Genomic DNA, 144,179 nt, shown 5'->3' with positions numbered 1-144,179 from the left:
AATTCAGGAATTATCTGTGGGGCTATAAGCTCATCATACATACTGACCATAAAGCTTTAACTTTTCTTAAAGATTGTCGTTTACTTAATGGCAGGCTATCTCGTTGGGGTTTGTACCTGCAACGATTTGATTACGAGATTTGCTATGTTAAGGGTACTGAGAATTAGGTGGAAGATGCTTTATCTCGATTGCCTAATGGTATGAGTGAAGTGCCCAATGACAATGGTGAAGAGGGTACTTTTCAGATAAGGTATATGAAAGAGGTTTCAGGAAAAAGGAAAATTGAGCAAATATGTAAAAATATGAGATACCCTCAGAATGAGGATCCGACATGGAAATCTGTGAAGGTAAATTTTGATAGTGTGCAGTATCCTCAGATTAAGAAGTATTTTATATAGGAGGAAAGATTTAGTCACTGAGGAATGGAGAGTATGTTGGCCACACCAGTTTGATATGGATGTCATAGACCATTTTCATTTAGCATTGGGGCATAGTGGGCCAAAGAAATGTTCGGACAAATTGAATAATGCTGGTAGTCTCAGTAAGAAGGTAAAGGAACGAATTAAGTCGTGTGATGTCTGTCAAAGGGCCAAAGTACCGAACAGAACTAGTAGAGGTCCAATGCAAAGTACATTACCTGAGGACACCCTAGAATTATTATCAGTAGATTTGTATGGTCCCCTCCCGAGGACTTCGGGAAATTGTGCATATATTTTAGTAATTTTGGAAGTATTCTCAAAGTTTGTGAAATTATGCCCCTTGAAAAAGGCAACAACAAAAGCTGTATTTAATAGGATGGACGAATACTTCAGAACCATCGGGAAACCCAAGGCAGTACTATCTGACAATGGACCTCAGTTTATATCCAAAATTTGGAAGGAAGGAATGGAGCAAATTGGTGTGGAGGTTAAATATATCTCAGCATATCACCCAGCTAGCAACCCGGGTGAAAGGTACATGCGAGAAATCGGGAGATTGTGTAGAACATACTGCAGTCATAGCCATAGAGCCTGGGGTAGATTTATATCGGATTTTGAGAATGTCATGATCACCTTACATCATAAATCTACTGGGTTCCCTCCAGAAGAAATTTTGTTACGCAGCAGAAGTAAAAGTTTAATTGAGGAAAAACTGGAGTTTCCACCTTGTACAAGCTTGGGGTTGGGTCAAAAGAAAGAATTAGTCAGAAAAAGGGAAAAGCAAAAAGCTGAATCTAGATCTAAAAGACATGATAAAAATCTGAAAGTTTCAAAATTTTTAAACTGGAGATTATGTTCTTTTAAAAACCCACGAAAAATCTAGTGAACTGAACCATGAAATTTTCAAATTTAAATATATTTATAATGGACTGTATGTAATACAGAACATTCCACACGATAATGCCTACTACCTGATCTTCCCAAAATCCAAAAGACCTTTCGATGTAAGAAATGTTGTGGACCTGAAACTGTATGTTCCTAGGAATGAGTGACCCAAGTACACTCAGAGAGCAATTTGCAGTAAATGTACTGTATCCTATGCTGAAACTATTTAATTCCAAATGTAACAAACCTTTGTAAATGTATGTATACCAATGTCAGTGTGCTAATGTACTTATGTGAGTTTCAGATTACCAAATGTACTATAAATGTAAAGGTGTATGGAGAGAAAGGGTTGAAAAGAAAATGCAAATGCTGTAAGCCAGATAAAAGATGGGACTGCTGAAAACCAAAGTGGGCAGTATATGAGTCATCATATAAAGGACTGCCAAACACCAAAGAGGGCAGATAAATAGTCGAGGGAGAATTGTAAGTGTGGTGCAGGTGATGTGATAACATATTGGGAAATAGACTGCCAAAATCTGAATAATAGGCAGCAAATATGTGTAGTGATTTTTCTAAATAATATTGTGTGTTTATTAGTAAATATGGAAATGACTGCCATTCAATGCAAGCAGCAACAAATTGTCTTATAGTGTATATAGGTATTTGTATTTGCTTTTGTAGTTAAGTGTTTGTGTTCCAAAATATGATTTTTTTGAGAAATTTAATAATAAAGAGTAATTTGCTACTTAAATAATGTTGGGATAGGAGGTTGGACTGTGCCAAAGGCACTTAAGCAAACGACAGGTAAATGTTCTTGATATATTAAAACAGTATAGACCTATATAATGTGAGTGAAAGGAAGTTTGTGGTATAAATTTTTTTTTGATGGCACATTCACACAAAAATTCAGAACCACTGCATAAATATAAAATTTAGTGTTCCCATCAAATTTGCACTTAGTGAAATTTACTGGAAACAGGGGCATGTGTAACAACAACAACGCTGTACTATTGTACATATAATATTTTTTTCTTCTGATTTTCGATAAGTTAGTGTAATCGATGTTCCTTTTTCATTTCTTTTTTGTTTCATGTCATTGTGTTAAGAAAACTGTAAACAAATTTCGATGTGAATATTAATGTTTATGTCAAATTTCAAGCAATATTGTAATAGAATTGAAGTGTAACAAACGTTGAATCTATTGTAACATGTTTAAAATTGTAATTCTGCGTCTGGTCCATACGTAGGCAATGTGTTAGGATATGTAGAATGCAAAACCTCTGGTGAATACCCTGTCTGTAGGGGAGCGGTAAAAGGCGGATGGCAGGTGAGCGCGGGAAAATGCACACGGGCGCTGCACGGCATAACGGGCTCAGCAGTAGCAGTCGGAGTTGGGCATTGGTCTGAGCAACACGTTCTGGATCGAGGAGGCTCTCCTGGAAGACGTAGTTTCATTGAGCCTCGGATATGCCGTTCCGATGCCTATACAGCATGGCAAAATTCCATAGGCACTAAATGGAAAAGTGTTGCGATGCTATGAAGAAGTAAAGTGCCGATACATCAAGAGCCATTGCTGTGGTTGTATGTGCGCTCTGTGCCTCGCCATCTCGCCGCCTGCCAACCGCCACACCGGGACAAACAGGTTGAAACTTTTAGTACTGTATTCGTGTGGACCAGTGTTACTTTTGTTAGATACTATTCAATAACAACTTAAATTTTACCAGAACTGTCCTATCATTTAATTATCCTCACAACTAACCTAGACAGGGTCCTTTCAAATGTTGTGCAATCCGAGTGTCCCAAGATGAAAAATTAAAGTTTGTGTTAATAATAATTACCTGCAGACCTAGCTATGTTAGAATGATGTTTAAAGAATTTTTTTGTTAATGAACTAATAGACGAATAACAAAGGTCTGACAAAGTGGGAAGATAATTTTGATATTGATTTAGTAATGAATCTTAATTATTTCGAGACAGATATAATGGTATTTAAATGAGCAGGAAGTAAGACAAAAAGAGTAGTAAATCATATATTGGAAATCTTGAGGGCATAATGATTTCAGTAATTAATTGTTTTAATACAGTGATCATAACAGTTTCAGGGTTCCCCCCCCCCTTTTTATTCATTTGAATTCTGAAGTGTTCTAAAGTGATTTGACCAGCAAAGTCAAAGCCAAAATAGAAACCAAAATTTATCAGTGTTTTACCTTTATCAAAATTGACATTGTGTGTGTGTTTCGAAAGTGCTATTTCTAGGGAAACCTATGCCCGATTTTAATCAGATCAATAGACAGTACCAAGTTTTGTAGTAAACATTATAGTGCAGTGTTATGTATTTATGGTTTATCCCTATCAGTACAGAAAGTGAAATTAACAGTTCAATAGATTTTCTGGATCTAAAATTTACCATATTATGCTGTGTTACTACGTGTTGTTTTGCTTGAACGTACATCAACTTGTACAGGGAAGAAACTCAGTTAATGCCTAATTAGGCTGGCGACCGTATTATTAACAAATTGGTAGTATCTTCTGTGTTGTTTCTTGTCCGTCCTGTCGTGTAGTTGCATTTCGGACTTGCTTGACGTATCATTGTTATTACAGAGTGGGTGTAAGTCTGATTTGCCTCCATTCAGGTACACGCGGTCAATTTCTATACAAAAATCCTTTCTCATGAGGTATTGCCCGTCAACTTACCATAGTACAGGCTTTAATGAGTATCGTGCCCCACGCGCACGTTACAAACTACGTGGACAGGTCAAGCAGGAGTGGCATAAACTATCCCAGGACAGTACGTGCCACCTGTACAATAGAGTGAATGCCAGCTTAAGTGTCTGTATTTCCGCCTGCGGAGGCTACACCATGTTCTAATACGTGTGTTGCAGCATGGATGGATACCTGATACCGCAGAACAGCTTGTGCTATTGATCCGTAAATATAATTCGTTTCAGGTGCTCCTTATGTAGGATTGCAACAATAAATCTTGAGTGAATTGGAAATCTCTGAAAGGGTGTACTATTTTTTTCCAGCAATATACAGGCTGGTTCATCAGTAGTTTCGGATGAGATTATCTCGAAAACTATACATCGTGTAAAAATAGGGGGTAAGACAAGTTCATAAGCTCAAAGAGGGACATCAAATGATACTACATGTAACCTCCAGCCCCCGCCCCCTTTGGTGGGGTGGGGGCATCTTTTAAATCTTAAATGGAAACACCCATTTTTTATTGTAGATTCTCCATAAAAAAGTAATCAAGTTTTGTCTGAAACATTTTTTGGACCATTGACAGATGACGCTGAAATCGAGAAAAAAGTAAAATTGGGTGAGAACTCTGATTTATTTAGAACGATCCGAGAAAGACCCATCAAATCGATAAAAAATGTGAACCAATTCTTTCTTCACGCCAAATTCAGCTATTTTTATACAAAATGTACTGTGTCCTACTTTTATCGTTACCCAGGAACAACAACATTGACGTAGTAGTTTGATGTTCCCATGGGGCGCTTCATTAGTGTGTCCCCCGTTCTCTCTTACATGTTGGGGTGTTCCATTAGTGTGAGTCCCCTTGTAAATAAGATTCTCCAGTAATATTTCGATCAAAAAAATACGGTCCTAGCTAGAAACCGTTTAAAATTCCACACCAGACTATCAATGACAATTTGTTTTTATTGTCAACAGGTCTGTGCCAGCCGGCCGGAGTGGCCAAGCGGTTAAAGGCGCTACAGTCTGGAACCGCGTGACCGCTACGGTCGCAGGTTCGAATCCTGCCTCGGGCATGGATATGTGTGATGTCCTAAGGTAGTTAGGTTTAAGTAGTTCTAAGTTATAGGGGACTGATGACCTTAGCAGTTAAGTCCCATAGTGCTCAGAGCCATTTGAACCATTTGGTCTGTGCCAGTTTGGATTGACAGACCAATAATGACAATCATGACTATTTAGTTCGCCAATGTTTTTCAATGTGGCTTCATCGGTAAACATAAGGTATCTAAAAAAATCATTGTCACCTCTTATCATTTCCAAGGCCCATTGGCAGAAATGCAGGCTTATTTGCATATATTTCGGCGTTAATGCCTGAGACAGTGTGATATGATACGCACGATATTTATGTGCCTTCAAAATCCTCGAAACAGTTGATTTCGGTACTCCAGTTTGTCTCTGAAACGTACGACTAGTCATTTTGGGATACAGTTGAACACAGGCGAGAACGAGAGGGTAAGAGCGTCGTTTTCATTGCATTCGCGATGACGAGGTGGACGGTGCATTCGAGCTCGTTGAGTGCAATTTCGAATAATGTATTCGTTGGATGTCGTCTATTTGGGAAACGATCCACATACAATTGCGCAGCTGCAGAGTAATTGATATGGCATTCACCTAAAATTAACATCATATCAACAATCTCTGTAGGAGGGTAGTGAGCCATGTTAAGAATAATTTACTTTCGTCAGTTGATGTTTACGATCCACAACCCGAAAGTGAAGTGACGTCTGATCGCATTGCACCGACCTTTATACTGAGCCATAGTTCGCAGTTTGGCCACGGTAGCGCCAAGTCGGGTGAGTAATGCAACTGTGAAGAGTTCCTTAACGAGATTTTTGATATCATTCCACCTCCCTCCATCAAAAACTGTGGCGGGTAGGATACATTTTGTAGAAAAAAGCTTAATTTGGCGTAATGAAAGAATTGTTGCACATTTTGTATCGATCTGATGCATCCTTCTCGGATAATTCTGAATAAATCGGAGTTCTTCCCTACTTTCATTTTTCTCGATTTCAGAGCCATCTCTCAATGGTTTAAAAATGTTTCAGACAAAACTTGATTACTTTTTTACGGGGAATCCGAATCTGTAATAAAAATGGAGGTTTACATTTAAGATTTAAAAGTTAGCCCCCACCCAACCCAACGGGGCGGGGGTTGGGGTTCACGTGTAGTATCATTTGATGTCCCCCTCTGAGCTTTTGAACTTGTCTTACGCACTATTTTTACCCGATGTATAGTTTTCGAGATAATCTCATCCGAAAATTCAGATGGACCACCGTGTGTGTGTGTGTGTGTGTGTGTGTGTGTGTGTGTGTGTGTGTGTGTGTGTGTGTGTGTCGAAGATACTTGTGAGGGCGATAACGATCCTGATAAGAGAACCAGTTAACTACGTTTGTTTCCTTGCTCTCCACCGAAAGGAGAATCGGAGGAGCTGCTACTCGGTCTCACGAGGAATTAAAAGAAGACAAGTGTTAAGCAGGACACAGAACTCAATGAGACACGATTAGATTCAAAAGGGGACTACTTTGGTGACGCCTTTTACTGTTTGGTAACCCTCAGAGCTGCAGCGCTGTTAGCCAGTCTTCTTTTGTATCTGAACTCATATAAGCTATTTTCTCCTGGATCGCAAGAACTGCTCTGTAGTAAACTGCTCGGCTATTGCCACTGGTCCGATAGATTCTTTTGGAAACCTCACAGGGCGAGGATACAGGTACTGAGCAGAAAACAGCCTCACAGGAATAAACTACAGTGAATGAATGTAGGGGAGCAGATGCCAGAATCCTGAGTCACCGCCCTAGACAATGTCCTAGTGGAGGTGGTTTGCTATTGCCATTCTCCAGCATGTGATAAAATATCAAGCATCGACCTCTTCGGCATGGATGACCGTCAAGAGAGCTTGTACAACGTAGTGTTGAGTTTATATTGTTATGGAAGAAAGAAAGGGAGAGGGTGAAGTCTGGTACCAGCATATAGCCTATTCCTCTCTAACAGCATCAAGGGGTCGCCCATCCCACTGACGAAATACTAGCAGCAGTGACACATGTACCCACTTCATGAGACACTGCGTAAAGGTCTGACGTTTAATCCAGGACGTTGGCGATCAGGAGCTGTGGCCAACTACCTCTCCTCCGCTTGCTGCCCGAATGCTGGAAGTTAAAATCTTCCACCATCAGGAGACGAACCTGTTGACCGTCTCTTTGAAAGAATGTCGGCGTTGCATCGCTGGTGCCGCTGTTGGTAACATGTGCAGTAGGCAGGTGTTTAGATGGGGGCTAGAGATCGAGACTCCATGACTTGTGACAAATTCATTTGGGATATTTGAGATTATCTGGCTGCGTCTGCTTCTTGGTTTCAGATATCTGTCATAAAGTGACTGTTCTTTAGCACCACCCAGAGGAATGTCACGGACGCGAAAAGTCATTGGCCCTACGGAGCGTGGCCGAGCGGTTCTAGGCACTTCAGTCCGGAACCGCGCGACTGCTACGGTTGCAGGTTCGAATCCTGCCTCGGGCATGGATGTGTGTGATGTCTTTAGGTTATTTATGTTTAATTACTTCTAAATTCTAGACTGCAGCGATACCAAGTTAAGGGCCAGCCCAGTGCCCAATGGGATTAGCTCAGTGGGCCTGGCCAACATCCATCAGGTTTATAGTAGCACTGGCACACCTGTAACGCTGCAGGTAGCATGTAGTCTCCTTGTAGATTAAGTAGCTTAGAACCTCATAGCGGTAAGATTATAATAATAATAATAATAATAATAAAATTACCTGTAGTGTAGAATAGAAAGCTGCATTTTCTTTGTATCATTATTAGGACCCACTAATGTAGTCAGGTGGTGGGTTAAACATGTATAATACAATGAATTGAATAAAGATTTTTTTTAAAGTTCTAGGGGACTGATGACCTCAGATGTTAAGTCCCATAGTGCTCAGAGCCATTTGAACCAACCCTAGGGCGAAAAAGACTTCAATCAGGAGATCCCACTCTCATCAAGCCCTCATGGAAACTGACTTCAAGGAATGGACTTCGATGAATGGAAACGCTTCAGGCAACAAAACTGTCCTCAAAAATGCCTGAAACTCTCTTGCGTCCAGAAGATACTCCATGGATTTGACCAGCCTGAACCGCATCCGAACGGGCCGTGGAAGATGTGCAGAGACTCTATACAAGTGGTGAAAATCGTCATCACCATCGTGCGACTGGTGCGGAACGACGGGCAGTTGCTCATGTTATATGAACATATCTCACACGTGCCTCCAAGGACCTCACCGACGATTTCCTAACAGTGATGACTGATGTGATAAAATACGTAAAAGACCTTGTAATCCGTATATAGCTGTTGTCATTTGGGTTATTTTACCCTGGAGATCTGTGTAAAATGCTGAAATGTTCTAGGTTTGAAATCTTTATATATGTATTGCCATACGATAAATACATAAATAAATAAAGATAAGCTGTGATGTTTCTGCTTTGTCTGTCGTTGATGAAATAAACAGCCGTATCGACACTGCATTGATGTAATCAGTTGTGTTTACTCGTTTTGTCGTACACATAATAATGCTAACAAGCTCACCGACAATAGGTGACGACTGATCTTTCACTGATAGAGCATTTTACGCTTCCTTCTTTTCAATCTGATTGATTTTGATGTTAAATACGGTAACGGAAAGCTATATGTAGTATGAATTAGATGACGCGCTGTAGACTGAAAACGTTATGACGTGCGTACGTGAATTAAGAGACCGCGTTCTGTACTGACAAACGTAAAGAACTGTCTCAGCGTTATATGCCAGCTTTGTTTCTCCTTTTAATGTATACTTTCTATTTACATTCTGTCTCACAGCAATCGCGCTATTCTGAGGAGAACACTGACCTCCTTTTGCAATTGAAAAATAAGCACTCTAGAGAATCTTCGATGAGTTAAGCGAAATTTAACACAGACGGCACCGAAAGTATTTGAAAACCACTGCTTATGTGACTGGATGGCAATACATTTACAAGACAAGTGCTAGACCAGCTTGGTGGTGCGAGATTGTGAAGAATGATCTACGTGTGATTCGTATTTTACTGCCTCTAGGCACGTATAAAGATGAAACAGAATATGCCGGAGAATGAAATATAAGAATTTTTTCACTGAAAACGTTTCAGTGTGTGATGAACTGCTCCTGTTTAGAACTTTTTCTGGACAGTTTCACTAAGAGTTGCATGATAGGGATATCTTCCAGCTTACCGCTGCCAAAACAGTCCGGTTACCTGCTCCGTAAACTATGGCCGCATCCACTTTTCGACCTGCCAAACACATTGTGAAACTTTTAATAACATGAGGAATATGTTGTCTCGTCGCTACAACAGCAGAACGCTGACTGCATGGTTTCAAGTGTACAGTTAGACACACAAATTGTACCTAAGCTATGTGTTTGCATACGGTCTGTCAAAGATGTAATTTGTAGAGAGATATGCTGTAAGAAAATACACAAGGTGTTTCCGTATGCCGGCCGGAGTGGCCGTGCGGTTCTAGGCGCTGCAGTCTGGAACCGAGCGACCGCTACGGTCGCAGGTTCGATTCCTGCTGCGGGCATGGATGTGTGTGATGTCCTTAGGTTAGGTCAGGTTTAATCAGTTCTAAGTTCTAGGCGACTGATGACTTCAGAAGTTAAGTCGCATAGTGCTCAGAGCCATTTGAACCATTTGTTTTCGTAAGAGCGTGCAAAAACCTAACAGGACGTAGAGAAGGAACATATAGGGAACCTGGGGTCGGAGAAGCAGCTTAAGGAGATATGGAAGTAAGCTTGTCTCACGCTTTGTCTAGCATTACGGTTTTGCAGCTTGATTATAACTAACGTGTGTACAAGTTTACACGTGCTGTGCTGTTTATTTGGACGGCATTGTAGGGACAATCACAATGGGCCACATCTTCTACCTAGCCGTCTGCATGGCCACCTGTACTTAAGGTTCGTACAGTGAGCTCTACCTGAGGTGTTGGAGAACTTAAGGTTGGCTGTTCGTGAGGGGACGCGGATACAACTTGACTGTGCACCGTCTCATTTCAATGTGGATATCCGCAATCATCCCAATGCTGTATTTCGCGGTCCCCCGTGATTATTTACTATGGGTATATCTAAAGTCACTTGTGTAAGAGATCCCAGCGGATACGGAGATGGAATTAGTAGCCACAATTCTAGTAGCCTGTGATGTGATTCGAAACACAATAAGGGTATTTGTCCGGGTGCGTCAGAACCTTGGTCGCCGACGTCATGCTTGCATTGAGGTTGATGGCCATCACTTTCAGCAGTACAGTAAAAATGGTATTTTCAGTGTGGCAATGATGGTGGTATTTGCAGATAACTGTAAGTAATATAAATGAAGAAGTACCCAGGAATGTGATCTTATTCCTATTATCTGCTTAAGCTGGCTTCTCCGATTCCAGGTTCTCTACCTCACATCGTTTAGTGGAGCATCCTGTATGTCCCGTTAAATTTTTTCACTCTCTTACAGAAACATCCTATTTATGATTTAAGAAGTCGTAAGTGGTATAATTTTAAGAGCTACGTTACTTAATAATATGAATAATTCGTCCTACACTTTCGAGAAGTTAATAACGGTGAAATGTGCATATATCGGACGCTAGGCCCCTAATGCTTTCAATGTGATGGTCTTTAATCAGATTTTCTGTGCATAATTTGACGCAAGAACATATCGTAACAATGTGCTTATCCTGATCTTAGCTGCACGATGTCACGCGATTGCGTCCTTCACACGATCACGACCTCCTGGTTACGGATGTTCTCTGGACACGATACGCGATGTGTTTGTTCAATTGTCAGCAAGGAAAATGTAGTTTAGTTGATCCGGCACGACTGCCAGCACTACTATGTTGTTGTAACAGTTATTGTAAGGGTCACCAGCTTCGCTGTGACTACAAGACGAGGTTAGAATAGCACAATTTTATGCTGCTCATGGCCAGCTTGTACAAGTTTGATTACTGGAGCTGATCATTGGCCGGAAACATGCTACACTAACAGTACTTGTTTACAGAATGAGATTTTAACTCTGCAGCGGAGTGTACGCTCATATGAAACTTCCAGCAAGTGCTCTACCAACTGAGCTACCCAAGCACGACCCACCCCCCGTCCTCACAGCTTTGCTTCTGCCAGTACCTCGTCTCCTACCATCCACACTTTACAGAAGCTCTCCTGCGAACCTTGCAGAACTAGCACTCCTGAAAGAAAGCTGTGGGGACGGGGCGTGAGTCGGGCTTGGGTAGCTCAGTTGGTAGAGCACTTGCCCGCGAAAGGCAAAGGTCCCGAGTTCGAGTCTCGGTCCGCACACAGTTTTAATCTGCCAGGAAGTTTCAGTACTCCAACTTGTTACTTGCGATGCCCTTCGCACGCAACGAAGACGAGGGTCTCAGGATAACACGTATAGGAATGGAGGTTTTAATGCCACACAAAACTAAACTTTCTGGTTCTGACAGACACCGTATCACCAACTCTACTTGCATAGGCTTAGTCAACACCGTTTATCGGCCAGCACTCCTCAAAAAAATCATGAGCTCCCTGATTTAACAAAAAATTGCCTCCAAAGAAGCTGTGATAAACAGCCATTCACTCAAGTTTGGAATTCCCAGCTGTAAAGCATCTATAGCTATAGTAAGTCATATGCCCTCGAGCTAAGATGATGAAATCTGTCAACAAAACTTGGAACTGCCTTCAACACTGTAGTCCGTTTGGCTAGAAAAGTAATCTTGATGTGGGTGCTTCGTACGTCTTTCAACTCTAATCATGGAACGTGAGTTATTTTTTACTTTTGTATGATAAAGCGTAAGTGTTGGGTCAGTTGCAGGAAACTATGGCATTACGTCAGTTGAGCCACAGTCTTCTGAACTACGCTGTAGAAAAAAAAGGAAATGGTTCAAATGGCTCTAAGCACTACGGGACTTAACACCTAGGTCATCAGTCCCGTAGACTTAGAACTACTTAAACCTAACTAACCTAAGGACATCACATCCATGCCCGGGGCAGGATTCGAACCTGCGACCATAGCAGCAGCGCGGTTCCGGACGGAAGGGCCTAGAACCGCTCCCCCACAGCGGCCGGCATGCGGCAGGAAGCTGGCAACATCGCAGCCAGGTGTTGGAGATCTTCTGTCATTAAGTGGGGTCGAGGGGTGTAGGCATTGTACGCCACCGGGAAGTGGCGTTTCTTTCCTATTCTGATTTCGGTGGTTCACCAGAACTCCAGAGATATGTTGCACGTTTGAGGCAATGTAATTAGTCAGCGCTACTTCTCCACAATGGCTAGTTGCTTGTCGCTGGCGGACATACTCAGTAACTTACCACCGCTTACAGCTACTAACGACAAAACATTAAGAGTTTCTTGAACGACAACGTTTTACCTATATTCATTGTAAAACCGACAATTGCGGAAGTTACAGCGAATATATGCCATCAATGCTGAAGCTATCCTTCAAAATATTCAGCGAAACTACGAAGTCAAGTCAAATACAATACGTGCTGCTGCCTGGCAGCACCAGCTCTTACTGTAATCTGGCATAATGGGGTGATTCGAAAGGTTGCTGCAACGCCCCGCAAAACCTCCGAAACACTGTTCAGAGTAAAGTCTCATCATACATGCTTTCCAGAATTCTTTCATTATGCCCAGAATGTGCCAAAAATTAGAGTATTCCAGCTATTTTGCGATTCGAAGAAGTTTGCATAAACTTCCGCTGATATTAGTAGAGATCCTGCAACTATTACCACCTCTAGCACAACTAAAATCGCTCTCTGGAATAAAATCGGTTCGAATATTTGCTTCTCTAACAAAACATATCCGCTGGCTTGGAAAAAATAGGGTACTGTATTACTAGTGTCAGTTTATTTACAGGCATAGTGTACATCTCCATCAACAGCTATATTCCGCAATTCACATCACGGTGTGTGGTGGAGGGTGCATCGCATACGACACTTGCACTTTTGTCTTTGCAGCCACAAAAGAATGCTGCGCGGAAAGAAAGGCTGTTGCTAAACCTCCATGTGAGTTCAAATACCTTTAGTTTTACTTAACTGGTCTTTTCGTGAGATCTACCTAGGGGAAATCAATACTTCGATTGACTCTCCTCGAAATTTTAACGGAAAACCACAATGTGATGCACAACGATTCTCTTGTAGCCTCTGCCAATGGCACTGGATGAATGTCTTCGTGACCCTTTCCTTCTTAGTAAACAATCCGTGACGAAAAGCGCTGCTCTACTTAGTGTCTTCTGTCTTTCTCTCTCTCTCTCTCTCTTGTCAGTTCTTTCTGGTATGGTTCTGAGCCAGAGGAGCAGTATTCAATTATCGGACCTTATTTGTGGACGATTTTGCTGATTTCTGTTCCTCTTCCGGTGATGCAACAGCGACTCGTCAGTTGCAACTTAGGGCGCAGAGTATAGACGAATTGGCAGCAAACACGGGTTTTCAGTTTTCTGCGGATAAGTGTGTGTGTTCATTTTAATCGTCCTTTTCGTATTTTTAATGTACCTGAGATGCATATGAGGGATACCATTCTACATTTTAAAGACTCAATGAAGATTCTGGGCTTCATCTTTGACTACAAATTATCGTGTTGGCGTACCTGAGAGCCCTGAAAGCCAGTACTCTGAAGGCACTGAGTATCATGAAGTGCCATAGCCAAAGGACTTGGGGAGCAGACAGGGCGCATCTGCTCCAATTTTGTACGGTTTTTGTGCTTTAGCGTCTAGACTATGGCTGCACAGTGTACGGCTCAGCGAGGCCTTATTACCTGAAGATTATTGACGCTATCCACCTTGAGAGCTTAGGCTGGCCGCAGGTGCTTACAGACCAGTTACATACCTAGCCTGTGTATGGGGAGTACCTTTCACCATCCAACGCCAGCTCCTTATAGTGCTTTCGGCTTGTAAGTTCCGCAGCTCTGACTTCACTTGCATACCACACTGCTGCTCGTCCACCTCTGGAATCTCCAGTCGTCCACGATGAACAACGAGGTTTCTGATCTGCGTGCAGCGTGTACTGGAGTCACTTGGTGTGAAGCACGTACAGCCCCAAATGCAGGGTCTTAACCGCCTGCCATCATGGTTACTGCAGAGGACCAGAGTAATTTTGGATTTGGTGCAGTACAGAAGAGACTGTGCTCCTGCATGTTTTTAGTACATTATTTTATTACATTTTAACTGTGCACCACAACTCCACGACTGTGTTTACGCATGGGCCAACCTCAAGGTCCGACTGCCTCAGGAATTAACTGTCTTTAATGCGGAATTATATACGATCTTTCGGGCACTGGAGAAGATGAGACGTGCTTCAAGTGCTAAATTCATTGTTTGTTCTCTGAGTGCCTTACACTCTCTACAACGCTTGTATCCAGCAGATGAATTAGTCCGGAATATTAACGACACAGCCAAATCAACAGTTGCTAGGTTCGAGGCCACTTGGGTATTGCGGGGAACGGAGGGGTAGGTGTAGCAGTCAAGGAGGAGTGTCGTGATTACCAGTTAACGCAGTGTACAATCCACCTTCATGCTATCTCCACGCTGTTCAGGTACAGAGTCATGTATCGAAGACAAGAGGAGTGGCTGGAACTAACAGTTGCACCTAAGCCCTCTACGCGGCCTTGGCCTACCTCTTTTGCAGCCACGCAGTCTGGACGAAGCCCTCCTTACTCGTCTCTGCATAGACCACACTCCTCTTGCTCTGGGGCGACGACCTCCAGTGTGCGGTGCTTGCTTCATACAGATCACTGTGCGCCATGTTTTACTAGACTGTTTTACTTTAGGTCCATAGCACAGCTGCAAATTTGCCAGCAGATCTGTCCTCTATTTTAAGAAACGTTCAAGCAAACGTGGTGACAGTTTTAAGGTTTTGTTAAGGGAGATGTTCTTAAGGGGCTCCGGAAAGACTCAAAATCATGAAAAGTTCAATTTTTACTTTTTTGCGTTTTCTGAATCTGCAGGCTATTACCTTTTAATAGATATATAATTTATTCAATTCCGAAGACTACAACTATTTTTCAATTTTTTTTGAAATGTGTTCTACATGGGCGTGACCCACTGTGGCGCTGTTAAACTGCTGTCAAATGGTGTTATTATTAACGTCCGTGTTCATCAGGTACATTTTAATGATGTGAGATAAAGTATGTGTTGTGGCTAACCTGTGATGGTTCAATATATATCGCTGGTGTGATTGTCGATTGTTTCATGTTTATTTACTCTGTCGTTATCTCAAAAATATTCGTAATTAATTCTGTTTCTTGAGTCTCTGTTTTGTTGAAGTATAATAATGAGTAAAAGTAAAGTTATTAGAAATCCTCTGAAGGCTTTTAAGAAAAGGAGAAATGTTGGAAAGCCAAAGGTATGTGTTATTACTGTAAACAATAAAGACGATAACCAAGTGAGTGAACCTAACCTCTCAAGTACACCTGCCCATAGCAGTCAAAGTGGGAAAGAAAATACTTCACAGAAGAAGCTTGGTTCAACGAGTGAAAACTATGAATGTATTATGGGCGAATCGGATGTGAATGAAATATTTGATATGTCGGTTCTCAAAGGAATTTTTTCAAACTATGTAAGATGTATTCATTGTAGTGAAGTTGGTCTGTAACTCTCCATAATAAAGCACGTAGGACTTGCTAGTGAAATACAACTGAAATGTGATAAGTGTTCATACATGACCACCTTTTGGAACAGTGTTGCAGTAACTGCAACTGAAGAAAATGGTAGCAAAATCTACGAACACAACAACGAGCGATGCTTGCTTTAGACAAGGAACGCCTTCGGGCTGCAGACAGGGCTGTAAAGAGTCTAGAAATACAAGCAAGAGTAAACAGGAGGAGGAACAAGAGGATGCTGGAGGAGGAGTTTGCAGAGGATGAAGATAATCCATCCTATGGACCTGGAATGCACTAAAAAGTTAATCCAATCTTCGTCGCTCGATTCCCAAAACTTTTATTTTCTCATACTAATTACATGTTTTCTAAGGATCTTCCAAACATATTTGTTTCAAACTTTCAGTAAATGTTACACAGTACCTTCTGCATAATTTAACACAGCCTTTTACCAAAAAACTGTATATTTTTGAATATATAAATAAAAAATTGCAAAAAATGTTGTGAATTTTCATTACAATTGAAAAAAATCATCTTTAATAACTGAACTAAAATTTTGTAAAATCCCTGTGTTAAGTTGCAGCCCATATTCCAATAAATAATCTGTAAAAAGTTCAACTTCCTACCTCAAATACTTTGTGAGGAAAGATGTAATTTATAAGCGTTATTTTAACATTGCAAGTATAGGGCGTTCCGGAGCCCCTTAATGTTAAAACATGGTGATTGGCTCACCCACGTTTCTTGCAAGCGGTCAGTCAGTTATATATCCTCGTGCGGTTGTGTTAGCTCCTCCTCCGTTTTTGTTTACTTGCGTTGTTTTCGGAATGTGATACAGAGTGGTTGTGTGGATCAAAGCGCGTGTTGAGGCCGTGAGAGAGAGTGAGTGAGTGAGTGGGCGTGCCAACACTTTTAGCCCATTTAATCATATGAATTTCTTTCTATAATTGTAAGGGTGCTTAAACCTCGCTCTTGAGCGCACGGTCACCCCAAAAACGACAGCTAAATCTTCCTCCAGAGAACACAGCAAGAACTTGATACAGATACTTTCTAATTATGGACAGGTGAAAAGCATCAAATTCGAAAAGCGGTCTGGTAAGTACAAGATTCAGAGCTAAAACGCTATTAGATCTGTACAAATGTTTGTTACTTCCGATATCCCGTCCCACGGTCTTGTAGGCGGTTACAAATCCAACACAATATACATTGGTCAAACACCCACATGTCACGTGCGTAATGAACCAGGAAATCTTCGAGAGAACTGCCTCAAGACGAGAGTTTATTCTACGAAATAATCTGCAACAACGGACAAGAGGCAAGTACAGCAGCGGGAAACGCCGAGAATACTCACATGGAATTGACTGACCAATCACCTAGTTTAGCTTAAGAGGAATTCCCACCATTGAACAAGAGACCAGTAAAAAAATGAAATACGCAAGAAATCAGATAACGATCAAAGACAAGGCTTCAACAAATGTTCAAGAAAATCCACAAAATTCCAATTCAACAGCAATAAAACGAAACAGACCTGGAAAATGAAAGTACTTGTGTTTATCAAAATCAAAACAAGATACGTTATTAGAAAAAGGCAGTAAGAGCTCCGGAGAAGACCCTGAAGAAACAACGGCTCAGATATCAAGGAACAGAAGTCCGATAACGTTCCAGCAGTACAAGGTGGAACCGAGATGGAAACTCACGCGGACACAGATGTTCGTCAACACCTACAACCAGACGTGGCGCGTCCCCTGGGCTGTCCACAGCAGGAAAGTAAACTCCAACCAATGCATGAAGCAACACAACAGGCAACAACAGAGCATCAGCTGAGTGAAACCACAAAAGCTATGAATACTGCACGGAAAGAGCTTTCACCATCACCACGCGATCTGCAAAGTACATAGTAAAGTCAACAGAGGGAAGTATTGGCAACCAGAAGGCTATGAAATCTCAAGGTCTTGAGAAGGAGCCGGCCGAAGTGGCCGTGCGGTTAAAGGCGCTGCAGTCTGGAACCGCAAGACCGCTACGGTCGCAGGTTCGAATCCTGCCTCGGGCATGGATGTTTGTGATGTCCTTAGGTTAGTTAGGTTTAACTAGTTCTAAGTTCTAGGGGACTAATGACCTCAGCAGTTGAGTCCCATAGTGCTCAGAGCCATTTGAACCATCTTGAGAAGGCACCAAGACTGAAAGCCAAACCGAATCTATACTCGGCAGGTCGAAGAAATGAGACAGATGCGGAAAAGGAATACTAAAACGACGAGAAGGCAGAAATGAACAGTGAATCTCCTCGAAACGAATCCGGATAAGATGAGCAAATAGTGTGATATGAAGGGACACGACAGTTGTCAAACAGCTTTCAATGGACAACAGAAGAGTGCTTAATCCACTCACGCTAAATATCTTCGGAATAACAAGTGAGAAAAGATGAGGATTCCAGGCAATTTTTTAAAAACCGAAAACGTAGACATAGCATTCATCCAGGAAATAGCTCGCGAAGAGATAAACCTATAGCAGCAATACCATGTGTACAAAAATGTCGGCTCTAGCGGTACGAGTGGGTGGATTTTAACCAGAATGGGACTGGAATTAAACTTAGAAAAGCAACCGGATAGACGCGTTATCGAAGGCAAACTATACGAAATAACTGAGGTGTCACCGCCAGACACCACACTTGCTAGGTGGTAGCCTTTAAATCGGCCGCGGTCCGTTAGTAAACGTCGGACCCGCGTGTCGCCACTGTCAGTGATTGCAGACCGAGCGCCGCCACACGGCAGGTCTATAGACACTTCCTAGCACTCGCCCCAGTTGTACAGCCGACTTTGCTAGCGATAGTTCACTGACAAATTACGCTCTCATTTGCCGAGACGATAGTTAGCATAGCCTTCAGCTACGTCATTTGCTACGACCTAGCAAGGCGCCATTATCATTTGCTATTTATCTTGTGATGCATGTACCGTCAGACCGATGTTCATCAATTATGGATTAAAGTTATGTATTCCAGAAGCTACGTACTTTTTTTACTAGACTCAACTCCCTTAAGTGTTCCAGACCTCACGCCAGCCTGCGTGAGCTTAAACGCGTGCCTTTCGGCTACCTCATAGTGGCTTGGCTGTCTTGCCAAGTCACAACAATAACAATACTAAACATTTATGCTCCAGCATGACAAATAATAGAACAAGTAGAGAACATACAAGATGAGACATGCAAAGGGTGACATAATCATGTGGGAGAGTTTAGTTGTGTTGTAAGATCGGAAGACACAGCAGGATGAACCCCTAGCTGTAGCCCCTTACACAAACAACATGATTGGTAGACAGATGTCATAGAACGATTGGACATCAAGCGGACCTATTACACGTACCTATATCCACTGTTAGCCTCGAGACATGACAGATTTTATACCAGAACCGAAATAGATGTGCAGGACTAGGAAGCAATTCCCGCCAGCTTCCCGCACCACTACGCAGTAGTCGTTAAATTAAAAGATTTACACGGGGCCGAAAAGTCAGGAAAGAGACACTGGGGATGAAATTGGAACCTGCTTAACGCTGAGTGAGTGAAAACAGATTCTGTGGATGTTATCGAACGTGGGTTTATGAGAAGCGGTTCTTTAATAGTACTCTTGAATGGCAGGAAAAACCCGTGGAACCTGGAATTCGTAAACTGTTCATGTTAAATCCAGTCTAGTCGTCAAATATGGGGTGTCTAGGAAACCTGCTTTCTCTGATCGCTAGGCAACATTCAAACAAATCGTATTAGTGAGTTTTATTACAAAAGGGAAATATTAAAATACCTGACATTCCGATTACATAGATGTGTCCCAAGCAAAGGGCGACATCCGAAATAATCAAGTTTTTCAGTACAACAGTTCCAAGTTTGAGCTACATGGAATGTACAAACAAATTAACTAGTGTCGACGCTTCTATACAAGTTTCTAGTCTTGAAGCTACTCTTCAACTGAGCCGAGACTACTTAGGTGCGGCGTTTATATCCTCTTTGTATAGGGGCCCCTGTTGTAGCGTTGTCGTCCTGGAGAGGGGTCGGTCAGTGTGCAATTGTCTGACGTCATCTTCACAGCCGTCTCTGCTCTGTTGTTCCCGTCTGGCGTGCCGGCGCTTGACTTAACGCTGTAACGGTTCAGAAACGTAGTGTATAGGATCAGTGACACTAGAAGGAAAAACATCGAATAATATTATATGATTTTTCGAAAACTCCAAGACAAGATGGGTAACGGAGGAGACCGACCTCGCGAAATGAAGAAATTCAAAAAGAAGACCCTAGAACTACAGGAAAAAGAAAACGAAGGCATCACTTGCAAAGATAAGGGATACATTCCAGACGAACAATGGCGCATATACCACGTCAGTAGAGAACAGAAACGTCAGGGACATAGATTTATCGGAAATCTACCGTCTTCTGAAGAGAACGATACCGCTATTATGATAGAAACCATTCAACAGCCAAGATCACATAAAATATTTCTTTATTTAAGAAAACCGATTTCGATAGACTTTGCTGTCGTCTTCAGAATTTAACAATCTTTTTATTTTAAAACTTATTCATTTGGCACTGAACCTCACGTCAAGATGTCAAGTGGGTAAAAATCAGAACTTGAAATCTTGACGAGAGATTCAGCATAAAATGAAACACGTTTTACAACAAAAAGCAAAGTTTGTTGAAACCTGTTGTCTTAAAGAAATATTCGATCTTAGTTGTTGAATGGTTTTTAGCAATTACAACAGATAGCCCATCAGTACACACAAAATTTGAAAATTCAATCGCTAAAATGATAGGTATTAAGAATCATTTCTGGAGACTGTTCGGAAAACAACCATCACACCTACCAAGAGAGCAAGTTTGCAACAAAACTAAACGACTTATCTCACCAACGAAAATGTTGCAATTTTGACAGACCTCATTTGCAAAGTAGAAATTGAAGACATTATAAAGCACTTAGCACGAAGTAGGAGTGCGGTCATTAACAGTATATTGTACGAATTTTTCAGACTCCGAGTATGTTATCAAAGCAGAATTTACTGAGTTCATAAAACAAATTGTGGCTCATATATATACAGAAAATGAACCAATAATTAGAGTCCTTGTACCGGAAACTTTGAAACCAAGAAGAATAACTGGTTATAGGTCAACAGCTTTATAAAGTGCAGACTCAAAAATAATGGCGCACATAATAGCCGCAACGGACTTTTCTAAGTGTAATCGGGCCTGGCCAAACAGGAAGATCACAGATGGACTTCGCTCAAATTAGTGTACCAGAACGAAACGACGAAGTTGTTGATCATCGACCTGGAAAATCCTTTCGACAAAGTCAGCAACCAATATCTAAGAAATGTTCTGAAACACTCTAGCTTCCCACAGGCCACAATAGATATACTACTATCAGAGTGGAATCCAATGGTGTCCAAAACACAAATAAAGGACCACTTCACGAGAGAATTCTTGATTCAGCTCTCAGTCTGGCTGGATGCCCGTTATCCATGATATTATTCACAATTTCCTGGGCACCAGCGGTACTTTCAATCGCCAACCCAATCTCTGGACTATATGTGGGTTCACAGGGATTCGCTGTTAACGGTTATGTCGACGATATAACGATCTTGATCATGCAGCACCGAGATACTGGCAAGATATTAAAAATATCATTATATCAAGATATTAGGAAGATATTAGGAACAGTGGATACATAAAAAACGGGCACAGCTGGAGCAACTATAATTAATAACAAAACCCGACTCCTACTGTTGAAGGAAACTTCACGACTCACGCCACATCCCTTCACTGAATGCGACGAAATGGAAGAGCTCGGCGTTAAACTGAAGAAGAACATGAGCAAACTGGTTAAGAATAATTCCAAATCAATGGTGGAGAAAATAAGATGCGCCTTAGTAGATAAAACACTAGGAACTTAAATCTTACTCGTAAAATTCCCAAATGGAAAGAACTCCACTGCGGGAGAACCAGAGAAGGATACAGTCCGCACATCTGTGAACCGAATAAAACAAAAAGATCTTAACTGGAAGCTTGTGTGATCTAACTTTTCGCATGTGACTGTTAAGTTAAACGCTGGGCTCTGTCGCTTATGTGTTCGTAAACGATCTCTGTCTCCGACAGCATCACGGCAACGCCACCTGAGACTCACGAGAAAACTTTACAGTGAACATGTGACTTTATTGATACAGCACTGCATCGAACAGTAGGCTGTTCATGAATTCACACCATATTGAAGTTAATTAAATTTAAATGTGCCACGCTATTAAAGAGAACGATGGCTGAAATTAACACCAAGAATATAATGTACACAGATTTCAAGACGTTCCTGGTTCACAGACGAGAAGAATTACGCGGCTTACATATACGCCTGTATAAACTACTTCATCATCGATGGAGATGAATCTGTACTGAATTCAAATTGTACTTGCACGAAGAAAGAGAAAAGATTGTCACCATAAACTGGAAAAAGGAACAATTCGGCCCTTTCATACACTTTTTTTATAAAAACAAAGACGTTTAAAGAAGAAAAAAACCAGACACATTCCAGAGGAATTTTCGAGTTTATATAGAAGCATAGCTTAGTTTCCTTATTTCATACGAAGTGAGGACATAATTTTAATTCTTCTAAAAGTTCACGAATTAAATAATTACATTCCCTGAAGAAGAAGAAGAAGGTTTCGGTTTTAAGAGGCAATAGGAGTTTTTAGTTAGGTTTAAAGAAGGAGAATTTAGTTATTTATGAAAAATGCAATAAAACTGAACGAAACTAGCTTGCGAAGCCGTAATTTCCCAAACCAAGGACGGACTCTAGTGTAGGATGGGGGCTGGATAAATAAAATAAATGAAAGGTCGGCAGTGTACCTGCCCGCGATAGGCAGAGGTTCCGAGTTTGAGACAAGAAAAAAAAGTAGTAAAATAAAAGTGCAGTGCCAAAGATTAGTACGTACCACGCTGGAGGTAAGGTGTCAAAGCCTACTCAAGTACCTTTTTCTTCAATTTACTGACACAGAATATCATGAAATAGTATCATGTAAATTATTCAAAAACAGCCACTTTCGCAGCATTAATTTCATTAACAAATCAATCATTGCAGCACATTTTCTTCGAGTGTGTATTTCGTTTGTTGTAAAATGGACAGCAGGGGCATCTTACGCGCTACCGCTTGCATCACTTGGTGTATCAGAACTGAATTCCGGATGGTACTCATCGCACAAGCAACAGAAACACAGATTTGTCGAACACCACGCACAATTAATAAAAGCTACTACCTTGCAGGCGCACGTATTTTTCTGACGCGATACCGTAAAACAAAGTTCTTTTAAATTAAGAGAGGTTGTTCTTTCTCCGATAAACTCTGATGAGAACCAAGTGTATTTGATCATTTCTGTGAAAACAGGTGCACAAAATTGACGTAGAATTAAATAAGGTATTTTTATGGAATCTACCCTCGAAGCGATTTCTCCATTAATCGTGAGCATTTTGAGGAGGAGGAGGAGATTAGTGTTTAACGTCCCGTCGACGACGAGGTCATTGGAGAAGGAGGGCAAGCTCGGGGTAGGAAAGGACGGTGAAGGATATCAGCCGTGCCCTTTCAAAGGAACCAGCCCGGTATTTGCCTGAAGCGATTTAGGGAAATCACGGAAAACGTAAATCAGGATGGCCGGACGCGGGTCTGAACCTTCGTGTCCTCCCGGAAGCGAGTCCAGTGTGCTAATCACTGGGCCACCTCGCTCGGTAAACATTTCGAATTTTTTCGTTAAAATTTTAACCTGCCTGTAAAAATAGAGATCGCATGGTTAGCAAAGTGGAATTCATTTGCTTGGGATAGTTTTTGCGATGCAGGTGCATGCTTGTCTTTCATCTTTCCTTGTCCCATGTACGGAAGAACGGCAAATTTTAAAAGCTCTACGTGCAGAATTTTCATCGACTTCCCTTATTTCATGCAAGTCAGAGTTACATGTTGTAATTTATGAGTCAAGTCATTTTCTCTTCTTCGAACATTCCAACCAAATTTCCCGGATGTTTCTTACACACATAAGAAAACCTGATGGAATATCTTTCGTGACGCGGTTATAGTAACTGTACTGTGACGAATAGACTAATCTTGTTCAAATCAATTTTCGCTCCTTTTTCCGTAAGGGATCTAAGGTACATCGAATGGTACTGGCAGTCGGTTCGACCAGTATTCGAGGTCAAAATTTTAGATGGCGACCTCCGTCTGTATCTGGAATTTACAGCAGCTGCGTGCTGCTAATACTTCGTCTATTGTTCTGAGCTCTTTCATGCTGTTTCAATATTTGGAATTTTTAGTACGAACCACAAACAGAATACACATTTGAAGAAAGTGTGCTGAAATGATTGAATTACGAATGAAATTACACCGGTGAAAACGAATCTTTTTGAATAATTTTGCACGACGTGTACTATGTATGATACAAATTAAAAAAGAAAAGAAAGGAAAGAAAATTCACGGGCAGAGTTTGAATTCGCACTGCTAGCGTGGTAGCCGGGATTCATATTATTATTAATATTATTATTATTTTTAAAGTAGTGATCGGGTCTGGGGTTGAGTGTCCAGGGGACGTCTCGCGAGGCCTTGCCACGGTGTTCCCATCCCACCGAAGGGATGAAGGAGATGATGGAGGGTCCGGGAAGAAAAGAAGCAAGAAAACGCTATGCGGAAGCAGAATTTATTCATATATTTATCTATGCAGTCGATATATACAACGTCACGTCGTGCCACGAAGAAGAAAGGAAAAGGAAGGTCCGTCCTGTGATTGAAAGAAGGTAAACATTCACCCCAATAGTTCTTACAACTAGGGCCCTCGCGTTGCCACATCATCCTAGTGTATGTTATGATACCTTTCGGCTACGGTCGCAGGTTCGAATCCTGCCTCGGGCATGGATGTGTGTGATATCCTTAGGTTAGTTAGGTTTAAGTAGTTCTAAGTTCTAGGGGACTGATGACCATAGATGTTAAGTCCCATAGTGCTCAGAGCCATTTTTTATACCTTTCGTTGAGTCATCGTTTTTCGTTCTAAAGTCATCCTGTTTGCAATACATTCATCGTCTCTCTCCACGGATGATACAGCTGCGCAGCGGGTTGTGCAGCGCACTCCAGAGGAAGTTCGAAAAATATTTTCTGTATTTGAGAATCCTAATAATCGTACAACGCCGTTCCTGCATGTAGTTCCAAAAATCACGCTCATCCATAGGTTAGTCACTGAATAAATAATCGATAGCATGACTGGTGATCCTCGTGATAGCACTGATCTTGATCTTCGGATATCACGTCTTTCTGGAAGAAGAAGAATTTGGGCGGTGACATGCGGCAGTGTTACCCGCAGTACAAAAGCTGACATTTGTTTGTCGAGGTATCAGACCGCCGCGGCTTCTCCACAGCTAAGGCAGTGTTCGTCAATCACGTTAGTCTGCTTGCAACTGGAGGACTCGGCAATGCGGACTTTATGTAAACGTTCCAATGTGGCCTCCTTAGCCCACACACTACGCTGGCTCGGTCGAAATATCAGCAAACTTACTGATATACAATGAGGTAACCCAAGTTATGCGATAACTCCTAATGTCGTGTCGGGCCTCCTCTTTCCCGGCGTAGTGCAGCAACTCGACATGGCATGGAATGCAAAGATCGTTGTAAGTCCACTGCAGAAATATTGAGCCATGTTGTCTCTATACTCGTCCACAACAGCGAAAGCGTTGCCAGTTCTAGGTGTTGTGTCCGCACTGATCTCTCGTCTGTATCCCACAAATGTGCGATACGATTCATGTCGAGCTAAACTGGTGGCCAAATCATTCTCCCGAACTGTCCAAAATGTTCTTCTAACCAATGGCAAACATCAGGGACCCAGCAACGTAGCGCATTGTCATCCACAAGAATTCCATTGTAATTTGGGAACATGACGTCCACAAATGGCTCCCATTGCTCTACAAGTAGCCGAACATCCAGAGGACTCAGTCCATTCCATGTAAACACAGCCAATACCATTATGAAGTGAATACCACCTTGCATAGTGCCTCGTTGACAACTTGAGTCCATGGCTTCGTGAGGTCTGCACCACACTCACACCGTATCATCAGCTCTTACCAACTGGAACCGCATTTAAGTTTCGTGTGTTCATTCTGCTGCTCCCATCGTTATGATAACTGAGCTGCAGTGAAACTACTTATGCAAACATGTACCTGGCGGTTGTGAAGTCACGTTGGATTGATAGGGCAGCCTATTGGCAGGCGCAGCAGGTTGAGCTGTCCCGTGAAGCTCGTCGGGCTTGCGGAAACCCAAGTTGTCCTGCTTTAACCTTCCCACTACAAGAACGAACGCCGTCAGCTGGCTGAAGGGCATGGTGCTGTTTTACATGTTGCAAGCCGCACCCGAAAACGCTCTGGACTTGTGGGACCACCTGACAACGACCCCTGAGGCGCTCCGCCACCATGCATTGTACCGCACACGACTATCGAACTATTTTGGCGCATTATTCGAGGATCCTCCTGCCCACTTAGGCGTTCCGAGTACTAGAAGGCACACTTGAAAATGATTCACAGCATAAGATTGATCCGCAGAAGCCGGCCAGAGCGGCCGAGCGGTTTTAGGCGCTACAGTCTAGAACCACGCGACCGCTATGGTCGCAGGTTCGAATCCTGCCTCGGGCATGGATGTGTGTGACGTCCTTAGGATAGTTAGGTTTAAGTAGTTCTAAGTTCTAGGGGACTGATGACCACAGCAGTTAAGTCCCATAGTGCTCAGAGCCATTTGAACCTTTTTTTTTTTTTTTTTAATCCGCAGAACAAACGGTTTAGGGGGAGTCCCCCTTACATTCATTACGCGAAGACAATTCGGAACGTTGTGGTGGCAGTTATAGGATCCCGTTAAAGAAATTAAAAATAACACAAACAAGAATAATAACAAAAATATATAAAACCAAATAAATACATGGGATTTATATATATACAAGGTGATTCAAAAAGAATACCACAACTTTAAAAATGTGTATTTAATGAAAGGAACATAGTATAACCTTCTGTTATACATCATTACAAAGAGTATTTAAAAAGGTTTTTTTTCCACTCAAAAACAAGTTCAGAGATGTTCAATATGGCCCCCTCCAGACACACGAGCAATATCAACCCAATACTCCAACTCGATCCACACTCTCTGTAGCATATCAGGCGTAACAGTTTGGATAGCTGCTGTTATTTCTCGTTTCAAATCATCAGTGGTGGCTGGGAGAGGTGACCGAAACACCATATGCTTAACATACCCCCATACCCCATAAGAAAAAATCGCAGGGGGTAAGATCAGGGCGTCTTGGAGGCCAGTGATGAAGTGCTCTGTCACGGGCTGCCTGGCGGCCGATCCATCGCCTCGGGTAGTTGACGTTCTGGTAGTTACGGACAGATAAGTGCCAATGTGGTGGCGCTCCATCCTGCTGAAATATGAATTGTTGTGCTTCTTGTTCGAGCTGAGGGAACAGCCAATTCTCTAATATCTCCAGATACTGTAGTCCAGTTACAGTAGCACCTTCGAAGAAAAAGGGACCAAAAACTTTATTGGCTGAAATGGCGAACAAATGTACAACTAAATGAAACTTTATAGCTCCCTTAATTCGCCGACAGATAGTGCTTAGCTCTGCCTTTTGTCGTTGCAGAGTTTTAAATTCCTAAAGTTGTGGTATTCTTTTTGAATCACCCTGTATATATATATATATATATATATATATATATATATATATATATATATATAAGTGAATTTGACCCAATAGAGTTCTCTAGATCCTATCGAACCCTTTTCCTCTTCCTTGGCTCTGGGAGGGCGGGAACGGGAGATCGAGGCCACGCTTCGGAAGACGACCCCTGCCCTCCTTCCCCCCGACTCTTCTCTCAGGCCCTTTCTTTAAAAAAAAAAAATCGGGGCTCATCTGACCGAGCCACGTTTTTCTAGTCGTCTACTGTCCAACCGCATGGTCACGAGTCCAGGAGAGAAGCTGCAACCTGTGTCGTGCTGTTAACGAAGGTACTAACGTCAATCGTCTGCTGCCATAGCCCATTAACTGTCCTAACGGATACATTTGTCGTACATCTCACATGATTTATGCTGCGATTAACGCAGTGTTGCTTGTCTGTTAGCACCGACAACTCTACGCAAGCACCGCTGCTCTCGGTCGTGAAGCGAAGGCCGTCAGCCATCACATTGTCAGTGGTGAGACCTAATGCTCGAAATTTAGTATTCTCGGCACACTCTTGACGTTGTGGATTTCGGAGTACTGAATTCCCTAACAATTTCCGACATGGAATGTCCCTTGCGTCTAGCTCCCACTACCATGCCGCGTTCAAAGTCCGTTAATTGCCGCAGTGAGGCACGCCGGAAATATTTTCACCTGAGTACAAATGACAGCTCCGCTAATGGTCTGCCCTTTTATTCCTTGCGTGCACGATACTACCGGTATTTGTACATGTGCATATCGCTGTCCCACAACTTTTGTCACCTCAGTGTGAAAGGTGCACATAAAACTTCAATGTCGGTTTCCTCGAAAACTACATGCCGTCGCATGTAATGCCTCTAGCCTGATACTCAGAACGCATTCCTCTACGACATACCTAATACTAAATAAAATATGGCGTTTCAGTCTTCGATAGCTATACTTTATTTTCAATTACCGGTTTCGGTCTAGCTGCCCATCTTCAGATCATATATTGTAGTTACACAGTAACTTGTCCGTACAGAACACTCGGTTCGCTGTCATAAGTAAAGTCCGCCATCATAAGCTTCCGAGTCGTCTTCGCGTAACGAATGTAAGGTGGACTCCCTCTAAACAATTTTCTCTGAGGATCAATCGTACGCTATGAATCTGAATGCCCCAATGTGCCGGAGGATCCTCGAATAACGCGCCTAAGTCGTTCGATAGTCGTGTGCGGTACAATGCATGATGGCGGAACGATTCATGATTCGTTGTCAGGTGGACACACAAGTCCAGAGCATTTCCGGGCGCGGCTTGCGACATGTAATACAGCACCATGCCCTTCAGCCAGCTGACGGCGTTCGTTCTTGTAGTGGGAAGGTTAAAGCAGGACAACTTTGCTTATGACAGCGAACCGAGTGTTCTGTACGGACAAGTTACTCTGTAACTACAATATATGATCCGAAGATGGGCAGCTAGCACGAAACCGGTAATTGAAAATAAAGAATAGCGATCGAAGACTGAAACGCCATATTTTATTTAATGAACGATCGCGGAATTCCCATTGAGACAATCATGAATCATGTCTAGATTTGATATAGCTAATAGTCATAAAAATACATGATTAACAGGTTTGACGGTCTCTTTATGAGAGAACAGGCATTTTCTTCCTTCGGTCGTGTAGTGTCGCACAGTTTAACCACGTACCTCCTTGAGCCAGGAAATGTGTACTCCTTTTTTTTTTTTTCAGCAGAACGATGTCTGCTACACCACGGAATGTCAGTATTGTGGCTGTGGTTGCGAATTTCTTTAATGCGGCAACAGAGTGAAGCATGCCGATAGCTGTTCACACAGTGGCAACAGTGGGCACATGAGTGGTACTTAGTCGTCCTTTCAGCCGAGTCGCTGTTATACGCCCAGCATTACAATGGACGTATTCCTGAGTACAGGTGAACAACAGTTGCCGGACTGCATTCGTCATATCGTACTGGGCCGGCATGTAGGTTGACGGTGTGGAGTGCCATTAGATATAATATAGTACGATAACCTCTGGTTCTGGTAGTCGGTAATTAGGAAAGTAGCTCTACATTTCTCACGTGTGAAGGACGGTGACTGTGTCATATCTTCACGACGCTATCTTTCAACACGATAACACAAGACCACATGCTGTCCATGTTACCCTGATGTTTTTCGATACAAAACGTGTTCGTCTAGCCATACCGACCTTCAAATCGCTCACGAATTGACAACATCTACTCATCGACTGACTGCCACTCGTTAGCCATTGTGACTGGTAAACTAGGGCAGAAGGTTCTGGCAGAACAGAATCACGAACCCATATCTGTAATCCACGGTTATTTCGACTCGATTCACAGCCGCGTTACAGCTGTTACTGCAATCAGGGATGACAGTTCTGCGTATTAAATTTTGCACGCTCCACCACGCAATCATGGTTTCTTCCTAGTACATTTTTTATACATATTAATTACAATATCGTTATGTATATCTTTCCTAGTGCTGTAGTTTTAATGACCAACTGTGCACAACCTTGTCAATAATTTCATGGAGTTTCCAACGGTATCTATTATGTTATTTATATTTATGCTGAACTGGAATGACACCATAACACCTTTGGAGTGGGCGGAAGATACACCTTTAAAGTCTGGGCCCCAATCTTTCGCACCTTTCTTGTGTCGCTAAATCGACTCTGAATCGACACTTGCGCTATTCAGACCTGCATCATGGTCTGATGTCCCTGGAGTTCACTGCGGATCTAAAGTGATGCAAGATTTGAATCTCATCGAAATTGTTTTCTCTGAAACAAAACTGCCCAACATTGCGCTACATTAGGAATGTGGAATTTTTCAGGAGAAGCTTGGCTCAGTCTGGCACGTAATCGTCACTGTTATTGTCGTCGTGTGATGTGTAAATATTTTATCTTTTCTAATCTGTGGAGAATTGAAACTACTTTTAAACTAGTAGAAGAGCTTCAAATAAACAACTGCTTGTGGGATTTCATACACATCAAATAGAGAAACCGTGGCAAATGTTTGTTGAAATAGTTTGGCGTTGCAGCAGCGATAGAGCGACAATGCAGTAAAAAAATTCACACTTTGAAAAGCCAGTTTCAGTGGGAACACAAGACATTAGAGGAAAGCAGGAAGAGTGGTACTTCTCCTAAAAGATGTTCGTCGTTTGGATATGAAGCTTTCATGTTTCTTCTATTGTCGATTCAATCAAGAGGGAGTCGTAGCAATGATGTAGAAGAATATCAGGTTAAATCATATAAAATTAAAGCTTGTTATGAACTTCAAATCACATTTATTTCTTTAGAGGTACAGAACAATAACTAGGAAACAGTAGCGTAATAAAATTTTTTCAAATCATTTCATCCTGCCAAGGCACTGAAACTTCCGTTGATATAAAGTAATATCTAAATTTTCTTCTGATTTCCTGCATTTCATTTGGAGATCTCCTTGGCACAGTTCGTAGACCTACAAGTTGTGATTCTTTTAGCTCTAATCTCCACGCTCCATGTATTATGTTCTCATCAAAAGTGGCAAGTGGAGTGTAATTTGTTTTTGAATGGCATCGTAAAAATTTACCAAAATAGGCATTCGCAAGAACCACTGTTTCCACTATACTGGGATGCAGTGCTATAGATTACAGAAAAACCCGAAATTTAGCAGCTCATATCTCAAAAACATTTTCAAGAATGTGACATGCGTGACTTAGACGATAACTGAATATTCTGTCGATACGTGATAATGATCGGTTTTTGTAGCCAGGGAATGGCTTCATCAGATTTCGTATCAGAGGAAGCGCATCGTCTGCTAAAGACGCAAACAGGACGGCTTTTAATCTCCCTGGCAATGAGGTGGGCTGAGGCAAACCCTATTATTTTTTAATGAAGCGTTCTTTATTTAAAGACTCCGCCGTCAGAAATTCTTCGTTGACAGCCAAAAGTATATAAAACTGTAGTTGGCATCAGCTGCAGCAAGCACCACAATACTGAAGGACAATTTGTAATTAAAAAACATATTTCCGATGTGTTCTGGAATCACAATTTGTATGTGTTTTCCATCAATACTGCCAGCACAGTCAGTAAAATTCCATTTCCTTGAGAAATTATGGGCAACTATCAACTATTCAGCGCTCGTGGTTGGTATCTAAAACGTTAGAAGTAAAATCATTGTTATTGCGTTGTAAGTCTTCAGTTTTATACACGTATCTCTATGGAAAATATGAGTGACATGATTTTATAAAACACACACACACACACACAAACACACACACGCACTTGCCTTGGTGAAAACAATTTCGCACACGTTCAGAGTACTTAATAAAAATTATGTCAAATGACTTTCTCTACTATTTTCAAATATTTCTTGCGCTTCTGAACAAATAGGGTATCAGCCTTCACATTTTATTTCAGTAGCTGACTGTTGAAAGCAGCAACGATACGCCGGACGTTGTGACCGAGAGGTTCTAGGCGCTTCAGTCTGGAACCGCGCGACCGCTACGGTCGCAGGTTCGAATCCTTCCTCGGGCACGTATGTCTGTGATGTCCTTAGGTTAGTTAGGTTTAAGTAGTTCTAAGTTCTAGGGGACTGAAGACCTCAGATGTTAAGTCCCATTGCGCTGAGAGCCACTTGAACCAACAACGATATGTACACGCAAAGATCACAATCAGTGGCGCAAGACGACGAACAGTCACAATGTGAAGGAAAAAGTAATGTGCTTCCTTCCTAGTATCTAATGTAAGCTCAAAAACTCGTAAAGAACCCGATGATTTTACAAATGAGGCATTGGAATGTATGAAAAATATGACCCAAGCAATGATAAATAGAGTTTCACGATTTTTGGGTACTTGGTTGCGGACTCATTAAGGAAGAGCTACAGACCGAATATGGGAATAGCAGGATCAAGAAATGATATTCTGTTCAATTTGAAAGGAGGGCATTATAAAGCAAATGACACGAGACATTCCGAGCCCAACAGATAGTCAGACTCTAGATAGCAGTAACAATTTCAATTCCCCATCTCTCAGATATGGAAGCGGTTCTTGCCTATAGTATAACATACAAACATATGTATCCAACTACAAATGGACATAAAATTTGCCTAGTGTAGATATGTACGTGCAATTATGCAATGGAGTTCGTTTACGCAATATTTCTATATAAGATTTATACGATACTTTATTATTATGTTTCATAATGTGGTATTGTTTTATTTCAATATTGTTTATTGTTACTATGTTTCAGTACACTTTTACTGCTACAATGTTTATATAAAAACTATATAAATATCAAATATGTGTTAGAAAACATGAAAAGTTTTCCATATATCTTGATGTATGCTTTCAAAACACTGATGACGGCTGCACACAGTTCTATAACAAATAAAGATATACCTTGTTTACCGAACGAGGTGGCGCACTGGTTAGACACTGGACTCGCATTCGGGAGGACGACGGTTCAATCCCGCGTCCGGCCATCCTGATTTAGGTTTTCCGTGATTTCCCTAAATCGCTCCAGGCAAATGCCGGGATGGTTCCTTTCCAAGGGCACGGCCGACTTCCTTCCCCGTCCTTCCCTAATCCGATGAGACCGATGACCTCGCTGTCTGGTCTCCTTCCCCGAAACAACCAACCAACTATACCTTGTTATAAATCTCGAAAGTATACATGAGAGTTGTAAAGGAAACTCCACTTGCAGGGTATCGGTTGATAGTTAAAACTCTCACAGTTGGCGAAACTGAAATTCTGAAATTCATAATTTTTTACGGATCTTGGATCCAAGCATTTGTAGATGTTCAAAATCACTGAATGTCATCCTCAGAAAATTGGCAATTCCGCTGCTCGCTTCCAGTTTCAACGTATCCAGGAGACCGTGGCATGGTTTATTGGTAGCAATAAATAGCTTCCGTTGTAAGTAGGTTGTTTAGGTTTTTATGTTGGCAACGCCACGTAGCGCTCCGTATGAAAATCACTGACTGTGCTGTGTGCAGTCTGTGGCAGATTTGCATTCATTGTTGGAATATTTGCTATTGTAGTGTTGGGCAGTTGGATGTGAACAGCGCGTAGCGTTGCACAGTTGGAGGTGAGCCGCCAGCAGTGGTGGATGTGGGGAGAGAGATGGCAGAGTTTTGAGAGCGGACGATCTGGACGTGTGTCCGTCAGAAAAAGGAAATTTGTAAGACTGGATGTCATGAACTGATATATATATATATATTCAACACTATTAAGCCGGCCGGAGTGGCCGTGCGGTTCTGGGCGCTGCAGTCTGGAGCCGAGCGACGGCTACGGTCGCAGGTTCGAATCCTGCCTCGGGCTTGGATGTGTGTGATGTCCTTAGGTTAGTTAGGTTTAATTAGTTCTAAGTTCTAGGCGACTGATGACCTCATAAGTTAAGTCCCATTGTGCTCAGAACCATTTGAACCAACACTATTAAGGTAAATATATTGTTTGTGCTCCATCAAAATCTTTCATTTGCTAACTATGCCTATCAGTAGTTAGTGCCTTCAGTAGTTAGAATCTTTTATTTAGCTAGCAGTATTGGCGCTCGCTGTATTGCAGTAGTTGGAGTAATGAAGATTTTTGTGAGTTAAGTGATTCATGAAAGGTATAGGTTATTGTTAGTCAGAGCCATTCTTTTGTAGGGATTATTGAAAGTCAGATTGCGTTGCGCTAAAAAAAATACTGTGTGTCATTTTACTGTTGATCAGAATAAGTACAGAGAGAAATGTCTGAGAACGTTCAGTTTTACTCAGCTGTTTGAAAATCAAATAACGTAAGAGGTTTACCAGCACTGTCATTCTTAATTTTTCTAATTGTTTCATTATCCCTCATCGTTTCCGGTTTTGTTAATCTGATTTTTAATCAGAAGTAAAAGCGAAACAGAGAGGCAGATGTAGACTAGTTCTCGAGACATTTCGAGCAGGACTTCCCCTTGTAGTGCGGAAAAAGACTTTTCGATTGGGTCTTCCCTGAACAGTTGTGGGGCATTGAATATGGGCAACCCTGGTAGAAAGACCTTCACCGTCGTTACGGCGTGGATTAGGCTTAAGAGTGACACTTGTGCTCCATTTGTCATCTAACGACGTATTTGCCGACAACGGCACAACACGATATTACCTGAGAACAAGTTTTGCCTAGAAGAATGAACAACAAGAAACCCACTCACAGGAATGGTGACCCATTTCTTACCACTGTTTCCTGCACCTTAGGCTACCAATCTCTACTTACGCTGTAGGTAGGACACACCACAAATACAATGAATTACTGTGCCTCAGACGGTGTAGGAAAACCGTTGTAAGTCAAAACAGCTTCCGTCGTCTCTGGACGGTATGATTTTCAGGGAAATATCGTTCTTCCCACAAAATCTGCAAGTTCAGGTAATGATGACGGAAAGATAGCGATCACGTACCCTTATCTGCAACATAGACCACAAAAGTTAAAAAAATACTGATATTTGATGACTATGGTGGCTGGGGAGATACGACAGTTCATCCTCGTGCTCAAAAAACCAGGCCTGGACGATACGAGCTGTGTGAACAGCAGCCCCCTCATCTTGGAACACGGTATCGCCATTCAGAAAGAAACATTGTACCATGGGTTGGATCTGACTAGCCAAAATGGTCACCTAACCCTTGGCAGTAATCCGACCTTGCAGAGTAACCATAGGGCTCACGTAATACCACGATATGGCTGCACAAATAATCACCTAACCCCGCCACGCTTCGCTCTTGGGACTCAAACTCCGCCAGAAGATGAAAATGGTGTGAAAGAAGACTCATCCGAGCAAATAACTTTCTTCCATTGCTCCATAGACCACCTCTTATGGTATTATGACTTCTGCAGACGTTTTCCACTTACGGGCTTTTCCATCACTGATGAGCGATTTTGGAATCCCACCACGTCCCGCAGATCCCTACTTCTGGAGATTTCTTCATGTTCTTTTGATGTTGACAGCGTTCACGAGTGCGACGTTAAGTTCTGTAGTGACTTTTGCAATTGTCGTCCTGTTAATATTTGTCACGATCTGTGACGGTACCAACGACCACGTTCCTTCAAACGACAATCGATGCTAACGTTATACCTCTGCCAGAAATTTTTGAAAGTTGTGACAAGGAGATAACCTAATGGAAACAGAGCAAATAAACTGGGATTCGTTTCCGAAATACTCCAGCAGAGTATCAACAATAGTGAACGGTGGGTCTGGAACAGACGTTCTTCCAGCACAAAAGCAAGTTTTAACATTACATATTAAAACAGGTCTCCAGCCTAATTAGGCATTCTTGTGTCAAGTGTAATAGTAAATCAGAAGGCAGTGCTAAGGATAGCCTAACCTTCTTTGACACACATACCAAACTCTTTCCATCTGTTTCTTCACTCTACAACACAGTAACCTTGCAGGTAAATGTGCTACTAAATAGTAAGTCACATGAGCAAATGGCCAATGAGATGGTAAACAGTAACATATGCCTCTCAACAACACGTACCTTAAGTGAACTATGTGAAAGAGTTTATATAACCAAATACCGACACACATGAAACTGGTAGCAATACTGAACAGATTAAAGCTTGAAATGATTCTGAATTTAAATCGGGGGGTCTAATAATGATTGTTATCTATAACTTCATTGCCTGTGCATTAACCAACTGGCATTAGAATAGATAACACATTAAATAGTTCTTTCTTAAACTCATTTTGAAACAACCAAACAGAATGGAAATCTAGTTACGTTGGCTCTGGAGGAATCTTTGCATTGCTTCAGTAAATAATTTGGCTGGTAGATGAGGACCCTTAAACTTTCATGATTTGAAGAACCATGCTCATTAACAAAAGTACAACAGTATGTATGAGAAAAGGTAAGTATTCTTATCTTTAATTATTAGTTAAGTAAAGTACAACAAAATATAACTCTTTAAATAACAAATGTGCCTTCATTATCAGTCTTTTGACCTACTCAAAATTATAATAATTTGTGCAATGACAACACAACGTAAAATTCAACTTCAGCCTCTTTCTTATAATAAATTAGGATACTCGGAGTTAAATTCACTAGGATAGGAATCGTGTCTAGGTTCGTGATTTGGGATAGTCACGGGTGTAAGATAGAGTTTTTTATAACACCTAGATTATTATTAATATCAAGTAATTTTCACAAATACCTGGTCCATTTACAGAGTGTCAAATACAAAACAATATAGTGGAAGGCTGGTGGCACTGTGGCGCAATTTTCAGTGGCTGATAACCTGGCGGCGATGCAGTCATGGCAGTACTATCGGCCTAGCCCTATTACTGATCTTCTTGGCGTCGAAATAATATTTTTATAGGGCCAAAAACCATGCCATGATAATGATACCACTAAATTCAGCATCCGAGGCCCATAAATACTTCCCTTAAACTCTTCTGGCCTCAAAAATCCAGGAATATGAGCCACAATGATCCGCTGCGAGGTGTTAACCACAGCACTGCTCAGCCCAGACTCCTTACTCGTCACAAGGGACAAATTGCCACTTGCGCGCCATCCACACCTTTTCCACTCCGCCAGGGTACTTCCGTAGCTGCGGGGCTTCCCCACATCTTTTACATTCAACCCTACGTTCCCTAATTATGTATCAAGTGATTTGTAGTGCATTACATAACAATCATTTCAGTAGTTATTTAAATTCACCAGCATAATTTAAACAACATGGTTCAAGAATTAACATAACTGAAACATGTCTTCATAGTCAAAGAATTTCCGTGACAGATACAATATTATACGTAAGCAATACTACAAACTGACATAGAAATATCGATACAGATACAAAATAGGTCAAAAATAGATGCAACAGATACTCTTCAGTGAAAGTCCGTCACTATCAACAAACAATTTCGTTCGCGTTGTGACTTGGCGGATGACATTATTCCGGTTTTCCCATGTGCGGTATAAATATTCGGTTGGTGCCTCTTGAGACGCCAAACATTTCGGCCTCCTTGGTTACGAAAGCACTCTCCGTAGAAGCACCAACAATTTGCCTGCGTTCGAATTCACTTAGTTCCGAAGTAATGCCCTCAAAACTACACAGAACACCTGACCGCGACTCAAAGCGACACCTGACTGCGGCACAACCTATAGGCTCGGCTAACACTCGCATTTATGTTGAAACATGGTGTTTCCGTATTTTCCTCCAACCCCTGTACCTTAGTACGGAAAATACATTTACTTTTTTGTTCACACACTTTTGCGGGCCTGATACCGAATACAAGGGGTTCTCTGATAATCTGTCACCACTTGATTACTTTGAAATCAAATCAGCCTTACTTTACAAATATTCTTCTTGAAGAAGCAAACTACCAGAACTTACATACGCAGTTACACTCTCTTACTTCGCATCACCTGATTCCTTTTAGCCCGCCGGTCTGCTACGAGTCACCTGAATTCTCGTTAAAAGTTTCTCCTGCCTTGTTACCGGAGACTTGTTATTGGCAAACGCTGAGGACTGATGGAACTCTTGCCGTGTCATCGCGGAACGCCAGCGCTTGGACCATACAATACCGATCTATTTAGCACTCTGGTTTTGAGACACATCTTTCGCTTGTCATCCGCTCAAGATTCTAGGCGCGCAGTCCGGAACCGCGCGACTGCCACGGTCGCAGGTTCGAATCCTGCCTCGGGCATGGATTTGTGTGATGTCCTTAGGTTGGTTAGGTTTAAGTAGTTCTAAGTTCTAGGGGACTGATGACCTCAGAAGTTAAGTCCCGTAGTGCTCAGAGCCATTTGAACCATTTAGCCATCCGCTCAAGAAAACTACGGATAGAAACCAGTGAAGCCCACCTGTTACTTCATCTGAGTCAAGTATTGGGTTAATAAACCAATTTTATGTCGATTATTCTTTAATTATACAGTGCAGTTTGTATGCAAATTATTGAATTAAATGAACGAATTATAGTTTTTGCTGGGAGCTACAAAGGTTTGATTCAACTGAAAACATTTCAGTAATATGCTGTTATTATTTTAACATGTCATGAATGTACGCTAAATCCATAGGATTTACAAGTAAAGTTACTCGAAAACTGGAAAAATAAGATCAGTATACGGGTAGGTGGAAAACTCATTGTAATTACTACAGGTGTAAGAATTTGCTTGATGCTTCTTACAAATTATGAGAGAGTCGTTAAAAATAGCATAACATACGCTTTTAGAGCAGCTGGGTTTTAGGAAGGTCATTCCAACACTCGTGCCACATTCCTTTTTGTCAGCTTACTTAACCCTCGAGCTTGTGCGCTGACTTTTGACTATCCCACGTTTAGATTTTTGCTAGTGGCAAAACTGCTGTTTGCCAGAGAGAACTGAACCGGTAGCTATTCACCTATTGCTATCCCGGATATCGATTGTTTTAGATAATTTTACTGAGTTGCTTTATGTGCGTCTGTGCTTCCCAGAATTTGTTGGCAGAACGCTACTGGTGTATAAGTACTCTGAGAGCTTGGTCTTGTAAATAAATTTTGATATGTACACAAAAACGTGCTTAGTTATTTATACCAGATCAGTTTAAAAAAACTCATTAGTTAGTTACGTATTCAGGGAAATTACGTCGGAAGAAAAAGCCAAAGAACTGCAGAAGTTGTCGGATATATCGGGTGGGTCAGGTCACGTACTGTGCAGCAGGGACAGTGGTGAATCGCACGAGGAAGTGGAAGTAATTCAAGATAGTGAGCGTGGCAGTGCTTCTGAACAAGACGTCCTGTCTGTCTCTGAAGGTAACAGCAATGATCCGAGTGGCAATGAAAATGTAGGGTTTTTTGCTGGCAGAAATAACGTTAAATACTTCAACCAGAGAAATGTTAGAAACAAGAACATGATGAAAGTATTTCCTACTCCTAGAAGCACTGCAGTTGATCTCAATAATGAAATGTCTGCTTTTCATTAAATAATAGGCAACAATAGGTTAGGTAATTTTGTCACTCCTACAAATTTGTAAAGAAAAGTGAATTATCACAATACTCTCGCGATAGAGATGCAAAGAAGATATCACGAACTTAACGACATCCTTTACTGGAATGGTTATATGGGATTGGAGTGAAGAAAGGACATTACGCTAACGCTCTAGAGCTATGGAACTGGAAGGGAACCGGAATGCAAGTCCAGAGAGGATGTATAAGTTACCAGAGATTGGGATGCGATTTGATGACAGAATACACGAGCCGACAGGAAAAAAAAAATGCAAACTAGCTGCAGTTGGTCGTTTCTTGTAGGCGATTGTTCTTAATTGCAGAAATTCATACAAACTGGGGACCTATACGACTATTGATAAGAAACTGGAGCTTTTGGAGTACGCTGCTGTTCGTACAATACAGGGTGATTCAAAAAGAATACCACAACTTTAGGAATTTAAAACTCTGCAACGACAAAAGGCAGAGCTAAGCACTATCTGTCGGCGAATTAAGGGAGCTATAAAGTTTCATTTAGTTGTACATTTGTTCGCCATTTCAGCCAATAAAGTCTTTGGTCCCTTTTTCTTCGAAGGTGCTACTGTAACTGGACTACAGTATCTGGGGATGTTAGAGAATTGGCTGTTCCCTCAGATCGAACAAGAAGCACAACAATTCATATTTCAGCAGGATGGAGCGCCACCACATTGGCACTTATCTGTCCGTAACTACCTGAACGTCAACTACCCGAGGCGATGGATCGGCCGCCAGGCAGCCCGTGACAGAGCACTTCATCACTGGCCTCCAAGAAGCCCTGATCTTACCCCCTGCGATTTTTTCTTATGGGGGTATGTTAAGGATATGGTGTTTCGACCACCTCTCCCAGCCACCATTGATGATTTGAAACGAGAAATAACAGCAGCTATCCAAACTGTTACGCCTGATATGCTACAGAGAGTGTGGAACGAGTTGGAGTATCGGGTTGATATTGTTCGTGTGTCTGGAGGGGGCCATATTGAACATCTCTGAACTTGTTCTTGAGTGAAAAAAAACCTTTTTAAATACTCTTTGTAATGATGTATAACAGAAAGTTATATTATGTTTCTTTCATTAAATACACATTTTTAAAGTTGTGGTATTCTTTTTGAATCACCCTGTATATTCCCAATAAGCCTTCACAATGTGGAATCAACATCTTTGTTACGTGCTACTCAAAAACATATTTTACAAGTAACTTGGATGATACTGTGGAAAAGAATATGATGGCCCATGACAGACCACAGTCAAGCCAAAATATCTACCGATGCGACTGATTCCTGACATTGAAGATAGCAATAAGAACATCACTTTTGATAACTGGTACACTCATTACTCTCTGGGGACCACTCCTGAAGAAGCAGCTCACTTATATCGGCACTCTGAACAAGGACAAAAGAGAAATACCAGTTGAATTTCTGGCAAGTAAAAATCGAAAAGATGGATCTCCAAGTTCTGGATTTCAAAAAGACGTCACTCCCACATCACGCGTACCAAAGAAAAACAAATTAGTTATATTGTTGTCCATGATGCATGAACTACCAGAACTTGGCTGTAAAACAAACAACCCTGAAATAATAATGGAATGAACATGACAAACGGGGATGATGATGCCGTGGACCTAATATTTAACGCGTACAATATCTCACGCATAATGAGGCGACTGCCAGTGTGGTCTTCCACATTTTCGTGAATGTAGCAGGTATACATGCACAGATTCTGTATTCTTCGAATCCAAAAAAACCTAGATTATGGAAGAAGAATTTTTTTGAAGAATTAGCAATGACACTGATGAAACTCCAAGATCCCAAAGAATTTCGCAGTTTTTCATTAAATGTGGAGAAACCTTATGAAAGGAAGATATATATGTATCTATCTCTCACGGATAAGTAAACGAGAAAAGTGGGAGGTATGTAACTTTTGGCCGAGAAGATGATGATCGGCAACCATTACAATTACCTAATATATGCGGAAAGTTTGTAATAAATGAGTGACAATTATTGCTTGCAGTTACAACAGGTGTAAAGACTAAGTCCCCTGTTCAACTGTGGCTTATGTTCATGAGACCGAAAATGTAGGGGACATATAATAAACTGAAAAATAAAGTAAGTAAACCTCATGTTAAACACCTAAATATTTAAATTTTACTGTAAAAATATCAAATCATCAATCACGTTCACAAAAAATGTAGAACTAAAATGCTCAATAACAGTATTCGTTTAATAAACACCATTTGTCAAAGTTTGAGATTGTGTTATGTAAATTATGTTCTGGGTTTTAAAGTACTCTCCGCGCCTGCTCGAGTAATTGAAATGTGGCTGACACACTCGAGGGTCAAAGCAAGAAAAGCTTAACCAAAAAGGCACTTTGGTGTAATAGACTTTCAAAAATGGTTTGACGCTATCTGAGAACATCCAAGGTACTTAACGAATACACCGCAGACATTACATTAAAAGTTAAAAATATTTATGAACACACTACACATGTGTTGGAAAATTATCGAACCCAATACCAATAAATATTGGTGTGGGTGAAGGACGTAGTCTGCCGGCTCCATTAGTGACAACACTAACTCTACGATGCAAGTGAAACATACGTTACTGCTGAATTTAATTCTTTTTGCTGAAAGTTATAAGAAAACGAGAAAAGATGAATCAAAATGGATTCTGACATACTACAAATACAGTTTAAAGATATAAAGCTTAAAGGGAAAACAGATGTCAGTAATCCAAAGAAAAGACGGGTACCGTAAGAGGTAATAAGTGGTTTAATGAGCGAAATGAAGAAGACCGATAAAAAGTCATTTTCCATAAAGTTTCACACAGAAATGAAGAAGAGGAGACATCTACAGCTTTGACGGGAGTCAATATTAAGACCATGGTCTCATATCCATCCATGCTGGGCCAAGATAGTCAAAATTCTGCATTAGGAAGAAAATCTTCATCATTCTACTGTTATTCGTCCGTATCAACAACTGCTTTTACACAGTAGTTAGGAAACTACTTTAACTGGATTATAGCATCAACGGAATCGTGGGGAAGCATGTCTGACGATTTTGACAGCTGGTATTCAAATGTTCACAGTGTTCGCAGCTTCTGGTTTGAACAATGCCAGAAAGCATACGTTACAATGTGCTATGTTTGATGGCTTACTGCTTACTAATCATAGTGTATTTATTTATAAAAACAGTTAAATTTTTAAGGATTTCATGCAGATAAATTGCTTCATAGAACAAAAAAGTGAAAATTTATGATTTAATTTCCCGTTTTTGTAACTGTATATCTACCACAGATGTTGCCCACTCACCCTTCCATATAAGCTCAAACGTTAGCCGAAAAAAAAGGTTTCTCACCGTTTCATACTCTTCAATGTTTTGTTATGGACCATGCTAGCGACAATGTTTTATAAACAATGCCACTAAAGAGGAACAATACAAGAGAAGAATCGCGTAATTAAAAATAGTTTCAGTGTAACGTCCTGTTAGTAGCAAAATCCTTAATGACGAATTGGATGATCTTTTGTCAAATATATTACTTTCTTCTGATAATTTCAGTAATTCTTCTATAGTGATTCTATCTATAGATGAAACTTCGAGACAAACGTAAATGAACAATTGTTACTGTGCTGTGTGATTCAACCATAAATATTACTGCGAAAATTTCCAATCAAGGATGTATAATTGAAGTGCCGTTCTCGTACACATGATACGCCACAGTAAATGAATACAATGATTCTAAAAATGATAGGATGAATATTGAATAACACCAGCTATATGTTCCTTAATTAAAATACTCCTTAGATTTAGGTTTTCGGTGTTCTGTTTAAATTGTAAAAAACAAGTTGCAATTGTTCTGTTTAGAAAGGCGCAGACTTTACCTCCTTACACTCGCTACATAATACATCAAAATAAATGCTGTATATTGTTGAAACTTTAACACTCAACTTTGTCATCTACAAATATGTTATGACATCAACATCATGAGTCAGGCAGCAGTAGCCGACCGCGACAGACGCAGCTACAGATAAGTAAACTGCTTTTGTGACATTTACGAGTCCTAACCAGGAGAGAATTTTATTATATCATCTGTGTGCGTTAATAGTTTAGTTTCTTGAGTTATTGGGTGTAAATTTAACAGTCACAGTTCTCGCGTTTTCATTTGTGTCATAAAGTAAACCGATTTTGTGGCATATTACAAGTTCTTTATCAGGGGCAAATCATTTAGTTTCACCTGAGTGCTTCGGTAGTTATGTTTTTGAATATCTGCGTATTACTAGACACAGTTCATGCGTTTTCGTTAGGTTCTATGGTAGACTTCCGTAGCGCGAGTCGATAGTCCGTTTATCTGCATGGTTTAGTTTTCCACAGCCTTTAGTATGGACAGGGACTGCGATTGTTGTGTGCGGATGCGAGCCGAGTTGGTGACACTTCGCTCTCAGCTTCAGGCTGTGATGACTTCGATTACAAAGCTTGGGGCTGCAGTGGATGGACACCACTGTTGTGGGCGGGCCGTGGGGATCCAACGGACGTCCAGCACGCCAGAGTCCTCCGATCGTTCCTCACCGGTGGCCAACCCAGTTACTGCTCGCACTGAGGCTGACCCTTCACCTGTGATCGAGTGGGAGGTCTGCCTGGGCGAAGCAGGCGGCGAAAGACTTCCCAGGCGGCCGCACGTAGGGCCTCACCAGTTTGTCTGACAATCAGGTTGCAGGTGCTGTCTGTGGCTGACACTGTCGCTGAGCCGAGTTCTGTCACCTGTCCTGTTTCAGTGGAAACCACTCAGCCTGCAAGATCCGGGCAGTTGCAGAGGGTGGGACTATTGCTAGTTTGGAGCTCCAACATTAGGTGGGTTATGAGTCCCCTTAGGGACTTGGTTAACAAGAAGGGTAAGAAAACCAATGTGCACTTCTTGTGCATACCGGGTGGAGTCATTCCAGATGTGGAATGGGTCCTCCCGGATGCCATGAAGAGCACAGGGTGCAGCCAACTGCAGGTGGTTGCTAACGTCGGTATGAATGATGTGCGTCACTTTGGATCAGAAGAGATTCTCTCTGGTTTCGAGCGGCTAGCAGAAGTGGTAAAGGCTGCCAGTCTTGCTTGCAAGATTAAAGCAGAGCTGACCATTTGCGGCGTAGCCAACAGGACCGATTGCGGACCTCTGGTACAGAGCCGAGTGGAGGGTCTGAATTAGAGGCTCACACGGTTCTGCGACCGTGTAGGCTGCAGATTCTTCGACTTGCGCCAAAGGGTGGTTGGGTTTCGGGTTCCGCTGGATAGGTCAGGTGTCCACTATACGCAGGAGGCGGCTGCACGGGTATCAGGGGCTGTGTGGAGTGGACTGGACGGTTTTTTAGGTTAGAGGGTCTCGGGAAAACACAAGAAGGGCTTCAGTCACAAAGGTTGCAGGTTGAACGCGCGAAGAACGTAGATAAAGGAATCATTGGTATAACAGTTGTAAATCGTCGTAGCTGTGTTGGGAAAGTACCAGAGCTCCAAGCCTTAATACAAAGCACTGATGCTCAAATCGTTATAGGCACTGAAAGCTGGCTAAATCCGGATATAAACTCAGCAGAAATTTTTGCGAAGAATCTAACGGTGTTCTGAAAGGATAGGCTAAACACTGTTGGCGGTGGCGTGTTTGTTGCTGTTAGAAATAGTTTAACTTGTCGCGAAATTGAAGTAGATACTTCCTGTGAGTTAGTATGGGCAGAGGTCATTGTTGGCAACCGGAATAAAATAATAATTGGATCCCTTTACCGACCTCCAAATTCAGATGATACAGTTGCTGAAAGGTTCAAAGCAAACTTGAGTTTGATTTCTAACATGTACCCGACTCATATGATAATAGTTGGTGGTGACTTTAATTTACCCTCGATATGTTGGCGGAAATACATGTTTAATTCCGGAAGTACGCATAAAATATCATCCGAAATTGTGCTAAAATCATTCTCTGAAAATTATTTCGAGCAGTTAGTTGATGAGCCCACGTGAATAGTAAACAGTTGTGAAAACGCACTTGACCTCTTAGCGGCAAATAATCCTGAGTTAATAACGAGCATCAAAACCGATTCAGGGATTAGTAAACACAGGGTTGTCGTAGCGGGACTGAATACTGTAATCCCCGAATCCCCGAAAAATAAGCGAAAAATATACCTGTTCAAAATAGCAGATAACAATTCACTTGACGCCTTACTGAGAGACAATCTCCACTCATTGAAAATTAATAATATAAGTGTAGACCATATGTGGCTTAAATTCAAAGAGATAGCATCGACAGCAATTGAGAGATTTATACTAAATAAATTAACAAACGACGGAGCTGATCCTCCTGGGTACACAAAACGGGTTAGAACACTGATGCAGAAGCAACGAAACAAACATGCCAAATTTAACAGACGCAAAATCCCCAAGATTAGCGATCTTCTACAGAAGCTCGAAATTTAGCGCGGACTTCAATGCGAGATGCCTATAACAGTTTCCACAATGTAACGTTGTCTCGAAACCTGGCAGAAAATCCAAAGAGATTCTGGTCGTATGTGACGTATGTTAGCGGCAAGAAACAATCAATGCCTTCTCTGCACGATAGCAATGGAGATACTATCGAAGTCAGTGCTGCCAAAGCAGAGTTACTAAACACAGCCTTCCGGAATGCCTTCACAAAAGAAGACGAAGTAAATACTCCAGAATTCGAATCAAGAACAGCTGCCAACATGAGTAACGTAGAAGTAAATATCCTCGGAGTAGTGAAGCAACTTAAATCACTTAATAAAAGCAAGTCTTCTGGTCGAGACTGTATACGAATTAGGGGCCTTTCCCAGTATGCTGATGCATTAGCTCCATACTTAACAATCATATACAACCGTTCACTCGACGAAAGATCCGTACCCAAAGACTTGAAAGTTGCACAGGTCACACCAATATTCAAGAAAGGTAGTATGAATAATCCACTAAGTTACAGGCCCATATCGTTAACGTCGATATGTAGCAGGATTTTGGAACATATATTGTGTTCGAACATCATGAATTACCTCGAAGAAAACTGTCTATTGACAAATAGTCAACATGGGTTTAGAAAACATCGTTCCTGTGGAAAACAACTAGCTCTTTATTCACATGAAGTATTGAGTGCTATTGACAAGGGATTTCAGATCGATTCCGTATTTCTGTATTTCCGGAAGGCTTTTGACACTACCTCATAAGCGGCTTGTATTGAAATTGCGTGCTTATGGGATATCGTATTAGTTATGTGACTGGATTTGCGATTTCCTGTCAGAGAGGTCACAGTTCGTAGTAATTGACGGAAAGTCATCGTGTAAAACGAAAGTGGCGTTCCCCAATTTAGTGTTATAGGCCCTTTGCAGTTCCTTATCTATATAAACGATTTGGGAGACAATCCGAGCAGCCGTCTTCGGTTGTTTGCAGATGACGCTGCCGTTTATCGACTAATAAAGTCATCAGAAGATCAAAACAAACTGCAATACAATTTAGAAAAAATATCTGAATGGTGCGAAAAGTGGCAGTTGACCCTAAATAACGAAAAGTGTGAGGTCATCCACATGAGTGCTAAAAAGAACTCATTAAACTTCGGTTTCACGATAAATCATTCTAATCTAAAAGCCGTAAATTCAACTAAATACCTAGGTATTACAATTACGAACAACTTAAATTGGAAGGAATACGTACAAAATGTTGTGGGGAAGGCTAACCAAAGACTGCGTTTTATTGGTAGGACACTTAGAAAATGTAACAGACCTACTAAGGAAAGCGCCTACACTACGCTTGTCCGTCCTCTTTTAGAATACTGTTGCGCGGTGTGGGATCCTTACCAGACAGGACTGACGGAGTATATCGAAAAAGTTCAAAGAAAGGCAGCACGTTTTGTATTATCGCAAAATATGGGAGAGAGTGTCACAGAAATGATACAGGATTTGTGCTGGAAATCTTTAAAAGAAAGGCGTTCTTCGTTGCAACGGAATCTTCTCTCGAATTTCCAGTCACTAACTTCCTACTTCGAGTGCGAAAATATTTTGTTGACACCGACCTACATAGGGAGGAACGATCACCACGGTAAAGTAAGGGAAATAGGAGCTCGTACGGAAAGATATAAGTGTTCATTCTTTCCGCGCGCTATACGAGATTGGAATAATCGAGAATTGTGGAGGTGGTTCGATGAACCCTCTGCCAGGCATTTAAATGTAATTTGTAGAGAATCCATGTAGATGTAGATGCAGAATACGTTGGGTTGTTTGTTACGTAATTCTAACGGAAATGGTCGATATTTCTACTCTTGGGGAAGGAGGAGGTTCTTTATGTGCTGTCTATGGCTACCATACCACAAGTAAACATTGCACTACTTGTTTTGTGTGTCATTGCGATAGTTTCACTGCTTCAGCACGGCTCGTCAACAGTACTCTACGGTCAGAGAGTCCGATGTCACTCCAATGGAGCAGGGATTGAAAAACATGGGCGGCCCAGCGAATGCCACTGTGAGTGAAAGCATTGTCTCTAGCATGTGGAACAAGTTTCTGGTGACAGGGTAAGTTGAGAATGGTCACAGAAGTGGCCACGGACAAATAGCAACAGGTGTGCGCAGGAGCGGTAAGAGCGTATAAGGGCAAACAGAAACCACAATTACACTGACACACGTCTACGGTGCAGTTACAAGCAGCTGCAGGGATGTGGGTGTCAACACAAACGAAATGAAGTAGACTGCATGAACACGGATTATGTGCCAGAAGACCTCTCAAGGCTCCGCCCCTAAATCGGGTTTGGAGAGTTGGACGTGTTGCATGGGCATGAAACCACTTCTTGTGGCCTAGGCAGCAGTGGGACACAACGCTCTTTTCTGAGTTGGTCCATGTCAGTCTCCAATCTGACAACACTGATATTCGTGTATGGAAGCAATGAGGACATCGTGTACACCATTGCTGTATTGAGGACTGTCATTCTTACAAAGGTAGCTCAATTACCTTTTGGAGAGAAGTCATGTATGGCCACAGGACACCCCCCTCTGTCAATACAATGGAGGATGACTCATGTGAACTATCAGAAAGACATCCTTGCAATCACACTGGCTGCATTTCGTGAACATATGGAGTGGGATTCATGCTGATGTACGACAATGCACGACCCCAGCACACAATCTTGTAAACACCTCCCTGGCAGAGCATAGAATCATTTGGCTGGAACGGCTGCATGTTCTTCAGATCTCACCTGCATTGAGAATGCGTGGGCCGTCCTAAAACAAGCGGTTTGCAATCGTCCTTTCCCACCAGAGACCGTACAGGGAATGATAGAGGCCATTGTCGAGGAATGGCACAGTATCTCACAGGCTTATCTGGACAATTTGATAAGGACTAGGGTAAGGTGGGGTAAATCCGACATTGTAGTTTCTTATGGCTTTAAAACGCTTATCCGACGTCACATTTAACGTTATATACGTTAAATTATAGGTAGTATAAAGGAGTAAATGTTTCCAAACTATTTTTGTTATACCATCAATAGTTTTTGAGATATCCGTATTTCAAGAAACGTCCATTTCTGCCATTTGCAAAAATCGTAGGGTAAATCCGACACCCTATTTGTTTGGCTGATTTGTCGGGGAGCTCTAAATGAACGGTTTTTTTGTGAAATAATTGTAAGTAATTATGTTTTTTAGACAAATGAACAAAATGTATTCAAAAAATAACAATTTTTAGAATAATAAATTAACTGAGAGTTAAATGAATGAAAATTTTAATTTAAAAAATATGATTTCATTGCACGGCGGTGTAAGAGCAATGTCGATTTCGAAATGCTAAAATCACGAGCGACAGCTTGTAAAGACATTCCCATCTGCATTGCAGGAACTGCTCGGCGAATATCGTTTTGATTAAGTTTTGTCGTTTATCGTTTGTAATTTCGTACCATTTTCCTTAAAATAAACAAAAATTCACTTTGCTTCCATAAATAAATAATTCCATACACATAAACGACAAAAAATATGCGGCCGGATTTACCCCACCATTTAGCGATCGGATTTAGCAGACCATGCCATTTTTCATTTAACACACATAGATATCACTTACCGTTTGCTTTGCGATCGTTTTATTTAATAAGGTAAATCTAGTGATGCAATATGCACAAAAATTAAATTGAAACAATCGAAAACACACTTGTTGTCTTTTGAGTGTCTAAATGTCAAGTGCGGCAAAGCTGTCAAGGTGACATTTTCGTTATTGCAAATGCTCTACATGGTAACACTAATGCGATATCGCTCCGCTTCGCAGCTTCTCAGAAATAGAGGGCGGTTGGGTTTACCCGCCCAGTCAGATTTATCCCACCTTACCATATGCGTATCTGCATTCAGTAGCGTTTCCAATTAAGAGGAGTGTCACTTAGTTCATAAACAATGTCTTAAGCAACATGACATTGAGAAGAAACAGTAGTGTTTTGACATAACTTTTGAAAGTTTTTTTGTGTTTGTGAAGTATAACTGTATTTTTTAAAATTTTTTTCGACTTATTATGACTGTGTTAAGACCAATTTTTTTCCCTCTTACATCCAGTACACACAACACTTCTTTTGACCACTGTGTGTATTTTTTATAGCTATTTCAGTTTGGGCACTGATCATTCGTACCCCATTGCTCTTATTTGTTTCGTTTCGTTTCTTACATTTAGTTGCTAGAGCACGGAACTCCGTTAAATTGCCCCGCAAAATGAAATGTTCTCTCTGTAGCGGTGTGTGCGCAGTTGTGGAACTTCCTGGCAGATTAAAACTGTGTGCTGGACCGAGACTCGAACTCGGGAACTGTGCCTATCACGGTAAGTGCTCTTCCATCTGAGCTACCCAACGACGACTCACCAACCCTCCGCACAGCTTCAGTTCTCCTATTACCTCGTCTCCTACCTTCCAAACTTCACAGAAGCTCTTCTGCGAACCGAGTTCGAGTCTCGGTCCGGCACACAGTTTTAATCTGCCAGGAAGTTTCTTGCCCCGTAAAATTTTACGCAGCATGTCAACCACCTCTGTTAGACGTGTTCCTGTACATTTATTTATATTTGTGCTATAACGTCATCGTTAATATTTAATAGTGTTATATTGTTCTTCTATCTTACCCTTTAATTTAGCAAATCCTGTCTTTCAATATTTTACTTGGGTGTCAATCAGCAACAGAATTCTACAGAATTTTTTTAAAACTTGTGTCTGTGTACTCTCAGTTCATGCCATAAATATAATATATTATGTTTATTTAGCTTTCAGCTGGTTAAATGGTCGTTAATTACTGAAGGCCAAATAAATATAAAATAACAAAAGAAGTGGAGGTCATTGTACGAAGATCAAAGTATTACAATCGAGGTGATAATGGAAAAAATATCTGTCATATGATGCATGACAAAGGTCACCCGCTGCTGAGTTCGGTGACGGCTCGCAACCATTCAAGCACTCCGCTGAACGGAGATGGCAGCTGTGTTAGGCCCATTCTGATGACTTCCTGAACTGCCAAATGACTATGAACGAATACAGGGTGTATAAGTAAGACCCTATGACCAAGCAGTACAGTCACAACCACCTAAAAAGGATAAAACGAAATCATCATCAGGCAAAGTAGTGCTGAGTATTTTTTGAGAAGTCACGTTGAGATTACGCTCTTGAAGGTTACAAAAGAGTGTTAGGACGAAGTTTCGTGGAAGCCGTCTTCGGAAGTCTTCACGAAAATCCCAGGCACATTCTGCACGGAGCACAAATCACACATTCTGCTTCATTGGACTATCAAATTTTGTCTACCTCGCCCATAATCGTCTGACATCTACATCTACATGGATACTTTACAGATCACACTTAAGTGCCTCGCTGAGTGCCCATCGAACCACCTTTACAACGATTCTCTATTATTCCACTCTAGAACAGCGCGCCGGAGAAACCAACAACTATATCTTTCCGTGCGAGCTCTGATTTCCCTTATATTGTTATGATGGTCGTTTCTCCCTATGAAGGTCTTCGTCAACCAAAGATTTTCGCATTGCGGTGAGTAAGTTGGTAACTGAAATTTCGTGAGAAGATGTCGCTGCAAGGAGATTCGGCTTTGGTTTAGTGACGTCCACCTCAAATCCTGTATCATGTCCACGATACTCTCTCCCCTGTCTCTCGATAACTGAAAACGCGCTGCCCTTCTTTGAACTTTCTCGGTGTGCTCCGCCAATCCTATCCGGTAAGGATCCCACACCACGTAGCAGTATTCTAAAAGAGGACGGACAAGCGTATTGTAGGCAGTCTCTTTAGTTGATCTGTTACATTTTCTAAGGGTACCAAGTCTTTGTCTAGCCTTCTCCACAACATTTTCTGTGTGTTCCTTCCAATTTAACTTGTTCGTAACTATAATTCCTACGTATTTAGTTGAATTTACAGTATTTAGATCTGATTGATTTATCGTATAATCGAAATTTAACGGATTTCTTTTGGCACTTACGTACATGACCTCATACTTTTCATTGTTTATAAATCGTTTTGCAATTTATTTTGATTTATGATGACTTTACTAAACGGCAAACAATCTAAGGTGGTTGCTCAGGATGTCCCCAAAATGATTTATGTAGATAAGGTACAGCGGAGGCCCTATAACTGTATCTCGGGGAGCGCCAAAAATCTCTTCTGTTTTAAGCGATGGCATTTCGTCAGTTACTACGTACTGTGACCTCGCTGACAGGATATCACGAATCCAGTCGCATATATGAGTCGATATTCCACAATCACACAATTTCACTACAAGCTGCTTGGGAGGTACAATTTCAAAAGCCGTCTGGAAATCTAGAAATACGGAATCAATTTGAAATTCCTTGTCAATAGCACTGAATATTTCGTGTGGGTAAAGAGCTAGTTGTGTTTCAACAGAACGACGTTTTCTAAATCCGTGTTGACTGTGTCAATAGACCGTTCTATTCGAGGTACTTCATAATGTCCGAACATAATATATATTCCTAAATCCTTCTGCTTATCGACGTTAATAGTATTCGCCTGTAATTTAGTGGATTACTCCTTCTACCTTTCTTGAATGTTGGTGTGACCTGTGCAACTTTACAGTCTTTGGGTACGGATCTTTCGCCGAGCAAAGGGTTGTATATGACTGCTAAGTAACGATTTAATGCATCAGCATACTCTGAAACGAACCTAACTGGTATACAGTCTGGACCGGAAGACTTACTTTTATTAAGTGATTACGTTGCTTCACTTCTCCGAGGATATCTACTTCTACGTTACTCATGTTGGCAGCTGTTCTTGATTCGAATTCTGAAACATGACTGGTAGTGGCTTCTTCTTCTCTCCTCAGACGACGTAAGCATTGTTTGTTCGGCATTTGTAGTATGATGACGAGGTGACTTTCAGCTTGGAAAGTTTCCCGAGCAGCCTAAATTGTGGCTTCTACAACCAAGATCTCACGTAAGATATATGGCTCATTGAAGGTTGAATATGTATAGAAAAACTAAGACACCACGAATTCCATACCCGCAAGCTGATTGTTACTTTATTCCTGCCCCTTGAATTTTGAGTTTGTGACATGTACAAGTTATTAATTTAAACCTGAAAAAGGGAGTATTTTCAGCCGCGTGATTTCTCTTCTCTTCTTTTGGCAGGTATGCATACAAAGATTTTGTTAAAATAATTTTGACAGAAAACCTGCATTTTCACAGCTGTGTACTGCCCCACCATTACATATAAATCGTGGCAAAAGAATCAGAGGCAGCGTTACCCCAAATTTTTGTCTCGTGTACAGACTGGAACCACTAGCGGCCGTTCAGAATGATTCGACGAACTTTCAACGTGATACGAAGCAGCAAAGGGTGCGTATGCTTTTTCATGTCACCTATTTCGTATCCCTGTGTGACATGATCTTGGGTGGAGTGGGGAGAAAGGGAGGAGAGGAGGTGGGGGGAGGGGGATGTGCTATTAGCACATGCGTAAAGAAAACCGCCAAAATTCGCTTTACGATCCCTCATTTCCTCCTAACCTCCGTCGACATCTACCAATCTTTATTGACAATTTTGAAAATGAACGTGTGCAGAAATATTCTTTAAAGTGATCCGAGGCGGCTTCAGGTAGGCAAACCCTTGACATCCCTACTATTCCATCTGCCTGCCTTAGCCGTTTTCTTCACACACGTGTTAAAGTCATATTCCCCCTTTGATCTCGCCACACGACAACACGAAATAGCAGGAACGAAAAAGCGTAAGTACTCTTTGCTGCTTCGGATCAGCTTCAAATTTCGTCGACTGGTTTTGAACGATCCATAGTGGTTCTAACCTGTACACGATAGGAAAAATTGCGGTAGCGCTGCGCTCCAAAGGTATGCGACCATGTTCATTGGAGGTGCAATCCCACTTATCCTCCAGCTGACTACCTCGGAGAGATAGTGAGCAGTGTCAAACGTTTCCAAGAAAGATTTCCTGTTGCTCATCGCACGCGAACTCGTTTTCGACCGCAAAATGTGTGGATATCAACACCTCAGGGATAGGGTGGTTTCATTGGCGTCCCTTACGCCACCCACTGAGGTCTTTCAGTCCCAGTTCTGAACGGCAGTGCATCTGGAATGTTTACCTCGGCCACTCACAAGAAATCCACGTGATTTCAGCGAAGGGCGTCACAGTACCGATCTCCATCGCAGAGGCATCAGAAGAAGGCGTGAAATGTGGGTTAGGGGGACTGCGTGTGACACGTGTAAGGGGGTGTTGAGCAGAACTGTGGTGAAATCTGCTACCGGCGTGACATCATTAACCCAAATTACACGTCACATGAACCTCCGCGCTGTGTCCGTATGTTCGCAGGTGTCGATACCTTGATGCGTCGTTGAGCCGGAGTTTGACGTCGCAGTGCGTCACTTTTGCATGAGAACGGGGAAAGGTTCCACGCACCTTTGAGCCAAATTTCAAGCTTATGCGTCAAAACGGGAGGCAGTTACGTAGTTTAGAACACATGAAGAATAAAGTTGAAGAATATGAGTAAGAGTCGTTTTATGTCCAACTCTGTAAGAGTTTGGAGGTAAAAAATTCGGAGGCATTGCTTTTCTACACAACTTCGTATTAACTCCGACACAGCTATACTCTGAAAGTGAGTCTGATGTTTTGGCGAGCGGCAACATACCTGCACTCACCAGACGCTCCAACAATCCCCAGCGGCGCGTATTCAGTCAGAGGGCGAGACGGTAATCCAGACGGCGCACTGCCGTAAACAGGAGTGGAGCCGTTCGAAGCGAAATTAATTAAGGACTCCGGTTTCTCGCTCAGCCGAGCAGGGGGCAATTATGTTAATTGCTAGCGAAGCCGGTTGCACGAAGGGGGGCTAGCGCTGACTTAACGACGGCCGCCTCGGTGTTCGCTGGTCCGTCTCGCTATTGTCTGCGTCTCCAGTGCCGAGCGAGACGGCAAGGGAGGGTCCTCAGCTGAGCCCAGAGGGCTCCAGAGATGTCACAGCCGACTAATCTCACGATAAGGCATAAGGGGTTCGGATGGGTACAGACAGGGTCTCGTAATTGCAACACCCTCTTCTCTAGTCTCACACACATTTTCATTTCAGGCACTGTTAAGTGTAAAACCTTACTAATCTTTTGTTTCTAGTGATCAGTATTTTGACTGGTTTCATTCTTTACGCCTCTACGTTACTAAACGACTAAAACAGTCCTGCGGTCAGCTGCAGGTTGACCATCTCGCAGTTTCCAGAGGCCACGTTTCGTATATTTATTGATCGAACTTAAAACTTTAAAAAGCTGTCATAATCTGCCAATGAAGACGTGCAATCCTACATAAAGGTTTTAACAAAGTATCTTTTGTTTCTTTCGCTGTCTTTCGCTACCGCCTTTATCCCGCTTCTTTCGCTACCGCCTTTATCCCGCATTGTGCGCAGGGTCGGCAGGGTTAAGTATGGATTTGGCATGGTTAAGTGAAGGGGTGGTCGGATGCCCGTCCTGCCGCCACCCCATAGCCCCCAGGATGGAATTAGTTTACCCTAGCTGTCTGCGTCTAGTGTAAATCGTGAAATAGCGTGAATGTGTAACAAATGTCTGCGAGCCATGTAACTGAGGCGGGACGTGGGGACCAGCCCGGTATTCACCTAATAGGATGTGGGAAACCGCCTAAAAACCATATCCAGGCTGGCCGGCGCACCGGCCGTCGTCGTTAATCCGATGGGCGGATTCGATCCGAGGCCGCCGTGCCTACCTGAGTCCAGGAAGCAGTACGTTAGCGCTCTCGGCTATCCTGGCGGGTAAAAGTTTTAACAAAGTATGTGAGGAACTGTGCTGATGCCTTGAGACAGAGTAACTTAAGGTGTGCAAATTTCACACACTTCATTCACCCGTTGTTTGAGAATGAGAGTACTTAGCAACTTCCAACAACACATAATTTCTAGCATTTTCGAAAGTATTTTCCGCTTACGCCATGAACAGAGCAGTGAAACGATCAAGTTACTACATTTTCACTGAACACACCGTATAACTTTAGAATCAGGAATGAGCCTTTAATTTATTATTTCTTTACTTCTAACTATATTTGCAATACATTCTGCAGACAGTATTCACATATACCACTTAACGTACCTGCAAAATTACCAGGTTGGAGCATAAGTTGGTGGCGTTTTTGGTCCAAATAGCTCTGAGCACTATGGGACTTAACATCTGAGGTCATCAGTCCCCTAGAACTTAGGACTACTTAAACCTAACTAACCTAAGGACATCACACACATCCATGCCCGAGGGAGGATTCGAGCCTGCGACCGTAGCACTCGCGCGGTTCCAGACTGAAGCGCCTAGAACCGCTCGGCCACCGTGGCCAGCGTGGCGTTTTTGCGTATGGTTAATAAACAGAACAGATGCACACAACGGAGACTTTAGTAATCAATAATATATCCTCCTTCACTATTTACAACATTCTGCCGACGTTCAATTCCGTGACTGTAGAAATCACATCATCCTCAGGTGTGGAACTCATAGAGGCATGTTCAGATCGCCTTTTCATCCGGAAAGTATGTACCTTGAAGGCTGTTCGATAGAGAGCTGAAAAGGTGAAATCTGAGGTCGCAGGAACAGGTGCGTAAGGTTAAAGAGCAGATTGACACCCCAACCCAAGTACTCTCTAGTAAGTTTTGTCAGACCAGCAGAATGCTGGTGGACATTTTTGTGGATTAACAGCACTTCAGGCAATTTGTCGGGTGGTTGTTCTTGGACTGCGTCTGAAAGAAGTTTCAGTTGTTGAAAATAAGTATCAGCAGTGATGATCAGTTCTCAGGGAAGCAATTCGTAGTATATCACACAGTTGCTGTTCCACCAGATGCGTAACATTATCGTTTGTGGATCTGCGGAGGAGTTTGTACGGTGAGTTGCTGCTTTGTTTGGGTTCAATCATTCTTTTCGTTTCCTTATGTTGGCATTTTGCTGTTGTTGTTGTGGTCTTCAGTCCTGAGACTGGTCTGATGCAGCTCTCCATGTTACTCTATCCTGTGCAAGCTTCTTCATCTTCATCTCCATCCTTCTGAGTCTGTTTAGTGTTTTTATCTCTTGGTCTCCCTCTACGATTTTTACCCCCCGCGCTGCCATCCAATGCTAAATTTGTCATCCCTTGATGCCTCAGAACATGTCCTACCAACCGGTCCCTTCTTCTTGTCAAGTTGTGCCACAAACTCCTCTTCTCCCCAGTTCTCCCCAATTCTATTCAACTATCATTATTTCGTAGGACATGTTCTGAGGCAGAAAGGGATCACCAGTTCAGTATTGGAGGGCAGCGTGGAGGGTAAAAATCGTAGAGGGAGACCAAGAGATGAATACACTAAGCAGATTCAGAAGGATATCGGTTGCAGTAGGTACTGGGAGATGAAGAAGATTGCACAGGATAGAGTAGCATGGAGGGCTGCATCAGACCAGTCTCAGGACTGAAGATCACAACAGCAACAACAGACTGGGAGACTCAAACGTTCATAACGGGTGGCAGGGACAAATTTCCTAACGATATCCGAATTGTCCCATGCTTCTAGCTTCAACCATTATTCGACGTTCAAAATCTGTTAATTCCGTCGTGTGCCCATAATCAAGTCGGAAACCTTTTCACATGTAACATCTGGGTACCAATGACAACTCCGCCAATACACTGCCGTTTTATACCTTGAGTGACCGATACTACCTCATTTATATACATGCATATCGCTATTCCATTAATTTTGTCAAGGAAAATTTGTCATGGAAAATTTATATACGTGCATATCGCTATCCTGTGACTTTTGTCACCTCACTGTAACTTTGTGTATGCGGTTGATGGGAAGCCAACACTCTTTGTACCTTACTTGACGATCGCGACTAATTTGCATACTGTCTGCTGAATCCAATAAGAGTTCTTCAGATGGTATAGTGTTACACGTCATCACCCAAAACATTTCTAAGTACTTTCAGAAATTTTTTGCGAGTGTCACATTTACGAAATCGTCAGCAACATTCGCTGACCGTTTCAATGCTCTAGCTAGTGCCATCTCGATATATTTAAGCTATAGTTTTCTTAATACAGTCCTTTTATGATGTCTTTCTTGGGAAATGTTGTTTATGTAATCCTGTACAATGTGCTAAGGTACATCCAGACTTCTGTAAAACTCCCTTTCCTGTAACAACACTTCGATAACTAAAATCTTATTGTTCGCTCGACTATCTATACCCCCTAATTTAGGAGTCACGTTAATCAGGGCAGACTATTTAATTTTTAATATTCCTTCAATATCAAAAATTACTTGGAGAGATACGGACTTCACTTGTTTTTCAGTGTGTCGATAAATGAACCATAGCAACAGTAATACCAGCATGCAAAACAAAAACGTTACGGACTTATGCAGCAACCTAACATATCATTGTATGACACACTTTTCGGGAGGTATGAGGTCATAAGCACTGAGATGCTTGAAAACTGAGATGCAGAAATACAGCTTTTCCGAAAACATATAACTGACACTACACTCATCTAGTTTTCATTTGGACTCTTCATTGATCTATGTATGAATGAATAATCGACAACTAATAAAAACCAACATTTTTATGGGCTTTCGTCTTATGTCATAAAAATTTTACATGTTTAACGTCAAATGTTTAGCACATTAACTCATTTGCAAAGTAATGAGACTTTTGAAGCACAGTTCTTCAAAGAATCCTGTGTGGAGTGATTACTTGTCCTTTGTAATTTGTGTTTTTTTTTTCCTGATGGTCTGTCCGCACTGCTCTCTGCCTTTTCTGATCCTTCCAGCAGATGTCCTTTTTCTCTCCAAATGTTTCAATATTTACTGATTTCGTTTTTTAATTGTTCATTGAATTTTTTTATTTGTAGTTAACACCACAGCCGAAATACTTCGACTTTCTTCTTCTCCTGATTTTCAGCGATCCCGTTTCGATTTCATGAGCTACTGTGCTCCTAGTGTATACGTTCAGGAACATCTCCCTCACTGCCGTATAAATACCTGATACCAGCAGCACACTGCTCTTAATCAAAGCTTGTGTTCCTATGTAGGCTACTTCTCATTCCTCATCATTTCGGCCACCCTGCGTAGTTCTGCTTCCTACATAGAAGAATTCGTTCGCTTCTTCCGCTTCTGTGCCGTTTACAATGTATTGTTAACAAAATCATTATTGACCTGTACACTACTCTACATCATCACTGTATTTTCTTTGCTTATCCTTAAGCCGTAATCTGCCGTGAGTAAGTTCCTCAACCCTTTAAATAGGTCTTTTAATTCTTTCACATATGCCACAGGAAGCCGCGCGACTGCTACGGTCGCAGGTTCGAATCCTGCCTCGGGCATGGATGTGTATGATGTCCTTAGGTTATTTAGGTTTAAGTAGTTCTAAGTTCTAGGGGACTGATGACCTCAGATGTTAAGTCCCATAGTGATCAGAGCCATTTGAACCATTTTTGAAGCCACAAGAACTTTATCTCCCAGGTTATCTTTTCACTGCACTCACTAGGATGGAAGCCAGTGCCGACGGAGGAGACTGCACCAGATGAGATACCTGTACAATTCTACACGTTGTGTGCGAAGGAAATTGCTGATTTTCTAGCAGCAGTTTCGGTAGGTCGGTGAAGGAGCGAAGTATTCCAAATGTAAGAAAACTTCGCTCTACGGTTGACGCATTCCTAGTGAGTGGAAAAATGCGGAGGTTGTTCTTGATTTCAAGATAAGTCATCGGACAGTTGGACAAAACAATCGGTCTATAACGCGGACGAGTGCCGGTAGTGGAACTATGGAATGCATATTATGAGATTTCAGGAGACTGAGAATCTTTTCGTAGGAATGCGGAAACAACGGTCGTGTGGAACACAGACTGCTCCGTGCGTCCACGAGACACAGAAGGCTGTAGAGGCTGACGCCCAGTCTCATGCAGTGTTCCTTAACTTCTAGAATGCGTAAAATGCAATCCCGTATTGTCAGAGCATGAAAAATTGCGAGCGTATGAAATTTCAGACTAGCGTTGTGTGTGGGTTGAAGAGTCTTTATGAATCAGAACACAGGATGTCATCATTCGCGAAATCGGCAGACTTAAAAGTAGCTTATGTAGCTTATGTAAATGACTTAGTTCACTACGTCTCGAGGATAATGATGTCAAATACAGAGAAGTCACAACGTTGGGAAGTTGTAGTGAAATTCATGAAGGCGTAGAGAGGATCGACGCTTGGTGCAGAGATTGCCAGTTGGCCTTCAACATAAAGCAGTGTCACGTATAGTGGCTAAACAAGTGGTGGAAGCCTTTACTGTACCTAAGACTGGAAAGAAGATTGCAAGCAGTGATATCTATTTAGTATACAGGGTGGTCCACTGATCGTGACCGGGCCAAATATCTCACGATATAAGCGTCAAACGAAAAACCTACAAATAACGAAACTCGTCTAGCTTGAAGGAGGAAACCAGATGGCGCTATGTATGGCCCGCTAGATGGCGTTACCATAGGACAAACGGATATCAACATCTTATTTTTAAATAGGAACCCCCATTTTTTATTACATATTCGTGTAATACGTAAAGAAATATGAATGTTTTAGTTGAACAACTTTTTTCGCTTTGTGATAGATGGCGCTGTAATAGTCACAAACATACGGGTTAAAATTTTAGACGAACAGTTGGTAACAGGTAGGTTTTTTAAATTAAAATACAGAACGTAGGTAGGTTTGATCATTTTATTTCGGTTGTTCCAATGTGATACATGCACCTTTGTGAACTTACCATTTGTGAGAACGCGTGCTATTACAGCGTGACTACCTGTAAATACCACATTAACGCAATAAATGCTCAAAATGATGTCCTTCAACCTCAATGCATTTGGAAATACGACATTCCTCTCAACAGCGAGTAGTTCGCCTTCCGTAATGTTCACATATGCATTGACAATGCTTTGACGTATGTTTTTAGGCGTTGTCGCTCCATCATGATAGCAAATATCCTTCAACTTTCCCCCCAGATAGAAATCCGGGGACGTCAGATCCGGTGAACGTGCGGGTCATGGTATGGTGCTTCGACGACCAATCCACCTGTCATGAAATATGCTATTCAATACCGCTTCAACCGCACGCGAGCTATGTGCCGGACATCCATCATATCGGAAGTACATCGCCATTCTGACATGCAGTGAAACATCTTGTAGTAACATCGGTAGGACATTACGTAGGAAATCAGCAAACATTGCACCATTTAGATTGCCATCGATAAAATGGGGGCCAATTATCCTTCCTCCCATAATGCCGCACCATATATTAACCCGCCAAGGTCACTGATGTTCCACTTGTCGCGGCCTTCGTGGATTTTCCGTTGCCCAATAGTGCATATTATGCCGGTTTACGTTACTGATGGTGGTGAATGACGCTTTGTTGCTAAATAGAACGCGTGCAAAAAATCTATCGTCGTCCCGTAATTTCGCTTGTGCCCAGTGGCAGAACTGTACACGACGTTCAAAGTCATCGCCATGCGATTCCTGGTGCATAGAAATTTGGTACGTGTGCAGTCGATGTTGATATAGCATTCTCAACACCGACGTTTTTGAGATTCCCGATTATCGCGCAATCTGTCTGCTACTGATGTGCGGATTAGCCGCGACAGCAGCTAAAACACATACGTGGGCATCATCATTTGTTGCAGATCGTGGTTGACGTTTCACATGTGCCTGACCTTTTTTTTTCTGTATTGTCATTTTATTACCAGTATAACAGGTAGGCTGGCAGCAGTACAATACGCCGCTCTTCAGCCAAAGATAGTACAATGATAAAACAGAGAAGACACATGAGTTGGAACAAAACGGCGGGGAAAAAACAGTAGACACATGAACATAAAAAACATGAGGCCGTTCACACTCGATGACAATTCACACTACAAACTATTGACATGAAGCACAAACACTGAAGATGTCGATGACACTGGTGAACCATGGAGTGTGACGGTGAACACTGAACACTAAACACGGCGGCACACACGACACACTGATGGCGATGACCTCCGGCGCGCAAATGTCCACTGAGCGTGTGCGAGTCCGGGGACCTGCCAAGAGGGGAAGAAGGGTGAGGTGGGGGAGAGGGGAGAACAAGGATGCCAATGGCTGAGGAGATGGGGGGAGGAGCAGGGGGACAGGGGAGGGGAAGCCCGGGGGAGGAGTGGGGAGAAACGGAGGAGGGAGGGAAGAGAGAGAGAAGGGTGGGAGGGTGCCCAAAGGAGCAAACACAGGAAGTTGGTAGGAGGGGTAGATGGAGAGGAGGAGGGCATCAACATGGAGAGGGAGCTGGTGGAAGCCACCTTGGGAGAGGGTAAGGAGGGTGGAGAGATGGAGACCGGGTGGGATGAGGGAATACAGGCATGGCAGCGGGCGGGGGTGGGAGAGGATGGGCGAGAGAAGCGGGTGAGGAGGATCGAGTTTGCAGGAGGTGAACAGGATCTATATCCTGTCAAGGAAAAGGAGGAGGTGGGGGAACGGAATGAGATCATACAGGATCTGCATGGGGGAGGGGAGACGGATGCGATAGGCGAGGCGGAGAGCATGTCATTCAAGGATTTGAAGGTTTTTATAAAAGGTAGGGGGAGGCGGAGATCCAGGCCGGATGGGCGTAACAAAGGATAGGGCAGATGAGGGATTTATAGGTGTGGAGTGTGGTGGAGGGGTCCAGACCCCACGTACGACCGGAAAGGAGCTTGAGGAGACGGAGTCGGGAGCGTGCCTTGGCTTGGATTGTCCAGGAGAGTCGATGGTCGAGGGTCACGCCAAGGTACTTAAGGGTGGGGGTGAGGGCGATAGGACGGCCATAGATGGTGAGATAGAAATCAAGGAGGCGGAAGAAAGGGGTGGTTTTGCCTACAATGATCGCCTGGATTTTGGAGGGATTGACCTTGAGCAACCACTGGTTGCACCAAGCGGTGAACCGGTCAAGATGGGATTGGAGAAGGTGGTGGGAGCGCTGCAGGGTGGGGCAAGGGCAAGGAAGGCGGTGTCATCGGCAAACTGGAGAAGGTGGACAGGGGGTGATGGCGGCGGCATGTCCGCCGTATATAAAAGGTACAGGAGAGAGGACTGAGCCTTGGGGCACACCGGCGGAGGGAAAAAAGGTGTAGGAATCTGTGTTATGGATGGTGACGTAGGAAGGACGGTGCGAGAGAAAGGAGTTGATCAGATGGACGTAGTTAATGGGAAGGGCAAAGGTTTGGAGCTTGAAGAAGAGACCGGAATGCCATACGCAGTCATAAGCACGTTCGACATCCAGGGAGAGGAAGATTGCGGAGCAGCGGTAACTAAGCTGTTCGGAAAGGAGATGAGTGAGGTGAAGGAGAAGGTCACCGGAAGAGAGCCACACTGGGTAAGGGGAAGGAGGCGGTGCTGGCGGAGATGCTGGTGGATGCGGTGGGTGAGGATAGATTCCAGGACCTTACTGAAGACCGAGGTAAGGCGGATTACCAGGTTTAAGGAACAACAGGATATGGGAGGTTTTCCACACGTCGGGGTAGCAACCGGTGTACGGGACTACATTGTAGAGCCTGGCCTGGGTGGAGAGGAAAGAGACAGGAGCTTCAAGAAGGTAACGGTAGGTGACACGTTCGTGACCAGGAGTGGTGTTGCATTTCTTGCAGAGTGTAGCAATGAGATCCTGTGTAGTGATAGGGGCTTTGAGTTCCATGTGTGCAATGTTGTCCAAGTACTAGAAACCAGGTGCGAGGGGAGGGACAGAGGTGTCAGTTTGATCGCGGACATCCGGCAGTGGTGACCAATGGCAACTCTGCCACGCGGAGTCGGGAGGGGATTATTGGAGAGGTGAAGGAGGTAGGGCGATGTGTGGACGGTGTGGTTGGGTTGGAGGAAGGTTTCATTGAGGAGGAAGGCATCCACGTGGTGGGTGGCAAGGGTGTGCAGGAAGAGGTTCTTGTCGGCGGGAAGGGAGCAGATGTTGTTGAAAAGGATACGGTGCCGTAGCGCCATAACAGGGATTTAGACAAGGGTGTCAAGATGGGAGAAGGTGAAATGGGCCTGGTTGTTAGAGTAGGTGGCATACATTTTTAAGTGGAAAATGGAACGGGCAGCGAGGGAGACCTGGTGGAGGGTGTGAGGGCGCTGGAAAGGGTCGACGTTTTGTAGGACAATGGTGAGGAACCTGATGATGCCGCGCGGGATTAGCTGAGTGGTCTAGGGCGCTGCAGTCATGGACTGTGCAGCTCGTTCCGGTGGAGGTTCGAGTCCTCCCTCAGGCATGGGTGTGTGCGTTTGTCCTTAGTGTAATTTAGGTTAAGTAGTGTGTAAGCTTAGGGATTGATGACCTTAGCAGTTAAGTCCCATAAGATTTCACACACATTTGAACATTTTTGAACCTGATGATGTCCTCAGTGGGGGGGGGGTGGGAGACGAAGGGAATTGCCAGGAGGGGTGGGGGCGTCCAGAGGACAGAGCAGGAGGGAGGGGATTGAAGGTTAGGGCACTGCCGGAGGAAGTGCTTACCTAAAATGCAGCACTCGGCTGTTGGGTGTGCGTTATAGCGCAGACACCTCTGGCAGCGCAGGGATTGAGGAGGGGAATGGGAGGGCTCGAGCTTATAGCGCTGGTTGAAGAGGAGGGCACCCTCCTTCAGGAGACGGTCAATGGAGGGGGCGTCCTCAGAGAAAACCCACATAAGGCAGGTGGGGCCGGCCAAGTTGAAAATGTGGCAGACCGCCCGCACCTCCAGCGTGGGATGCGCCTTGAGCTCCGCCAACACCTCCTCCTCTGTGATCGTCGGACTGAGCTGAGTGATCACAGCGGTGAGGGTCGGCGGGTGACGTGGGGGTTGAGGTTGGCAGGTAGGAGATGGTGAAGGAGCAGGGATGAGGAAGGCAGGAGAGGATGTCAGTATGGAGGGTGGGGCTGGGGAAGGAGATGAGAACGGAATCCCATCTGGGAGTGAGGAGTGAGATGGGGGCACCAGGGAAGTGTTGGCGGAGGAGGAGGGAGAGATTCCTGGCCTCGAGAAGGGAAGGATCGGGACAGGAGAGGAGGTATTTGTATAAAGAGGGGGGGCAGGAGGAGGAGGAGGAGGAGGAGGCGGAGGGAGCAGGGCCAGTCATCCCTTTTTGGGAGCGGAGTAGGTGGTGGTCCAACTAGGGCGTTTAACGGCGGCAGAAGGGTGGGTGGTGACATGAGGGACGGGAGCTATAGGGAGGTGGCAGGAAGGAGCAGGTCCCGACGTGGACGCAGCAGTCGGCGCCGGAGTAGGTGATGGTGAAGGCGACAGCGATGGCGACGGCGACGGTGGTGGCAGTGATGGCGAAGGCTTTGGGGAGAGTTGGGCGTGGGCAGTGGCCTGACGGGCCACCACCCTAGCTGGAGCTGCAGTGACAGGCTGGGGGAGTGGGGGGAAGGGATCAGAGGGAGAGGAGCGGGAGGAAGAAGCTGGAGAGGGGGCGACAAAGAGCGAGGGCGAAGCGAGAGTGAGAAGAGGAGGGATGGAAAGAGGGGGGTGTGACTGGGCACACCATGTAATGGTGGTGGTGGCGGCGGAGGGTGACGTATATACAATGGCAGTGGTGGTAGTAATGGCAGTTGTGGTGGGGGCTGACACGACGACAGGGATAAACAAAAAAGCACATGATGAAAAGGAGAGGAAAGAAACTGGGGACAGACGAAGACGGACGAAGACGAAGTCGGACGAAGACGAAGACGGATGAAGACGAAGACAGACGAAGACCAGAGTCCCACGCTGCTGGCGCTGGCGACGGCTGGCAGGGATGCCGCAGCTGCTGTTGCTGCTGCTGCTGCCGCGGACGGGGCCGGGGCCGCTGCTGCTGCTGCTGCTGCTGCTGGTGGGCTGGATGGTTGGACTGCTGCTGCTGGAGGGCTGGCTGGCTGGACCGCTGCTGCTGGCTGGACCGCTGCTGCTGGCTGGACCGCTGCTGCCGGTTGGTCCGCTGCTGCTAGCCGGGACCGCTGCCTCTGCTGCTGCTGATCGGCTGGCTGACTGGCTGGCCGGCTGGCTGGCACCTGAAACCCTAGCGCTTCGATTAGTGCTGGAATGGCACAATCGAAGGGCGGTGTCCTTTCGGAGTACTGCCGGAGATGTGTGACTGAACACTTCCTGTTTCCTTAAATAACGTAACTATCCGGCGAACGGTCCGGGCACTTGGATGATGTCGTCCAGGTTACCGAACAGCATACATAGCACACACCTGTTGGACATTTTGATCACAATAGTCATACATCAACAAGATATCGACCTTTTCCGCAATTGGTAAACGGTCCTTTTTAACACGGGTAATGTATCACGAAGCAAATACCGTCCGCACTGGCGAAGTGTTACGTGATACCACGTAGTTATACCTTTGTGACTATTACAGCGGCATCTATCAGAAAGCGAAAAAAGTGGTCCATCTAAAACATTCATATTTCTTTACGCACTACACGAATATGTAATAAAAATGGGGGTTCCCATTTTACAAATACGCAGTTGATATCCGTTTGACCTATGGCAGCGCCATCTAGCGGGCCAAGCATAGCGCCATCTGGTTTCCTCCTTCAAGCTAGACGAGTTTCGTTCTTTGCAGATTTTTCGTTTGATGCTTAATTCGTGTGATATTTGGCCCTGTCACTATCAATGGACCACCCTGTATAAGAAACTATCAGCCTCGATTGCGTTAATGACACCAACCTTTACCTAGGTTTCAGCCCAAGTAATTGAGCCTTCTTCATAAAATAAATCTGATTCTATAATATATCTACGAGGGCTGGTCTAGAAATGAAACTAAAATAGCCTGAATAGACGTAGTTTTAGTGTTAACGTATGCTGCGACTTTACTGAATTACAAAATGTGTACAATAGTTTTACAGAACAAAATCATCACTGGTGACGTTACACTACCACAAAACGACAAAGTGCAGAAATTCACGTGAAGGATCAACGCTTTGACGATGACGCCGACATTGAAGCCAACGTGAGACACGAGCTGAACGACATGCCTAAGGAGAACTTCTCTGACACTTTCATATGGTAGTATCAACGTCATGATGATGATGATGATGATGACGATGATTATGTTTGCTTTGTGAGGCGCTGAATTGCGCGGTTATCAGCGCACGTACAAATTGCCCATCTTTAATCAGTCCAATCTCGCCACTTTCATGAATGATGATGAAATGATGAGGACAACACAAACACCCAGTCCTCGGTGGAGAAAATCCCCAACCCGGCCGGGAATAGAACATCTACATCTACATCTACATTGATACTCCGCAAGCCACCCAACGGTGTGTGGCGGAGGGCACTTTACGTGCCACTGTCATTACCTCCCTTTCCTGTTCCAGTCGCGTATGGTTCGCGGGAAGAACGACTGTCTGAAAGCCTCCGTGCGCGCTCTAATCTCTCTAATTTTACATTCGTGATCTCCTCGGGAGGTATAAGTAGGGGGAAGCAATATATTCGATACCTCATCCAGAAACGCACCCTCTCGAAACCTGGCGAGCAAGCTACACCGCGATGCAGAGCGCCTCTCTTGCAGAGTCTGCCACTTGAGTTTATTAAACATCTCCGTAACGCTATCACGGTTACAAAATAACCCAGTGACGAAACGCGCCGCTCTTCTTTGGATCTTCTCTATCTCCTCCGTCAACCCGACCTGGTACGGATCCCACACTGATGAGCAATACTCAAGTATAGGTCGAACGAGTGTTTTGTAAGCCACCTCCTTTGTTGATGGACTGCATTTTCTAAGCACTCTCCCAATGAATCTCAACCTGGTACCCGCCTTACCAACAATTAGCTTTATATGATCATTCCACTTCAAATCGTTCCGTACGCATACTCCCAGATATTTTACAGAAGTAACTGCTACCAGTGTTTGTTCCGCTATCATATAATCATACAATAAAGGATCCTTCTTTCTATGTATTCGCAATACATTACATTTGTCTATGTTAAGGGTCAGTTGCCACTCCCTGCACCAAGTGCCTATCCGCTGCAGATCTTCCTGTATTTCGCTACAATTTTCTAATGCAGCAACTTCTCTGTATACTACAGCATCATCCGCGAAAAGCCGCATGGAACTTCCGACACTATCTACTAAGTCATTTATATATATTGTGAAAAGCAATGGTCCCATAACACTCCCCTGTGGCACGCCAGAGGTTACTTTAACGTCTGTAGACGTCTCTCCATTGATAACAACATGCTGTGTTCTGTTCGCTAAAAACTCTTCAATCCAGCCACACAGCTGGTCTGATATTCCGTAGGCTCTTACTTTGTTTATCAGGCGACAGTGCGGAACTGTATCGAACGCCTTCCGGAAGTCAAGAAAAATAGCATCTACCTGGGAGCCTGTATCTAATATTTTCTGGGTCTCATGAACAAATAAGGCGAGTTGGGTCTCACACGATCGCTGTTTCCGGAATCCATGTTGATTCCTACATAGTAGATTCTGGGTTTCCAGAAATGACATGATACGCGAGCAAAAAACATGTTCTAAAATTCTACAAGAGATCGAAGTAAGAGATATAGGTCTATAGTTTTGCGCATCTGCTCGACGACCCTTCTTGAAGACTGGGACTATCTGTGCTCTTTTCCAGTCATTTGGAACCCTCCGTTCCTCTAGAGACTTGCGGTACACGGCTGTTAGAAGGGGGGCAAGTTCTTTCGCGTACTCTGTGTAGAATCGAATTGGTATCCCGTCAGGTCCAGTGGACTTTCCTCTATTGAGTGATTCCAGTTGCTTTTCTATTCCTTGGACACTTATTTCGATGTCAGCCATTTTTTCGTTTGTGCGAGGATTTAGAGAAGGAACTGCAGTGCGGTCTTCCTCTGTGAAACAGCTTTGGAAAAAGGTGTTTAGTATTTCAGCTTTACGCGTGTCATCCTCTGTTTCAATGCCATCATCATCCCGTAGTGTCTGGATATGCTGTTTCGAGCCACTTACTGATTTAACGTAAGACCAGAACTTCCTAGGATTTTCTGTCAAGTCGGTACATAGAATTTTACTTTCGAATTCAATGAAGGCTTCACGCATAGCCCTCCTTACGCTAACTTTGACATCGTTTAGCTTCTGTTTGTCTGACAGGTTTTGGCTGCGTTTAAACTTGGAGTGGAGCTCTCTTTGCTTTCGCAGTAGTTTCCTAACTTTGTTGTTGTACCACGGTGGGTTTTTCCCATCCCGGGGCTCTGTGATCCAGAGGCAGCAGTGCTAGCACTATCAACGTTATGTGCGTTGCACTGAAGTGAGGGGAAAATATTAAAACCACCATCTAAACTTTTCTCTATTTCTAATTAATCTTCTCTAGAAACATTTTGGGCTGACGGTATACGTTTGTCGGGCGATCAACGACTGTGCCTATAGTGCCATATTATTTGGAGCCACAAAGTGAGACATGAGACAGACATTGACTGCTTTACTATCTACAATTCTGAAACTGTTCTTCCAGACTCAGCTGCAGGAATCCTATCTAGTTCCTTAAGAGGCCGCGTGGGATAAGGCGCTTTGCCACGATTCGCGCCGCACCCGCCGTCTGAGGTTAGAGTCCTCCCTCGGAAATGGGTGTGTTTGTGTTGTTCGTAGCGTAACTTATTTTAAGCTGGGTTAAATAGTGTGTAAGCCTAACGACTGATGACCTCAGCAATTGGTCCCATAGGAACTTAACACAAATTTCCAATTTCCCTAGGATGGCAGATCTTCTTGGAAGAGCGAGATGTAAATAGTAAGTCATTGACAGGGGGCAACTACGGGCACCAGTGGGTGTGGGTAGATTTTTCACCTCCTGCTCGTCTTCCAGCTGCATAATTACAGTCAGCTGACTAAACAATACGTTGTGAATATTATGGGAATGAGAGAATAGGCACTAATCGTAGCCTACGTCATAGTGACATGCTTTTTTGTCGAGGTCCTTTCAAGCTTGCATAGATCTAAGAAGTTGGCTCTGAAAAAAAGAATAACAAATAGATACTGAGGAAATACAGTTACGTTTGTGTAAACTGCAATACAGAGAGGGATGCATGAGACTAGAATGAACTTATTAGGATACATTACATGTATGCCAACATACAAATGATTAGGTTTATACAACTGTACATGACCAGGACGCTAAGTTTAATACTGACACGTACTGAAATCGCAATCTACAAACCAAGATAGGGCCTTTATAGACCCCTAGGTGATGTCCCTCTGCGTAGTTAGCTTGTGTGTCCAAAAGGATTTGACTGTCAGGTTCTTGGTCGATGTCTTTTGTGAGATTGCGAAAGCTGTCGATCAGTATCGTTTCGCAACACAGCTAACAAAAGAGATGATTGCGGACTGTCGACAACCCAATGGCCGAGAAGATTTTATTCGTTCATGTTGCGGCTTTCATACATCACTAAAGCGATCATATCAATGATGTTGGTCACGTGTTTGGGGTATGTTTTCCGTATTTCCCACATATTAATTTCGAGAGTCATGTTTAACTGAAGACGTTTCGGAAGACTTTAAAATGGAGTGGACTACAGTAGATTGCGGAGAAAAATGAATCCAGGGAATTTTCTCAATGTAAACCCAAAATTCAGAAATGTTTCGGTGCAACATAAAGAACCATTCGCTCTTGATTTTGTATCAGAGCTTGTTTTCTGTTGTTATCAGTAATCCTGCAAATTGAACTGCAGTCTACTATGATTGCATGTTTCTAGTAATAATTCAAGGAATGTATTACAAAATATTCATAGCCGAAATCAGAATGGATTAGAAAAGTGGATGACATTAACCTGATCTTCTGTGTGCAAAGCAGCCAATATCCCAACTGTGAGATCGTATGTCGGGTAGTCTACGATGACGCAAGACTGGTTTCAACGCAGTGTCAACCTGATTTGAGGACGAGTGAATACACTTGAACATTTGTTTCGATAAACTCTGATTTGACTGTATTCTGAAGATTTACTAATAACTCTTTTAATAAATCTTTGTCTATTATTAAGTGTACGGGAAAAATATCTCTTATGTCAGTTTGTCCATTATTTCATCACAGAAACAGGCACAACTTACGCGCGTCTAGTTTTTCTCCTTCCTCGTGCTGTGTTGTGAACATTTTTTTCTTCTTCACAGTACGAGGACACATGGCTCGTGTATTCGGTGGCGCCGTGGTTCAGTAAAACAGAATTCGTCGTTCCTCGAATTTTTAGAAAGGTTTACGAAACTGGGAATTTTCTTCTCTGTACTACTCCAAAGAAAATGATAAAATTTGGAGCCTGTCGCATAACTAATGCATCAAAGATAATTCACCATACTGCGTGTGAGGATGATTCATTTTGTCAGATGCAAAAATCATTCTGAGATGCACACCACATTGGAGTACCTGTATTGTACCAGATGAGAGAAACTGCAGGCCAGTGACAGAGTATTAATTGAAAAGAATGCATCTGACAGCCGTCGAGAAAAGAATAAACAACTACAGGCTTACTTGCTCGTTTTAATTAATCTGACCGGGCTACTGCGTGATCCATGCGGGGGAGGACATACAGAATATTTAACTTTAGACAGAGAGAAGTTAATGGCTCTTTCATTTAATTTCCCCCTGAGAGATTTGTCTTAATGTAGCTTTTCGACCTAGAATGTTGAGGGCAAATAAACTCACTGAGCGTTGTAACATTTTTTGTCTAACTTTAAGTAAGTGGGCTCAAGTGCAGTGTTTCTGAATCCCATTGAAGGAAATTTTAGAACACAGTTAGTCAAAACTACATAAAATATTTACTAGTCTCATCAGATGAGGACAGACTGAGGGAGGAAAAAACGGAAGGGGCTTAGGATTCAATGCTACGTTGACGACGAAGCCAGTACAGACGAAACACAGGCTCGGATTGGGGAATGAAATCGGCTGTGCCCTTACAAACTAACCATACCGGCACTCACCTTCAGCGAATTACAGATACCACGGAAAAGCTAAACCTAAATGGTGGGCAGGGGTATGAACAACCTGCCCTCTTGAAAACGAGTCCTGTGTCTTATACCAACACCATCTCGTCCGGTAAATCACAGAGAAAAGATAAGGATCCGATGATAATTTCCCATCGTTAGTAGTAAATCGTTTGTTGCTACACGGCTTCACCTGTGGGAGATGAAGTTGGTTCAAATGGCTGTGAGCGCTATGGGACGTAATATCTGAGATCATCAGTCCCCTAGAACTTACAACTACTTAAACCTAACTAACGTAAGGACATAACACATGTCCGAGGCAGGATTCGAACCTGTGACCGTAGCAGTCGCGCGGTTCCGGACAGAAGCGCCTAGAATCACTCGGCCACAGCGGCCGACGGCAGTGAACTGTTTTGGCGTCGGTCGGCGGAACGGCGACATTGAGTGTGAAGCGCGCATCAGACTCTGAATGATTCATTTCCCAGGTGTTATTCAGCTTATATTCTAATCGTGTTTAGCAGTCACTTTTCGTACAGCAATACAAGTTCTTATCCGTGAGGACAAAATTACGAATACACAGTTCGCTTATACGCTCAGATTTGCTTTTCATGATAATATGGTGTGGGCGCCATTATAAACTATTCTTTCTATCTCAGATTTAATTTAGACACATAGAATATTAGTAATAAATGAACAAATGCTAACTACAAGTAAGTAGTAGACAAATAAAATTTTAACTTATTTAATTAGCTCCCAGTAAAAATATCAACGTTACAAGGATGACTTGGCCCTGAGTCCCTCGACGAAGTTTTGCATCTGGAAGTATGGTTATGTGTGTGAATATGCGAGCAGTCGAAATCTGCGTCCTACTCTTACAAAAACTCAGGCCAGAAAATGTAAGTGATTACAGAGACGAGAAAAAATCTGTCACCTATTAATTATTTTAGAATAAAAAATTTACCTAAAATTATTTTCAATCTAGTACTGGTTACTGCTCTGCCCCTAATGACAACATAAATCAAATGCAATATTATTGGGTGTCATTAGATGGTTCTTTACTGTTTCCATCACAGAAGTCTATTAGTTCTTACATTGATAGCAATATTGATAAGAATCGGATACAAATCTTTAAAAGTTTTTTTTTATTCTTGCAGTTATCTACATATTCAAGGAAGGCAGAAGAAATGCAATAAATCAAAAGCTAATCACTTTCTAACTTTATAGTCGTGTCCTATATGCATACCTATTGGTTTACATAAATAAATAGAAAATGAATTGGAAAGCGCAAGTATATACAGTATAACTATCCCAATAGGTAAATGAGAGGAAACTCATTCACATTCATACGTTCACTTCATGTTTCTACATACGATAATAATTTTTAATAAGCATAGTTTCTTGTAAAATAATCTTAATTTATTTTATAGTTACGTCCATGTGTGTGTTGAGCTACCATTACATCATACAGGGAAAAGAACTTGGCTTTTTTCTTTACGATTTTAGATTTTTTGTTGGGCAACTTAGAGATTAGGTTCAAACTTTCTCATGCGATGCCCATCGGTCTGAGTGCATACATCGGTGTTACTGCTGGCTTGGATAACATCCCGAAATTTGTCCACGGTCCATAGGAAACCAGCAAAAACTGTGAACAGAACACCCAAATTTGGTCGCTAGCTATTTTTCGATTATTCTGGTATGTGTTTGCAGAGGAAGGAAGCTGGCCAACCCATCTATGGTCGACAAGAGCATCAAGTTTCGTCAACTGAGTGGCGTGCAGCGAGGTTGTGGCACAACTGTCAGGCAGCAGATGAGCAATAGATTATACGTAGAACAGGCAGAATCGTACAACCAGGACTTACACAATGTACCGTTCTTTCCATAAGCACATGTTTTCATAAGAGCACAGGTGACTACCGGCCGGGGTGACCGAGCGGTTCTAGGCGCTACAGTCTGGAACCACGCGACTGCTACGGTCGCAGGTTCGAATCCTGCCTCGGGCATGGATGTGTGTGGTGTCCTTAGGTTAGTTAGGTTTAAGTAGTTCTAAGTTCTAGGGGACTGATGACCTCAGAAGTTGAGTCCCATAGTGCTCAGAGCCATTTGAACCATTTTTGAACAGGGGAGTAAAAGAAAAGAATAATAATACAGTTAATTCAAATACACGTCTAAATCGGTGCAGTTTAATTCCCGCTGTGTTCAGGGGAAAAAATATGCTATTCGCTGAAAGCAACTTTGTTGATTTCGCTGACAATTGTTACTCAAAACATGGGCAACGTTCAGGTAGAAAGAATATATAGTGAGCACCTATTCCTTTGTCCTGTTGATTGCACTCAGAGACTTGTGGCGGCTCGCAACATCTGTCTTTTGTATTCAGCGTAACTAGCTCCCATAGTGTCCACGTATTAACAAGGCACTACAGCGTGCGGAATTCAAATCTTGAAAATGAGAAACATGTTAACAGTTAGTATATGCTACAGTGCGTGTGGCACTTCATGCTAAGTAATTGTTGTGAGTGTATGACCCCTCAATACAGTAGAGTGTTCTTGGATAACCTCGCCGATATGAGGATGACTCAGTCCTGTTCACAATCTGCAATGATAGAACTCGGTAGACATTGTCAAATGTTTTACATTTATCAAGTACAGCTTGCCCATATTACTTGCAGCGATAATTCAGGGACTTTTCCACACTGTCCCCACTTTACTGTAGCAAGTTGTAGTATGCTATATATAATCAGGATACCTCCAACTTTGTACCACACTGCGTTCGTCATATACATAATAAACTAAATGTTGTGAGTTCAGAAACTGCTCTTCCTACTTAATTTTAAGCTGAGTGTGTTGTGTCTAGACAAGACAGCCTAGACACAATGAGAGGAAGCCGAAAGGCACGCGCTGAAACTCACGCAGGCTGGCGTGAGGTCTGAAACAGGATACGTAATGAATGCTATAAAGAAAAGTACGTAGCTGCTGGAATACTTAACTTTAATCCACAATTGGTGAACATTGGTCTTGTTGATACAGTATTATCATCTCAATATAACTTGGTGATGGCGCCTTGCTAGGTCGTAGCAATTGACTTAGCTGAAGGCTATGCTAACTATCGTCTCGGCAAATGAGAGCGTATTTGTCAGTGTGGCGTCGCTAGCAAAGTCGACTGTACAACTGGGCCGAGTGCCAGGACGTCTCTCTAGACCTGCCGTGTGGTGGCGCTCGGTCTGCGACCACTGGCGGTGGCGACACGCGGGTCCGACGTATACTACCGGACCGCGGCCGATTTAAAAGCTACCACCTAGCAATTGTGGCGTCTGGCGGTGACACCACAGAGTGAATATACGAGAAACGAACCTATAAGTAATAAAATTAACAATAAACAACTATACACTTCTGTATACATACATATATTTATAAAAGTTATCAACTTGAGAAATTCCTCATGCTCCACAATAGCTGACCGAACTCATGCATACATTTAGCATGTGCCCTGAGTCACTATAAAGCACTTAGTTCGTTCATCACTCTGCCGTAATCTCTGCACAGAGTCAATGCACATCTGTCAGAATACATTATTGTCAAAGCACAGAAAATTTCATGATATCTGAAGCAACAGAGTGATCACGTATGCATATCTTGTAGCATTAACTAACATGCTCAAAGAAAAATAAACAAATTTTATAATACAAAAACTAGTATTGTCCAAGTAACAGACTTACCTCTTGAGCAGGGGCTCCGATTTTCATAAAACTAATGGGCGCGTGGCATACCTTATACACATGTAAAATATGTAATGTCATCGAGGTAAACAGGTATGAACAAAATCACAGTTTAATCCGAGTTTAATTAAACAACGAAAAAATATAATTTCTATTATGTGGACTAATTTACTGTTTAATTAAATAATACTAAAATAAACTTCTATCACTCTGTTGCCATATTGAAGTATTACCACACAGTAATGACCGACTCAGTGCATCAAACAGCGCAGTTGCATCAGATCCCTGCAAACACTTATCCCGTACTACTTATCTCATAGACAACTGTCTCATTAAATGGGTTGTTCTGCTACCTCGCGGTCTGGGTCACTTTCTTGCGTGGATCGTAAATTTTTTCTCACCTGGTTCACTACTAATTTTATATTATTACTGCGCGCTTGAGCGCATAACAACAGAGCTTATTAATGTGTTAGCTGAGCATTAATGAAGGAATAGAAGCGAGCTCGCAATTGTAAAACAACAATGCTACTGTAAAACAACAATGTTATTTGTAGTTGGCGCCCGCTCGAGGGTTAAAACTTATCTTTGTTCACTATGAACATCTCTGTAGAGTTTTTCTACATTCTTTGCAGGCCGGATACAATTGGTGGGACTTTTCAAAATTTTGGTAAGATTAAAGCCCCGTGACAAAACCGGATTCTGATCATACCAACAGATAACATCCCGGGCTGGAGATTACTTTTATTTAGCAGAAATGGTCTGGAATGACAGTGTGAGAGCACCTTATCACCTAGCTGATATCAGTATGTAATATGTAAATGTGATTACAGCTACCCAATTTTTTTCTTTGCGTAGAAGCTTAGGAATACTTCGGTACTATTCATTGTTCTCTTGGAGTGTATTTTTTCGTAGTATGCGACAAATCATTACTTATTTCTATAAAATTCCCTAAATACTGGTACCATGTACTGTGAGTGTAGTGACAGTAAGTTCTGACAAAATGGGTTGATACTCTAAACATCCTCACTGCAATATTATATTCAGAACAATATCCAATATTAACATTTGCTTAGTGCGACTTTGCTGAGAAAATCAATTCACTTATCACTGGTGAAAGTACTCCCATTATCTAGAAGAGTACTCAGGCTTACTAAGCCAAGGTAAACAAACTCACCAAGAGTCAGACTAATAATCTCATTTGTAGATTAGCACCACTTTATATATCTTACAATGAGAGCTTAACTTTTCGGATGAATCATTTGGTAATTGCTATCCTCATGTAACCATTAAAATTGAATTTTTTATCTTTATTCTGTGAGTGGGGTGGAATCTATATAAATGAACAGATAAATACCAATGCGTGCACACAATTTTTGTCTTGTATAATATAACAAATAGAGGATGCCGTATAATATTTCCTTCCATGATTCCATTGGCAATCAGTGGAGTAAACCTATCCTGTGCTTGGCCTCATTGTGGGTTACAATATTGTTATTTGACTGGGAACTGGTTTCTATTTGTGGCAAAAATATGTCGTTTGGATGAGATGTATTATGAACCTCTCTAGTTTGATTTCTATTACAAGAGTTAACTTGCTAAGATTTCACTCACTACAGATTCGTGACTCTCCATGAATTCGTAGGTAACGGTATCTTTCACGTCTGTCAGTTGTTTTTTTAGGTTTCCAACCTAAACATATTTTTCTCTTTCCATGACATTAAGTCGCTTGACTCCAAGTTCACCTATACATCTGTCCGTCGCCTTTTTATATTCTTTAAGCATGTTCTTGCTTTTGTTTTATGTATCTGTTCAGAACGAGAAAATGTTAATAAATTAGGTTGGTTATATACCTGTCTCCTTCCTCTAGGCACTTAGCCATTCCATCTTTCATCATTTCTTCGTGGCAATCAGATTGTTTTGATATTATGTTTTCCTGATCTTTAGTAATATTTTTTATTTTATTTGCAAGGCCACATAGCTATTTTTCGTGATTGGTTGATAATTGTTCAATGTTAATTAATAATTTCGTTTCCGTTTCAGCCTGGCCATACATAATCTTTCAATTTTAGTTAATGTACTGGTTTGTGCTCTAGACGACTCTCCCTCAGAGTGAAAAATTTGCTCGTATCTAGTTAACAATTTAGCTTTCGTCTAGGATTTAGAGGAGAAAACAGTTTTCATGGTAACACTTAAAATTTCAAGCGTCCTCAACATTTCGGTAATTTGAACTACAGGGCTTATGTCCGCTGTCCTTCCTTATTCGCCTCCATACTAAAATTTTACTGTTAGCAAAATTCACAAGCTGAAGAAATGAAGAAATACTGCACTGTAAAACTACTGAAGCACTACTTCTGACAATGAAATATCCTCTGCCAAAAATTACTGCCAATGAATATAAAACAATCGCAGAGCACTTTCTTATATAGGAGCTCTATGTGTTTCTCTACAACCATTATGTGCAATACTGAAACTCAAACTCTGAATTTCATCTGAAAAAGTTTTGAATACGATCTGCAAGTGAAATTCAGTTACTCTGTGCAGAAACTAAACTGCCTCATAAATGAAAAGGTCTGAGTAGTAATATTACCACGACAGAAACCGTTTTTGTTAGTATTGGCTTGGACTTCCTGGATTTTAATCAGTACTTGTTTTGCTTCATTGATTTCTCCCTTTTTCTCTTGCAGTTATAAATTCTGTTTTTTCATTGTTTGTCTAATGCACACGTTTTATCTTTTTCGTGATGCAAATTTATAAGTGCGAGAGAAAATGAGAAATTTATTTGCAGTACGTCAATATATAAATACTAACGGGAATAATTGTGAGGGATAATAAATGGTAAATTTCCCAAGTGTTACGCAATTTTTGTTCAAACTGGGTGTATTAGACACATTCCTCACAAAAATGCAAAGCTTTTCTGTGAGTATAAAACTATGCACACACAGCTTACGCTCTCACAGTTGATTGTCAAGTATATGTCACGGAGACATCACTTAAAACTTTTCTTCCTGTCTTAAATTTGACACAGACGCGTAGAATGTTAGCAATAATGAGTGAAAGAAGGCTAACTACAGATACGCAGTAGAGAACTGAAACATTATCTTATTTAATCAGCTCTCAACAACAAATTCAATACTACGAGTATGACTGTTTCTTGAGTCAGATTTTCAACACACTTTTTCATCTATAAGTACGCTTACACGTGCAAATATCGGAGCAGTCAAATTCAGTTTCCTTCTCGTATGAAGACTCTAGCTAGAAAAGATAAGTGATGATAGGGAGGAGATTCGCATTTGCGATTTAGTATTATCTTTTATTTGTAATCTCTCTGCCATCTATAAACTCGTTTAGAGTAAAAAATTTACACAAAATTACGTTCAATATTCTGATAGATATTATAGACCGTATTTAGGACAAATGGACAATAATTTCCTAAGCTGATGCTGCAGAATACACAAGCCAGTGACTGTAAAAGCAAAAGTTATGACTTTCTACAGCTCTGGAGGCTTCTGAAGGAGCTTGAGGGAGCTGACTAGCATGAAAACAGGCAAATGAAATCATCTTCGCCCAGTGGCAATGCCTGTCCGTTCCAGCATATTACTGTTTCCGTGATGGGAGTGCTGTTGTTGGAGAAACACCAGCTCACCGGCACATATATATATATATACCACCCAAACTTAACCCTAACTCTCAGATGGTCATTGTGTCAGCAGTTTCCAGGTATGTACATTATGCTGAGTGACAAAGTCAACACCAATCAATAACTACAAGACGAAGATCATTTGCAGCTCAAGATGAAACAGTCAGCCACTGTCAAAGAACTTGGTCATCTTTATCTGCAGGCCTCTCTCCGAGCTGAAGTTCATATGAAGAAAACATGGTGCCCTCGCATTGGATGGTCATCTACTAGGTAACTATCTTCTGCTGGTGGCTATCTCCCCGGCGAGCCACTGGTTTTGAGCCATCGTCAGCCAGTTACCTACTTGCTCTGTATCTGTCCAGCGCCAAGTGCTGCCATGCGTCATTGTCTTCGGTCATTAGGGGCTGCGATATAAAGACCGCCGATCTCAGTTTGTGATGTAGTGCTACTAGGAAGTAGCCGAACAGCGAGAGATGCTGTGTAATCCGCGCCGGCGATGTGCCACCTTGCATCAGGTTCCCAAGGCCATGCTGATTTAAACAGCTGCCACCACAACCACGCCCTGGCATCAGCATGTGTGCCTTCGCGGTCGGCAGACTACTGATATAGGCATACCACGCAACCGCCACAGAGGACTACAATCGTCACTGCAGCTACGATCCTATCTTTATACCTGTCTTGAATAAAGGACTTTCTTTTTCCAGGGACCCACATACGTCTCCACTCACCATCTCCTCTGCAGCCCACGTGCAGGTAAGGAAACGGCACTCCATCGTACCAGCACTCGATTTACCAGCCGCCGTAGTGGCCGCCTCACAACCTCTGCAGTCTGGTGTCAGTTCTGATGCCAGAGGTTTTGAATGTCAGTTGCTCCCATTTGTTGAGAGGACATTCCAGCTGCGATGTTGTCGCCAGATCCATTTTACAGCTTCGATGGTACAGTGTGGTGAGCAGATTTGCCATCATTGTGGCCCTCTTCTGTTCTTGTGCACGAATATGGTAGGGGGAACTGGTTGTCATAGGACTCTGCAAGTGCAGTTGGTGAAGGGTGAAGGACCTACAGACTTGTCTCACTTCAAGGGAAAACTAAAATACAATCCGTAAGAATCAAGTAGTGCAATTTGTCAAGCCATGAGCTGTCTTGTATTCAGCCAGTACATGTTACTTTTAGTACACGCCAAAACTATGCGCCTGATGCATATCAGTGTTTACAGAAAGATGGTTCATGATTCATCACAAGAAATGACAGCACTGTTTTCCTGTTTTTATATTTGAGTGTCCTCTCTAGTGGCTATCCTTGTTTTTTAATCTTTTATGGTCTTTGTTTTCATATTCAATGTGAGGAAAATGTATTCAGGCAGTGTTCTGAACAATCTAAATAATGTACTTTAGTTTCCACTGTTTAGAATAGGCAAGGTATCTTCTTGTGAGCAAGCAGTATGACTCATTGTTGTGAAGCATGTAAATTGGTAAGCATAAGCAGCCAGTCAGGTGGAAATAATATGATATAATATGAAGTGTTATGTTCGGAGTATATTTAAGGGCCCTCCTCGTCATTATACATTTTTCTCTCGTCGTTTGTTGTTTATTTTTGTGTAATTGTTAGAGGGCCAACCATGTTGATGTCGATACCACAGGGGGCCACCATGATGAAGCATTGTCAATTGTAGCAGCTGAAGTAGTCCGACTGTAGACAACAAAATAAAGAATGTGGAGGAAAAGAATTTATCTTTGCGTCATAGAGTTATTCCAGAGTATGGGGAGAAGAGTCAACAAGAATCTGACGATCAGCAGGTCGAAAGCTATACTAGCTTTGTTCAAAATTTTGAGAATTTGAAAAAGAGCAGTACTTATAAAGAAGTACAATGTAAGTAGAGAGAAGTTAATGGTGTGAATATAATAGATGCGCAAAGTAATAACGTTGTAGCAGTTATGGAGACCCCAGTATCTTATGTACATGTGGAGTCCGAATTATTTGTAGTGCCAGAGAAGTGGTTGTGTGCTGCACTGAAGTAAATAAATGTGTTAGTAGCAACATGGGTAATCTTAATTTAGGAGCAGTAGTATCTACCGATTGGGTGATAATGAGTATTGTGTAGAGCCCTTGAGTCTGAGCCAGATGTAAGGAGGAGTACACACACCTCCCAACGATTTTTCTCTCGTGCAGAGTTTCGCTGCAAGCGTCAATTACGTTGAAAGTACTGCGAGCGATGCACAGGAAGGTATTGTTGATCTTATTGTGTTGTGAATGTTATGGACAATGAAGTGGTGCAGACGCATTTATTTCTGAAGACTGCAGATCAGTCGCCACGTGTGATGGCGGCGGCTCCTCAGAAGAGAGGAGGGTGAAGAGAAGGAAGAGGAAATGTGTTTGTAAAGCTAGTGACAGGGTAAAAAACCCTCGATCCTTTCATGCCTGGGGATCGTAAAGTTATGAATGCTTGCAAAGGAACAACTATTATTTGGCAGCACACCGTCGATTTGTGGAGACATTGTTTCAGGAAAGGATGACTGCTGCCAAAGACAAACCATTGAAAAGTTCTCCTGTGATGAGGAAAGAATTAACTGAACTGCATGTCAAATCATTAAGATGCACTTCACGTGATAATGTGCTGCAGGGCTCAGGGAAGTTGTTTTGGATTGAGAGAAAGTACAAGAAAGTCAAAGTTGTGACATCTTACATATCTTGGTGGGTTTCTGAACGAGCTGACTCTATAGGAAAAGTAGGGGAGATGAAGTCATTGTGGCCATTTTTGATGACTGGCCACTCCAACCTGTTAGGTTTCTCAGGTGGAAGTGCTGTCACTGGAGAAACACTAGCCAGCCGTCTCATATATACAGAATGGTCAGAAACAGTCTGAAAAGCTTATAAGAATGTAGATAAATAACAATCAAGAAAAACGTTCCACACTCAAGTATCATTGGGATATCTGCCGAGTCAAGGCGTCGTTCAGCGGCAAGGTTTCAAAAAGTTTCCTACTCGTCATCTTCAGGTGGAGTGTCGGGTTCATGTCCAGTTTGTATGTTTGCAGACGCTGCTCCTCAGGCTTCTCTGGCTCGTCTGTAACGGCTGGGCCAGTAGCGTGTCTCCGAAAGGGGCGTTGCAGCGGTGGTGTAGGGGTAGCGCGGACGTTGCCGGTGGGGACTCACGGCGTGATGGAGGATCCTGGAGTCGCGATCTGGCGCTGCCTGCCTATTCCACCCACTGTCTTCGCTGCTTTCACATCAGAGCGCTGCTGAAGTATTCTTGTTAGAGCTGCGTCCTATACAGAGCTGAGTTGGGAACCGCTATCCCCTTTGACGAGATCATCGTAAACCCGTATCTTAACGGCCTCTTTGATGATCGGGTCCCAGAACCCGTGATTCCACCACGACACCTCTAACTGGTGAAAATAAGACGTATGACCTTCGTTGAGGCTGTGCTCCCCCGCTGCAGATTAGGCCGTTTGGCCGAGCGTTTCTCACATTTTCTGATTGGCGCTGTGAAATATGCCATTGCATCTGTCCGACATATTGCTAGCAGCTGAAGATGTGGACTCCAAGGATTCATAGTCCTAGTTATCTTTCATTGAGCCAAGCATATTTTTTGTTCCAGTCGATGAGAAGAAAACGCTTTTAATGTTATTCTTCTCCAATATCGTGGCAATCTTGGCCGTGTGTGGCCCAGCATATAGGAGGAACGCCATATGCTTTATTTCTTCCGGGTCGTCTTGTTTTTTCTTCTTACTCTGCTCGAGAGCGCGTCTTATCTGTGTGTGTGAGTAGCTATTCTTGTGAAAGGTTTCCCTCACATGCTGCAACTTGGTGGATAGAATCCTTGTTGCTCATGGCTCGCGCTCTGTGCACCAGGTTGGCGAAAAACGATTTCAGTTGTGCTGGATGGTGGCAGTTATTGGCTTTCAGGTACAGGCTCTTGTGCGTCTTTCTCGTATCGACAGGATATCCCAGTGTGCCATCACTTTCCTTCCTTATCAGGACATCGAGAAATGGTACGCATCAGTTTTCTTCTACTATTGCGTATGCTGTTCAGGTAGTCAAGAAATTCTTGCAGGTTGTCTTCGGCATGTGGCCGCACCAAGATGTGTTGTCGAAGTTTCGGTAGAACGTCTTTGGTATTGAGGGCCGTTTCTTCGAAGTGATCCATATATAGGTTTGCGACGCTTTGACCAAAGAAAGGGGCGCCCCATATCGAGTCCAACTGCTGCAAGAACTTTCCACAACATTGGAGACAGGTGGTAGCGAGAGCGTGCCGGAACAGTTCCACAGTGTTCTCGTCACACAGGTACCGCTAGAGGACTCCTCGACATTAATTAGGAGCCATTTTGACGAAAATGAAATGAAATGAAATGATCGTATGGCATTGTTGGCCGGGAGGCCCCTTTCGGGGAAGTTAAAAAAAATCAAATGTGTGTCAAATCTTATGGGACTTAACTGCTAAGGTCATCAGTCCCTTAGCTTACACACTACTTAAGCTAAATTACCCTAAGGACAAACACACACACACCCATGCCCGAGGGAGGACTCGAACCTCCGCCGGGACTCGGGGAAGTTCGGCCGCCGTATTGCAAGTCATTTTAGGTGACGCCACACCGGCGACTTGTGAGTCAATGATGATGAAATGATGATGAAGGACACACAACACGCAGTCCCCTGTCGGGAATCGAACCCGGGCCCCTTGCGTGGTAGGCGGTAACCACGCAAGGGGCCCGGGTTCGATTCCCGGCAGGGGACTGCGAGTTGTGTGTCCTTCATCCCCGAAAGGGGCCTCCCGGCCAACAGTGCTATACGTTCATTTCATTTCATTTCATTTTCGTCAAAATGGCTCCCACTTAATGTCAAGGAGTCCTCTAGCGGTACCCGTGTGACGAGAGATGTGACATCGAAACTGGTCAGTGTATCACTCGCTGGTATCGATGGATAAGTCAAGAACCTCGCTGCACAAGTGGACGTCTCTGTTGATAATGCTGACACAATTGTCCACCAGTTGGGGCCATCAAAGGTGTGTGTCCGCTGGTTCCTTGCCAACCAGCAGAAGACCACTAAGAGCAACGAAGGACCATCTGTGCGAAATTTATTGCGCGTTATTAGGCTAATCGTGACAACCACTAGTCGAATATCGTCGCTGGCGATAAACATAGGTTCATTATCTAAAACCGGAAATAAAATGCCAGTCCATGGAGTTGCGCCACACCACCCCTCCTGCGAAGAAAGCCCCCAAAGTCTCAGCTACAGCCGGTAAAGGCATGGCGATGTTCTTCTTGGACTCTGAAGGGGTTATTTTGTTTGATGTCCTCAGTCACGGGGCAGCTACCAACTCCGAAGTGCATTGAGCTACAGTCAGGAAATTGAAGAAACGAAATCAGTGTGTCCCTCGCCACAAAAATTCAAACGAACTTCTCCTTCTCCACGACAATTTATACTCTGATTGTAAATCTTGTTTTATGTCGAATCAGTCCATTGTTATTCCTACGTAATTCCGTATCATTATACGACTTAAAATGTCTACCGTGAATTGTGAACACAAGTTGTAATATAACATTTCCTGTTTTGAGGTGGCTGTATGAGAACTTTCCGAAAGCTAATAAAATAAACAGAAGTGTTTTGTGAGGCAAACTGCGGTAGTAATCGGAATTTACAGCCACGGAATTTTACGGAATGATTTGAACATGTCACTGTACAAGACACAGGTCGCGCAACGGCTAAATGAACGTGATTATGCAAAACGAATGACTCTGTCTCTCGAACTGTTGACTAAAATTAGGGACAGCGAAGGGTTTTTAAATTTACTATGGATGAGTGAGGAGACACATTTTCTTTTCAGTGGGTATCTTAACAAACAAACCTGCCGCTACTGGTTCGAGGGTAATCCTCATGACCACCATCAATGCCGCTTACAGAACCAGAAAGTCAGCGTGGTGTGCTGTCTCTTCAATGGTCATAATCGGCCCTTTAATCAGCCCTTTCGTTTTTGCGGATCAGCGTGGACGAGCAACCACAACCACATCACAGTCGTATACTACCCTGGTTGACACATTACTCGCACCTACATTTGAACAGAATCCTACAAGGGAGCATTGGTTTCATCAGATGGGTGCTGCATTTCATCGTTTTCAAATTTCAGTGGCACCAGTGCGCAGAGTGTTAGTGACCAAGTCATTTCAAGGAATGGAGATATTGTGTGGCCTCCCAGATCTCCCAACTTCCCAGTCTGCGATTACTTCCTTTGGGGGTTCCTGGAGCATGGAGTGTCTGTTAGACATCTGCACGCAATTGCGGAACTGAAAGACACCGGGCCGGCCGCGGTGGTCTCGCGGTTCTAGGCGCTCAGTCCGGAACCGCGCGACCGCTACGGTCGCAGGTTCGAATCCTGCCTCGGACATGGATGTGTGTGATGTCCTTAGGTTAGTTAGGTTTAAGTAGTTCTAAGTTCTAGGGGACTGATGACCACAGATGTTAAGTCCCATAGTGCTCAGAGCCTGAAAGACACCATTCGTGCAAAAATCGAAAACATTCCCATATATATACTTAAACATGCCGTGAACCATTAACATTGCAGATTGAGTGTCAACGTAACAGTGCAGGCCACATGCAAGTCATCATTATCAAAACATGAACAGTGAATTGAAGGCAATACACAAGGGGTTCATTGTTGTGAATGAATTTTTTTTACAATATAATCCTCAACTTGTTTGGTTATGTCCAAATCGGCCAGTTTCTCCACCACAGAAGTAATAAAGTAGTAGGGGTGTCACTCCACTTCTGATATCAAATTGACATGCAAATTAATGAAATTGGTCAAATAACCACCACCACCGCCAACTCCACCCCCGACCACGCCCACCGCACCCACAGATGTCGTCACATGTTTTCTCAGCCCCAGCCCATCCCACCTTCTCCCCCTCCCCACTGCACCCAAGCCACCCTACTGGCGGGAATTTCCAATTTTGTTGGGAATCTCTTTGTCCCAGGACTGTGCTGACATCCCACACCCGGGAATTGGCGAAAAATTAAAAGTTAGCTGTACCCTTTCTGGACTTGAACCCAGGTCCTCCTTGGTGGAAAGCCCAAGTGCACCCCCTAACACAATTAAATCACCACTGGTGCTTGGAATTGACAGGAAATTAAAAATGGCGGTCTCCTTTCTGGGACTCGAATCCTAATTCCATTGTATGGAAAGCCCAAGTGCACCCCCTAATACATGGAAACTGTTCAGATGCGAGAGAAGAAGTTTAGGTTAGTGTATTTTATTTACCTTGGTCGGAAATGTGACCCAAATATCGATCCTAATTACGTAATTAAACACAGAGATCTGTCCTAATTACACCACCACACGAAAATAGCGACAGACAGACTGAAACTCTACCCTACACCTACAAGTTGGCGGGAAAGAGGCTGGGGTGTACGGTACTATCCTTATTCTTTTTGGTGGGAAATTCATTCAACTGAAGAGCTGCTGGTGTTGGACAGAGAAGAGTTTGAAAAGTGTATTACCTATAAGCACACAATATCTATCGTTGTTTGACATCAGAGTTTGCTACAGATTCCTGCTCAAAAACCATCCTGCAGTCCAGGTAATCGAAGCCAACTGATGCGAAAAAATGCGTCACAGTTCTAATTACACATCGAAATTATCATGTAAAAGCCAGCACTCAGAATGTATGGGTCATAATGCAGCACTGTACTGGGGAAAATCGCCGTCATGAAAGACTGCCGAGGAGGCGTAGTTGAATGTGCATTCTCCTCGGTAAGCATTCACAAACTGCCTGAAAATCGAGGCCCTCTTCCTCCCTCCCTCCATCCCTCCCTCCCTCCATCCACCTACGGGGGACACATGCTCCTTCAAATGGCCAGCTGCTCCACCGACCACGTCACAACACGAGCAGGCCTCTGTCTGCCTTTTGCTGCCACCATCTGGCCACTGTCTTAAAGTGGCGGTCCCAAACAGCATAAAAGGGAAATTTACAGGCATAACCTAGCCCATCCAGAGAACAGTCCAATTGGTTGGCAAAACTCGGCTTTCCACTGTGGTATCAACGTTCGATATCACAGTGGTTGCAGTTATCGACCGTGGTCCGTATTAGTATCGTTGGACCCGCAAGTCGCGACCAGCGCCACCAGCGCTTGTATCAAGTTTCTAGCGCGCCCTCGTCCACTGTTGCTTGGGACATCAAGTAGTAAAGTAGCGTAGCCTTCAGCTGATAGGAAGCAACCTCTGACAAGGCGCTTAGTAACGTATGACCTGAGTGAGGCCTCAATAGCTGTCTGTTTATAATTACATGTATGCAACCAAGAAGAATCCTGTACAACCAGTTAAGTAGAATATATATTATTTTTTACCCACGACTTCTAATTATTTTAGTCGTTGCAGATCCAGACCATGCAGCCAGCACCTTATCGACGTTACTGACAAACCTGCTGTGATTTATATTTTTCTATTTAGCATAGGCCACCAGTCAACATTGGCGACGCCTCGTTCGTTGCCATCATAACGCTTGGTGACGAGGTTAAAGGTACAGATGTTTTGGGAAGCAGAGCAGTGAAAGCGGAGCTGTTTATATGTGTCTATAGACTATATACCCGGTTGCACCACCCACCCTCTCCGATTTGTATGAATGAAATGTGCACGAAATTTTTTCCTACTCCCGATTGTGATTCTTTGATTTATTTATGATAGCAAATCCGGAGGAACAAAACGTACTGGTAGAACTGTTACGATTACAGAATCAGCAGTCCAACGCAATACTGCACGCCTTGGGACAACTCGTCCAGGGGCAACAGCAAGCTGTGCCCCAAGTACCGGCTGCACAGGAGCCGACCGTATAGCGGGCCACAGCACTGCCGTTCCGCGTGTTCGACGCCAGTTTGGAATGTTGGCAGGAGTGGCACGTGCAGTTTTCACACCACGATGCTGCATATAACATCCAAAGTAAAACACGGCTGCATGTGCTTCTAACTTGTGTCGGCGTGGCATCGTACCCCATTCTCCTCAAACACTTCCCGAGAAATTCTCCAGATCAGCACAGTTTCGAAGAACTTGTTCAGGCATTAACCGATTATTACAAGGAAAGTGTGAATGTTGTTGCTCAGCATTACAATTTTTTTCCCAAAACGTTCACCTCAGCAGAATTACCATGTGTTGGTAGCCACTTTGCAGGGCCTCACTCGCGCCTGTGAATTTTCATGTTCTTGTGGCATATCATATTTTGACATAATGGTACGGGACACTATTGCGCAAAACGTGTCAGACACACGCATTAGGGAGCAAATTCTTAAATTACCCAACCCCACTTTAGAAAAAGTGTTGGGCAATTTGGACAGACAGGACACTTTGGACTTCGCTGCAAATTCTTTTGAATCGCCTCCCGCTGTCGGTCGGGTTAGTAAGCCAGCTGCGCGCGCATCACACATACATGATGCTGTACTGGTCGGCGCGCGCCTGCCCAACTCACTTCCAGGAAACAGACACCTGTTATGCGCCGGCAGGTGCAGCCTGCTTTTCGCTCATGCCCGCAATGTAATTCAGAGCACTCGCGCCAGAACTGCCCATCGCGCAAGGCCGTGTGCCATTTTTGCAATAAGAAGGGACATGTCGAGGCAGTGTGCCTCAAAAGACAAAAATCTGACGCTCCGTATCACGTTTCCGGTTTCCGAAATAGGACTTGCTATCACAACGAGCCCCAAGCAATGGAAATAAATGCTGTAAATTCGCCTCCAGTACCTGTGACACTGCTCGAGTGACAATTTCACTTGTGATGCCAGTGCACGCTGACGTAAGAAGTCCCCCCACACACGATCTGCCCGTCAACATTTGCCAGTGTACATTGCTTCTCAGAATGACAAAAAAAAAGTATTGTAGACTTTAACATTCAGAATGATACGATTCCTTTTCAGTCGGATACTAGAGCCTCTGTTTCACTCATGAATCGTAAAATTTTCGAATTTCTTGATTCACCTCCATTACGCAACGCAAATTTTACATTAGCTACCTACATTGGTCAAAGTTTCCCGGTTTTAGGACTGTGCAGTTTGCCAGCGACGTATCGTGGACATACTCAGGTGGTCTCGTTTCATGTACTGTGTTCACCCTCATCTGTAAATATTTTTGGCGTTGATTTATTTGATGTATTCTCCTTAACTGTGCGCGATGACGTATTAGCCGTCACTAAACGTGTTCCCACCAACAGTGTTTCCGAACTGTGTCAAGAGTTTGCTGACGTTTTTTCGCCGAGTTTAGGTTGCGCGAAAAACTTTCACGCGAATATTGAACTGAAGGACAATGCACAGCCTAAATTTTTTCCACGCTCTCACAGTACCTCACGCGCTTGGAGACGAAGTTGCTAAAACATTGCATGGACTTGAGGAAGGAGTGATTGAACCAGTGACATCACTATGGGCTTCACCGTTGGTTGTCTTAATGAAACCGTCTGGCAAATTGCGACTGTGCGTGGATTTTAAACCCACCGTCAATCCTCAACTTGTTGTTGCAACGTTTCCTTTGCCACGTCCAGAAGACCTGATTAAAACATTGTGTCCAGGCAAATATTTTTCTAAGTTAGATTTGCAAGATGCATATCTTCGAATTCCTGTGAATGACGAATCCCAGAGGATTCTCGTCGTGAATACGCGTTTAGGTCCGTACAAATTTAAGAGGCTTCTGTTCGGCTGTGCCTCTGCACCGGCACTATTTCAGCAGTGCTTACAGATTCTACGTACGTCGATTCCTTCACTGCGTAATTACGTAAATGACATCGTAGTTTCTGTTTCTAAGCAGCACGAACATCGGCATAATTTGAGACAGTTATTTGAAGTGTTACGAGAGAATGGCTTAGACTCAATAGCCGGCCGCTAGTGGCCGTGCGGTTCTAGGCGCTTCAGTCTGGAACAGCGTGACCGCTACGGTCGCAGGTTCGAATCCTGCCTCGGGCATGGATGTGTGTGCTGTCCTTAGGTTCGTTAGGTTTAAGAAGTGGGGGACTGATGACCTCAGATGTTGAGTCCCATAGTGATCAGAGCCATTTGAAAAATTTTTAGACTCAATAAGGACACCTGTACATCTTTTCAGAAAAGTTATCGTACTAGGGACATGTGATAAGCTCTCAAGCCATCCATCCAGGTCCGGATCATATCAGAGCTACCAGCACCCAAGATGGTTAAAGAATTGCAATCAGTTGTGGGCAAGCTCAATTATCACAAGTTTTTGCCTAACGCATCGTCTCTTTCCGTTCAATTGGTCGCCTGAATGCGAACGTGCCTTTCAGCAGCTTAAATCTGCGTTGCTATCTATTACTTGTCTTACGCCCTTCTATCCTACAAAACCTCTTGTCTTCATGGTTGACGCTTCCGATTTCGGGATCGGAGCTGCTCTTGCTCACAAAATTGGTTTGCGCGATCGCCCGATGGCATTCGCATCGAAGTTACTCTCCTCTGCGCAGCGTAAGTACTCGCAGATCGGGAAGGATGCTCTCGCTTTGATTTGTTGAGTTACGAAATTCCACGACTTCTCATATGGTCGCAAGTTTACAGTTCTCACTGACCTTAAGCCTTTGACGTCTTTGTTTCACCCGTCAAAGCCCGTGCCTCTGCGTACGGCTCAAAAATTTATTCGTTGGTCACTACATTTGTCGCAGTACCGTTACGACATCTTGTATCGGCCTACTCCCCAGAAAGGTAACGCCGACGCGTTATCCCGGTTGCCAATAGCTGAAGACCCGCTGTTCGGCTCTTCCGAACAGGCTTGTATGTTCATTGATGTGCAAAATGATGAGGCTGTAGAAAGTTTTCCTGTTGACTTTCGTCGTATAGCCACAGCAGCAACTAACGATCCAGTATTAAGTGTTGTTTTGTGTTATGTCACAACGCAATGGCCTTTGTCTAAAAATCGGAACGAAGATACTTTGGTTCGTCGTTTTTTTTTCTGTGCACAGAGAACGACTTTTTCTACAACGTGGTGTCCTCTTGCTCCGCACGGAGAACCATCAGTCTCGTGTTATTGTTCCACGTTCGTTGTTGTCAGCTGTGCTACGACTTCTTCACCATGGTCATTGGGGTATCGTACGGACAAAACAGTTAGCTCGCCGTCACTGTACCTGGTTTGGAATTGATGCTGACATAACCAAGATTTGTTCTCCTTGTTCTGTGTGTGCCGAAAACCAATCCACACCACCGCAGAAATTTTTCTCTTGGCCTAAGGCAACTTTGCCATGGAATCGTTTGCATTTAGGTTTCGCTGGTTCTTTTTGTGACGAACGATGGTTAATTCTTGTTGATCCTTTTAGCGATTTTCCATTTGTTGTTCGCTTTTCCTCAGCGACATCGTCTGCTACCATCAAAGCCTTGTCTTCTTTATTTTCCATAGAAGGATTGCCACAAGTCATTGTCACCGACAATGGACCTCAGTTTTGTAACTGCAGAGTGTGAAACCTTTTGTGAAGCTAATGGTATTCAGCATTTAACTTCAGCACCGTTCACCCCTCAACCGAACGGATCCGCCGAAAGATTCGTTCGGACGTTTAAGTCGCGAATGTCTGAATTTCGCGACTCTCATTCTAACGAGGACGCTCTTTTTTTTTTTTTTAATCTTCGTACCGATCGCAGCCACGCGACGGTGCTTCGCCAGCTGTGAACTGTTGCATGGTCGTCCTCACAGAACCTTGATGAATTTGTTGCATCCTCCGCACCCCGTTTCTTTGCCACGGCAGACCCACAAATTCTAGCCAGATGATATTGTCTATTTTCGTCATTTCCGCGGCAATCGCCGATGGTTGAAAGGGCGCATTCTTCGCCATCTTGGTCGCGCTATGTTTGTCCTATCAGGTCCAACTTTGTTAGTATAGGCGGACTTCCCATCTTTGCTCTCGGGAGAGTTTTTAGTTAGAACAGTTAGGCATTGTACTGTTGTGAACCTATCCAATTCTGGACCTCTCCTCTGGGTTGGAAGTCATGTTGAGAACGCAGCATTCAGTAATTGAGAGCACTTCCTCTGTCTATACTTGCGTTGAGACGTTATCTGAACACTGTATTTTTGGCTGGGAGTTCACGTTTCTCGTCTGTAGAACACAGAGAGGAGAAGACAGTTTTCGAGTATATTTGTCAGAGGACAGCCTTCTGCCGTCCTAGTGTTTGAAAGAGTTTATTTGTGGCTGGAATTCTTCCATCGTCGCAGACGAGCAAGATAACCACCACTTCGACGCACCGGACGCAGTACATATGGTGATATCGCAAATTGCTTCAACTTATTAGGGCAGCTGTGAAAACATCTGATGTCATCTGGGGGCTACGGTGTGTGTGGTTGGGGGCTGGGGTGGGTGGGTGTGTGTGACTGGGGGAGGGGGTGATTATTTGATCAGTTTAATTAATTTGCATATCAATTTGATATCGAAATTGCGCTACAAACCCCACTTCACTACTACTCACAGATTGTACACGTTTGTTTTCTTCATTTTGTTGTGTCCCAGCCCATTAATAACAATCTCACAAGCAGGTAGTTTCACCACCTATATCACTGCCCTTCTTTCCACCTTGTTCAATTGCCTGAACTTTGTTATCAGCGTATTTGAGGATCTTTATATAAAAAAAAATTCATATTTGATTGAGTCTGCAGCTAACTTGTGCCGCATCGCTCAGTCCTTATTCTACCCAACAAGTCTGGTGTACTCCAGTGTTATTGTGAAGACAAGTTCTAATGGCAACTGCTGTAGGATATGAATTCATTGTTTGAGGCACGATCAGATGAGGCAGTATTGGAGTGAGCGCATATTTTCTAAGCCACGCGGCTGGGAACGCTATTCCCGCTTTGCACACTGTTGTTGTTGTGGTCTTCAGTCCTGAGACTGGTTTGATGCAGCTCTCCATGCTACTCTATCCTGTGCAAGCTTTTTCATCTCCCAGTACCTACTGCAACCTACATCCTTCTGAATCTGCTTAGTGTATTCATCTCTTGGTCTCCCTCTACGATTTTTACCCTCCACGCTGCCCTCCAATACTAAATTGGTGATCCCTTGATGCCTCAGAACATGTCCTACCAACCGACCCCTTCTTCTGGTCAAGTTGTGCCACAAACTTCTCTTCTCCCCAATCCTATTCAATACTTCTTCATTAGTTATGTGATCTACCCATCTAATCTTCAGCATTCTTCTGTAGCACCACATTTCGAAAGCTTCTATTCTCTTCTTGTCTAAACTGTTTATCGTCCACGTTTCACTTCCATACATGGCTACACTCCATACGAATACTTTCAGAAATGACTTCCTGACACTTAAATCAATACTGGATGTTAACAAATTTCTCTTCTTCCGAAACGATTTCCTTGCCATTGCCAGCCTACATTTTATATCCTCTCTACTTCGACCATCATCAGTTATTTTGCTCCCCAAATAGCAAAACTCCTTTACTACTTTAAGTGTCTCATTTCCTAATATAATACCCTCAACATCACCCGACTTAATTCGGCTACATTCCATTATCCTCGTTTTGATTTTGTTGATGTTCATCTTATATCCTCCTTTGAAGACACTGTCGATTCCATTCAACTGCTCTTCCAAGTCCTTTGCTGTCTCTGACAGAATTACAATGTCATCGGCGAACCTCAAAGTTTTTATTTCTTCTCCATGAATTTTAATACCTACTCCGAATTTTTCTTTTGTTTCCTTTACTGCTTGCTCAATATACAGATTGAACAACTTTGCACACTATGTGTACTCAAAGAGTATCAAGTAGCTTTTTGCAACAGAGAGTGAGTTGTACCAGGTATGATGCTCTCTAGAAAGAGCCCAGTGTTTCCTTAAACAACTAGCTGGAGAGCAGTTAAGACTTTTCGCCGCTGGTGGTAAACTGCAGCACTTGGGGTCCGGCTTCCCGCCCAAGTTACACAGCACGCCCCGGGGCCGGGCCGCGGTCGGCTGGGGGCCGCCGCCACGTCCAGTCCTGGCAGCCATTCGTCTTCAGCCACTCCGCCGGAAAAGCCCTGCCAATTGCAGCGCGGCGGCGTGCGCGCCGAGGCTCAGACTGTTTCCAGACCACGCAGGGCGCGATCCACACTGGAGCACCCAGATCGCAGGATGTGTCAACTGCGCATTTGTCTCCGGGCCCAGCGTTTCCACCGCACAACGCACGTGCTATCTTTTCCTGACGTGGAGGCCGCAACACTTCCTTCACTCTGTAGTCGCTGCATATACAGGGTGATTCAAAAAGAATGCCACAACTTTAAAAATGTGTATTTAATGAAAGAAACATAATATAACTTTCTGTTATACATCATTACAAAGAGTATTTAAAAAGGTTTTTTTTTCACTCAAAAACAAGTTCAGAGATGTTCAATATGGCCCCCTCCAGACACTCGAGCAATATCAACCCGAAACTCCAACTCGTTCCACACTCTCTGTAGCATATCAGGCGTAACAGATTGGATAGCTGCTGTTATTTCTCGTTTCAAATCATCAATGGTGGCTGGGAGAGGTGGCCGAAACACCATATCCTTAACATACCCCCATAAGAAAAAATCGCAGGGGGTAAGATCAGGGCTTCTTGGAGGTCAGTGATGAAGAGCTCTGTCACGGGCTGCCTGGCGGCCGATCCATCGCCTCGGGTAGTTTACGATAAGGTTTCATAACTAACCTTTTTCGTAGGACTCTCCATACAGTTGATTGTGGAATTTGCAGCTCTCTGCTAGCTCTGCGAGTCGATTTTCCTGGGCTGCGAGCAAATGCTTGCTGGATGCGTGCTACATTTTCATCACTCGTTTTCGGCCGTCCAGAACTTTTCCCTTTGCACAAACACCCATTTTCTGTAAACTGTTTATACCAACGTTTAATACACCACCTATCAGGAGGTTTAACACCATACTTCGTTCGAAATGCACGCTGAACAACTGTCGTCGATTCACTTCTGCCGTACTCGATAACACAAAAAGCTTTCTGTTGAGCGGTCGCCATCTTAGCATCAACTGACGCTGACGCCTAGTCAACTGCGCCTCAAACGGACAAATGTACAACTAAATGAAACTTTATAGCTCCCTTAATTCGCCGACAGATAGTGCTTAGCTCTGCCTTTTGTCGTTGCAGAGTTTTAAATTCCTAAAGTTGTGGTATTCTTTTTGAATCACCCTGTATTTAAATGGAGCACTCTTTGACTGCTGGTGATATCGCTGCAACAGCCACTTTTTCCAGCACGATAGGAGCAATACTGATACTGAAGTTTCATGGCCTACAATACCGATTTTCAATTCAAAGATTTTCTCTCCGCATGCTGGTAGTTCCCTGAGTGCCCGCTGCACGAAAATGAGCGTTTTCGCTAGGAATTCAATTCGTTCTGAATCGTGTTACTTTCTTATTTATCCATCTGTCTATATCTATCTGTCAGGTACTGTGCGACGACAACAGCCAGAGTTCCTTTGTCGGGAGACAAGTCAGTACATTGTATACGCAACAGTGACTAAAAGTTTATGACCAAGAAAACCAAAGAATCCACTAAGCGCCAAATTAGAAAGAAAAGTTCTCGACTCTGTAGCAGGATCTAAGAAAACAACGTAATTACTTTTTAAAAATGAGTAATGAAGATATGTTATTTAATGATATAAATGAGAGCAAACGCTCACATTTAAATGTGTTGAATTGGAAGTTGTGGATACAGTTCTACAATATCATAAATTAGTTCCCAAGCCTACCGTAATTAAACCGGTCTCTTATATATATATATATATATATATATATACAGCACTGTTCTCTGTTGCTAAGAGTTTTGTTAATCAGTTATGGCAGCAACTTTGTCTAACACCTTAACCTTCAGTTGTCACACTCTCAGATATGCGCCAAACGTTGTACGTAGATAGAGTATTGTGCAGGGAGGAGACCCCCAAGAGGGATCATTGCCGACAAAATTTTATTTAAATAAATTTTCAATGCATAATGTTCGGCCGTAGCCGGCTTGGGCATACTGTGGTGGAAGGTGCTGGCCGGAAGACCATGGTCGGCACATTCCTGCCACGTGCTCCTCGGTCAGACTCAAGTCCCACGGGTTGGTTGCGCTGACGGGGGCACGCTACTAGCAAGGCGCGTTGGCGGAATCAATCCTCCAATCAGAGACTAATCGTGTGATCGCGTGGGGACGCGGCCGGGAGCGGCGAGGGCGGCTTGGAAACAGCTCCGCGCTCTCTTAGCTTCTGACCTCGGCGCCGAGTAGTCGCTCCTGTAGTCTCTGCCTCTCTGATGAGCAGACGGCAACCCCTCTTGGGGCTGCTCGGCCCTACGTGGGCACCACTGTACCATCATTACAAGAATAAACTGGGTCCATTCCACTCAATTAATTTTCATTTTACAACGCCCTCCGCTCCTGACTTCTATCCTGACGAGCAAATGGTGTTTGAAGTGGGATGCGACCCACCTTACAGTTGTAAAATCAACTCATCAGTTGAGTATGAGTACTATGAAGGGGCCGAGTTTGAGCAATTAAAGGAAACTAGACCGAACGTGGCGAGGCTGCAGCGCGTCATGCGCGTGCCAGCCGGGCGCCTGCGTTGCAGAATGCAGCGTGACACAGTTCGCCGCCGGACGCGAGCCGAGGAGGGTCCGCGATGCAGTCACGCTCGCCGCCGCCGCCGCCGCCGCCGCCGCCGCCGCTGTCCGTAGCTGCCACGGGCCACCGCCTGCGCCAGGGTCCGGGGTGCGGCCCTCGCGCCGCCTCGCCGTCGCAGCTGTCCATGCTGTCGCCCGCCGCCTGCTGCGCCCACGCGTGATCAACGCGCCTGCCGCCGCTCGTCGACACCGCCGCCGTCCGTCGTCTGCACGCCACCAAATAATGTAAGTCGCTAGCGACGCTACGGTGGTGTAGATGCCCACACTATTGTAACATACCGATCACCAGGCAGCAATCGGAGGCAGGAGCAGCCGGAGCGGATGAGGATCCCCTCTTGGCGCTGCAGTCCCAGTTAAATCAATTAATTCTGACTAACGCGGAGCTTAAGCAACAGATAGATGATCTTAAAATGGCTTCTCCGCAATCTAGTGTTGCTAAGCCAGTGCTAGTGGAAGTACAGCCGAAGCAGGTGATTCCACCACTCACTAGTGCAGAATCACCTGTGGCAGTAGCCACCTCTACTTTGGTGCAGAGCTTCCCAGCAGTAGCGTTTATTCCGGCGTTCGCTGGAAAGCCGCACGAGGATATTCAAACGCTTGTCCAGAATATCCAGGACATCGGAAAGCTTTGCGGTTGGCCAGATGAATTTCTCTTAAACGTGATGAAAATGAAACTCACCGGCGAAGCGCGGAACTAAGTGCAGTCGGTCGAGAGCTTGAAAAATGCCCCTACCTTCCAGTCCCTTGCAACAGGGTTGATTGAAAGGTATACAGACAAACGTGGTACTAGTTACTATCGCGACTTGCTTTCCACCCTCAAGCAAAAAACGGGTGAAGATTTAGAAGCATTCGCGGACAGGATTCGAAGCGTCGCATGCCACACGTACGCACTAAGTGCCAGTTCTGCTCGTAACGAAGTTCTGTTGGAAGAATCAGAATGTCGTGCGATAGACGTGTTTATTCGTGGCATAAACCCTCAAATAGGGGGCGAAATCAAGGTAGCTTCCCCCCGCACCTTACACGAAGCCGTGCGATTGGCACTCTTGAGAGAGGAGGCGAGCCGATTTGTGGCCGTCTCCGCGCGGCAAAGTGAGCCCCGATGTGTCTTTTCGAACGATACTAAGTGTGGGCGCTGTAATAGACAAGGACATGTGGCAGAGCAATGTCGCGTGCCATATTGTCATCAGTGCAGGAACATGGGCCACCAAAGCGTGCATTGTCCAAATAGTAGGCCACAACCGCCTGCAAATTCCAGGCGAAATGCAAACCAATCACAGAATTCGGGAAACGGCCGCGGGGCAGGAAGTGCCACCCCTCCCGGCCCCCGTTAAAAATAGTGACCCCCCTAGTTGATAAGGGAATCACGCAGGTGGCAAGCGTGGTTGTCGATGGTGTTAGAGGCCGCAAACCAATACGCGTGCTAATTGACACAGGCGCACAGATCAGCTTGGCATTTTTATCGAAGAGAGATAAAAGAACATTGCAACCGCCGCGGTACCATATCAGTGGTATTGGTCCCGGCATAGTGAAACCTGATGACAGCTGTTGCGTTGAGTTCATGTTGGACTCCACAGAATATGCTTTTACGATGGAGGTTGTACGAAACAGGCGCACGGATTACGACATCATCCTAGGAAGTGACTTTCTGCGTCATTTCCAGGGGGTTATTGACTATAGGTTAAATACCGTCCAATTCGGCGACAACGTGCACCGTTTTGGACGTGACTGCACGTTGCGGGCGAGCGGAGCTGGGAAAAAAGGATCCGTTTCCCAAGTTTCAGAGTCTCCCGTAACGATGCTAAAAGCCGATAATCCCGTGGAGATACCAGAAGGCACAGGAAAGATCCTTTGGGTGCCTGTCGGGATACGTGAATCCGAAGAGGTTCATTTCTTGGTAGATCCACTCTGCCAGAATGAAACTCTTGACCAGATGCAGGTCCACGTAAAACGTAGCCTGTGCAAAGCACAGCAAGTACAGAAAGAAAATTGCGTACCCGTGTGTTTAGACAATTTTAGTCACAAGCAAGCTTTCATACCGCGTGGTACAGTATTAGCCAGCTTACAGGTTATCCCAGAAGATGAGTTGTCAAAGAGAACCCCTTCTCTGAAAAAGAAAAAGACTGCTGCCGCCTCTCAACACCTTTTGACAATCACGTCACATCTGACAGATAAGTTTAAAGCTAAGCTTAGTTACCTCCCATTGCATGAACAAAAGCTAATAAATGAAGTATTGAATGAGTATTCATGGTTGTTTGAAGACAGGAAATATTTACCAGCAACAGATCTAATCCAACATGAGATTCCAACCGGAAATGCTAGGCCAATAGCTCAAAAAGGGTACCGAGTTCCCTATCATCTTCAGTCAGTGGTAGAGGAAACTATACAACAGCAACTAGAAGCAGGAATAATACAACCCTCTTCTAGTGCGTGGTCTAGCCCAATTGTAGTCGTTCCAAAGAAGTCTATAGACGGAGAAAAATCCTATCGCCTCTGTGTAGACATGCGAGCAGTAAACAAAGTTACTACTCCAGATCATTATCCATTACCCCGGATCGATGAAACACTCGATCGTCTGGGCAATTGCCGGTACTTCACAACATTAGACATGCGCAGTGGGTATCATCAAATTCCAATTGCTCCTGAAGATCGAGCTAAGACAGCTTTTGTAGTTCCTGGCGGCTTATATGAATTCTTAAGGATGCCTTTCGGGCTTCGCAACGCACCAGCAACCTTTTTAGCGATTTGCAGATCTGCTATTACGTGGGTTGAAACCTACTATGTGCCTTGTGTATCTTGATGATATAATTATATTTTCAAAATCCATTGCTGAACATGCTGAACATCTACGCAGTGTACTGTTGCGCTTGCAAAATGCTAATTTAAGCTTAAAATTAGAAAAATGTTCTTTTGCTCAATCACAAGTGCAGTATTTAGGTCATGTCATCAGTTCCAGCGGAGTCAAACCAGATCCACGATTAACTGAAGCAGTAGACACTTTTTCTATTCCAACAAATTTAAAGGAATTACAATCCTTCCTTGGCCTTGCAAATTATTACCGCCGTTTTGTTAAAGATTATGCTACTATTACCAAACCACTTACTAAATTGTTGAAAAAGGATACTCCTTTTGTTTTGACGGATGAATGTTCCACCGCCTTTCAAACAGTGAAAACTATTTTAACTAGTTCACCTCTACTTGTTTACCCAGACTTCGCTGAACCTTTTATTTTATCTTGTGACGCATCTGATTTTGCTGTAGGATGTGTCCTAAGCCAAGTGCAAGATGGTGAGGAAAAACCCGTTGGGTATGCCTCTCGTCAACTGAATAAAGCAGAAACTAATTACAGTACTACAGAAAAGGAATTGCTTGCCCTTCTTTTTGGAATTAATTATTTTAGATGTTACCTCTATGGTCGCAAGTTTACAGTTCTTACCGATCACTCTGCTCTGCAGTGGTTATTGAATCTTAAAGACCCTAGCAGCAAACTTATGCGCTGGGCCATGAAACTGTCAGAATATGATTTTGAAGTTCGGCACAAGCCTGGTCGATTGCATCAAAATGCTGATGCGTTAAGCAGAAAAGTGCGTGTCATTGAATCAGATGAGGTATCAATTGAAGAGTTAAAAGAAGCACAGCAGGTGGACGTTCAATGTCAAAGATACGCCACCTTCCCAGAATTTGAAGTAATAGACGACCTTTTGTATCGAAGAACTCCACATGGGAATCGTTTGGTAATACCGGAATGCTTGCAGCAACGTATAATACGGCAATGCCATGATACCATCCAAGCATGTCACAGCGGAAAACGCACTACAAACGCTCGAATTGCGACACGTTATTGGTGGCAATACCGACAACGTGATGTGGACAGGTATGTAAGATCTTGCCTGCCGTGTGCACAACGAGCACAAAATAGGCATCCGCGAGTGCCGCTGCAAACACTTCCTCAGGCATCTTCACCCTTCGAAATTCTTGCTTTAGATTTCCAAGGTCCTTTTCCACAGTCGCAACAAGGTAACAAATACATTTTGTCTGTTATTGATCACTTTTCACGTTATCTAATTTTGGTTCCCCTCCCCGACATGACAGCTGAAACTGTGGCGAGAGAGTTTGTAAATCGTGTGATACTGCCTTTTGGAAGTCCTGATGCCATTTTAACGGATCAAGGAACCAATTTCATGTCTGCTTTATTTGTACAAGTTTGTAAATTATTAAGAATCAAAAAATGGCGTACAACTCCCTTCCATCCTAAAGCTAACGGTCGCGTTGAACGCGTACATCGTACAATTTGTAAAATGTTATCCTATTATGTTGCAAAAACGCACGCTGATTGGGACAGATATGTACCGTATATTTCTTCTGCATACAACACCCGAATACATGAATCCACAGGGTATACCCCTTACGAAGCTGTGTTTGGACGGCCGATGAATTCGCCGTTCGAAATAGACAAACTACCTCAAGGTGTAGAAATAAAGGAAGTAAAAGGTTTAGCCCGCCGGCTAAAAGTGATCTGGTATAAGGTAAAGAGGAATAATATCAAAGATACTAATAAACTGTTGCACAGGCAGAACAAAAATGCTGTTTTACCGACTTATCAGACAGGTGATTTAGTGTTACTACGAAACCCGGCAATCAAAAAGGGACGAACTAAAAAGTTCTCTCCCCGCTTTGAAGGTCCGTATCGGATTGTACGGTTGACCTCACCAGTCAATGCAGAACTGCAATTAACCGATCGTACGGTGATAGTGCACTTTGACCGCCTGCAACCTTACCACGGTAGGGCTGTGTCACCACAACAGGTCGCAGCCCCCGATCCGCCTGTGTCACCTCCACCTCAAGTAGAACAAAAACGAAAGAAAAAACGGAGGAGATTACCTCCACAGGGTTGTAGATACCCCTTGCGGAATCGACACCCTTATGGGTTGAGGTCGCGTGATTAATCACGCCTAGTTAGAGTTTTATGTTATGTTCTATTGCAGCTTAGTTTAAGTCATTTTCTCCAGGGACTTGGAAGCAAGACGTGCCTGGCCACCACGGAGTTCCCAGCCATTCTCAATTGTCAGTTTCCAGTCCTGTCATGTATTTTTGCTCATTTTTATATGTATGATTACGTTTTATGTTTTGCAAGCAATGCCACGCATTAGACGTCACGCAACTGACTTGCTTCAAATGCAATCATTACACTTGGTGTTGGCAGAACCGCGGCTGCTAACTCCGAATGATATTCTTCAATGTCCTCTATTGCCATCTATTTGGCAAACCAGTACATGTGGAGTATTTTTACTCCGAGCTTTTCTTAATACTTGTTACGTTGACGTCTAGTGTATTGTACTATATGTCCCAGTTATGTATTTGCTGCAGCTAACCGTAAGTAATCGGAACAGATAAAGCCAGGACTTGAAATGCATACGCCTCGTACGCTTTGTTTACGGGACCAGCTGTTGGCGGGGCAAAACATCAGCTGTCGCCTCCCCTCCTCTTCAGCGCTGTCCCTTCTCCTCGCCAAGAACTGGCCAGCGGCCATCATTCCTTCTCAGCCAGTAACAGCGCTCCGCGCGATGACGTATCTTATCACCACGTGCGCTGCCGCCTCCAGCGTCTCAACACGCGGAGCGTCCTAGTAGTTACAAATACAAACCGCAAATTACTGCCCTATCCTCCGTGTATGACAGACTACAATGCACTTACCATCAGTTTATATAACTAACACCCTTTTTTTTTAAAAAAAAAAAACTCTTATTCTAGATAATTAGCAATTTCTAATTCATCGTTATTTCTGGTACACGCTAAGCGCGTGATATTTGTCGCTGCAGTAGCGGCCGGTCTCTCGCGGCTGCACGCCGTCTCACATAACCGCTGACGTGCCGGTGCCTACTCCGCACCTAGGCGTGCGCTGCGCGCTCGCTAACAGCTCCAGGCTGGTTTCTTTCATGCAGCCGGAAGACACGGCAAACAAAATTCATTCAAACATCCCAATAAATCTTAACATAAATATTAAATAGATGTGATTCATTGTTTAAATTCTTTTCCTCGTTTTGTTTCACATTAGTTGGATAAATCACACGAAGTTCTTAACGATTTACATTATTCTGCATACCTTAGTCTGCCAATCCTATAAGTGAAATTTCACTACTGCTTTGATTCATTGTGTAAGCTACAAACTACAGCCCTAACCCTCTTACGCATCGAATTGCCTTGGACAAGGCCAGATATGGGCAAACCAATGCAATGCCACGGGTTTTTCACGCTACTGACGAGGCACAAACGACCAATCGTCCGGGCTGCCGTATATCGGTGGACGATTGTTCCTTGGTTGCTACGCAGTTGTTTTTGCCCTCCCCATTTATTTTACTCTACCGCCGTGGTCATTGTTCTATCCTGTTTTCCTTCTTCTGTCGATGAGGAGGCCCCTACAACATGTTAGGTACCCTCTTCCGACAGTACCGGTCTTTTAATCTTACCACCATTTACACCGAGATATTGCTCTCCCTTGTTGCAGTCTTGCCCCAAAATATCGGCCGATGATCCATTGTGAGATACGTACTTTGCCTCTAATTAGCCGGTGATGTAAGTGCTACGGGAATTGTGCCTAGTTGTCCTTTCAGTTCAATTTGTTATCGTCAGTTTTAAAACTAACACACACGCAGCCTAGCAGCCAGCCCTAGGTGGCCAGTGTTACATGTTAACGTTGAGCGTTCCGACTACTTACAGCATTATTATTATACATCATTGTGTTTTTATTTTCCTGTCAATATATGTCATTGTGTTTAATTATGTCATTATGCTAGCGCTAGTGATCTATAGTTCATGATTTTCATTTTATTGGGCAACATGTCAATCTCAATGGTTGTCGTCGTCGCCGTTAAGGCGCCTCCATTTCACTTCTACCCTTCCACATCTGGCGTGCTCTTTGGACGTCGTCACAATCTGGTGCATACTCCACATTATGCTATTGTGTTAGCTGATGTCAACCTAACATTATTAGAAGAGGAAGACCGTGCTTTATATGATACAGCTCAGCAATTGTCAAAATATGAAACCTTCTTGACGCAGACGAAGGAACATGAGTTTCTCCGATCTTTGTGGGAAGTGACTAGAATTATTTCAACCCTTCGAAGTCAATTGAACAGTATTAGGGATGCAGTACCACTGCCTCGTTTCAAACGAGCCTGGTTGCCCGTTGGAGGTACATTATTAAAATCTGTCTTTGGGACTCCTGACGAAACAGACGCAAAACGCTGGGATTTGGACACACAGCAAGCGCTTTCAGACACACAAGTTAATCACGAAGTGTTGGTACATCAACAGGTGCGCCTGACACATCTTGAGAATAACCTGTTAGCCACAACCAGACAAATACAAGTTGTAGCCGACAGATTAACACGACACTATGGTGCACTTGAACAATCCTTTAACCAAGAGTGGACTCATCTTCGCTCGGGATTACGTAATCTAACTATCACATTGGACATTATGAAGACCACGCAGATTCTTTTATTTAATATACACACAGCACAGTTACACGTGCACATGTTACACTCGGCCATTCAACTCGGACTGCAAGGAAAGCTCAGTCCTCATCTGTTACCCTCAGAGCCCTTCTTGCACATGCTACACAACGTGTCGTCGCAAATTTTGGCCCCTAAACAAATGCTTTATGCCGTGCGGGAAAGCAACCTCCCCTTTTACTATGCTGCATTGGAGGTCCGACTTACCCGTAATTCTGACGGTATTCGGATGCGAATGAGGTTGCCAATCAAGTGCGCAAATTGCGAATACGAGTGCTATCAAATATACACTTTTCCAGTCTCTTGGGCTACCCTTCATCACCATGTTGTTTGGCAGACTCAAGAATTTTTAATAGTTGGTCGGGATCGACAACCTCACGCCACTCTCACTCGCGCTGAACTATCCAGTTGCTTCCATACAACACATTACTTATGCTCCACGCTAATTTTACACACTAACACTACTGAGTGCCAGATGTAACTGTTTTTAGCTGAAACTACTACCCCTCCATGTCCTCGTGTTCTAGTCTCACTTCGTCAACCAATAATTCAGCCTGTTGGCAACAGTTTTCTGTTCGCTGTTCCACAGACTGTCACCGCCACCCTGGTGTGCCACCGTTCAATGTCAGAGACTGAATCGTACCGGATAACACTGAATAATAGTGGCCTAGTGTATAATAGTTCAAGATGTGACGTATACGCTGCTTCTATGAGGATATCAGGTCAATTGCACTCCACCTTTCATGTCACCATTCCCACATTTACCTTATACCTTCCTGAACTCTCTTTTAAAATCCATCACCATGAGAAGCTGAAGAATTTACCGAATACCAATGATTCAGATCTACTCCAATCGATCAATCATCTCCTTACCCAGGAACACAACCAAGTTGCTCTTGACCGAGTGGCCTCACATATTGCTGATTGGCACCAAACCAAGCGATTAACCACCGTTGTATTACCCAGCGCTGGTTCGGTAATCATCACTGTAATAATTCTGATTATAGTATCCTGGATACTCTGTAAAAGAGGGTTTTGCAAATGTTTCACTTCCATCCGAGAAGTAGTACCACCCCCACAACCTGAAGGTGAATATCACACCTGAAACTACCTGCCAACCTTGGTGCATGCGATCAGGCATGACCCCCCCCCCCCCCCCCTTAGAATTAAGTTGTAGTCTAGATGTCAGGTCAATGAACTAATTTTGTAATGGATTTGTATTTCTATGTAAAGTCTATGGAATCACAATTTAACTGTCGAGTCTTAACCCTCATGTAAGTTATTTTGTTTTCTCTTTAAATTTTTGTCATTTTGTAATGTTCTCATTCACCCACTTGGGCAATTACCATTGTAATCCTAGATTTAAGAACTCAAAGTAACATTACGGGGGAAACCCCCCTTGTGACTGTTAGGCCTGGGAGCATTCTCTCACCCCCACGAGGGTGGAGTGTTTCAGTGTGTTGTGCTCCGGTGCCCCTCCTCATCGCCTGGGTACCCACCACCACTGACACCGCCGACACACACTCTCAGCATGGCGCCGCCCCACTGCCGTCGCACCAACTTCACAAGTTTGTTATTCAAGAGCCTTCCTTCAGGCCCTTCAGGCCACTTTGTAACATTTGCACATATTAATATCACTATGTTATGGGACCCTTCATAATGATCATATATTTTTTTAAATGGAATAATCGATTAGAATAAGCTCATTCATTTTCATCCAGAGAGCCTTCTTCGGAAGGGGAAAGGATGTGCAGGGAGGAGACCCCCAAGAGGGATCATTGCCGACAAAATTTTATTTAAATAAATTTTCAATGCATAATGTTCGGCCGTAGCCGGCTTGGGCATACTGTGGTGGAAGGTGCTGGCCGGAAGACCATGGTCGGCACATTCCTGCCACGTACTCCTCGGTCAGACTCAAGTCCCACGGGTTGGTTGCGCTGACGGGGGCACGCTACTAGCAAGGCGCGTTGGCGGAATCAATCCTCCAATCAGAGACTAATCGTGTGATCGCGTGGGGACGCGGCCGGGAGCGGCGAGGGCGGCTTGGAAACAGCTCCGCGCTCTCTTAGCTTCTGACCTCGGCCCCGAGTAGTCGCTCCTGTAGTCTCTGCCTCTCTGATGAGCAGACGGCAACCCCTCTTGGGGCTGCTCGGCCCTACGTAGGCACCACTGTACCATCATTACAAGAATAAACTGGGTCCATTCCACTCAATTAATTTTCATTTTACAACGCCCTCCGCTCCTGACTTCTATCCTGACGAACAGTATCAACAAAAACACCTATGTAGTTTGTGCTATGTGCTGTCTTCCAGTCGAACATTGGTAAACGATAATTAAAAGTAACACTGAAACTAAGGAGCACACGACAGGCGTATCTATGAGTGATACTTTCGCAGATCTCGTGTGGGTGAGTTGGTAGAGCGTGAGGCTGTATTCCCAAAGTTCCCGCGTTCCAATCCCTCTGATGACAATTTGTTTTAACTGTTTACGCGCAAAACTGCTATACGGGACAACATGGCTATCTTCTCCATTATGAGGACCCATCTCGGTGACGCTGTGGCGCCCTTCTGGTTGCCGTGCACATCTTCCTTGACTGCCCACTTTTAGCTGCTCATGGCGGACTCTTAATCTTCCCAGCATTCTACCTTCGGTGTTGGGTGACGATGCCTCAACGGCTGATTTAGTTTTACGTTTTATTCGTGAGGGGGTTTTTCGTCGTATCATCTAAGGGCGGGCGTTTGGCCTTCTTTCTGGGGCCTCCACCCTCCCTCCCTTTTAAATCTATCACCCTTTGTTGCATTCGTTCGCCTTTTGTTCGTCTTTATGTTCGTCTTTTCCCTACATGTGTTCATCTCGCCTTGCCTTTTTGTGGTGAATATTTTAAAGTGTTGCAGAGGGGCTGGCTCATCCATTTTTCTTCTTGTGATCAGCCAGTCCAGCCCATCTGCTGTATGGTTTTAACGCCTTTTTCTACTTTCTCTTATGGTGCATGTCTTCCCCGTTTTCTTTGTTTTTTTTGTTTTTTTTTTTCGTTCCATTCGTCTCCTTTTTAGGTGTGGTTCCATATTCCTTTTCCCCCTTTTACGTTTCCAACCGTACTTTGGGAGTTGTTTTACCCTGAGCCTTGTTTGCGTCAGGAACAAGGGACTGATGACCTTGTAGTTTGGTCCCTATATCCCTCCAACCAACCAATCTTTTGGCAGTACGTTTACGCTTCATTAGTTGAAAGTAACAAACCTGTAGAGTACATATGTATAGACAGGTGTGGTGTTCTGTCGGACATGTGCGACAGAACAGACACCACTTGTGACGAAGCGGATGGTGCATTTGTAGTTTCACAGAAAAAACATAAACACTTGAAACAGTAGAATAAAGGAACTGTTGTATCATACGTGTGGAAATATTCATAGTCCCATATAACACTTTCAAGCATAACACGGTAAAAAAAAAAAACAACATCGTCATCATTGGGGTATGAACCCAGGAACCGTGGTACCACGATGTTACTCTCTACCAACTTCACCACAGAAGCCATACGTATTACTTACTAACAGTTACTTTTCCTGTGCTCCGAAGCTGTGGTCTTACTTTTAATTAACCTTTACGCCAGTAATACTGGACGACACCACATAGCACCAACTAACTCGGAGTTTTGGTTGATACTCCGTCGACATGCAACGTTCGGTACCGATCTGAGTGCTGACATCTGGATGTTTGGGTGTAAGAGCCGATGACGTATGAAGTGTTCGTCGGTTCCTGTGAAGTTCGGTCGCCGTGCAGTTACAGGGACTTCATTTCCTTGTTGCAGAATTCTTTTTTGTAAGGCATTTTTGGGACACAACTTGAAATAATTTCTGATACGCATTTTTTCTTCTGTAACTCACTTATTATTTCACTTCATGGAAGCACACACTTTTAACTTCAGAACAGAAGGCGCTATTACAGTTATACATAATACGAGGTGACATAGCCTCCCATCTCGATACTGCCTCGCTAAATGATAGCTCACGACTGACAGTCCGTGATGTCTGCCTGGGCTCAGCAACCACAACAAGAAGAGTTCAGCTCAGAGGTACACCTATCTCATTCAAAGCCTACTCGTGACTCGTTCGGAATCCATGACAGCAAGGTTTTCTTTGGTTTCTTCACGCTTAAGTCGAATATACCTACACACTACTTCAGGTTATTTAATTCAATTATGTTTCATTGATAAAGCAGAAGTACTTAAAAGAAGACCTCCTTAGATAATTTGTTCTTCAGCTCCAGTCATTGCGACCTAAAGTCCTACTTGAACTCCTGCAACGGCCTCGTCTACAAAGTGGAAGCAGTGTGGAGCGAGGAAACCTTTCAATCTGAATTTGAATACCTGAAGTTTAATTTTTCAGTTCGGCTAGAAACCTATTGGTAATGAAAAATGCCGAATAGTGCTCACTTTTCTCGACAGCGCTAAAGGAAGAGTTATGCAGTTATGTATCGTTTCTCTACCAACTGTTTCAATTTCTTCTGAAAGAATCAATAGTAACAGGTCCCATGACGGAATATATGTACAGGGAAGGCAGCGTTAGAATCCTGAGTCACGTGAGCAACTTCCAAGACGAATATCGTGAATTGACGTAACAGATTGGTCTGACCACTTTTTTCTGTGCCAGTAGTGTTGTGAGTTAGTGCACAGAGTTGCACCAAAATGTTTAAATTGAAAATACGGAAAGCAAACAAGCCTTTGCGTTCCAGTGTGATGATAGTTGTTAGAACGAAAATAGGAACATTTAGTTTCTGCACATGATGTTGAACGTGATACTTTCAAGTAAGCCGGGTGTTCCCTCATATATGTATATATATATATATATATATATATATATATATATATATATATATATATATATATAGTTAAAGACAGTATATATATATATATATATATATATATATATATATATATATATATATATATATATATATCACTGTTGAAAGTGGAGGAACCAACCGCAGTTGAGATCTTTCGCTGATGTCCAACTTATGATCCACACAATGAAAACCATTTGTTAAAGAAAGTACCTACTGTCTTTAACTACTGTTTAGCCCTGATAGTGCCTCACGTACAAAAGCATAAATTGCACTTTCTGTGCAATCGCTTTTCCTGAAGTCTGTGATCCGACGGAAAATTATGTGTGCTGAGGTGTGACACAACGACCACTAGTGCGGGAATGTACAATATATCTATACATGCCGTAGGAAGACCTAATTGCAGATAATATTTTATGTCTTCTGACGATGTTGAATTAGTGGATTTGAAATTTACAGGAATTTTCAAAGCTATATCCAAAAACTTTGAGAGGTTACAGATGCGAAAGTTTGTCTTACGGAACAAACTGAGGGTAGGAAGCCATGTCTGGGAACATAAGAGGCAATAACGAGGCAACGACTCATATCAGGAGATAAGTGAGAGAAAGGCAGATCTAGGATTCTAACATTTGTAGGTTTAGAGAACGACTGGAATAAACTCACTGGAATTATGAAAGTGCGGGTGATACCATAATGCACTGTTCACACACTATGTGATCAAAAGTATCCGGACACCCCCAAAAACAAATGTTTTTCATATTAGGTGTATTTTGCTGTCACCTACTGCCAGGTACTCCATATCAGTGACCTGAGTCGTCATTAGGCACCATGCGAGAGCAGAATGGGGCACTCCGCGGAACGCACAGGCGATGGGGTGTCACTTGTGTTATACGTCTGTATGCGAGATTTCCACACTCCGAAGCAATCCACTGTTTACGATGTGATAGTGAAGAGGAAACTGAAGGCACATGTACAGCACAAAAGCGTACAGGCCGACCTCGTCTGTTGACTGACAGTGTCCGCCGACAGTTGAAGAGGGTCGTAATGTGTAATAGGCAGACATCTTTCCAGACCATGACACAGGAATTCAAATCTGCATCAGGATCGACTGCAAGTACTATGACAGGATGGAGGTGAAAAAACTTGGATTTCATGGTCAAGCAGCTGCTCATAAACCACACAACACGCCGGTAAATGCCAAACGACGCCTCATTTGATGTAAGGAGCGTAAACAATGGACGATTGAAAGTGAAAGAACGTTGTGTGGAGGACGAATCACGGTACACAATGTGGCGATCCGATGGCAAAGTGTGGGTATGGCGAATGCCCACTGAATGTCTTCTGCCAGCGTGTGTGGTGCAAACAGTAAAATTCGGAGGCGGTGGTATTACGGTGTGATCGTGTTTTTCATGGAGGGGGCTTACACCCCTTGTTCTTTTACGTGTCACTATCACAGCACAGGCCTACATTGATGTTTTAAGCACATTTTGGCTTCCCACTGTTGAGCACTTGGGAGATGGCGACTGCATCTTTCAACACGATCGAGCACCTGTTCGTAATGCACAGCCTGTGGCGGAGTGGTTACACGATAATAACATACCTGTAATGGACTGGGGTACACAGAGTCCTGACCTGAATCCTACAGAATACTTTTGGGATGTTTTGAAACGCCGACGTCGTGCCAGGCCTCACTGATCGACATCGATACCTCTTCTCAGTGTAGCACTCGGTGAAGAATGGGCTGCCATCCACAAGAAACCTTCCATACCTGATTGAACATATGCCTGCGAGAGTGGAAGCTGTCATCAAGGCTAAGGGTGGGTCAGCGTCATACAGAATTCTGCAAAACCGACGGAGGGCGCCACGAACTTGTAAGTCATTTTCAGCCAGGTGTCCGGATACTTTTCATCACATAGTATAAGTACCTCAGGGATTCAGAAGGGAACTTCGCGAATAGTATAAGACATACAGCAATAGCACACACACCACTGCACAGATCATCTCTCCAAATTTCAATTCGTAGTACGTGCGGCGGCACAGGTGCATAGCATCCCATTAGGGGCAGACGTGTCAGTAAATGTAGACATATCATCTGCTCTGTAATGTCGCATCGAATTAATTTGTGCCTGTAGATAGGCAACCCAATGAGCAGATTTACAAATGGGCTGCTGTCATAGCGACTTCCCTGGCAGCAATGAATTCCACGAACATTCTCTTCCGCCCGTATTGACGTTTGCCGCATCTCAAATGGAGCTCATACTGAACGCCTGAATTGTTTGTTAAAAACCTGGAGAGATGCTCAATTAATTGGTAAGTGTTTTTTGTTGTATGTTTTGTAGTTTTCGTTCAGTTGTGTTTCGAAAGTCCATCGATACTTAGGAATAACTTTGTAGCAGAACGAAAGGTTGTCTTCAGCGTGTAGGAAACCAGACTGCTGTTTCAGGTTTCGAATGACATGAAAGGGTATTGATAGCTTATGAGGTATTGAAGCAGGGTTGTAGGCTATCCTCGACGTTACTCAGTGCGTGCAACATATTTCAGAATGATCTTTACATCTTTGCTCACTTGTATTTCAGAGATGGCAAAGAGTAGAAAGGTGCGACTTGTAGCATAATTTTCGCACACAGGTAAATTTGGGTAGCTGTTTAAGCGATTTCAGTATGTGCTCCATCTGTATGACTCAGGATATCTAAGCGATATTCCAGTTCCCTCCATGTCCGGCCTAGCATGTCCCCCTTAAAGTGTGCTACTGCTGCTCTGATGCGAGCCTACAGTTCCTCCATGTCCCTCGCCCCCGTCTGGTAGACAGCATCCTTCATAAAAGACCCAAAGAAAAATATCTAATGGTGTTATGTCTGGAGACCTTGGGATGGGGGGAGAGGGGGGGATAGGAATTGTTTCAAATGGCTCTGTGCACTATGGGACTTAACTGCTGAGGTCATCAGTTCCCTAGAACTTAGAATTACTTAAACCTCACTAACCTAAGGACATCACACACATCCTGCCCGTGGCAGAATTCGAACCTGCGGCCGCAGCGGTGGCGCGATTTCAGACTGTAGCGCCTAGAACCGCTCGGCCACCCCGTCCGGCCACGTCAAAGCAACCTCCGCCCACGAACATTAGACTGTCCAGATAATCTGAGTCATCCCCTATGCCACTCGGAATCTCAGTTGCAAGCGCTTTGTGCTTTGGATTGTCACCAGCTTGAAGCGTATGCAGCAGTTACACCTTGTAGGCATGATGCTTCAGTCTCTTGTCCTACATGCTGCGGTCCATGATTGATGGTAACTGAAACTCCTGAGATGGTTTGTTCTGTTTGCCTGTTGCACCCGTTCCACGGCCGCATCACTTGTACTAGGACGCCCAGTGCCCGTCCTCTTCATGACATTTTCCACCTTCTTGAACCTTGTGTACCGCTGTCTGATGGTCTGACGTGATGGTAGTGTAACGTGTCCACAAGTGCCGCTACGTGTGTGCGCCAGCCTTGGTTTCTATCAAGCATTGCACTCACTGTGCCATCTGCTGGGAGTAACCATTTTCGTCAATACTTACCGGCAAAATAAAAAACACGAGCAAAGATCAAAACCTGAGGTGTGCGTGAACATTATGCCGTACGGCTTCCCTCGTTGGACGTTCCAGTCCTCCCTTGGGCATGAGTGTGAGTGTTGTCCTTAACATAAGTTAAAGTTAGATTAATTAGTGCGTAAGCCTAGGGACCGATGACCTCAGCAGTTTGGTCCCATAGGACCTTACCACAAAAATTATGCCGCAAACCAGTAACTTTCTACCTATCCCCATTTCTGAAATACACGTGATCTAGATTGTGCAGATCACTTTGCAATACCCTGGGTATTGAACAAGCATTAAAGGAAACCATATCCTATAGACATCATAATTTTCTGCGATAATGGATTCCTCAGAAAAGGTGAACAGAACGAATACCGTTATGGAAAGAGGTTATAAGATGAATAGGAACAAAATTATACCAAAGGTGTGCATTGTTTATTGAACCGGGGATCTAGCAACGACGGAGAGGATTCGTCCCCGCCGTAGCGTTCAGTGGTTGACAACCCCACAACAGACTACAGCAGTCCATTCACCCCACCGCCGACCCACACCGAACCCAGGGTTATTGTGCTGTTCGGCCTACAGTGGACACCCTGGGAACGTCTCATACCAGACGAGTGTAATCCCAAATGTTTGCGTGGTAGAGAAATTATAGTGTACGCGTACGTGGAGGCAGTGTTTTCACAGCAATCACCGACATAGTGCAACTGAGGTGGAATAAGGGGAACCAGCCCGCATTCGCCGAGGCAGGTGGAAAAACGCCTTAAAAACTATCTACAGGCTGGCCGGCATACGGGATCTCGATACTAATCCGTCGGGCGGACCGGGACGCCTTGCTGCTCGGGAAGCAGCTCGTCAGAGCGCGCGACTAGCTGGGCGGGATGTACCAAAGGTAGTGGAATGTTGTCGAATGTGGCGATAATGAAGGATTTGGGTTAGGAAAGTAGTAGGTGAGTTTCGCTACTTGTGCAATAAAATAATTGATGATTTCAGGAGTAGAGAGCATTTAAAATGCAGACTGTGAACTGTCAAGAACAATAAAGTATTCCCTACAAAGAGAAATTTGTTACAATCTATTACAAATTGAGGATTTAGAAAGTTCTCCATCTAGATATGGAAGTGAAACGTGGGCGATAAACAGACAAGAAATCAATAGAAGCTCTCCAATTTTAGTGGTACAGAAGAAAGCTGCGTGTTGTATGGCTAGATCGAACAGCTACTGAAGAGCTACTGAATCGAATCGAGGAAAACAAAATTGTGTCATATCTTGACTAACCAAGGTACTGATAGATCTGGTAGTTAACCAACTTTATGAATCATCAACGAATCGCCAGTTTGGTAATTGACGGTGGTGAGAGGGGTTAAAGTTTTAGATTGATGCCGAGGATGGAACACGGTAAAAAGGTTCAAGCTGACGGAAGTTTCAGAAGTTACGAAGAGATAAAGAAGTGCGAACAGAACAGACTAGCTTCTAGAGCTGTGGAAAGCCTGTTCTGACTGAAGACCACAACACCACCATTCTCTGTTAAAGCCCGTATGTCAGAATGAAATTTTCACTCTGTAGCGGACTGTGCGCGGATATGAAACTTCCTGGCAGATTAAAAGTGTGTGCCGGACCGAGACTCGAACTCGGGACCTTTACCCTCCGCGGGCAAGTGTTCTACCATATGAGCTACCCAAGCACGACTCACACCCCGTCCTCACAGCAGAAGTCTGGAAAGTAGGAGACGAAGTACTGGCGGAAGTAAAGCTGTGAGGACGGGGCGTGAATCGTGCTTGGGTAGCTCAGATGGTAGAGCACTTGCCCGCGGAAGGCAAAGGTCCCGAGTTCGAGTCTCGGCGCGGCACACAGTTTTAATCTGCCAGAAAGTTTCTGGTATGTCAGCTTTGTAATCGTCATGAGACACTGAAAGGAGACAAAGCCTGTAGATGTAGGTATTCTCCTACAGCTTCTACAGCTGGTGCAGTTATTTCCTCTGATAATACTTGCGAATTTGGGTGTTCTGGGCCCTACTCGGCTTTTTCCTTCTAATTTGTTTATTATTGACCTATTATGTCGATTTAGATACGTCTTGTAATCAAGTTGCTTGCTTATGGAATGTCGTCTCAGTTATATGTCTGGAATCGTGATTTCCTGTCAGAGAGGTCACAGTTCGTAGGAACTGACGGAAGGTCATCGAGTAAACCAGATGTGATATCTGGCGAGCCCCAAGGTAGTGTTGAAGGCCCTCGCTTCGTCACATTTTCCACCACCTATGTTTCCTTCTTCTTCGTGATGTTCTGGTTCACCGTCTCTATCACTGCTTCTCTGACCTCGTCCCAGTTTCCCTATTTCTTTGTGTGAATCTTCCTCTTCTCTTACAGCAATTTCGAGTCACTTCAACGGACTTTTTTAATGTTGGAGTTTCGTCTTCCCTATTCTTGGTAATTTTCTGAAAAAAGCTGACATTACTTTTAAGTCAAAATGTCTGCAAAAGTTGATGATCCATTCTCCGTTATTACTGGTGCGTTTTCGTGCAGGAAAGTTGCCTACAATAGCCTTGTATTTCTCTTCTGTTCCGATCTTCGCCTTCAAGTTCCCTACGAGTAGTTTCAAGTGGTGATTTTGTAGTTTTGATGTCCCATCTTCTCGTGTTTCTCAAGATAGTTCGCCTTTTTCTGGATTTTTTTCCGTTGTCATTGTTGGTATGTGGAAGTGCACTGATCATCAATATAGCCCTTGTTTGCCGATCTAAACGATAGAAATAATATTCGTTCCGATGTGGACGCAAAACTTGTAGCGGATTCTGTCAGATTCCGTCTGACCATGAGCTGTTCCTAGCATAGTGACTTTCTGTCTACTCTTTATGGCCGGTTTCCCTATTTAAATCCCATGGTATGTTGCATCTGTTTAATATATCTGTCAATTTTTAACTTTCCCAGTCTTCTGAAACGTGTTGATGTTCAATGTGCCTAGTAGGTGGTTTTTCTTAGGCCGCATGTGAGAAGTTCTGGGAAACTTCGACACTTCATTACATTATTTTCTAGGCTCTCCAGAATCCGATCGCTAATTGCAACACTGTTTCCAGTGCTGAAGGACTGTTTATTTCCTGGAGTACCTTACTGTACAGTGTTTACCATCATGTCTTGGTTGAAAGTAAACTAGAAAGGGGTGTTAACACCCTCGTGGGATGTTACACCTTGTAACGTTCCCTGGCAAACTCATGTTATTAAAGAACAAGAATTTATTTGTACCATATACGCCGCTCTGGGCAAGTTGTATATATCGTAATTATTGAACAAAAATATTACTGAATGTGGTGTAAAAGACATTTGTTATTCTCCTTATATTTTTTGTTGTAATATTTCTCTGTATTTAGGATAGGAATTTTTCTGTATTTATTATGTGATTGTAAAATGTGTCAGTATTTGCGATAGCAGAGATATAAAATGTTGCCAGAAGAGAATAATATCGTCAATTTGCAGAGAAATGTTAATAGTCAGCAATACTATTTAAGCACAATGCATTATGTATTCTTTGGTCTTCTCTGTTCAGAAGTCATTGCGGTAGGACACTGTGAAAGAGTTTTTTACGAATGTGTGGACTTCTTTTGTCTCTGTCTGGACTTAGCCGCCATTAGACGATGCGTTATTAATTAATGTGAGTTGTATTGTTGTTTGATCTAAATATATTAGAGTTTATCAAAAGTGTGAATTATTTATGTAAATTAGCTTGCCCACGTCATCTATAAAATTTCTTTAAGAATTTTTCAGCATTTTTTAGCGGTGTTGCTGGGCTGTGCCGCGACCAACAATAGCAGAGGCGGCACATTTAAAAAATTATCAAACCCGTAAATCGGGAACAGATGCATAAAAATCAATAGTGAATTAAGAAATTGTTCTTCTTTTTCAGTGATCCTGTGGCTGATAAAATTTGAATTAATTATACGTTTGTGCATTCGTAGGCGGATAGTTAATGTTACACTCCTGGAAATTGAAATAAGAACACCGTGAATTCATTGTCCCAGGAAGGGGAAACTTTATTGACACATTCCTGGGGTCAGATACATCACATGATCACACTGACAGAACCACAGGCACATAGACACAGGCAACAGAGCATGCACAATGTCGGCACTAGTACAGTGTATATCCACCTTTCGCAGCAATGCAGGCTGCTATTCTCCCATGGAGACGATCGTAGAGATGCTGGATGTAGTCCTGTGGAACGGCTTGCCATGCCATTTCCACCTGGCGCCTCAGTTGGACCAGCGTTCGTGCTGGACGTGCAGACCGCGTGAGACGACGCTTCATCCAGTCCCAAACATGCTCAATGGGGGACAGATCCGGAGATCTTGCTGGCCAGGGTAGTTGACTTACACCTTCTAGAGCACGTTGGGTGGCACGGGATACATGCGGACGTGCATTGTCCTGTTGGAACAGCAAGTTCCCTTGCCGGTCTAGGAATGGTAGAACGATGGGTTCGATGACGGTTTGGCTGTACCGTGCACTATTCAGTGTCCCCTCGACGATCACCAGTGGTGTACGGCCAGTGTAGGAGATCGCTCCCCACACCATGATGCCGGGTGTTGGACCTGTGTGCCTCGGTCGTATGCAGTCCTGATTGTGGCGCTCACCTGCACGGCGCCAAACACGCATGCGTCCATCATTGGCACCAAGGCAGAAGCGACTCTCATCGCTGAAGACGACACGTCTACATTCGTCCCTCCATTCACGCCTGTCGCGACACCACTGGAGGCGGGCTGCACGATGTTGGGGCGTGAGCGGAAGACGGCCTAACGGTGTGCGGGACCGTAGCCCAGCTTCATGGAGACGGTTGCGAATGGTCCTCGCCGATACCCCAGGAGCAAAAGTGTCCCTAATTTGCTGGGAAGTGGCGGTGCGGTCCCCTACGGCACTGTGTAGGATCCTACGGTCCTGGCGTGCATCCGTGCGTCGCTGCGGTCCGGTCCCAGGTCGACGGGCACGTGCACCTTCCGCCGACCACTGGCGACAACATCGATGTACTGTGGAGACCTCACGCCCCACGTGTTGAGCAATTCGGCGGTACGTCCACCCGGCCTCCCGCATGCCCACTATACTCAAAGTCCGTCAACTGCACATACGGTTCACGTCCACGCTGTCGCGGCATGCTACCAGTGTTAAAGACTGCGATGGAGCTCCGTATGCCACGGCAAACTGGCTGACACTGACGGCGGCGGTGCACAAATGCTGCGCAGCTAGCGCCATTCGACGGCCAACACCGCGGTTCCTGGTGTGTCCGCTGTGCCGTGCGTGTGATCATTGCTTGTACAGCCCTCTCGCAGTGTCCGGAGCAAGTATGGTGGGTCTGACACACCGGTGTCAATGTGTTCTTTTTTCCATTTCCAGGAGTGTAGTTAACATTGAAATTTAAACAGATTGGGTCTTTAAAATAACTCAAATGCATAGTGAAGTAGGTTTGATCAGTGATAAATGTCGGCTTGGCAATAATTAAAACATTTTCTGCTAATAGAGGTAATCTTGTGTTCTATGGCTAGTGCCGGGATAAAATTCAGTAAAAATATTTAACAAGAAACCCACTGCATCTGGAAAGTGTATGCCAAGGCCGAAAGATTTAAAGGACTCAATTCTCAACCTAATATTCTTAACCAGTTCATATGAGTTCACGTAAATATTATTTTTTCTTTAAATGTACGTAATTCTTAAGAAAGTAAAAATTTTTATTACCACACGAAAATAAGAGAGTGGTTCTACAACGAAGTTCGCACGAAAGAAAATTAACTTAAAAGCAAAAGATAAAATTTATTATTCTTCTTTAACGAAATTTCAAATCAATTCCATTCATTTCGACGATTTCGTTAAATTGGCGCCCAACGTGGGGCTCGAATATTCAGTGGCCACTAAATACCCGTGAGATAACTAGGGAATTAATATAGTCGAACTTTGTTGCAGAACATTTAATAATTTTTCTATGTATTGTATGTATTGCATAACCAATATTGTGTGGTAATACCTGTGTATGATTTTTTTGCATGAGAACACTATGTACCCAGCGGCAAGCTGAAGAAGAGAGCTCAATATTTCGAAAAATTAATTACCTACCACAATATCAGGGGGCAGCTGCACCCAAGATAGATCACCAAAAGGTAAAGCTACAGTGTAGTTGTCCTGTGGGTAGTACAATAGCCTCAGTGCAGTGTTCTCGGATCATTAGTGGTGTGCTTGTTGTTAGTACTTTGTTTTAAAATAACAGGACATTTAGGTAGTTAGTCATTGTAGTATATAGTAAGTGTGTATTAGTTAATGTCCATTTCTTGTGTGATTATGTCAGTGAAACCTGAGTGTTAGGATATTTAGTTCAGATTTTATTTCTTTTGTTTACTATGGTTAGATTGCGTAGTCAGAAAGACATCAACATGGATAATGAGCAACAGTCAGTAAGTAGTGATACTGAGTTAGAAAGTGGGACACAAAGTAATGTTAGTGACGTAGTTCAGGAAGTACAATGTGAAAATCTGGGGGCAGAAGGGCAAGAAATGTTGCCATTGCCACCCAGTGATGCAGTTGATAGCGGAAATACTGTGCCACCCGCAAGCACTGGACACGGACCAGAGAGTGGTGAGGTGTCAGAAGTGCAATCATTAAGAGTTATGTTCGAGCGCATGCTGAATTTCCAAGCTGAATTTGTACGTGTGCAAGCAGAGCGTGATAGAGAACGTGATGCTAAACAAGCAGAGCGCGATAGAGAACGTGATGCTGAACAAGCAGAGCGTGACCAGAGATTGGTAGCTGAATTTGCATGTATGCAAGCAGAACGCGATAAGGAACGTGATGCTAAACAAGCAGAGCGCGATAGAGAACGTGATGCCAAACAAGCAGAGCGCGATAGAGAACGTGATGCTAAACAAGCAGAGCGTGACCGACGCCTGCATGAGAGGGACTTGCAGTTGATGCAAACTTTAGAAGTTATGCAAAGTGAGATTGTTAGTTTGAAACAAAAATATGAAACCATACCCAAAACAGTGCATGAATTAAGCGAAAGAGTAGACAGTATTTAAGTGGCTAATGCCAATATCGCAGAGGAAATTAGTGTCCTGACTAACAGAGTCGAGCAATTGGAAATTGACACAACTCAAGTAATTGAGGACAAAGTGATCGAACAAGTGCACAAAGTAGAAAATGAAGTCATAAAAGAAATAGATCAGAAAGTGCACGCCGCAATTGAGGCCAGAGATGTGGGCTCAAGTGCGGATGTGCAGGATCTAAAAAAGATAGTGCACAAAGACACTCCGCTGTGGCAGCGGAGTGTGGACCGTCGTCTTGCCGAGATGGAGCTTAGCTTGCGGCATGACGAGGCACAGGCGTATGTCACGCCAGCCAGGTCCAGCAATGATAGGCATATAAATACTGCAGTAAAAAATTGCGACTGCGAGACAGAACAGGCAACCAATGTAAGCGAAACAAATAAATGTCATTCCAAATTAGTGATTGAAGAAAGCTTGATTAGGAACCGACAGTTTCAGATCTTTACAACGGAGAAGAAATCTGTTCACCCTGTAGTGTTTATCAAGGGATTTAGAAAGATTTTGCCTAGCGTTTGGAGTCATACCCAGAAAATACAGTTCGTTATGTCTTACATACAAGGAGATGCTGCATTATGGGCAACCGAAGCAGCTGATAGTTGCGATACATATGAGCAATTTGAAAAAGCATTCTTGGCCAAATATTGGTCAACATGTATCTAGGAGAGATTACGGAAGGAGGTATATAATCCAGAGCCGTATTCTCCACGACTAGGCAATTTGCGAAAATATTTCGAGAAGTACATTAATAAGACCCGTTACTGGGACGAACAGATTTCATCCCGGGATTTGATCAGACTTTTGAAATCACACTTGCCGATACATGTAAAGGAAAAACTTATACACGTGCCCGAAAATGATATGGAACATTTCTTGTCTGTTCTGGACTCAATTGACCTGATTCAGGAGGACGTTAAGGCAGCTACTGAACAGGCTAGAAGTAACGGAAACGGTTGTAGAAATGGTAGAAATAACACGCCTCCAACGGCGGAGGTAATAATAGGAGACAAGATTATGCACAAAACGGAAATAGAGGTAGAGACCGGAACGGCAATAGTCCGCCGGTGAATAATGACCGGAAAAGGAGGTTCGATGACCGGTATGAAACAGGCCCACCAAGCAATAATAGATGGAAAAATGCCAGGGGGCCGAGCAATACTAATACTTATAATGATGCAAACCGAACTTGGCCGCAGAACCAGAGGCCCAGTCCGGACCGGCAAAACAGTGATAGATATGACAATAACCGACCGCCACGACAAAATGCGCCAATTGCGCAACCGTGGCGGCCGACGCAACACAACGTGCACATAGTGGAGGTCAGTGACACAGAGCAGCCACACCCAACCACTAGCAATAATTCAACAAACTAGATGCAGCCGAGATACGCTCTCCATCGTCGGCTGAGGTTTGGAGTGAGAGCAGCCCGACACACAACAAAACACCGAACAAAATCTGTATCCTTAGGTATAATGACGGGGTACAGATGGGAGATGAATTAATAACTGAACCATCCACGTGCATAAAGGAGCACAAAGATAAAGTACAAGCGATAATAGAGATCAAAATTAACAATATTGATGTGCAAGCGGTCGTAGATACAGGTGCTATTGTCAGTGTTATGAGTATGGACTTATTCAAAGTAATGGGGAAGGAAAGGCGTATGCTGACTTTTCCCGTGAATAATTGTAAAGTCACTGGAGCCATAAGTGCACAGCGACAAATAATTAAACTCCAAGTGCGGGTAGAGATGTATATAGGGGATGAAGCCATAGCGTTCTCATTCCTGGTAGTAAAGGGTTTAAAGGTAGCCTGCATTTTGGGGGTAGATTTTTTAAGAGAAAGGGACGCAATAATCGACCTTTCTCGGGGAAAATTAAGTTTGATGAATGCTGGTAGGAGAATAGAATTCTCCATGCTCAGATCTGAAGAGGTACCTGTACCTAATTGTAATGCTATTAACATAAAGTGTAGGAATCAGTCGATACTACATTTAGACAATCATGGTCTAGGACAGAATCTCTATTATCCTGACGTACAAGGTGATCAATTAAAAGCAAATGTGGACGCACTTGTGAACAAAGTATCACAGTCCGAAAATTTGAACTCTATGCAACAGCAGGATTTGGTACAGTTATTATTTAATTATGCAGATGTATTTTCTGAACGACCAGGAATTGTTAAGGGATATCAGTACAAGATCGAGGTAAAGCCTCACAAAACTTACTGTCGAGCCTCATACTCCATTCCTTGGCCCAAGAAGGAAAAAGTTTTTTTTTTACGAACATTTGGAGAGTTAAATAAATTTTTCAGGTTATACATTGCATATAAGCACACAAGATAAGAAAAGCAGGGTGCAACCTTACCAGGTGCGCTAAAAAAGGGAAGAAAAATATAATCGACATGCGACGAATAACCAAAAATTTAGTGTTGGGGACTTGGTACTCTTACGCAATCATCCTAAGTCCTCGGCATCCTTGAAACAGAATAGCAAGTGGCAATTGGTGTACAATGGACCTTTTAGAGTAGTAAGTGTGCCACATGAGTGTAGCTATCTCTTAGCAGATCACCACTCAGGGAGAGTATGGGGACTGTATCCGCGTAAGGATGTAAAAGCATTCCTACAGTAAAAGACTAATAGTCCTATGTGGACACCATTCTTTTGTAAATAATGAACATTAATGATGTGTGATCTTTAGAGATAATGTACTAGTGTAGAAGTGTTTAGTTATAAGAATATGATTGACTTTCTCATGTGTATGGATATTTGTGTTATGTACTCTTTTAATTTGTGTTATCTAGAACATGCTCTAAATGTTTGCACAGATAATCTGGTTAGTGCAATTATTTGTAGTGTTAAGCTGTGACAGAGTTCAATCAAAAAGAACATTGTAGTAATGATTAGTTAGTGTACTACATAATTTTCTATGTGCCCAAATTTGAAATATTTCTTGGCACAATCTTTTCTATTATGTGTATGTATGTATATATGTGTAGCTGTCAGATTGACAGATTCGAACCCAGAATAATATCAATAATATGAGGCCCTGAGAACTTTATTATCTCACCAATGTTATTAGAGAAAATAATGCACCCAGTAGTGACCCGAGGGCACCACGGGAGGCAAACTTGTTGCAAATTTATGTAATGCAAAGTTACGCACAAAGAAGCTTCAATTGAAGCATGTGCAGATTCAAACAGTAAAAAAGAGCTAGCCAGATACAGTCCAAGTCAATTTTTGCCTACAGAGACTACACTGTAGTTACGTAGGACGTTGATAGTAAAGTGTGACATGAGTTCAAAGGAGTTATTGAACAATATGCCTGAATCCGGCTGGAATGCACAAATAAAATCTACTCGAACACGAATATAGATGACTTTTGGGCAAACTAATACCAAATTTTGAATATTTGTTACCATGTACGCAAATATCACACCTTGGTAAAGAGTTACGAATGTGCTGTTAAAAAAAATAAATTGCACAGCGGACATTGTAAATAAAAATAAAGGAACTTAAACAAAAGTGCAGTATTGTGCGGCAGAGACAGACAGTGACTGTTAAACCTGCAGCAATACGTCACGGAATAGTTGTGTATAAGTGATAAAAAACTGTATCATCGCCGTGTGTGCAAGTGGACAAGGAACTAGCACGACACGAACAGTGAGCCGATAACGGACGGTGGATCAAATTAGTGTCAAACTTTAACTCTTTGTGTGTCAAGGGACGCTAGGAAAGCGCATTGACTACAGAGATACATTTTGTCCTAAGGTGAAAACTTGCGTGTGACTAATGACAAGTCATGACATGGTGAAAAATATTGTATGCCCATAAAACGTGTTACTGTGACAACGAAACATTGTGCAAACCAGACTAGTGAAGGCCTACTGAGTAATAGCTGCCACTAACTGTGTGCGTTCCTTCCCACAGCAGGAAAAGTGCCTATAAGGATAGTACACTGTTTCTGAACTTGTTGCATGTTTCCTGGAGCACTGCAAGAAGACGTCGCACGGGCGAGCGGATATCCAACGCGCATCCGGCTACATCAGCTATGCAGCGGCCGCAGCAGGCCCGTAGCAGACCAGACAGACAGCCACGCCCCTCCGCGCCGTAGCTGTCAACGCCGGGGGCGGTGACCTACACGGAGTCAGCGCGCCGCGCCGAGCGCCGCTCAACAATCACTCCGCACCGCTCACCAAATACAGCATTATTGATTTTTTTTTATGTTCACATAAACTGAATAACATGTCAATGACTTCATTTCGATAAACATTGAACATTTACTATGTATGTCCGTAAGTGATATATCCTAGGACAAGTGACCTTGTAGTGTATCACAAGAATAATAGTGTCACACACAAAAACTTCCGTTGAACTGTATGTGACTGTGATATTGTGTAATTGTGTAACCGTTTGTGACGAACTGCTAATTTAATTCAAATGAATAACTGCTAAAGAGACAATATTGACCATGAACCAACTGGGATGGCTGGGCTCCGGCACAGTTTTGCCCAGGTTTCCTGTTTGCCTACGCCCAAATGGGGGAGCCATGAACTTATATCACCCTGGGACTAAATAAAAGAGCCATTCCGTAAAAAAATACAGAAGTGTAAAGAACGTTACCGGCACCATTGTGTCAAAGTGTAAAAACTCTTTGCCAAATGCTGCCAGGGGGCAATGTAACGTTCCCTGGCAAACTCATGTTATTAAAGAACAAGAATTTATTTGTACCATATACGCCGCTCTGGGCAAGTTGTATATATCGTAATTATTGAACAAAAATATTACTGAATGTGGTGTAAAAGACATTTGTTATTCTCCTTATATTTTTTGTTGTAGTATTTCTCTGTATTTAGGATGGGAATTTTTCTGTATTTATTATGTGATTGTAAAATGTGTCAGTATTTGCGATAGCAGAGATATAAAATGTTGCCAGAAGAGAATAATATCGTCAATTTGCAAAGAAATGTTAATAGTCAGCAATACTATTTAAGCACAATGCATTATGTATTCTTTGGTCTTCTCTGTTCAGAAGTCATTGCGGTAGGACACTGTGAAAGAGTTTTTTACGAATGTGTAGACTTCTTTTGTCTCTGTCTGGACTTAGCCGCCATTAGACGATGCGTTACGAATTAATGTGAGTTGTATTGTTGTTTGATCTAAATATATTAGAGTTTATCAAAAGTGTGAATTATTTATGTAAATTAGCTTGCCCACGTCATCTATAAAATTTCTTTAAGAATTTTTCAGCATTTTTTAGCGGTGTTGCTGGGCTGTGCCGCGACCAACAATAGCAGAGGCGGCACATTCAAAAAAATTATCAAACCCGTAAATCGGGAACAGATGCATAAAAATCAATAGTGAATTAAGAAATTGTTCTTCTTTTTCAGTGATCCTGTGGCTGATAAAATTTGTATTAATTATACGTTTGTGCATTCGTAGGCGGATAGTTAATGTTAGTTAACATTGAAATTTAAACAGTTTGGTTCTTTAAAATAACTGAAATGCATAGTGAAGTAGGTTTGATCAGTGATAAATGTCGGCTTGGCAATAATTAAAACATTTTCTGCTAATAGAGGTAATCTTGTGTTCTATGGCTAGTGCCGGGATAAAATTCAGTAAAAATATTTAACAAAAGACCCACTGCATCTGGAAAGTGTATGCCAAGGCCGAAAGATTTAAAGGACTCAATTCTCAACCTAATATTCTTGACCAGTTCATATGAGTTCACGTAAATATTACTTTTTCTTTAAATGTACGTAATTCTTAAGAAAGTAGAAATTTTTATTACCACACGAAAATAAGAGAGTGGTTCTACAACAAAGTTCGCACGAAAGAAAATTAACTTAAAAGCAAAAGATAAAATTTATTATTCTTCTTTAACGAAATTTCAAATCAATTCCATTCATTGCGACGATTTCGTTAAAACCTGTAAACGAATCGCTAGACTAGTCTTAAACAGGCCGATCAGTATGGGAACAGGTGTCTATCGTGGCCGATCTCTTTACTAATAGACGATACTGATTTTTACAGCAGCCACCAACATGTAGACATACGTTGACCACGTAGTCGCTTGTTGCGAGTCAGACGCGTTGTGTATTGTATTATATCCCCTTTCTTTTTAGTGAATTTTTGTAACATGCATCATATTTACTGCGACAAATGATATATATTTATAGTCATAGTGATGTTTAGCAAGTCGGCAGTCACCATAGAAACTGCCAGATGGATACCAACTGCAAAGCCACCCATATGCCGCAATAAATAATAGAATTAATTTTTCTATGAAACCCGCCATATAATCTTTAGCAAAGGCACAGCACACAAGGGGCGTCCGCTACTTCTGCAGCGTGTGACCGCTTGTTGCCAACTGTGGTAGATGCTTGCCTCTGGCTCGCGCAAGGTAACAGTCGAGGCTGGTTCCCTCAGGTGACACCGAGTTGTTGGTGTCCGGGATCAGGTGGCGGCAGAGCTGCTCAAGGGACAAATGGTGTAGCTACAAAGCCGCCAGTTTCTCGTTGCTTCAAGATCAGTTCAGATCAGAAATGGTTGCCAAATAAAATAAGATTGAAAATTGACGGCTGAAAGGTATTTAATTTGACATCCTCCATCGAATAGCCGAGCCCCGCAATCATTTTTAAATAGATCGAGATACAGGGATAGCTCTAATAGGCCAATTTTATCTACTTTCTCATTGCAGAAGGCACCAATAAAGCTCTGTTAGTTGTTTTTAATTTATCAATATTATTCTTATTTTGTTGAACAACGGTGACAGGAATGATAAAAGACGTGTATTATCTTTCTTCTTACACGCTCCTTATTTAACAGAGGCATAATCTGTGCCGCTACGGCAGCTACTGCAATATTTTAAATTACCTTTTTCTACTATATAGTATGGAGGTATTTAATACCCTAACATTTCAAAAAGGAGTGAAGATATTGCTTATATCATTTCTTATAATCTACGCACACTTTGTGGCAACGCTGCGCAAGCAAGTAGCAAACATCAGTCCCAGAAGTTTAGAAAATTTTTAATTGCATAGCAAGTATCGCCGCGGAATTGGTTCGACTATAAACTACCGATTCAGACACTGGAATTGTTATATTACACGTCATGATAATATTTACTTTTTGAAAATCAGCCTCACAAAAATAACACTCAAGTCTTTGAATGCCTTGATTAACGATTCTTTGGATAATTACAAAGGGAAGCGGATCGTGCGGAGTGTGAGAACAATAGCAAACAATATACGAATAGATGGAGATTGATTACAATCAAATTTGAATACTTCACAAGCACTTCTGATACGATATGGGTGCAAAATTAACTACGATCGGTCCTTGAACACACATCGGGGTCGTTAATCACTTTCTTGGCCATAAATATCACCATGGTACTCTGCGAGAGGATTATGGTACGAACTCTCGAAATCTCTGAGAGAAGAATAATTCTCTTTCATAGTTTACATAATCAAGCGTACGAAAGAAATTACCAGAAGTTTCTACTCACTGCCCATCGTCAGATGGTAGCGCTGTCTTCTTTGCACGTTTTACATTTGTGTCTTCCTGAAGAGCCCTCCTTTCCATATTATAGGACACAGGTTTGATTTTCTTTTACAATCCGTACTGATCAATGAAGTGAACTAAAAACAAGATGGCGGATACATTTGTCTTTTTACAAATGTAAAACTTGCAAAGAAGTCAACTCCACCATTTGACGATGGACTCAGGCCCCAAAGTAGTAATGGTGTGAAAGGGTATAGTACCGCCCGACATTGAAAATAGGTACAACATACTTCATTATTTTTGTCAGAACAACACTTTTTTTTGTAAAATAACTCAATTTCAATTAATACAGTGAAGCCGGATACCAGTGTGGGAAAGAATGACAATTTATTTATTTAATTGATCACATGTGCACTCCCACAAAATAAATCCCTACATCCAGTTTGGTGAGATCTGTGAAATGAATGAATGTATGGTCGTCTGCTAACCGCCGATAGTGAATGTGAATATATGATCATCTTTGAGACGATCCTTTGGCCACCTTTGGTGGGACCAAAGAGAGGAAATTTACCTGAGCTTTGAGCGCCTGAAATGTGGCTGACCAATACGGTAGCATGGTCTTCCCCCACCTCGACAGAGGTGCGAGAGAACCTGAAGAACGGCCATGTTTTCAGCACTCTGCCGCTGGATCTTGTGCTGTTAAGACCTGTCTTGGGTGTGCTCCGTAAAGACAAAAGAGTGGAGACATGGTATGCATGTGGAATATTTAAGAGTAGTTTGAAATAATAATTTCTCTATTTCAGGAACTTTTGTGGGGAGAATTAAATGTCAGGCAGGTAATATTAATGGGATCGTGGTAATCTTCGGAAGTGACCAACGGTCACAATGAAACCACGTTTAGCAATAAGTTGAAATACTTCCGTGTGCTTAAGTTAAGCTGAATTACTAGCATGTGTACTATAAGTTGAAATATTTAAGAAATAGCGTGTGCAGGACTTGAAATTAGAGGCGAGTACTTCCATGTGGTGAGTACTGTGTGAGTCTCAATCTGTGTATGAGACAAAGGATAAAGAGAAGTACTCGTTCATGGTATCAGTTGAGGACTCGTGTGTGTGATGAATATGTTCTTAATATTACTTTGCGTGTATGTTTCCGTGTGACGCTTGATTCCAACTATAATACTCTGAGAGAGAAGCAAGGTGAGTCAGCCGTCTATCCAGCAACGCCACTTGGCTTGCATTGCACAGGAAGACGTGCATATATCTCCAGAGTTCATAGTAGGAAAGTAGAATTACGAAGTTGGGCAGTGTCGTGTGAAACTGGGATAAATATTAATTGAAGTGGGAAAGCTGAAAGTGATAATGTTGTGACTATTCCCTGTCTTGTATTTCATGTTGCAGTGTGGTGTATGTCATGTAATTTAAGTATGTGTGGTTTGCATGGGAGAGTAGCAAGGTAGTTTCAGAGGTAGTGGGTAATGCGTGTTTCTTTTGTACTGCTCGGTCTGGAGGAAAGTTTCGTGATGATGATTGTGAGAGTGGAAGTGTGAGAAATAGTACAAGATCCACCATCCAATCCAGAAAGTGCACTGTAGCGTTAAATAATTACTAGACCATAATATAGAGATTCATCAATGTAAAGCCATGCCAACTGGGCGGAATTTCTCATGTGTTATTGTTGTAGGTTATAGAATTTGTGTGTTTAGGTTATAGAATTTATCGGAATAAATAAGATAGTGAAAAGAAAAAGATTGGTGGACTTTTCCTTCGAATTGTATGTTGTCATGATGTCCCGAATTTATAATGTGTGCGCCATTCATATTCAGTGCGGTGGCCACGTGTTGATAAAAGCCGTTAAATAAAAGACAAAAAGAAAATGAGGTATTGCCAGTGCGTAGTGAACAGTCAGAGTTCTGTAAATTACTGATAGTCAGATGTGCGTTTCCGTTGCGTATTATTCATACAGGAGGATAATTTGTAACTTAATTGAGAGTACGAGAGTTCATATTACTCGATAAATAAGAATGAATCCACTCGCTTGGCAGACCACTCATCTTGCAGGCCTGACTGCTTGATGCCACAGTATGAGCAAGGCATGTGGGTGCCTCTCAGGTGTAATAAAATCATTTAAAGAAAGCCATTGCCTTAGTTAGACACAATGATCAGACGAGACCAAAGACAAGTTTACAGAGAAAATAACTGTGAAACCACGACAGAACCAACAAACAGCGCACACGAATATTAATAATGAGTCAAGGAGAACGATTACTGAAATAAACAGTGAAGGATTTTTCACAATTGGAACCAAGCACCAGGAACCATCACTCAAGTCACGCAGATCTGATGATATCACGAAAATTTCATTGAAGTCACTCGCTCTTCTGAGTTTAGTACTTTGCGGATTGGTGCATATTAATTATTACGCTCAGAGGAAATCACAATTGCTAACGAACACAAGGGCTGAAAGCACATTATCAGATCTGGACCAGAAACTAGAATGATTTCATACTAACGCAAGAAAAAGAAAAGGTCTCTAAGCATTCTGTTGAGATAATCGAGTGATTTCCTACCAATAATCAACATGTAATCTCCATAAAGCAACCTGAACGTCCGTCGAAACTATGTTATGAAGAAGTATGGCACCCACGGATGGGTGACGGTCACAGGGTTGTCTTAAGAAACGTCCAACGGGCACTTTTTGGGAAGCGTGGCCTGTTTTTTAACGTAGTGGGGCTGGTATCCGGTGCTGGACGCGGCCAATCGCACGAACGGAAAAAGCGGGAAAGCTCTGACTTAGCAGCAAGCTACACTACCACATGTCTAGGAAAAGACCTAGTGAAGTTGGTATTACTTTACTATGAGGAGGCGTAATTTCTCAGACCATACAAATTCACTTATCCAAGGAAAGGAGATGGGGGAAGAGGTTTCATGTCAAGACGAAACAAACACGTCGCTCTAAAGAATTATTTTTCGAAATATTTCTTCAGACAGCAGCACAGAACTGCGAGACATTTCAATAAGATATTAAATCATGATAACTGGAAGAAATGTGAAATGGGATCATTTTAGACACCTTTAAATGAAATACGTTATCGTTGGTTGCCATGGTAAATAATCAATCTGCCATTAACGAAACCGCAAGTAGCTAAGGAAATCGAAATTGATTCAGCAAGGGATAAATTATATAATAATTCTCACTGCATGTCAATGCATTTCATTCGCACAGCAACATCCCACAGAGAACTATTCATTTCTCCTCCTCCCCCCCCCTCCCCCCACCTACAACTATTCAAAATGGTTCAAATGGTTCTGCGCACTATGGGACTTACCAGCTGAGGTCATCAGTCCCCTAGAACTTAGAACTACTTAAACCTAACTAACCTAAGGACATCACACACATCCATGCCCGAGGAAGGATTCGAACCTGCGACCGTAGCGGTCGCGCGGTTCCAGACTGAAGCGACTAGAACCGCTCGGCCACTTCGGCCGGCTACAACTATTCTCTCACCTCTTCATGCTTGCATTACTGTAAGCGGCTTGAATTGCTACTGCTGTATGGCCTGTTGTCACGGTGAGACATGTATCTATTACTGTAGCAATCTTATGCGTAGCTAATTAGCATTTGTTGTATACTTAATTAATTTCATCATATTTCAACTTTCGTTCGGTCGTATATAAACTGTCTAATAACGTTTATGAACATATAAATCTCAATTTTTACTTTTACTTGTGCAAATGGTTAAACTTTTTTGTGATCTAATGCAAACGGAAATGTTAGTGAACGAGTATGTGACTTGCGTCATAAATACTAGGGCCCTGATCCCCACAGTCTTTGTAATAAAAGTTTGTCGTGATCTGTCTTCTGCGCTTGAAGAGATGGTTCCTAGAGCATGCCAATACCGCGATCTGTTTTAGCTTAGAGATGGCGAATAGACCTGACTGAATTCGTTGTTCCTTGTGCGGTGGTGATGTATTGGGGAATGATTAAATAGAAGAATTCGTTTAGAGCTGTAAATGATTATTTTCATTTTGTTTGTCGTCACCAAATGTTAATGTATAAAACTAGTACTGATTAAACCACGTTGGTTGATCATGTCAGATACTTTGTCAACTGGAATGGTTCCATTATATTACCCACAATATTCGCCTCTTTGTTGAACGCTCAATATTCTATCTCAGGCGCAATTTCATCACTGTGTTTGCTCACACTCCATCGTAATCTGTTGTCGATCTCTTCGCTGCTACGTCCCGTCGATACTGCTTTGGCTTTACTTGTCATGGGCGTGAAGGGCCCACAGGAATTGACGACAGCAAGGCAGTAAAACGTGCACCTTTCACGTGATCATCAGAGCGCCGTAATACTCTACTGGACAATTTATTTTCTTTACTGTAATCTAGTAATCAAACAAATACTTCAAAGAGGCACTGTGTTCGAGTGAAAATTCCTCTCCTGTGTCAACCTCCCCATCTCAGAGTATCTTCTGCACCTAACGTCCTGATTTATTTGCTGGGTGTGTTCGAGCCTCTACCTCAATCTAATTCATAAAGTTGTTCTCTGATGTCTTAACACACATTCTATCATCCTGTCCCTTCTTGTTGTCATTGTTTTCCTTATATTCCTTCCCTTACCAATTCCGTGGAGAACCTCCTCATACCTTAGCTTAATTGTCCACTGAATTTTCAACATTATTCTCCTAGGAACACGTACTAAAAGTTCGATGCTGTTCCAGTCTTACTACAGTCCATGATTCACTAACATACACTGCCGTGCTCGAAACGTATATTCACAGAAAGATCATCATCAAATTGAGGCTTATGTTGATATTAACAGACTTCTTTTGGCCAGGAACACCCTCTTCAACTGTGCTAGTTAGCTTTTTACGTCCTCCATGCTTCGTTCATTTGGATTAGTTTGCTTTCAAGGTAGCTGAATTCGTTAACTTCATCAACCTCGTGATCATAAATTTTGATTTTAAGCGTCTCGATGTTCTCGTTTCTGCTTATTCTCGTTATTTTCTCCTTTCTTCGCTTTACTCTCAATCCTTATTCTCTAGTCATTAGACAGTTCATTCCATTCAACAGATCTTGTAATTCTTCTTCACTGAGAATAGCGATGTCATTAGTGAATCTTCTCATTGATATCATTTCACCCTGATGTTTAACCCATTAAGTACCATTGTCCTATTTTGAGGACAGAGCACATATTTATTTATAAATACACAATAAATAATTAATTTCCAACTATTACTGTTCTACGTCATTTGTTGATGCTTTTTATAACAAATGTATGCTTACAGGAAATTAAAAGCAATAAATTCTACCATTAATTGATTATTGAATACTAAGGCACTCTTTTCGTTATTACAGGTATTTACTCTATCGACAATTTAGTAATATTTGAAATATATGGCAAAGCCCTTTTTGCAATTATTTATAGTCAACAATGTGTCTTTTAAGCATTGTTAGCTCAATTAGAGCGATACTCATTGTTTTCCATTGTTATAAAATTTGGTGCACTCGAAATAGGACAATGGGACTTGGTGTTATCATTTCAGTTATATGTATTGCTGCACGTTCGAATATGAAACTCTGCTACTTCTGATGTATTTTCTTTTTATAATGTGGTAATTTTACCAGATTTTTTTGCTGAGGTAAGTAACGACCCCTCCCAGAAGATACTGCAAGGGATGACCTACTATTGGGATCAAGAGTAGTCCTAAACATGTTGGACTGCATTGAAAAACCCTAAAATCATTGTGTGTACTTTGACAATTTCTTCACTAGTAGAGATCTTCTGATTCATCTGAGAAATTTGGGTTTTCGAGCAACTGGGACTGTCAGAGAGAATCGAGTTGGTGACTGTCCACTACTGAGCAGCAACAAACTGGAAAAGGCAGTTCGAGGAAACTATGACTACCAGTTCGACAGGAATGGTGAAGTCTTATTTGTTCGATGGCACGACAACAGATGCGTTACAATTGGTACAAATTTTGACCAAGTTGAACCTTTGGGAGCTGCCACGCGGTACAGTAGACAAGCAAGTAAGAAGACACAAGTGCAACAACCCGCCGTTTTGAAGTCGTATAACGCGTACATGGGAGGTGTTGACCACGATGACCGGTTAGTTGGAAATTATGTGACGGTAATTAGTGGGAAAAAATGGTACTGGGTCCTATTGCACGTTTGCTGGAAATGCCCTCGTAAATGCCTGACTCTTCTACAGTCTAGTACATGGGAAAAATGCACAGGATTTACTGAATTTCAGACAAGCTGTTACAGTTACATACCTGAAATTGGACACTGGAAGACCGAATATTGGACTTCCAATGGAATACAGATCAAGTTAGTTGAGAGTGATACCAGACATCAGGTTTGATGGAATTAGTCACATGATTGACAAAAGAATTACGCAAAGAAGATGTGTAAGAGGTAAATGCAACGGGAAACCAAAAACATATTGTGTTAAATGGTGTGTAACACTGTGTGTGAAGTGCTTTGTACCATTTCACAAGAAAAAAATAGTTAAGACTTGAATACAGTTTAGTATGGTATACGAGGCTATTAGATCCCAGTGTCCTATTTTGTGGACGGCCATTATATCAGCATGTATAAATATTCTTTGGCTATTTTTGTACTTACTGTGGTTCATACACTGTGTACATTATAATTAAGGAATAAGAAAATTCAGTTACAATAATAATTTGGGACTTAATGGGTTAATCTCACTCTTGAACCTTTCTTTTATTTTCGTGGTAGCTTCTCTTGTGTAAGTCAGCATAATTGTCTTATACTCATTTTAATCCGAGAACTTTGTTTTCCGTCGTTCAAACTTATTGTTCCCTCTTGGTTCTTTTACACATTATACACACAACAAAAAAGTTTTGCATCACCTCGGTTCCGAGAGTTACAGAACCTAAAACCTGGAATAGAAATCAACATAAACATCATTTCCGCCCTTATTACTGCTCATGGAAACCACACATTGCATGTTGTACCACCATGCAGCGAGACCTTGAGAGTTGGTGGCCCAGACTTCTGTACACACCGGTACCTCTAATACCCAGTACCACGTCCTCTTGCATTAATGCATGCCTGTATTCTTCGTGGCATACTATCCACAATTTCATCGAAGCACTGTTGTTCCAGATTGTCCCGCTCCTCAAGGGCGATTCGGTGTAGATCCCTCAGAATGGTTGGTGGGTCACGTCGTCCATAAAAAGCCCTTTTCAATCTAACACAGGTATGTCCAATAGGGCTCATGTCTGGCCACTCTACTCGAGCGATGTCGTTGTCCTCAAGGAGGTCGTTCACAAGATGTGCACGATGGGGGTGCCAATTGTCGTCCATGAAAAGGAATGCCTCGCCAATATGCTGCCGGTATGGTTGCACTATCGGTCGCAGGATGGTATTCACGTATCGTACAGCCTTTACGGCGACTTCCATGACCACCAGTGGCGAACGTAGGCCCCACGTAATCACACCCCAAAACAGCGTGGAACTTCCACCTTGCTGCACTCGCTGGACAGTGTGTGTAAGGCGTTCAGCCTGACCAGGTTCCCTCCAAACACGTCTCCGACGATTGTCTGGTTGAAGGCATATGCGACACTCATCGGAAAAGAGAATGTGATGGCACTCTTGAGAGGTCCATTCGGCATGTTGTTGGGCCCATCTGTACCGAATTGCATGGTATCGTGGTTGCAAAGATGGACCTCGCCATGGACATCAGAAGTGAATTTGAACATCATGCAGACTATTGCGCACAGTTTTTAGTCGTAACACGACGTTCTGTGGCTGCACGGAAAGCATTATTCTACATGGTGGCTTTGCTGCCAGTGCTCCTCCGAGCCATAATCCGTAGGTAGCGGTCATCCACTGCAGTTGTAGCCCCTGGGCGGCCTCAGCGAGGCATATTTCGACAGTTCCTGTCTCTCTGTATCTCCTCCATGTCCGAACAACATCACTTTGGTTCACTCCGAGGCACCTGGACACTTCACTTGTTGAGAGCCCTTCCCGTCACAAAGTAACAATGCGGACGCGATCGAACCGCGGTTTTGACCGTCTGGGCAAGATCGAACTACAGACAACAAGAGCCTTGTACCTCCTTCCTGGTGGAATGAATGGAAGTGATCGGCTGTCAGACCCCCTCCGTCCACTAGACGCTGCTCATGCACAGTTGCTTATATCTTTGGGTGGGTTTAGTGTCATCTCTGAACAGTCAAAGGGACTGTGTCTGTGAGACCATATCCACATTCAACGTCTATCTTCAGGAATTCTGGGAACCGGGATGATGCAAAAAAAATTTTGATGTGTGTATAAGACCCTTTTTATGCATAGCTTACTCCTCTTTTTCTCAAACTTTTGAACATCTTGCACCATTTTACATTGTCAAACGTTTTTTGGGTCGACTTATCCTGTGAACGTGTCTTGATTTTTCTTAAGTCTTGCTCCCATTAGCAGGCGCAAAGTCAGAACTGCGCATGTGGTGCATTTACCTTGGCAGACTTATCGTCATTCAATAGATCCTAATTTTTCTTTTCCATTCTTCTGTATATTATTCTTGTCAGCAGCTTGAATGCATGAGCTATTACGCAGATTTCGTGATAGTTTTCGCTCTTACCTGCCTTTGTTATACGATATTTTTCCGAACGTCTACTGGTACGTCGGCAGTGTCATAGATTCGTCACACCAATCTGATCAAATGTTTGGTTGTCCCTTCGCCTAGTTAATTTAGAAATTCCGATGGAATCATATGTATCCGTTTGCCTCATATGATCTCAAGTCTTCCATAGCTCTTTTAAATTCTGTCTCTGATACTGGATGCTTTATCTCTTCCATGTCGACTTCATATTTTTGTTCTATGACATCTTCTTCAACGTCCTCCCCCTTAGTGTTGCCTGCTTTCTCCTCTGTACTTAAGAGTGGGATTCCAGTTACAATACCAATGTTGTCACTCTTGCTTTTCATTTGCTCAATTCTTGTTTCGATTTTTCTTTATACTGAATCAGTCACTCCAATGACCATTTCTTTTTTGATTTCTTCTCACTTTCACTGTAGTCTTTTCACCTTGGCTTCCATATTATTCATGTTTATTTCACTGCTGAGTCACTTATATTTCTGTATTCTTGACTTTCCTAAACATTTTTGTATTTCCTTTTTTCGTCGATCAGTTGAAGTACTTCTTCTATTACCCAAGGTTTCTTTGTAGTCCTTATACCTACGGCTGTCTTTTCAACAGCTTTGATGATGATTAATCGCTTAGTATACGTTGCGCCCGGATGAGGCTAGCAGCGAGTCAAGTGTGCGGAGTCGGTGCTGAGACTGGAATTAGTGCCACCTTGTAGGGTTGTAAGGCGGCTTGTTATTCACATAGCGCCACCCTATACAACTGTATCCATATGTTTATGCTTTGATAGTGCTTCCCAAGTCTCTTGATATAATGAATGAGTAACTGAGATGTTCTTTTCAGAATTCGTATTACTACTTGCAAAATGCGTATGTAAGTTCACATATTGCCTAGAGTCAAGCTAGGAATTGAATTAGCTTTTCAGTTCTGTTAGTGAGATGCTGTATTTCTCCTTTTATTCGGCACAACATCCTAGCAGAGAGAGACGGCTGACGGAAGCAAGCAGCAGATTTTAAACGCGGCCATAAATGTGTAGCTTAAGGTGGACTCCAAAACCGAAGATGCCTCCACCGTCACTATTTCCTCCGGTTCAGCGCTGGCTACGTTAACATGACGGCAGGTTGTGCATCGGGCGGCTAGCAAGCACTCATTCAAAGACGTGATGACTACGTGCACGAATGTCTCCTTTACTTAAAAACAACCTTGGTTGGAAGTTTTCCATATGAACTGAAAGACACAGTTCTAAACTATTGTTTTGGAACCTAGCAAGAAAAAATGGTTGACTTCCACCCTTTTCCCCATCTAGAAGTGAAACAAAACGTCTCCTTTTTGCAGATACTCTGCCGAAATCTTGATGTTTTATCGGGGCGGTGGTCGCAATCTCAGCAAAACCTGACTAGAGATTGGACGGCACTTGTAATAATTATCGTCACTGGTGGACATTTGGCGCTTTTCCATAACTAGAGAGGTTTTAGAATTTTGGTAAAGAAACACTCTGTCTTTTGCCTACAAGAATGACGGTCTTGCTACAGCTTCATGGGCCACGCATGCAAAGAAGGATCCCGAACGATGTTAACTGCCACACACGGCTGGCACGCACTCACGCACGACTGCTTGAAGCTATTTGGTGAGATTCGGGCAGTAATGCTTTTCCGTGGTATAGTTCAGGGAACGTGGCACTTTTTAACTGTGCGGAGTTAGCAGTCTCGGTAACTGGTGGCCACATTTAGCTGTCTGTTTTGCAGTATGCACTTTGGATCTTTGAACTTTCTTTGCCCTTCTCAGGTAACTTTTCAGAAACAGTTTCTGATATACTTATCCCTTTCCAATTGAAAATATTCATTACGCGATCCTAAAATTCAGCCGGCCGCCGTGACCGAGTGGTTCTAGGCGCTTCGGTCCGGAACCGTGCTGCTGCTACGGTCGCAGGTTCGAATCCTGCCTCGGGCATGGATGTGTGTGATGACCTTAGCTTAGTTAGGTTTAAGTAGTTCTAAGTGTAGGGGACTGATGACCTCAGATGTTAAGTCCCATAGTGCTTAGAGCCATTTGAACCATTTTTTGATCCTAAAATTCGTACCAAGGCCGGAGTTACAGATAACTGTTTCTTTAACTTTGCATTCATTGTCATCTTGTTGAAGGTTTTTTTCTGCTTCTTTGGACACTACTTGTAATAAACTACACCTTTTACAATTGGGCATTTTCATTCATTAGTTAAATGCAACCCTTAACTACACTCATGCTCATAAATTAAGGATAATTGCAGAATGTGGTGCCACACAACGTGGCACTACACAAAACTGGCGCTAATAGCATAGGCACATAGGGAACACACACGACACAGATCTGTAAGTCCACTGTATTGGTCATAAGTTGAGAAATCCGTCCAGAAACACAAGTGCTGTAAAACGCCACTGTTTCCAGCTCATGTGCCCCGACATCAATATGGGATCTGATAATCATGCACACGTACACAGGCCGCACAAAGGGTTGGCATACTCTGGATCAGGTGGTCGAGCAGCTGTTGGGGTATAGATTCTTGCACCAGTGCATTTAGCAGCTCCTGATGTGTCGTAGGGGTTTGAAGACGTGCAGCGATACGTCGACCGAGAGCATCCCAGACGTGCTCGATGTGGTTTAAGTGTGGAGAACAGGCAGGCCACTCCATTCGCCTGATATCTTCTGTTTCAAGGTACTCCTCCACGATGGCAGCTCGGTGGGGCCGTGCGGTGTCATGTATCAGGAGGAAGGTGGGACCCACTGCACCACTGTAAAGGCGGACATACTGGTGCAAAATGACGTCCCGATACTTTTGACCCGTTACAGTTCTTCTGTCAAAGACATGCAGGCGTGTACGTGCACCAATCACAATCCCACCCCACACCATCAAATCACGACCTCCATACAGGTCCCTTTCAAGGACATTAAGGGCTTGGTATCTGGTTCCTGACTCACGCCCGATGAAAACCTGGCGAGAATCACTGTTCAGACTGTACCTGGACTCGTCCGTAAACATAACCTTGGACCAATGTTCCAAATACCTTGCACTGTTTCCTTGACACCAGGCTTTACGGGCTCTGCTGTGATCAGGTGTTAGTGGAATGCAGTGGAATGCACCTTGCATGTCTCCGGGCGAATAAACAATGTTGTTCAGTCGGCTGTAGACTGTATGTCTTGAGACAACTGTTCCAGTAGCTCTAGTAAGGTCCCGAGCAAGGCTGCCTGCAGTACTCCGTGGCCGTCTGCGGGGGCTGATGGTGCGATATCGGCTTTCTTGTGGTGTTGTACACTGTGAACGACCTGTACAGTAGCGCCTGGACACGTTTCCTGTCTACTGGAATCGTTGCCATAATCTTGAGATCTTTGTGGCACACGAGGGTCCCATGCTACGACATGCTGTGTTCGACCAGCTTCCAATCGCCCTAGTATTCTACCCCTCATAACGTCATCAATGCGTGTTCTTTGAGCCACTTTCAACACACAGTCACCATTAGCACGTCTGAAAACTGCTCACTTACTCGCTGGACCGTACTCTGACATGCACCAACACACCACTGCGTATGTGGACTATTACCAGCGCCACCTTGCGACGACCGCAGGTCAACTGCACCGCATGATCATTCGCCGAGGTGATTTAAACCCGCAAACCGCCCACCAGAGCGTTATTTCGCCAGGTATCAGCATTATCCTTAATTTATGAGCATGCTTGTAGTATGTGGCGTGGTGTGGTGGTTGACCTATGTACTTCATGAACAACTGTTAAATTTTGAAGGTTTTAAAATTAAATTCTAAGCAGCTTCGCTTTCCTGTGACGAGGCATCTCAGGGGTATGCACTACTACGAACCCCACCTCACAGAGTCTTTTAGCCAGCGGACCCCGGAGCGCCGCTACACGTTAGGGCCCGGCGCCGCCGACGCCGCCCTCGTCCCGTTCCGTTAAGCGTCGCGACGTGACGCGACCCGCCGCCCCGCGCAGCCCTGCTGATGCTGACATCGACCGGGCGCGGCGCGGCGCGGCGTGCCATCCCGCCAGTGCGCTCTCGCCTGCCAGCCAGCCAGCCAGCCTCATGACTTTGCGACGCCGTCTCCTTCTGCGAATAAACGGCCTGTGGCCCAAGCGGTGGGCAGTGGGGAGGCCGTTTTGCAGCGCCTACCACACGAAAGGCGCGCCACTGTCTCCGTGTACTGGGGCTGAAGTGGCACTCTGTTCTCCATACTGTACGGGACAACCTTAAAGAACACCGTGGCCGAAAAGTAAACTTTAAAGCAGGCACGACAGAAGGACATTAGTTCATCCGTGTTAATGGTGTATGAGCACGGTGGTTGTGGACTGAAGTACTTGAAGACATAACCGCTTCAAATCGCTTTTCGTACAGCTTTATTTATGCAAAAACACCTTTCGGCTTTTCATCCACCTTTACTCGCGTAATTCATTTATATCTTCGTCAGTATAACATTTTAACGACTGCATATGCAACCCTGCAGCTGTTGTTGTTGTTGTGGTCTTCAGTCCTGATACTGGTTTGATGCAACTCTCCATGCTACTATATCCTGTGCAAGCTCCTTCATCCCCAGTACCTACTGCAACCTACATCCTTCTGAATCTGCTTAGGGTATTCATCTCTTGGTCTCCCTCTACGATTTTTACCCTCCACGCTGCCCTCCAATGCTAAATTTGTGATCCCTTGATGCCTCAGAACACGTCCTACTAATCGGTCCCTTCTTTTTGTCAAGTTGTGCCACAAACTCCTCTTCTCCCCAATTCTATTCAATACCTTCTCATTAGTTATGTGATCTACCCATCTAATCTTCAGCATTCTTCTGTAGCACCACATTTCAAAAGCTTCTATTCTCTTCTTGTTCAAACTATTTATCGTCCATGTTTCACTTCCATACATGGTTACACTCCATACAAATACTTTCAGAAACGACTTCCTGACACTTAAATCAATTCTCGGTGTTAACAAATTTCTCTTCTTCAGAAACGCTTTCCTTGTCATTGCCAGTCTACATTTTGTATCTTCTCTACTTCGACCATCATCAGTTATTTTGCTCCCCAAATGGCGAAACTCCATTACTACTTTAAGTGTCTCACTTCCTAATCTAATTCCCTCAGTATCACCCGACTTAATTCGACTACATTCCATTATCTTCGTTTTGCTTTTGTTGATGTTCATCTTATATCCTCCTTTCAAGACACTGTCCATTCCGTTCAACTGCTCTTCCAAGACCTTTGCTGTCTCTGATAGAATTACAATGTCATCGGCGAACCCAAAAGTTAACCTACGCAAAATGATTATTCGTTTAACAGCCACATTTCTAGGGCAGGAGCCAGACTATGTGTGTCTCGTAATGGTCTATTGGTCGCGTTGTCCCGACTTAAACCTGCTCTTCCCGTTTCCTCGTCTGCAGCTCGTGGTCTCGCGGTCGCGTTATCGCTTCCCGAGCACAGGGTCCCTAGTTCGATTCCCGGCGTGGTCAGGGATTTTTACCTGCCTCAAGATGACTGAGTGTTTGTGTTGTCCCCATCGTTTCATCATCATTCATGAAAGTGGTGAGATTGGGCTTAGCAATTGTGTGGAATTTGTGTGGGTGCTGATAAACGCGCAGTTGAGCTCACCAGAAACCAAACATCATCATCCTTTCCCCGGTCACCTCCAGTTCTAAGTATAGGGAGGGTTCTTAGCTGTAGGGAGGCCAGTCTCCCTAGGGGAGTAAATCCTATAAACAAACTCGGACTGGTGGAAGGCCTCTAAGTGGCAATCTCGTTTAAGAGCTCTGAGCACTATGGGACTTAACATCTGAGGTCATCAGTCCCCTAGAACTCAGAACTACTTAAACCTAACTAACCTAAGGACATCACACACACACGAGGCAGGATTCGAACCAGCGACCGTAGCAGACGCGAGGTTCCAGACTGCAGCGCCTAGAACCGATAGGCCACACAGGCCGGCCCACGTGTTGATTTTAAATCCACCTTGTGTAGCTTCAGATAAATAAACAAGCAGAACCAGTTGGCAATTATCGTGTTTCTTGTTAAGGACATAATTGTCTTTAATTAGTGTTTAGAAGCTTTCGTTTTGGTTGTGTGCGGCTGGTGTATTCTAGCCTCAGGTATCCCTTTCGAGCTACGTACGTCTCCGAGAGCATTCGGGCTACCCGTGACGTCATCGCAAGGAACATCAAAGAGATTCCCGGCCGAGCGCATCTCCCACGAAATACCGAAGACGGGAACATTCTATGTCGTATATTGGGGGCGGACGTCCCATGACACCTATTCAGGTTGTTCGTTGATCCTTGAACTCAGTTTTTTTTCTACAGAAGGTAGCTAACCCTCTGACCGAACACGCTGAGCTACCCTGCCGGCTCCATCTGAGCCACCGAGGGCTCAGAGGATAGTGCGACTGCAGGGATTTATCCCTTGCACGCTCCCCGTGAGATCCACATTCCCATTTAATGTCCACACACTACATTCGTGGTGCTCCTGCCCGTTACACTCATTACTCGCGGCAGACCATCTTACCGCGTCCTGTAAGAGTTCGGGCAATGCATGTGCATCCAAAACAGAAGAAGAAAGTCATGTCCGAAAGAACAGATACTATCTTCATTTAAAAAGTAATTTTGACGAGAGTCAGTCGAGGTTCACTCCAATGAAGACGGAAGATAGTCAAAGACCATCGCACACGGTATCCAACTATACTTGTGCAAAACACCTGTGCGGCCAAGTAAATTTTCCCAGTTACTAACGCTGCCCCAAACACATCCGACTGGGGTCAGATACGCCGATGACTAACCAGGTGATGAGGACGGTTGAGAACAAATTGATTGCTAGTACAATTAAGGTAACGACGCGGAATATCAGAGGATTAGCAAAGAAATAACGGAAGTCAGAAATTTTAATGAACGGCGAGATACATGGATTCTGAGGTGACGAAAGTCATGGGATGCCGATATGCACATATACAGATGGCGGTAATATCGCATACACAAGGTATATAAGAGGTCAGTGCATTGGCGGATTCAAAAATGGCTCTGAGCACTATGGGACTCAACTGCTGAGGTCATTAGTCCCCTAGAACTTAGAACTAGTTAAACCTAACTAACCTAAGGACATCACAAACATACATGCCCGAGGCAGGATTCGAACCTGCGACCGTAGCGGTCTTGCGGTTCCAGACTGCAGCGCCTTTAACCGCACGGCCACTTCGGCCGGCGCATTGTCGGAGCTGTCATTTGTTCTCACAAGGGAACGTCCCCCTCGCACCCCCCTCAGATTTAGTTATAAGTTGGCACAGTGGATAGGCCATGAAAAACTGAACACACATCAATCGAGAAAACAGGAAGAAGTTGTTTGGAACTGTGGAAAAAATAAGCAAAATATACAAACTGAGTAGTCCATGCGTAAATAGGCAACATCAGGATTAATGAGCTCAGGGGCGCCGTGGTCCCGTGGATAGCGTGAGCAGCTGCGGACCGAGAGGTCCTTGGTTCAAGTCTTCCCTCGAGTGAAAAGTTTAATTTTTATTTTCAGACAATTATTATATGTCCGTCCGTCCGTACGATGCCAGGTAACTGCGCCGTAGTATGGGGACGCTACACCTAAACAAACATCGAAACACACGACCTCAGTCGACTACAGCGCACGGCAGAGAGAGTATTCCTGCTAACGAGGCTCCCTGGCTGGCAGTTGACCGCTACTTTGGACGAGAGGGCATTCAATACGTGAGATGTATTCCATGGGTAATATGAATTCAACAAATATAGCTCGCGACTTCAATAACAAGGTCAATGAATATTTCCCGAACTGTAAGGAATCGGAAAGTTTCTTAAGGGATCGAACGATTGTCAAACATTTGTATGATTATTTACTACATTTGCTGATAAACAGTACGTGTGGTGATGACGATACCTTGCTGATTGCTGCGGGGCTGTATGTACCAGATGATGAGATTGTTGACGTTCCGTACGAAGAACACGAAGAGGAAATACTGCGACTTCAATCTGATGGTATTTCGTTGGGTTACATGAAAGAAATGCTCCAATACAGGTTACTGTCCAAACCAATTAAAAGACGCAAATTTGGATCGGACGGACGGACAGATAAAAATTGTCTGAAAATAAAAAAAATTAAACTTTTCACTCGAGGGCAGACATGAACCAAGGACCTCTCATTCCGCAGCTGCTCACGCTAACCACGGGACCACGGCGCTCCTGAACTCACACTATCCTTGTTGTTCCCTATCTTGCGCATGGACTACTCAGTTTGTATATTTTGTTTATTTTTTTCATAGTTCCACACAACTTCTTCCTGTTTTCTCGATTGATCTGTGTTCAGTTTTTCAAGGCCTATCCACTGTGCCAACTTATAACTAAATCTGAGGGGGGTGCGATGGGGAGGTTCCCTTGTCAGGTGAGTCACATGAAAAAGGCTTCCGACGTGATTATGGCCACGCAGTGGGAATCAACATGCTTCGAAAGCGAAATGG

Source organism: Schistocerca piceifrons, chromosome 5 (assembly GCF_021461385.2).
Source record: "Schistocerca piceifrons isolate TAMUIC-IGC-003096 chromosome 5, iqSchPice1.1, whole genome shotgun sequence".
NCBI lineage: Eukaryota > Metazoa > Arthropoda > Insecta > Orthoptera > Acrididae > Schistocerca > Schistocerca piceifrons.
This window is presented reverse-complemented; position numbering follows the sequence as displayed.